This window comes from Desmodus rotundus, chromosome 11 (assembly GCF_022682495.2).
Source record: "Desmodus rotundus isolate HL8 chromosome 11, HLdesRot8A.1, whole genome shotgun sequence".
Taxonomy (NCBI): Eukaryota; Metazoa; Chordata; class Mammalia; order Chiroptera; family Phyllostomidae; genus Desmodus; species Desmodus rotundus.
In genome coordinates this window covers 36,827,596-36,971,774 of record NC_071397.1, presented here as the reverse complement: position 1 = coordinate 36,971,774, position 144,179 = coordinate 36,827,596, and the positions used below count along the sequence as shown (strand labels likewise).

At 40.1% G+C, this 144,179-nt stretch overlaps 1 protein-coding gene across 1 annotated transcript; it reads right to left on the bottom strand.

Moving 5' to 3' along the window:
* Positions 1–55,961: 55,961 nt before the first annotated feature.
* Positions 55,962–118,606, bottom strand: SH3BGRL2 (SH3 domain binding glutamate rich protein like 2). Its single transcript, XM_053913563.1, has 5 exons — positions 118,322–118,606; positions 82,661–82,846; positions 64,061–64,141; positions 62,220–62,314; positions 55,962–60,755 (listed from the first exon to the last, which is right to left on the bottom strand). Exons 1-4 carry the CDS (start codon positions 118,604–118,606, stop codon positions 62,270–62,272), a joined length of 597 nt encoding a protein of 198 aa, XP_053769538.1. The 3' UTR covers positions 55,962–60,755; positions 62,220–62,269.
* Positions 118,607–144,179: the final 25,573 nt, after the last annotated feature.

The window sequence follows — 144,179 nt, the reverse complement described above, 5'->3', positions numbered from 1 at the left end:
TCAATATTACAATGGCTGCACAAAAATTCACCTATTTTGATAAGTTTTTTTAAAAATGCATACTGATATGGCAGCTGTCACAATACCATCTAACAAAATCATTTCAAACAAAATTAAGACAAAATAAAAAGTACTATAGCTATCATACAGAAAAAACTAAATAAACTTTTTGGCCAACTCAATATTTCCTAGAATTGTTCCATTCCCTGGGCTCATGAAAGGGTGCCAAACGCCCAGTTGGCCCTGTCTCAGGTCTCACCCAGGGACTTATCTCTTACTTATTAGGAAGAAGGACTGTCATTCCTGGAGGCTGGATTATGTGACTTGGTTCAGCAGAGGTCAGGGGACATTTAGTAAAATGTGATTTTGACAAAATCCAGGAGGGGAATTCAGATGGGCATTTAAATCAGGAAACACACACACACCAGAACCTTAAAAGCTCTTATGGAGTTTGGCTTATGGTGGCAAATCTATGTTCTTCAGATCCTTCTCTGTTACTCTTGATTATAGTAAATATATTGTCAGGAGTATCTGAAATCCAAAAAAAAAAGGTTCAAAATCTTCTAAGATAATAATGGCTATAATAAAATTTACCTAATATTGGAGAACCAAGATGGCAGCGTAGGTAGACACACTGAGCCTCCTTGCACAACCAGAACTGACAGAAAATTGAACGGCAGGGAAGTCCAACAAAAAGGAAATAAAAAATAAACATTCATCCAGACTGGTAGGAGGGGCAGAGACAGGCAGCCAGGGCAGAGAGGACTCGAGTTGCAATGGCGGGACCGAGACTGGCGGAGTGTGGGACTAACGGGGCAGGCAGTCTGACCACTGGCAGGCCCCGTGGCCCCACATTCAGGCAGATAAACCGAGAGGGCCGGACTCAGGGTGGCGGAGAATGGGGCAGGCAGAGCGAGGGTAGCACACTGCAGCCCCACACTTGCGCACAGATAAACCGGGATGAACCGAGGGGAGCAAAGCAGACCGTGCAACCCAGGGCTCCAGTGCGGGGGAAATAAAGCCTCAAACCTCTGATTGAAAATGCCCGTGGGGGTTGGGGTGGCAGCAGGAGAGACTCCCAGCCTCACAGGAAAGGTTGTTGGAGAGACCCACAGGGGCCTAGGGCGTGCACAAGCCTACCCACTCGGGAACCAGCACCAGAGGGGCCCAGTTTGATTGTGGGTAGCGGAATGAAAGACTGGAATCAGGTGGAGAGTGGAGCGGGTGCCATTGCTCCCTCTTGGCCCCTCCCCCACATACAGCATCACAGCGCAGCAACAGGCATTACCCCGCCCGGGGGAACACCTAAGGCTCCGCCCCTTTAAGTAACAGACGTGCCAAGACAAAAAAAAAAAAAAAATGGCCCAAATGACAGAACACTTCAAAGCTCCAGAAAAAATACAACTAAGCGAGGAAGAGATAGCCAACCTATCGGATGCACAGTTCAAAGCACTGGTTATTAAGACGCTCACAGAATTGGTTGAATTTGTTCGAAAACCAGATGAAAAAATGAAGCCTATGCTAAGAGAAACAAAGGAAAATGTACAGGGAACCAATAGTGATGGGAAGGAAACTGGGACTCAAATCAACGGTGTGCACCAGAAGGAAGAAAGAAACATCCAACCAGAAAAGAATGAAGAAACAAGAATTTGGAAAAATGAGGAGAGGCTTAGGAACCTCCAGGACATCTTGAAATGTTCCAACATCCGAATTACAGGGGTGCCAGAAGGCGAAGAGGAAGAGCAACAAATTGAAAACTTATTTGAACAAATAATGAAGGAGAACTTCCCCAGTCTGGCAAAGGAAATAGACTTCCAGGAAGTCCAGGAAGCTCAGAGAGTCCCAAAGAAGCTTCACCCAAGGAGGAACACACCAAGGCACATCATAATTACATTAGCCAAGATTAAGCAGAAGGAGAGAATCTTAGATGCATCAAGAGAAAAGGACACAGTTACCTACAAAGGAGTTCCCATAAGACTGTCAGCTGATTTCTCCAAAGAGACCTTTCAGGCAAGAAGGGGCTGGCAAGAAGTATTCCAAGTCATGAAAGGCAAGGACCTACATCCAAGATTGCTCTATACAGCAAAGCTATCATTTAGAATGGAAGGGAAGATAAAGTGCTTCTCAGATAAGGTCAAGTTAAAGGAGTTCATCATCACCAAGCCCTTATTATATGAAATGTTAAAGGGACTTATCTAGGAAAAAGAAGATTAAAAATATGAACAGTAAGAATGAGAGCACACTCACAGTTATTAACAACCCCACCTAAAACAAAAACAAGAGCAAGCTAGGCAAACAACTAGAACAGGAACGGAACCACAGAAATGGAGCTCACATGGAGGGTTGTCAATAGGGGAGTGGGAGGGGGAGGGGGGGGAAGGTACAGAGAATAAGTAGCATAGATGATAGGTAGAAAATAGACAGGGGGAGGGTAAGAATAGTGTAGGAAATGTAGAAGCCAAAGAACTTATAAGTATGACCCATGGACATGAACTATAGGGGGGGAATGTGGGAGGGAGGGGGTGGGCAGGATGGAGTGGAGTGAGGGGGGTGGGAAATGGGACAACTGTAATAGCATAATCAATAATATATTTTTAAAAATTTACCTAATATTTAAAAAATATCCTTATAGTCTTTGTCACAAAAGATACAGTGCTCAGTAGCTACACATTTAGAGAGAAATGAGCCTAAAGGTAAAACACTTTTGAAATAGCATGGCCCTTCTTTTCTGTACACAAAGACAAGAAAAACGATTTCTTAGCCCAATACAACCAAGTGCCTCAAAAGATTTTCCAATGTTTCAATGATGCAATGCTTTATGCATATATAACTCAAATGTAAAAATTTCTAGTCATTATTTAAATGAGAGACGAGTATATTAACAATTTAGGAGAAATTTACAAAAAAAGAATTTTTTTAACATTTTTTTATTGTTGTTCAAGTACAGTTTTCTGTCTTTTTCCCCACCCCTCCCCCATTAAAAGAAATCTTTACACTTTATAATTATCCAGTCCACAAGAAAATTATGGGGCAGTTGTCTGGGAAACAGAGCAGAACAAATAGAAAAAGAAATAGAATAAAACAAAAATATGAGAAATAAAAAAGGGAAAGCTTGTCACTTGAAGAGGATGAGTTGCCGTATTTCGTGCTATAGTTTCTGACAACCTTTTTCAGAGAGAATTTTCAGCATGTTGGACCCATGCACCTACCTATCTTTGAAAACAGCTCCAGGCTACAGAGTTCTCTCAAGGGATTCCCAAAACCTTAGGTGATATGGGATAAACTCAAAGCCCAACAGTTATTGTCAAAGGCAGGAAATCTCTGAAAGATAGTCATGGCCAGACTAACACAAGTCCTGGAAACAAGGGACAATGAGAACAGGGACCATACAGAAAACACTCTCTGGGTCCCCACTGAGTAGCAGTACAAGGGGCAACAGGGCATCACCCATCTCGTGCCAACTGGAATACACCTGATATTAAATGGCCCTGGGAGGAATCTTATCCAAGTACAAAAATGAAAGTTTCTATTTTTTCTCAAAAACTTCTATTAATTCGCCCTACTAACCCCTCACTTGCATGCATTTTTCCCAGTAGCTAATAGACTCTCTCAAAGACATCTTGGTTATTAAGACAAGGTCATTTTTGTTGTTGTTGAAAGTTTATCCTTTCCACTTAAAATTTCTATCTCTTACATTAAAGGTCTCTTCCCACGCTCCTCCTCCTTTTTCCCGTTACCCAGCATAGACTAGTTTGAGGCTCCAGAGCCTTGCATAGGAGGATGTGGGAGGGGTGTTAAGGTTGGACAGCTGGAGATAGAAAAGTGTTGTGTCTTTATGAGACTACACAAAGCAAGTTAATTTGCTTTTTTTTTGCTCCCAAGGGGACAGCCTTTTGTCCATGGTAATGCAGTTGCTGGTCTTATTCTTTTGTTACAATAGTTTCAATATCTAGACTTATCCCAAACAACTTCTCTAGGCACCATAACCCAACACTGGGTTCTTTTTTTTTTCTTAAAAGATTTTATTTATTTTTTTATATGAATGTTATTTATTTTCTTTAAAAAATTATTTTATTGTTGTTCAATTATACTTGTCTGCATTTTCTCCCCACTGGGTCCTTAGTCACAGACACACACTTGGAACTTTAGGGACAGTCTTGTCCTTTCTCCACGAGTCTATGCCACTATGTCAACTTTCTTCCACTTGAAAACACCGAGGCCAGTGGCCAAGCAACCACTCAATCAGGAAACAAGAAACCAGTTTTCCCTTTTTAAATGAGACCATAGACCTTAAAAATTATTCTCTTAGTTGGAAAATAATTAGAGACCAGTACTGTACATTCAAGGATGGGGTGGTGGGAAGGGTTTATTCCAGTATAGGTAATGTAGTACATTATCTGTAGAAAACTAAAAAATAAGAATAATATTGGGTTGAAGTAGTATGCCTTTTATCATCATCGTACACTAGCAATTCTAAGCAATGTCAGTGACAGGATACTTCTCCCTGTAAATATTTTTTGTTGGTCTAAGTTCTAAACAATTATTGTTGGGCCAGAGGTGAGGGGATAAGGAAAGAAAGCTTCAAATTAATAGATTTTTATTGCTTATTTTTTAATAAATATTTATTCTGTATGGAAGTTAATTTGCAGAACTCATTAATCAGCTGGCTCCCAGCACACAAGGGTTCTGTAAGCCTCATTTCTTTCATGAGTAACTTCATAAGGGTTCAGTTTGGACAAAACCACCAACGTACTCATTCCCATTCTTAAACAGTGATTCAGATTTAAATAATGATAGCACAACATTTGTAAAGAAAAGGAAATACAATTAAGCAGCCACTTGGAGTTTTTATTTGTGTTTCAAATGTAGAAAAGTGAAACTGCGAACTGTGAGGGATGCTGTATCCGGTTGGTACGTGCAAATTTCAGTTTGAACGTGCACTGTTTCACTGAATTTGAATACTATGGTTAAGGAGTTGACATATATTCTCCTTTTTAAATTTTCTCACTAAAGAATAAATCAGGAAAATGAAACACTAAATCAGTGGCACCATTCAGTAGTGGCAGATACTTAAGAAGCATAGTACTTAGGAATTATTTTTGTTTGTACATCCCATGTTTCACACACTGATCGAATGTGCAGTGTGGGCAGATACATCTAGATCGAGGATGGTAAAGTTGAAGTAAAGGAGTCATTCTTGAGCTTCTTTGCTATTTCTGGAAAATTGTTGCTAAGCCTGCAGAAGAGATATTGAAACAACCAAATAATGATGGATGGGCATAATCATCTGTCATGGACACTGACAGGACAAAGCTGAAATTATGACAGAAACAGTGGTGACAGGCACAAATCAAAGAAATTACTCCCAATTCTCATATATGTCTTGGGAAAAGCACTCTTTGAACCTTCACAGAGTTCGCTTCCTTGGGAAGTGTTGCTCTCTCTGGGAAAAAAATTATTCATTCATTTAATTCTCTTCTCATTGATGGAAAACATTGCAGAATGTGTGTAGAACAGTGAAAAGACCTTCCAAGATTAGTGGTGTGCTCATTATAAAGCTGTACAGTCAAAACAAGTTTGAAAGGTTAGTTTTAATTTCCAAAGTACTGTGCAATCCAACAGAAAATGTGGACCCATGAGGATTAGCTTAAAATTTCTCCCTGTTGCCTGCAATTTTTCTTTTCTGAGTTACTTTTTTTAGATGAAGTTAATCAGACCCCAAAATATTTGCAGGCGGCCCCCAAATCAGCTTTGAACAAGACATAACAACAAACTTTAAAATTGTGGGTTGGAGATCACACAAATTCTGAAGAAGGCTGTAATTATGCCATGTAACATTGAAAGGAGCACAAACCCACCAAAACAGTATCAATCAGTATCAATTGGATATATCTGAGCTACAGAAGATGCAGAAAGCAATCTTATCTGCATTTCCCTTACCTGAGTAATGCAGAGCCTTATGAGAATCAGCTGTCACTGAGGCAACTATCCTGGGGCACTGCAACATTCCAAAAAATCATGTAAACAAGCTTTATCAGAAATTTCCACGCTTTGAAGCTAGACTCAGTGCCCCGCTCCCCTTGCTAAGTTGGTGTATAAACCTTCATTCCTAGATGTTGTGAAGTATTCCCACATGCATAATCTACTTTTGTCCTGTTAGTCTGTCTATTGTCAAATAATTCACAGGACCCCTGACTATTTGGACCTAAGTTGGTAGATAAAAAAATTTTCACTACCAACAACATAAAGAAAATGAGTATTTAAATAGAAAAAATAAAATTTTAAAGAATGACAGGAGAAATATGCTGGTCTTACATTGCTAGGAGATAGAAAAATAGCTAGGATTGAACCACTTCATTGTTCTTATAAAAAACTGGACATTTATTCTAAAGCGAGGGGCCAAATAATGTCTCTTGATTTTTGTAGAAGAAAAACTTTGAAAGTTTTTGCAGAATATTATATAAATTTATGTTGAATTTACTAGTAAAGATATTTTAGTAATTTTTTTTTGATTGAAGATATTTGAAAGCTGCTAGAATAATCCCATATACATCATGACATGCTCGGTACTGCAATTTCTGGAATTTATTATCAAATTGGATTTTTATGAATTCTGCTGAAGTTATACTTAAGAATTTTTACTGCTCTATGTATATGTATTGCTTCATGTGATAAAGGCTTTTGAAATTAAAATTAATAAAAAGTAGTTTTCAAACAGCCATGAGGGAAGATAGATTGACAAATTTGGCAAAACATGGATATGTGAAGCAGATCTGTTTTGACATTAAGTTTGAAAATAGAAACTGTAATGTTATTCATTACCATGCCAAACCAATATAAAGACATAATTTTTCCCTTTTATCAGAAAAATGCATTAACCCAATTAAAACATATTGATCCATTACTTTTTCTATTTTCCTGCAATATTTTGTTGATTTTTAATTTTTTTACTAACATGATTATGTTTACAAACATCAATAAAGCATTTTTCACTATTTGCATTTTTTTTCTGTTCATTATTACTACCTGTTTCAGTTTGTGGTCATTACTGAAATAATTTTGTTATTATGGAGAGGAGAGGTGGACAAAAAAACTATTCTGGGTGTCAGATATCTTAGGTAAGTCTCCAACCACTGCTTGAGCCTTCCCCCCGCCCCCCAGCCTCTCCCTCCTCCCTCTAGGTCATCCCATTTCAATCAGAGGGGCCAGGGTTGAAATAGAGGTTTTGCAACTATAATGTCAATCTATACACCCTCAGACACACTTCTAATTATTCTTAGAACTAGAATGTGGGGGTCCTAGTACCATTTGTCCTCAGAATTGGCCTTGTCTTCAATTCTGGAAAACTGGAAAGATTTTGATTAGCTCCTCTCATCACCACACATTTTATTTATTTATTTATTTATTTTTAATTTCCCTGTCTTAGACTTCATTGTTACCTAAACAGAGCTGTTGACTTCCTTCTTAGAACCTTTTCGAACTAGGGTTGTTTTGTGTTAACAGATGAGGGATGATTTTTCGGTTGCATAAATGTTACAAAAACACTTTCTCTTAGCAAATAGTACAGGAAAAAAATGAAAAGCCAATTCCTAAAGGAGACATTGTGAAGTTTTCTTGAATTTTTTTTTGTTTTTCAATTTTAATTATTTATTTTAAATTATATTTTATTGATTATGCTGTTAACGGTTCTCGCAATTTTTCCCCTTCACCCCCCTCCACCCAACACCCCCACTCCCCATATCTTTGTTCATATACATGGGGCATGCATATAAGTTCTTTGGCTGCTCCATTTCCTATACTGTACTTACATCGCCATGACACCGCACATTTTAGAACAAATAAGAGATCAGTTCTTGAATCACTTTATCGGACTTGATCATACCAGACTGGCATTGCTTGATATGAACGTAAATGGTTTTAGGTTAATGGGATAATTTTGAGATTTTCCCTAAAAACAACTTTTTAAAATTCTCAACTTTATTCAACTATTGTATATCTCTTACACGTGTAGTTTTACATTAGAAAGGTAGAGAAATTTAAAATAAGTGATAACATAATTTTAATGCACAGGAGAAAAAAATAGGATTAATTAACTTATTTGCAGCTGCTATAACGCTGATAGGATTTTCCAGTAATGGGAAACTTGGTTTCCATTTCCAGTTGAAAAAGATAAAAATGGTTCTGATACACACAGTATAGTTTTGCAGAGATTTATACTTATTAAATTAGGTTTAAAAACTTGAGACTACGTGATATAAATCCTCTCTGAAATCGTCAGAGTTGCTCTCAGGCAAGACATATTCCAGTTTCTTCATCTGTTTTTGCTGCCCCCAGCTAGAAGTATGAGAGTTTGAGGGTGAATGATTCTCTTTGTGGTTCCCTCCTGGGAAGAAGTCAGCAACTCAGGACTGCAAATGAGAAGCCGAGGCTGGTCTTGGTCAATGAGCCAGAAGGCTGGGCAAATGAAAGGCAGCTTTTGTTTTTCTTTTCATCCTGTCACTGATTGGTAATTTCGGGGCTTGAGATCAGTGTGTATTTGATTTTCTCAGTGTAAACTAACCCCTTCAGGTGGAGCCCATGAAATTACATTGCAGAATGGGAAAGAGGAAAACAAAATTATGAAGCTTATGTGTCTTTTGCTTTGGAAGAAGTTTTACACTTTGTTTAATAATTTCTTTATAACATACACTACATGAAAAAAGAAATTAGGGCTTTTGTTTGTCTGCTCTCCACTTAAAGAGAATATTGGTTTTCGTTCACTGACACAGAAGCAAGAGAATTAGGAAGATGAGTTCAATTATGATTGATGGCTTCTTGAGAAAAATCTTTAAAATTATGCATTTTTTATCTTTATCTAAAGATCTAGATTTGATTTTTTTTAAAAGTATTCCAGCCCTGACCAGTGTGGCTTGGTTGGTTGGAGCTTTGTCCAATAACCAAAAGGCTGTGGGTTTGATCCCTGGTCAGAGCACATACAGTCCTGGGTCAGGCACATACAGGAGGCAACGAATCAATGCTTCTCTCTCCCGTACTCTCTTCCTCCCTCTCTCTCTAAAAGTAATGAAAATAAATGTCCTCAGGTGAGGATTAAAAAATAAAAAAGAATTCCAAAATATTTAAAGATTGATTCTTCAACAGAAAATGCTTAATTATAAAGGTTATAGATCCAGCATGGTCTTGATACAGATGTAATATTGTTTTATTTTTGTTTTTAATTGGACCTCGTCACCAGCATTAGGCCATTTCCTTTTTATCATTTTTTGAAATATCAATACTTGAGTGAAATACATGGGGACCTGAAATAAATATTTTCACACTTAATTAAAATTGGCTTCCAATTGTACAAACCACAAACCACTTGGTTTGAGTGCCTCAAAACTTTTTTTAAATATCTTTAGCCAGCCTTCCTAATCAGCGTTTTCCTAAAGTAAGGAAAAAATTGTGAAACTATAAATAGATATTGAGTAGAAATAATATGTAAGTCATGTTACTTTTTAAATTTATGGTTAATGAAATCAACTGAGCCTGTGATCAGATTTTCCCCCCAAAGTTTTTCAATTCTATACTTCTAAAACAGACCCTAGTCCTTTTGTTAGCATAGCTAACTAGTTATTTTTTAAAAAAAGATTTTAGTCATTCATTTTTAGACAGAGGGGAAGGGAAGGAGGAAGAGAGGGAAATAAACATCAATGTGTGGCTGCCTCTCACACGCCCCCCACTGGGGACCTGGCCCTGCAACTCAGGCATGTGCCTTGACTGGGCCTCGAACCAGCAACCTTTTGGTTTACAGGCCATTGCTCAATCCACTGAGCCACACCAGCCAGAACTGGTAGCTAGTTATTAATAAAAGAAGGAAGCAAAGGGAATCAGACACTAAGCCTCCTTCACTAGGAAGCCACAGCACTCACAGGCTGCGCAAGGACTCACGGCATCCTCTGCAGAGGGGCATAATTCCTGAAGAAGGAAAAAAGAATTGGTTATTAGTCATTAGCCGGGATTACCAAGGCAGTGATGAAAATAGCAGTGGAAATTTTTGCTAGTTATATGCACAGTAAAACCCAAGAAGGCTCAGGGGTAGTTAAGCGCATGCTTAGTAGAAACCAGATGATGAAGCTAAACTTTGGAGCACACACAGTGGGAGCCAAAATGGCAACATAAAAGTTGGAATCGAATCTGACAAAAGAATCAGATTGGATAAGGTCATGGAAACCCATAAGATCCAGGAAAGGAATTGGTGGGGGGAGGGCCCAGCACAAGCCCCAGAAAACCCAGGAAGTAGGTTGGATAGTTTGAAAGCAAGACTGCTCATTCCTAAAAACAAAACAAAACAAATATATGGAGGATTATCCAGGATCTCGGGGCAGTTGCTACTAGAGCCTGCACCACCCTCTACATCCCCGAGGGCGCATTATTTCCCTTCACCCCAATAAATCTTGCCACTATACTTAAACTCCCATGCACATGCCCTTTGAAATTCCTTTCTTGACACTGCAAGAACCCACTTTCACTGGCAACTCTTTGGCCACAGAGCAGGGATTAGCTAATCCTAGTGCTTTTTCCCTCTTGGCAACAGTGATTGGTTAAGGTGTGGATCTGTGACAATGCAGGTCATTGTCTTTCCCTGGAGTTGACGAATAAACAGAGGAAAAAAGTCCTCTCTATCTAGCTGGATTACTAAATTGGGACTGCTAGGGTACAGGTTTCCTGCTACCAGAAGATCAACAGGAGAGAGAGAGAGAGACCACCGATACAGGATGAGAGCTGGAGGAGATAAAGAAGCCTGGTCTCAGCGATCTCTAGGACACATCTCTCAGCCCTGGCTCCTGAAGCACTGCCTTAGGTTTGCCATCTACCCAAGTAGTTCCTCCAGCTATCTGAGCAATGAATCATCTCCTTTGCTGCTTAAAAATTACTTGAGTTACTGCAACTTGCAAGCACAAAGTCCCGAATAATATATGTACCATTTTACAGCAGTTATTTTTGACTTGTCCTTAAATTTAATTTTAATTTACATGCAGGAAGACTCACTTTTTTTGGATCTGCAATTATATCAGTTATGTCAGCTTTAGCAAGTGCATAGAGTCAATCCAATCACTATAACAAGATACAGGACAGTTTCATCACACCTGAAAATGCTGACCCTTTATAGTCAATCCCTGTGCCTGAGCCCAACCTCTGGGAACCAGTGATCTGTTCTCCATTCCAATAATTTTGCCTTTTCCAGAACATTATATAAATAAACCATATAATACATAGTCTTTTGTGTCTAGCTTCCTTCACTTAGTATGTGTTAACCTAAAAGTAAAAAAGTCCTTTCAAAGTAAGAGGCAATAAACATTTATTTGAGATCCAAGAATACCTCATCGGAACACACAGGGATTAACAAGCTTTTTCTTAAAGGGCCAAGTAGTAAATATTTTTAGCTTAGTGGGTCCTATGTTCTCTGTTGCAACTATTCAACTGTGCCATAGTAGAGTGAAAGCAAGCACAGACAATACATAAGTGAATAGGCGTGGCTGGATTTGGCCTGCGGATTAAATAGTTTGCTGACCACTGACTTAGCATTATGCATTTGCAGTTCATCCTTCTTGCTGCCTGTGTTAATAGTTTGTTCCTTTTAATTGTTGAGTAGTGTTCCATTGTGTGGATGTTCCAAAGTGTATGTGTCCACTCAACAGTGGAATAGCATCTGGGTTGTTTCCAGTTGTTGGCAATTATGAATAAAACATCAGTGTTTGTATACAGGTTTTTCTATGAACTCAAGTTTCATTCTCTTGGGTAAAATACCCAGGAGTGAAATTGCTGGGCTGAATATTTGTTGCATGTGTAGTTTTATAAAAAACTGCCAAACTATTTTCCAGAGTGGTTGTACGATTTTTGCGTGCCTACCAGAAATATATAGCAATTGCACTCCTTATTTTGCTAGCACTTGGTATTGTTAGTTTTTTTTTAAATTGTCTTTCCACTAGGAGTGTCTTGATATCTTGTTATTTTAATTTGAATTTCCCTAATGGATAATGATGTTGAATATCTTTCCAGGTGATTATCTATCTTCTTTGTGGAAGTGTTTTTCAAATATTTTGCCCATTTGTGTGTAGGGTTTGGGAGTTATTTGCTTTCTTTTTGAAAAGTTTTAAGATTCTTTATTCTGGATGCAAGTTTTATGTCATATGTGTGATTTATAAATATGTGCTCTGTGGCTTGTCTTTTCAGTCTACTAACATTGTCTTTCACAGAGCAAATGTTTTTAATTTTTTTTCATTTTTAAAAATATATTTATTGATTGTGCATTACAGTTGTCCCGTTCTCCCCCTTCACTCCACTCCATCCTGCCCACCCCCTCCCTCCCACATTCCCCCCACTATAGTTCATGTCCATGGGTCATACATATAAGTTCTTTGGCTTCTACATTTCCTATATTATTCTTACCCTCCTCCTGTCTATTTTCTACCTACCATTTATGCTACTTATTCTCTGTAACTTTTTCCCCTCTCTCCCCCTCCCACTCCCCTGTTGATAACCCTCCATGTGATCTCCATTTCTGTGGTTCTGTTCCTGTTCGAGTTGTTTGCTTAGTTTGCTTTTGTTTTTGTTTTAGGTGTGGTTGTTAATAACTGTGAGTTTGCTGTCATTTTTACTGTTCATATTTTTTATCTTCTTTTTCTTAGATAAATCCCTTTAACATTTCATATAATAAGGGCTTGGTGATGATGAACTCATTGAACTTGACCTTATCTGAGAAGCACTTTATCTGCCCTTTCATTCTAAATGAAAGCTTTGCTGGATAGAGCAATCTTGGATGTAGGTCCTTGCATTTCATGACTTGGAATACTTCTTGCCAGCCCCTTCTTGCCTGCAAAGTTTCTTTTAAGAAAGCAGCTGACAGTCCTATGAGAACTCCTTTGTAGGTAACTGTCCCCTTTTCTCTTGTGGCTTTTAAGATTCTCTCCTTCTGTTGAATCTTGGCTAATGTAATTATGATGTGCCTTGGTGTGTTCCTCCTTGGGTGCAGCTTCTTTGGGACTCTCTGAGCTTCCTGGACTTCCTGGAAGTCTATTTCCTTTGCCAGACTGGGGAAGTTCTCCTTCATTATTTGTTCAAATAAGTTTTCAATTTTTTGTTCTTCCTCTTCTCCTTCTGACACCCCTATAATTCGGATGTTGGAATGTTTCAAGATGTCCTGGAGGTTCCTAAACCTCTCCTCATTTTTTTGAATTCTTATTTCTTCGTTCTTTTCTGGTTGGATGTTTCTTTCTTCCTTCTTGTCCATACCATTGACTTGAGTCCCAGTTTCCTTCCCATCACTATTGGTTCCCTGTACATTTTCCTTTGTTTCTCTTAGCATAGGCTTCATTTTTTCATCTGGTTTTCGAACAAATTCAACCAATTCTGTGAGCGTCTTGATAACCAGTGTTTTGAACTGTGCATCCGATAGGTTGGCTATCTCTTCCTCGCTTAGTTGTATTTTTTCTGGAGCTTTGAAGTGTTCTGTCATTTGGGCCAATTTTTTTTTTTGTCTTGGCATGTCTGTTACTTAAAGGAGCAGAGCCTTAGGTGTTCCCCGGGGCAGGGTAACGCTGGTTGCTGCACTGTGACGCTGTACGTGGGGGAGGGGCCGAGAGGGAGCAATGGCGCCCACTCCACTCTCTGCCGGATTTTAGTCACTCCCTCTGTTATCCACTATGAAACTGGGCCCTTCTAGTGCCGATTCCTGGGTGGGTGGGTCTGTGCACACTCTAGGCCCCTGTGGGTCTCTCCAACAAACTCTCCTGTGAGGCTGGGAGTTTCTCCGGCTGCCTCCTCAAACCCCACGGGTGTTTTCAATCAGAGGTTTGAGGCTTTATTTCCCCCGTGCTGGAGCCCTGGAGCTGAAACCCTGAGTTGCGTGGTCTGCTTCACTCCCCCGAAGTTCCTCCTGGTTTATCTATGCACAAATGTGGGGCTACAGGGTCCACCAGCCACCACCTTGTGGGGTCTGCTAGCTGCAGCCTGCCCACCCTGTTCCACAATCTGCCGCCTTGCTGGGTCTGCCAGCCGCCACCTTGCCATTAGTCCTCTCTGCCCGGCTGCCCGTCTCTGCCCCTCCTACTGGTCTGGATGAATGTTTCTTCTTTATCTCCTTGGTTGTCGGACTTCCATACAGTTCGATTTTCTGTCAGTTCTGGTTGTTTTTTGTTTTTAAATTGTTGTCCTTCTTTTGGTTGTGGGAGGAGGCACAGTGTGTCTACCTATGCTTTCATCTTTGGCCGGAAGCCAAATGTTTAAATTTTGATTAAGTCTGGTTGAACATTTTTTTTCTTTTATAGTTATGCTTTAGAGTAATATCTAAGGTATCTTTCCCTCATTTAACATTATAAAAATTTTCTTCTATATTTTCTTCTGAAAGTATTATATCATCATATTCTACAATTACATTTATAATCTATTTTGGGTAAATATTTGTACGAAGTATGTAATTTTGAGGTTTTTTTTTTTTCTTTGCATATGGCTGATGACTGCTCTTTCTCTGTTGAATTGCCTTTGCAGCATTGCCAAAAATCAATTGACTGTATTTCTGTGGTTCTACATCTGGACTCTCTATTCTGTTTCATGTATCTACATGCCTCTCCTTTTGCCAGTATTCCACTATCTTATTTACTGTAGCTTAATAGAAAATCTTGAAATCAGGTAGTGTGTATCCCCCAACTTTGTTTTATTTGACAAAATTGTTTTGGTTTTTCTAGGTTTTTTTTTTTTTTTTGCCTTGCTATATAAATTTTAGATTTTTTTTTCCTATCTGAAAACATCTTGTCAAAGTTTTATTTAGGGTTTTGTTAAACCTGTAGATCATTTTGGGGAGAGTTAACTTCTTAACAGTATTGAGACTCCCATTAACATGACACATCTTGATTTATTTATGTCTGCTTTGATTTTATTCAGCAGTGTTTTATAGTATTCAGCATAGAGAACCTGCATATATTTTGTTATTTATACTTAAGTTTAATTTTTTGAAAAGGACAATGATAGTTTTTAATTTTTCATTGCTTGTATATAGAAATACAATTGATTTTTCTATGTTATGTTTGCATGCTGTGGCATGGCACACTCATTATTTCTAAGAGTTCTTTTGTAGATTTCTTGGGATTTTTTACAAAACTATCATGTTATCATTGAATAAAGACAGTTTTATTCTATTTTAGTCTTTATGCCTCTTATTCCTTTTTTGCTATTTTGTACTGTTTAAAATTTATAACATTATACTAAATAGAGTAAATGTAGCTAGAATTAAATATAGTTAGAAAGAATATCCTTGCATTGGTCCCAGTATTTGGGAGAAAGTGTCAGTCTCTCTCCACTGAGTATAATGTTACTTGTAGGGGTTTTTGTAGATGCTCTTTACTAAGGTGAGAAAGTTCCCTCTATTCTGAGTTTGATGGGAACTTTTATTATGAATCATCTATTAATATGGTTAATTTAATTGACTGATTTTTTTTGATGGTGAACCAACTTTGTGTTATAGTGCTTTGCCTTTTTAATATATTGTTGGATACTGTTTGCTAAGAATTTATTGAAGACTTTTGCATCTTTGATCATGAGAGATATCATATTGTGACTTCATTTTCTTGTAATGTCTTGGTCTGGTTTTGGTATTAGAATAATACTGGCCTCATAAAATGAGTTGGGAAGTGCAGTCTCTTCTATTTTCTTGAAGGGAATTTTTAAAAAGGATATAATTTCTTTTGAAATGAAACTTATCCAATAAAACCTTTTGGACCTGGAATTTTCTTTGTTGGAAAGTTTGCAACACAAACTCGATGTTCCAAAAGATGTGGTAGTATTTTTGAATGACTTTTTGTAGCCTGTATCTTTCAGGCAACTGGTCTACTTCATCTAAGTAACACAATTTATGGAAATAAAGATGTCAAAGTCTATTATTATTTCTTTAATATCTCTTAGGGTCTGTAGTAATAACCCTTCTTTCATCATTATACTGGCAATATTCTTTTCTTGGCCAGTCTGGCCAGAGTTTTATCCATTATTTTTTAAAAACCTGGCTTTTTACTGCATTGATGTCTTTTCATTGTTTTTCTCTTTTCAATATCACTGATTTCTGCCCTTTATTATTTTCTTCCTTATTCTTGCTTTGCATATAATTTGATCTTATTTTTTTAGTTTCTTCAACAGAAAGTATAGAGCATTAATTTGAGACTTCTTCTCTAACATAAGATTTCATGCTATAAATTTCCCTTTAAGCATTGCTTTAGCTGCAGTCAAAAATTTTGATCTGGTATTTTTATTTCATTCAGTTCAAAATATTATCTAACTTCCTTTGAGTCTTCTTCTTGACCCATGTAGTTTTTAGAACTGTATTTCTTAAATATCTAAATATTTGAGGGTTATCCAGATATGTTCTTCTTATTGATTTCTAGTTTAATTCCATTATTGTCAGAGAACATATTTTGTATGATTTCATTTTTTTTAATTCATTATTTTTATTTATTTATTTTTAGCCAAGGAGATGGTCTATCTTGGTGAAGATTTCACATACACTTAAGAAGAAAGTGTATTTTGCTATTGTTGACTGGAGTGGTCTCTGAATAAATAAAAATATTTTCACAGGATATAGAATTCTGGGTTGACAATTATATTCTTTAGCATTTTAAATTACATATCCAGTTATTTGAATCTTTGTTCCTCTATAAAAAGACTGTCATTTATCTCTGGCTCCTTTGAAGATTTGTTTTTCTTTATCTTTGGTTTTCAGCAGTTTGATTATAATGTGCTTGGGTGTGGTTTTCTATGGGTTTCTTAGGTTAAAAATTCACTGAACTTTTTGAATCTGTAAACTTATGTCTTTCACCAAATTTGGGGAGCTTCCATTCACTATTTTTTCAAACCCATTTTCTCCACAGATCTCTCTTTTCTCTCATTCCGGGATTCCACTGGCAATGACTTAGACCATTGGATATTGTCCAACGTATCCACAGGGCTCTGTGTGCAAATCTTTTTCTCTCTCAGTCCTGTTTATTCTGCTACTGAGCCCATCTAGTAAGTTTTTTTTTATCAGATACTGTATTTTTCAGTTCTAAAATTTCCGTGTTTCTTTATTATTGTTTGTAGTTCTCTGCTCATAATTTATAATTTTTGTTTATTTCAAAAATGTTCACCTTTACCTCACAACACACAATATTTATAATAGCTGCTCTTAACTCTGATAATTCCTACATATGTGTCATCTTGGGCTTGCTGTCTTTTTTTTTTTTTATATTTTATTTAATTTTAGCGAGGAAAGGGAGGGAGAAAAAGAGGGAAAGAAACATCAATATGTGGTTTCCTCTTGCGCGTCCCCCACTGGGGACCTGGCCTGCAACCCATGCATGTTCCCTAACTGGGAATCAAACCAGCAACCCTTTGGTTTGCAGGCCAGCACTCAATCCACTGAGCCACACCAGCCAGGGCAGACTTGCTGTCTTTTGATTATTATATCCTTTGATAATTATTTGGGTTTTCTTGCCTTTTTATATGTTGGGTAAATTCATATTGTATTCTGGACATTTTGAATATTATACTGTGAGACTCTGGGTTCTTTTAAAATCTTTGGGATAATATTGAATTTGTTTTTTGTTTTGTTTTGTTTTGTTTTGCAGGCAAACAACCCAGAAAGGAAAGATGGCATGTTCTGTCTTACCATTGTGGGCAGTAGATCCAATTTTATGTTTTCAAAGCCTATTTGCATGAAGCACTGAGGCTAGTAAGGATAGATCAGGGTTTTATTCTCAAATATTTTACTAATTTTTGCATCTGTTCTATACATGTGAAGCTTAGGACTCAACCTGAGACTTGCACATACAGAGAATTAGGGGATTCCTTTCTCTGAGGATGTAATTCTTGGTACTATCATGCAATTCCACGTATCTGAGGTTGCCCTTGGGGTGGATTTCTGAGAGAGAGAGAGAGATTGAGAATGAGAGAAAGGGGGCAGGGGAGTAGAGAGAGAGCCCGTGCAAGAGCAAGCCCTGGCTGGGTAGCTAAATGGGTTAGACTATGGTCCTGATTCCCCAAGGTTGTGGGTTGCTCTCTGGTCAAGCCACATACCAGGAGCAACCAACGAAAGCATAAATAAGTGGAAAAACAAATTTATGTCTCTCTCTCTCTCTCCACCTTCTCTTCCTATTTCTCTCTAAAATCAATAAGTTAAAAAAATTGAGATAGAGGCGGGTAGAGAGAGAGAGAGAGACCCCCACAGGAGTTCCTTTTACTGATTCCTCTAGCTGAGCAGCTTCACAGTGGGAGCTGGTGCAAGGCAGAGGGAAAAAGAGGAGGAAAAGGAGGAACCCCTAGCCTATCCTCTGGTGAGACAAAGGTGGTTACTCTGAGTTTCTCCTATCCAGCTGCACTGCACAGTTTTCAGACTTGGCTCATTATTAAGTCAAAGCTGTCAGATAATGAAGGGAAAGAAATATAGGAAAGTGATCATTGGGCTGGTGGTTGTGCTGCAGGTTTTGATTTCCTTCCCCAATCAGCCTGCTATGTGTACCTTTCAAAGTCCCCAAGCAGTTACTTTTTATATTCTGTCCAGAGTTTTAGTTATAATCAGTGAGAGACAGACTGGAGTGAGTTTACTCAATCTTGGCCAACACTGGAAGTTCACATTGCTTATTTTTAAGTCTAGTTCTCATATTTCTTAAATAATTCTAGAAATTCCTATGTAATCTTTTCCCCTTTCATTCAGAAATTCTCATTTTTACATCTGCTTTTCCTAATCCTTCTGCATTTGATATTCCATTAAATCTGTTCCTATGCCCTACTCAGATTGAGGTCTCAAACTGATGCTTAATAATTGTACCTATAACCTGAGAAATATTTATTTTCTTTTTAAGCTTGATTTGGATGCTAGAAAATGGTTAGCAGTTTTCAGAAGAAAATGTTAGCTATGTTGTATGGATTTTGAATTCCTTCATGAAATCTAATCACATAAAACCACTAAACATTCATTACTGACCTGATTTTCAAACTGGCAGAATAACCGAACTGTGTTTGCACCCCCTGCTTTCCCATCATCCATGTTCCTGCAGCCTCTTAAAAACACAGCATGGCTTATACTCAAAATTTTCTGTGTGTAAATCAAGAGAGCTGAACTTTAGTCCTAATGCTACCATGGACTGGTTGTGTGACCTTCAGTAGTTTATTTAACTTCTTGAACTTAATATTCTCATTTGGTTAATGGATCCATTGGACATGACGTCTCTAAAGCCTTTCTTTTCCAAAGTCTGACATTCTTTGAATTTTTAAGAGATGGTTGACAATAGGCTATGCCAAATGTGAGAACCAAATGGAGAGTTAGGGAATATCTACCGTTCATATCACTGAGCATACTAAAAAGGTAGATACTCAGTAAAATTCTGTTTTTAAAATAGGCAACAATCACTGAGTAATTAATCTAAATTTTTAAGAGGTAGTTACCATCCAAATTAGATTACAATTTGAAAATGCATGACCAGTTAAGCTAAGGGTAAAGCCTGAATAATTCTAAATTTATGATTGCATTGGCATAACAGTATTGGATTTGTAGTGAGACTGTGGCTTGTTGAGAAATTTCAGATGATTGGAAAGGGATAGCATTCCTTGGAAAGCAGAGGTAGTTATCATATGTTAAATGTAGCTACCCCCTCCCCAAATCTTTGGGAGAAGGGAAATTGAAAACTCTTCAACGTACAAAGCAGAGCTGACATATCTGGCTAAAAAACTTAAAATTTAAAAAATATATGAAAAACAAATAATAATACCATATAGGCATATGAGGTATTACAAAACTATATAAGCTTTCCTAAAAGAATCAGAAAATTCTGAGAAATTGTGGGAAAAAATTACCAATACATGAACATAATAATGTCAGACCAATTTGTTGGATTTTATTTATGTTTTTTTTCTTGTTCATTTTTTTTATTTATTTTTTTAATATATTTATTGATTATGCTATTACAGTTGTCCCATTTCCCCCCCCACTCCACTCCATCCTGCCCACCCCCCTCCCTCCCACATTCTCCCCCCATAGTTCATGTCCATGGGTCATACTTATAAGTTCTTTGGCTTCTACATTTCCTACACTATTTTTACCCTCCCCCTGTCTATTTTCCACCTATCATCTATGCTACTTATTCTCTGTACCTTTACCCCCCTCTCCCCCTCCCACTCCCTTATTGACCACCCTCATGTTCTAGTTGTTTGCCTAGTTTGCTCTCATTTTTGTTTTAGGTGTGGTCGTTAATAACTGTGAGTTTGCTGTCATTTTTACTGTTCCTATTTTTGATCTTCTTTTTCTTAGGTAACTCCCTTTAACATTTCATATAATAAGGGCTTGGTGATGATGAGCTTCTTTAACTTGACCTTATCTGAGAAGCACTTTATCTTCCCTTCCATTCTAAGTGATAGCTTTCTGGATACAGTAATCTTGGATGTAGGTCCTTGCGTTTAATCTTGGGTAATGTAATGATGATGTGCCTTGGTGTGTTCCTCCTTGGGTCCAGCTTCTTTGGGACTCTCTGAGCTTCCTGGACTTCCCGGAAGTCTATTTCCTTTGCCAGATTGGGGAAGTTCTCCATTATTTGTTCAAATAAGTTTTCAATTTTTTGTTCTTCCTCTTCTCCTTCTGGCACCCCTATAATTTGGATGTTGGAACGTTTCAAGGTGTCCTGGAGGTTCCTAAGCCTCTCCTCATTTTTCCAAGTTCTTGTTTTTTCATTCTTTTCTGGTTGGATATTTGTTTCTTCCTTCTGGTCCATACCATTGATTTGAGTCCCACTTTCCTTCTCATCACTATTGGTTCCCTGTACATTTTCCTTTGTTTCTCTTAGCATAGGCTTCATTTTTTCATCTGTTTTTCGAATAGATTCAACCAAGTCTGTGAGCATATTGATAACCAGTGCTTTGAACTGTGCATCCGATAGGTTAGCTATCTCTTCGTCGCTTAGTTGTATTTTTTCAGGAGCTTTGAAGTGTTCTGTCATTTGGGCCATTTTTGTTTTTTGTTTGTCTTGGTGCGTCTGTTACTTTAAGGGGCGGAGCCTTAGGTGTTCACCGGGGCAGGGTAATGCTGGTCGCTGCGCTGTGACGCTGTACATGGGGGAGGGGCCGAGTGGGAGCAATGGCGCCCGCCTCACTCTCCTCCGGATTTCAATCTTCCACTCCGATACCCACAATCAAACTGGGCCACTCTGGTGCTGGTTCCCAAGTATGTGGGCCTGTGCACACTCTAGGCCCCTGTGGGTCTCTCCAACAACCTCTCCTGTGAGGCTGGGAGTCTCTCCTGCCGCCCAACCCCCAGGGGCGCTTTCAATCAGAGGTTTGAGGCTTTATTTCCCTGAGCTGGAGCCCTGGGTTGCGCAGCGGTCTGCTTCGCTGCCCGCCGTTCGTCCGGTTTATCTGTGTGGGAATGTGGGGACGTGGGGTGCTACCCGCCACTCTGCTTGCCTCACTCTTCGCCACTCTGAGTCCGGCCCTCTGGGTTTATCTGTGCAAATGTGTGGCCGCAGGGTCTGCTAGTGCTCGGACTGCCTGCGCCATTTGTCCCACACTCCGCCAGTCTGGGTCCCGCCACAGCCACACGAGTCCTCTCCACCCCGTGCCCGTCTCCGCCCCTCCTACCAGTCTGGATGAATGATTATTTTCTGTTTCCTTGGTGTCAGTCCCCCTTGCTGTTCGATTCTCTGTCAGTTCTGGTTGTGCAAGGAGGCGCAGTGTGTCCACCTACGCCGCCATCTTGGTTCCCCCACCAATTTGTTGGATTTTAGACAATTTTACTCATTCTCTTCCCTTTCCCTCTCACAGTTTTACCTTAGAAATTTAGATAAATGTTATCATACTTGGTATAGACTTTGCAACTTGCTTTTCCTTCAGTTTATCTTACTGATATATGCTGTTCCAGTTCATTCACATGACCTACATTACTGTTAACCATTGAACATGTTGCAAACATTTACCCATTCCCTGGGTATGGTTGTTTTCTTCACTTACACTATTGCAAACAATGATGTTTTCTTCCTACCTTCTTATTTCATGTTTTTTGTTTACTCATGTTTTTATTTTCTTTAATTTTCCTCTTTCCATTTTGGAAGCTATATCTTGTATTTTATGCATGACAAATTACCTTTATTTTTACATGTAAGTATTTAACTATGTATTTTTCAAACAATACTTAAAGTTTTTCAGTATTTCAATCTTATTCTTTTATAGGACACAGATCTTACCATGTGTTAGCTATTTGTTGAACACCACCTTCCTTTCTGTTATTCCTATCTAGTTTTAATTTAAAAAATTTTAGTATAAAATAGTAGAAGTAGTATGTTCAATAGTTAATTAAGATTTATTTTAATCCCTTTTATGATAAATTTTGTTTCTTGTAATTCAGGTTTTATGAATTCATTTCTTTCTGCATGGTACATCCTTTTATAATTCTTTAGTGAGGTTTATAAGTAGTACACTTTCTTAGTTTAGTTTGAAAATATCTCTAGTTTTATATCTCAATCTTAAATAATACTTTATCTAGGCTTACTATAATTCTAAGTGGATAGCTATTGTCTCTTTAGCACTTTAAGCATATTAGTGTATTACCCTCGATCATTCATTGTTGCCAGTGACAAGTATATTGTCTATCTAATTTTCATTTCTTTGTGATAACAGCTAACAGTTTTTGAGTGCCTGCCCTGAACAGGGTGCTAAGCACAAAATCAACTCATACTACACAACAGTGCTATTAGGTATATTTCTAATGTTGTGGATACGGAGAGCTTAGAGTTGAAGTGTCTTGATCGATATCCATATCCAATTAGTGGTGGAGCTAGAAGTGTGTATTTAACTTTATCGTGTTCAGTACTGTGAGTGTGCTTTTGGGTCCATAAATCAGGCCCTTCAACTCTGCAGAACTGTCAGCTCAGATCTCCTCAACACTGTTTTGCCACTATTCCCTCCTTTCTCTCTTACCAAACTCCTATTTTGGCAAAGGTGCTGTGTGTGTGCGGTTGTGTAGGTAATGCACCGCATAACACCAGGGGCACCATTCATGCCAGAGGCTATAAGCCCTGATTTCCAACCAATTCACCTAGAGACATTTTTGTCAATTCTCAATCAAAGAATTGATATTTAAATTAAAAAATCTCTACTACATGTTTGTAAATTAGCCATTAGATATCTCATACACCAGCAAAGAAGATGGATTCTGATGACTAATTGACAAGTAATTCAGGTTAATTTCAGCTTCCTATGTAATAACAATAATAATGACAATACCTTTCTCCTGTGTTGTGCTCTACTGTATTAGAAATGATTTATACAGAATGCATTATTTAATGGATTCTTACCACAATCCTGTGAGAGACTTTGGGAGTATGGTATTGTTATCCACCCTCTGCTTCCACCATTTGATAAATAAACAGACTAGACCATACAAAAACCAATGGCTTACTCAAGATTACAAAGCTATTGAGTGACAATTGGACCCTTGCCTTCTGAATCTAAAAGTGCTCATGACACTCTCAAAGAACTAGCAATGTGCACAGTAAGGTGCAAAACCAAAGGAAGACCTTTGGAAATCAATGAGGTCTGTTATACTACCACTGGCTTGTCATTACAATTATTAACTACATAAAACAGCAATTTTCAACCTTTCTCATCTCATGGCACACAAACTAATTGCTAAAATTCTGCAGCACATCAAAAAATATTACATTTTTTGCCAATCTGACAAAAAATAGGTATAATTTTGATTCACTCTAGATGGCTATTGTTGTGTAGCCATTGTTGTTTTTTTATTGGACAATCTAAGGACAAAAAGGTCAGTGCCCATAATTAAGTAGTCAGGTGTCACATTTTTAAAAAGTCTTGCAGCATATCAAGGGCCACAGCTCAGCAGTTGAAAATTGCTGCCATAAAGTAAAGTGAATTAGGTAACACAATAAACTATGGTACAGGGTGAAAAGTTTTGATTTGACATATTACTTAACATAATACAACTGGTAGTTTCCCATGATGAAGGATGAAGTCTAGGCAATTTAAGCTTTTGCATCTTGGCTCTTTCTTTCATATCTTTGGCCACTTTCCTTATTATTCTTTATTATTTCCTTATTATTCTGGGCACTGTAATTTTTCAACATTCTTAAACACCTCAAGACATTTTAGAGCTGACAGTTCTCTTCTCTCTGGTTTCTACCTCCTCAGCTTCTCTGTGGAGCCCATGGAGCAAGGAATGATCTATGAGGTTACTATGGATGAGATGACCTCATCCATGACTTCCCTCCTTTTCTGCCTGCTTCTTTCCTGCTAACCTAGGAGTTCCTAGAGAGTGGGGGCTAGTTCTTAAGTGTGGATCCATAATCCTTAGTGTGGGATATGGGCCATACAAAATGAGTGCCCACCATTTTGTGAATGAATGAATAAGTGGAAACACAAAAAGTCATTTTAGATGTAATGTTTTTATGAAGTATTACAGTTTGAAAATGTTTTTATATGCCAATATCTAACTTTTTTATTTTCAAGCTCTCTGAAAACTACTAAATGTTAAATTAATTTATGTCAAATAAACAGTGAACAAATTCAGTAATGAATGAGTGGGTGGATCATAACAATAAAATAATGCAATACTTCCATGTGTGTTTAATAACTACTCTCATTTTAAAATTCAGTGCATTTTCATGTACAATTAACTATTAACCTTCACTGACATTTAAATCTCTAAGCTCACAGACTTAATCTTTAAAGTAAATGCAATGTAAAATCTTTAACATTTGTCAGGGAGTCTGAATGAAAAAGTACGAGCAAATATAACTCATCATGTTAGATATTGATTCCATCATTTCTGACCTAGGAAAATAAAATCGATGTTTAATATGGCAGCAGATGATGAATGGTGGGGGCTAAATGAGCGTCCTGTGTGCATTCATTCTGATGATAAGTGAAACAAAAGGGATCCACTGTGAATCACATCTGTGGTTCAGTTGATTAAACCTGCCCGTGCAGTCACAGTGTGACTGAAATATCATGGGATCCATGATGAGTTGCTCTTCTGGATGCCGTTTGCCCCGGGGGAGCAGCAGGCAGGCAGCTCTTCCTCAGTTCAGTGATTTTACTGACTATATACAATTTCAGCCAAGTGCAAGAAAATACTCAGAATAAGAGCAGCAGCAGAAAGATAGCCAAGCCATAAATGACAGGCTGGCTGTTTGAGAGAGCTGGGATGCAAGGAACTGGGCAGCTTGAAAAGTGTGAAGAAAAGAGCAGTGAAAGCAGGGCATTCCATTACACTGTCAAAGCCAGACCAGAGAAAAGCATGTCTCTGCTGGCTTTGTAAGAAGGCAAGGGAGGGAAAATACAAGCAAATATTCAAGGGGAGAAAAATATAAAAGAACTCTTTCACCTGTCTCACAAGTACACCATGCCAGACTAGAACAGGAATTTAAGAACTGTAGGGGAAGGCACTACTACAGAGACTGAAAATGCAGTCATGTACTTGTTTGTGGGAGTTGACTTCTCTTCTCCATTCAGCAGATGTTAACAAGGATCTTGCTAGGATAGGTAGAGAATGCAAAAGGAAGAGGTCACATCTGAGCTCAAGTTTCCTTATTTGGCTAAAATTCACTTTGTCATTATCAATTTGATTGTAGTTGGGGATTATAATGAAGAGCATCTGGTTTTTGCATGAACACATTTCCCCACAGAATCCAGAGAATTCTATATTACTCTGGATTCCATTATTATATGTTATTTATGGAGATATTTACTTTTGGAGGCATGTATCATCTTTTGGGCCATAGAAAAATTGTTTAGAAAATGATTTCTTCAAGTGCCTGAGCGTTAGTGTCTGTTTCATCAGAAGGTAAGTGTTCTGGTGTTTTATTTGTTTATATCAGGGGTGTCAAACTCATTTTCACCAGGGCCACATCAGCCTCGCAGTTGCCTTCAAAGAGCTGAATGTAATTTCAGGACTGTATAAATGTAACTACTCCTTAACTAGGGGCAAGGCGCTCTACATTATGCCCTTTGAAGGCAACCACAAGGCTGATGTGGCCCCTGGTGAAAATGAGTTTGACACCCCTGGTTTATATGTTCAAATTCAGCAATTTACTTATTTCCTAGGGCTTTTTATTAATCTGGTATTCTCCCAGTTCATTTTAGAAATCTCTCTGAGACATGTCCATTAAAATTGAATTACACTAACTCAACAGGCAGGTAAGGTATTAATACTGGGTGTCAGTTACTTATAAAGTCTTTTCAGCTTTTATTCTAACATAACCATGAAAACAGACATGAGTCTGTAAGTTCATAGGCTACAGTATCTGCCAAATGGAAATAGGGGGCAATGTACTTTTTGTGGGATTCTGCATTTGTGAGTTTTCAGAGCAACTGTATGCAAATATGTTAACATAATCACTTTACAAGTTAAAAATGAGGAACAGAGGAGGTAGGGGAAAACATTATTAAATATAAGTACAATGCTTGAGGAAACATATGCAAAAAGTTATTACACGACTGATGTTAAATAGTTTACTACCTATGTTTTCTTATAGAAGCTTTGTGGTTTCAAGTCTTACATTTAAATCTTAATCTATTTTGAGTTTATTTTTGTATATTGCATAAGAAAGTGGTCCAGTTTCAATTTTTTTGCATATATCTGTCCAGTTTCCACAATACTACTTGTTAAAGAGATTGTCATTACTCCATAGTCTTGCCTCATTCATCATAGGTCAATTGGCCATAAAGGCTTGCATTTATTTCTCAGCTCTTTATTCTGATCCATTGATCTATTTGTTTTTCTTCCAGTACCATACTGTTGGATTATTAAAGCTTTGCAATATGGTTTAAAACCAGGAAGTGTGATATCTCCAACATTGTTCTTTTTCAAGATTGCTTTGGCTATTCAGGGTCTTTTGTGGAATGTCATTGGTATTTTGAAATGCATTGCATTGAATCTGTAGATTGCTTTATGTAGTATGGGAAAGGAAAGCAAAAATAAATAGGAACTCATCAAACTAAAAAGCTTCTGCATAGTAAAGGAAACTATCAACAAAACAAAAAGACAACCTACTGAATGGAACAATGTATTCACAAATGACATATCAGATAAGGAGTTGATATCCAAAATATATAAGGAACTCATAAATCCCCACCAATAACAAAAAGTAAATAATTCAATCAAAAATGGGCAGAGGATCTGAAAAAACTTTTATCCCAAACAGATATACAAGTGTCCAACAGATGCTCAACATCACTAATCATCAGGGGAAATGCAAATAAAAGCCACAGTGAGATGCCACAAATAACATATGTTGGTGAGGATACAGGGAGCTTTGTCATGTTGGTTAGACTGCAAATTGGTGTAGCCACTATGGAGATTCTCCAAAAAACTAAAAACAGATCTACTGTGTGACCCAGCAATTCGACTTCTGGGTTTTATCCAAAGAAAATGAAAACACTAATTTGAAAAGATATATGTACCCCTATGTACATTGAAGCATTATTTATAATAGCCACTATATGGAAGTAACCTAGTGTCCTTCAATAGATGAATAGATAAAGACAATGTGAGATTATATGTGTGTGTATACACACACACACACACACACAAATCTTGAACAGATTCACAGCTTGGCTTCACCTGGTTACCTCCAAGCCCAGCACAAATAGCAGTCATCTCATATTGCTTTATAGCTCAGGCAGAGTGGCCCTGGGCAGAATACCGGTAGGGACTGACCTTGGCCTGCGCCACCCAGGAAACCTGAGAGACCACGATGGAGCACCACTACCCTGCCCCTGCACAGCTGATCCTCCACAGAGGGTGGAGGTTGGTGGTCAGTGGTCACAGCCAGTCCTTGCAGATGACTGGCCTGGGTAAGTCATCCCCACTGATTTGTCAATAGCAACCAAGGCTCAACTATAAGAGGAGGGTGTACTCAGCCCATGCAAAGGGCACACCTTGAGTACCTAGCTTGGTTGATAGGGGATGGCTGTGCCACTGGACCCGACAGGACACCTACTATATTAGGCCATACTACCAAGAAATGGAGTCAAAGCAGCTCTACCTAATATACAGAAACAAATGCAGGGAGGCTACCAAAATGAGGAGACAAAGAAACATGGCCCAAATGAAAGAACAGATCAAATCTCCAGAAAAAGAGCTAAATGAAATGGGGATAAACAATCTATCAGATGCAGAGTTCAAAACACTGGTTATCAGGATGCTCAAGGAACTTAGTGTGGGCCTCAGCATCATAAAACAGATCAAGTCAGAAATGAAGGATACATTAATTGAAATAAAAAACAATTTACAGGGGAACAATAGCAGACTGAATGAAGCTGAGATTCAAATCAATAATATGGAACATAAGGAAGCAAAAAACAGCCAATTCAGAACAGCAAAAAGAAAAAAGAATCCAAACCAGTGAAGATAGTATAAGCAGCCTCTGGGACAACTTCAAGAGGTCAAACGTTCACATCATAGAGTTGCCGGAAGGAGAGGAGAAAGAGAAAGAAACTGGAAATCTATTTGAAAAAATAATGAAAGAAAACTTCCTTAATTTGATGAAGGAAATAGACATGCAAGTCCAGGAAGTACAGAGAGTCCCAAACAAGATGGATGCAAAGAGGCCCACTCTAAGACACAGCATAATTAAAATGTCAAAGGTTAAAAATAAAGAGAGAATCTTAAAATTAGCAAGAGAAAAGAAGTTAGTTATCTACAGGGGAGTTCCCATAAGACTGCCAGCTGATTTCTCAAAGGAAACCTTGCAGGCAAGAAAGGATTGGCAAGAAATATTCAGTCATAAAAAGCAGGGACGTACAGCCAAGGTTACTCTATCCAGCAAAGCTATCATTTAGAATCGAAGGTCAGATAAAGAGCTTCCCAGACAAGAAAAAACTAAAGTCGTTTATCATCAGCAAACCATTATTATATGAAAAGTTAAAGGGGCTTATTTAAAAAAAAGAAGAAGGTCAAAACTGTGAACAATAAAATGGCAAAAAATGCAAATCTATGAACAACTGAATCTAAAAAACAAAATAAGCAAACTTGAAGAGAAACAGAATCATGGATAGAGAGAGTGTGTTGATGGTTGCCAGATGGGGGTGGGTATGGGGAGTGGGTGAAGAGGTTAAGAGACTGAGAAGTACAAATAGGTAGTTACAGAATAGCCGTGGAGATGTGAAATACAGTGTAGGAAAGGGAGTAGCCAAAGAACTTATATGCATGGACCATGGACATAAACAATGGTGTGGGGATTCACTGAGGTAGTGGAGGGTACTGGGTGGAGGAGGGGAAAAGGAGGGAAAATTGGGACAACTGTAATAGCATAATCATTAAAATGTAATTTAAAAAAAGAAAAAGAGAGAAAGATGTGCTTATAGGGAAGTTATTTACTATCTTTAGGAATTAGCTAATTCTTTGAGGGGCAGTCCCTCTGGAGTCAGCAAGGTCCCAAGAAGTTGAAGTATCAGAAATTAAAAGGCATAGTTACTACACCCACTGGGTGGAATTGGTGTCTATGTTAATGATATAGGCATTAGTACTAGAGGAGGTCATTAATTCAACCCTTAATAAGGGTTACAAAAGGAGTAATTGAGAAAAACTTAATGAAGACCAATTAAAATAACAACTACAAATGAGTTACTCTAAATTGTCTTAGGCATAGTTCTTTCCTTTAAACTATGAACAGAACTTCGGGGAAGATGGTGGCGAGATAGGTGGGAGCGGAGTCCACTTCCCCTCAACGCTAGTGAAATACCTAGCTGATCTGAGGAGCAGAGCGAACAGCCAATGGTATTCCAGCATATATGAAGATCAGAGACCAAAGATAGAGGACATTGAAAGATCTAACGGTAAGAAGAGTGCTTAAAGACAATAAGGCCCCCGGGACCTGAGCAGGGACCAGGGCGGCTGAAGCCCTGGCCCGGGCGCAGGGTCTGCTGCAGGATTCTTGGGAGAGAGCCAGGCTGAGCTGTGTGAGCAGCTAGGTGCTTGTTTGGACCAGGGGGGCTTGAATAGGAAGAATTTCTCAAAAAGAATAAGAAAATAGAGACACTTAGCGGCTAATTAGAGATCTCTCGGCTGCTGCCGCGGCCTCTGGCGCCCCTCCCCCCTCAACCCCTGGACTGTGAACGCAGGATAAGCAGCCCCCGTGCTCAACTGAAGCCTGGTTGCCTGGACCCAGATTAGCGGAATGGGGGCCCACACCTGAAACCCCGGAGGGGCACCCACACCTGAAACCTCTGGTGGGTGCTCACCGGGAGCAGAGGCTAGCTGCCCCAACCACAGGCCCAAAGCAACTGGAACGGCCGGCCGAGCTCGCAACTCAGTCCCAGAGCAGCCCCGCTGGCCCGTGCGACTCAGGCACAAAGTGGCTGGATTGGCCCGCAGTGCTTGACTCAGTACCAAAGCGGACCCACCAGCTCTGCGCGAATCAGGTCCAAAGCAGCATATCGACTGATCAACGGCCTGGCTGCCTGGGAGGGACTACACCTACAACTCCTACCTAGCCCCTGCGCACAGAGCCCTGCAGGGCCTACTTAGGCTCTCTAGGACTAAGGCAGAACACCCAGCAGAGGGGAGCTGCAGGGCTAGGGGAGACCGCATTCCTCGGAAAGACTCGACCCAGTAGGGGGCTGAACCACCCCATACCAGCACCGAGAGCTCCTAGCATCTAAGATAGCAAAGAGCAAGAAGGGGGAGTGTGAGTTGCCCCTAATTGGTGCAACTCAAGGACAGCACAACTGGCGAACTAAAGGCCTAGTGGGGAGCAGAAGGACACTGAGGAACTGGACTGGAGGCTGAACAACAGCGAAGAGTGTGGCTCAGGAAGGGAGAAAAGTGAAACCAATCCTTCCAACCCCCCCCCATCTCGTTCCACAGACAGGAAGACCAGCAGAACTAACCTGACTGGTTTAAAGCCAGCAGAAGACTTTTTTTTTTCCCTTTCCTCCTTTCCCCCTGAATTCCTTCTTCATTTCTGTCCTTTCTTTTTTTTATTCCTTCTTCCTTCCATCCTTTACCTTTTTTATTCCTTCCTCCTGCCTTCTTTTATTTATTCTTTTGTTTTAATTTTTATTAAAAATTCCTTATCTTGCCTCCGATCTTTCTTTATTCCTTCTTCCTTCCTTCTTTTCATTTTCTATTCCCTTTTTCCCTCCTTCCCTTCTTTTTTTTCTCCCCCCCCATTTCTCTTTTTCCCATAGGTAAGACAACAAAACCTGGAGTGCTGAAAAGACCAGAGTTAGACCGTGTTACACACATAAACGTCAGCTCAAGACCAGTGAGCACAGGAGATTAAGGAGACAGCACCACTGAATCCCATTGGCATTCTACTATAGAAGTTTATACCATAAACTCAGGAGGTCAGAATAGATCAATTTAAGAAGCAGAGGCTAACAAGAAGAGTCTCACAAACAATGGGAAGACAAAGAAACAATCCCCAAATGAAAGGAAAGGAGGAAGCCCCAGAAAGAATGCTAACTGAAAAAGAGGCAAGTCAACTATCAGATACTGAGTTCAAAGCAATGGTTATCAGGAAGCTCACTGAGCTCACAGAGAACTACCAGAAACTACAGGGAAACTACAGTGAACTCACTGCAAACTATATCAACATGAAAAAGGAAATAGAAACTATCAACAAGGGCCAAGAGGAAATGAAGAATACAATTTCTGAATTGAAGAACAGAGTAGAAGGAATGAAAAGCAGACTTGATGAAGCAGAGGATCAGATCAGCGAGCTGGAGGACAAAGTAGAGAAAAACACCCAGAAAGAGCAAGAAAAGGAAAAGAGGCTCAGAAAGAATGAAGAGGTAATAAAGGAAATGCAGGACAACATGAGATGTAACAATATCTGTATAATAGGAATACCAGAAGGAGAAGAAGAGAAGCAAGGGATAGAAAACCTGTTTGAAAAAGTAATGATGGAAAATTTCCCTAATCTGATGAGAGAAAAAGTCACACAAATCCAGGAAACACAGGGAGTCCCAAGCAAGAGGAACCCAAAAAGGCCCACTGCAAGACACATCATAATTAAAATGGCAAAATTCCAAGACAAAGAGAGGATCTTAAAGGCAGCAAGGGAGAAAAAGGAAGTAACATACAAGGGAGCCCCAATAAGGTTAGCAACTGACTTCTCAATGGAAATGCTCCAAGCCAGAAGAGAATGGCAAAAAATATTCCAAGTAATGAGAACCAGGGGCCTGCAACCAAGACTACTTTACCCAGCAAAGCTCTCAATCAAGATAGAAGGCCAAATAAAGAGTTTCCCAGACAAAAGAAGTCTAAAAGAATACGCTTCCACCAAACCAGCTCTGCAAGAGATGCTAAAGGGACTGCTTTAAGGAAAGGAAGGAAAAGAGAAAGAGAGAGGAACACAGGTAGGAAAAAATGGCAATGAATAACTACCTATCAATAATAACCTTAAACGTAAATGGATTAAATGCTCCAATCAAAAGACATAGAATAGCTGAATAGATAAGAAAACATGACCCACACATATGCTGCCTACAAGAGACCATCTCAGGACAAAAGACCTACACAGACTGAAAGTGAAGGGCTAGAAACAAATCTTCCAAGCAAACAGACAGGAAAAAAAAGCAGGGGTAGCAATACTCATATCAGACAAAATAGACTTCCAAAGAAGGGCCACAAAGAGAGACCGAGAAGGTCACTTCATAATACGCAAAGGAAGAAGCCTCTGAGGTTTTAGATCCAAGCTTCTCAGAGATCCAGTTGTATTTGAATATCACATTCTCTGGCAGAATATTTCAAGTGGCCCAGGAACCATGATTCCAAGTTTGCTATAATATACAGGTTAATTATATCTTTGTGAAAATGCCAAAAGTTTGGTTCCTCTGCCCAAGGGACTCTGTTGCTTTACAGAACTATCCATAGACATTTCTGAGAAATGTCCTAGCAGTTCAAAATCTTCCTAATACGGATAGGTTGATCCTCTTGTGTGCAAACCAGTAATATTTCCATAGGATAGTTTCCATATGGATCATCCTCATGTTAACATATTAAAACAGTATTTAAGATGAGATATTTAGCCTAAGTGGAGAGGTGTTAAAAACAAAGACCAGCTGTTGTATCTATGTACTTGGTTAAAAAAACCAAACAAACAACAGCTGGAATCTATATGCTATTTGGAGGCATAGCTGAAGATGGGCTTTTTGTATGGAATTTGCCCTTGGGGGAAAAGAACCTTTGCATTTGTGTACAAATGAAGTGAAAAAAGGAGAATCTTGAAAGCCAGAAACTATCTTCAGATACTTAAGAGAAGTGAAGAGTGAAAGCTTTGAACATTATGCTTACAAGGAGCCCCAATAAACCCTGGAGTTTTAATTAAATCCTGCACACTGGCAGTGCGGCCCAGACCCACTTGTACACATTTTACAAAGTGAGTCTTAATAGAGCCGCTGAAGGTATGAAAGTGCCCTGAACATATTAGAGGTGTGTTGTCCAAGATGGTGGTAGCACTAGCCATTTGTGGCTATTTAAATTTAAATGAATTTAAATTAAATTCAGTTCAAAATTCAGTTTCTTGGTTTCCTTGGGCACATTTCAAGTACTTGGCGGTTACATGTGGCTGGTGGCCACTGTATTGAACAGCACAGGTTGTTTACATTGTTGTAGAAAGTTTTTCTGAACAAAACTGTACCAGACATTCAATCAACATATATGCATAAATGCCCAACATTTGAAAGGGGAGAAAATGTACTGCTTTTATAAAAAGTTCAACTAGTTCTCTTAGAAAAAACAAAGTTCATTTGGAAAAAATAACCCAGTGGTGAAGTAATAGAATGTCTTTTTAGGAAGTGCAATGCCATGGTTTAGAGTTCTGTGATAAATTATCCTCTGCAATCTTCAGTTAAGTCTGTTTTCTTCAAAAAAGGCTTATGGGGGATTTTTTTTTTTTTTTGTGGAGCTCAGTGAAGTATCTGTGACACATAATATTTGAGTCAATGACAAATGCCACATACAACAGCGGACCCATTGAATTATAACGGAGCTGAAAGATTCCCATCACCTAGTGATGTCATAACATTCACACAAAGACAGAATCACCTAATGACGCATTTCTCAGAAAGTATCCCCATTGTTCAGCAGCGCATTGTTCAGACTGTATTTCATAGGAGGGTGTAGAAGAGGCCAGACATGGGGAAGGAGCAATCAGGAAGTTGAGAGCTCATGATAACGTATACCCACCAAGAACAGATAGGAACTTTAGGGAATTCCACAGGCTAGGGAAGCAGGCTCAAGCCAATTTTAGCTCTAATTGAAGTACCTTGGCTGATCACTAATCTGCATTTTGATACACTGCGTAGGCCAAATCTGGCATACCATCTGAATTTATAAAGTTTGTATGCTAAAAGTGGCTTTTAGACCTTTCAATGATTATTAAAAGAAATCAAAAGATTATTTCATGACACTGAAAATAATATGTAATTCAAATTTCAGGGTCCAAAAAAGTTTTGTTGGAACATAACCACCTCACTTGTTGTTGTATTGTCTATTGCTGGTTTCATGATACAATGACAGAGTTGAGTGGTTGTGACAAAGACCACATGGCCTGTGAAGCTTAAAATATTTACAGTCTGGCCTTTTACAGGAAACGTTTGCCAACCTTTGTACTATATTATCAATAGTGAGAAAAAGGATCTGCATCGCAGATATCACAACACATCAAAGCCAAGAATGGGTTGCACGAAAGCATGGCTGCTTCATGGGGAGCCAGAACAAAACAGGTTTTAGAAGATTAAAGATGACAGGAGGAGTAGAGAACTGCTTAACAGGAAAAAACCCTCTGCATCAAATGTAAGCTGCTAAATTTTTACTGATGATGATAGCAGAAAACTGGACAGATAAACAGAAAACTGTACAACTTAAGGCAATAAATCATCTAACCTTTCTGGGGATCAATTCAACATCACTTTTTCACACCTCATAGGCTTATTTTGAGGTTCAAATGCAAAAATATATATAAAATGTTCTTAACTTCAATGTCTCTGGTTATATTTTGTTTGCTTTTTTCTTCTATTGATTATGTTCCAGTTAAAGGTGAAATCATACCAGAGACATTGAAGTTAAGAGCAATCTAACAATAGCGGGGGGAGGGGGGGGCAGTGGGAAGAGGGGATTACAGGAACTACTGAAGGACACATGGACAAAACCAAGGGGGAGGGTGGAGATGGGGGAGGGAGGTGGGTTCGGCTGGGGTGGGGTGGAGGGATGGGGAGAAAAGGCATACAACTGTAATTGAATAACAATAAAAATTAAAAAAAATAATAAAGGATGCGGAAGAACCAAGATGGTGGCGTAGGTAGACACACTGCGCCTCCTCGCACAACCAGAACTGACAGAGAATCGAACAGCAAGGGGGACCAACACCAAGAAAATAGAAAATATCCAGACTGGTAGGAGGGGCGGAGACCGGCACCAGGGTGGAGAGGACTCGCGTGGCTGTGGCGGGACCCAGACTGGCGGAGTGTGGGACAAATGGCGCAGGCAGTCCGAGCACTAGCAGACCCTGCGGCCCCACATTTGCACAGATAAACCCAGAGGGCCGGACTCAGAGTGGCGGAGAACGGGGCAGGCAGAGCAGTGGGTAGCACCCCGCGGCACCACATTCGCCCACAGATAAACCAGACAAACGGTGGGGAGCGGGGAGCGAAGCAGACCATGTAACCCAAGGCTCCAGCACGGGGGAAATAAAGCCTCAAACCTCTGATTGAAAGCGCCCCTGGGGGTTGGGCGGCAGGAGAGACTCCCAGCCTCACAGGAGAGGTTGTTGGAGAGACCCACAGGGGCCTAGAGTGTGCACAGGCCCGTCCACTCGGGAACCAGCACCAGAGGGGCCCAGTTTGATTGTGGGTATCAGAGTGAAAGATTGAAAGCCGGAGGAGAGTGAGGCGGGCGCCATTGCTCCCACTCGGCCCCTCCCCCATATACAGCGTCACAGCACAGCAACCAGCATTACCCTGCCCCAGTGAACACCTAAGGCTCCGCCCCTTAAAGTAACAGACGTGCCAAGAAAAAAAAAAAAGGCCCAAATGACAGAACACTTCAAAGCTCCAGAAAAAATACAACTAAGCGACGAAGAGATAGCTAACCTATCGGATGCACAGTTCAAAGCACTGGTTATCAATATGCTCACAGACTTGGTTGAATCTGTTTGAAAAACAGATGAAAAAATGAAGCCTATGCTAAGAGAAACAAAGGAAAATGTACAGGGAACCAATAGTGATGAGAAGGAAAGTGGGACTCAAATCAATGGTATGGACCAGAAGGAAGAAACAAACATCCAACCAGAAAAGAATGAAGAAACAAGAACTTGGAAAAATGAGGAGAGGCATAGGAACCTCCAGGACACCTTGAAACGTTCCAACATCCAGATTATAGGGGTGCCAGAAGGAGAAGAGGAAGAACAAAAAATTGAAAACTTATTTGAACAAATAATGAAGGAGAACTTCCCTAATCTGGCAAAGGAAATAGACTTCCGGGAAGTCCAGGAAGCTCAGAGAGTCCCAAAGAAGCTTCACCCAAGGAGGAACACACCAAGGCACATCATCATTACATTACCCAAGATTAAACGCAAGGACCTACATCCAAGATTACTGTATCCAGCAAAGCTATCACTTAGAATGGAAGGGAAGATAAAGTGCTTCTCAGATAAGGTCAAGTTAAAGAAGCTCATCATCACCAAGCCCTTATTATATGAAATGTTAAAGGGAGTTACCTAAGAAAAAGAAGATCAAAAATAGGAACAGTAAAAATGACAGCAAACTCAGAGTTATTAACAGCCACACATAAAACAAAAATGAGAGCAAACTAGGCAAACAACTAGAACATGAGGGTTGTCAATAAGGGAGTGGGAGGGGGAGAGGGGGGGAAAGGTACAGAGAATAAGTAGCATAGATGATAGGAGGAAAATAGACAGGGGGAGGGTAAAAATAGCGTAGGAAATGTAGAAGCCAAAGAACTTATAAGTATGACCCATGGACATGAACTATAGGGGGGGAATGTGGGAGAGAGGGGGGTGGGCAGGATGGAGTGTGGGGGGGAAATGGGACAACTGTAATAGCATAATCAATAAATATATTAAAAAAATAATAAAATAAAATAAAATATTTTGATTTGAAAAAATATATGTATAAAATGACTTTGTAATATGTGTCATCTAGCGTAAAGTATAATTCCTACTGATAAATAAGTATGACTAAGAAGTGGATTCTGAATAGTTATTGAAGGCAGAGAAGATGATGATCAATACTTCATGGAGGAGTTGGTAGACAAAGCATTCCAAAATACCCACTAAGAATATCATTGAGTTGCATTTGGGGTCAAGTGACCTCCCTACATCAGGCAAATTCCAAGTATGGCAAGCATTCAACTAAATGGGCAACTGCTGCCTGCTCACATGCTGCCCCCTCCCTCCAGCCTGTGGACCCTCCCAGCTGCCTATTGGACATCAGGCAAATGTCCATATGCAAGACACAATAATCCAGCACCAGATGCTACTGGTAATTTTCTCAACAAATGCTTATTTAGTGCTTCCCATAAAAGGGCCCATGCTGAAGGCAATGAGAGGGAAGAATAGGAAGCCTAAATTGTGGCTCCTATTCTCCAAAATATATATTCTCCTTGGGAAGATGAGAAAACACATTGCATCATTGATGATAATCAAATGGCAAATGAGAAATTCTGAAAACAAGTTCCAGAGTTATTTAGAAAAGAATGAACTACAAAGAGCAGAAGTGATCAAGAAATACCTCCTAAAGAATGAAAGAATGAGCTTAAAGACTGATGGGGATGAGAGGACGGGAAGAAAGGCATTTCATGGGGAAATGGACTAGCAATGGCTTAGCATTGGGTGGGAAAAAGCCACCCACCAAAAGAGCAGAGATCAGTCAGGCTGAAGAGTGGGTATGATGGGGAGAAGCTGGAAAGAAAGCAGACGGGGGTTTGGGAATGCCTACTTAACATCTGTCACCATGCACAGTTACAGAATTCCTGTATCGTGTGAGAACTTCTTTTTGGCCTCACAGTTAATTTCATTGTTAAATTCCCTTATTAATTAACAGTTTGCCACAGATTCTTTTAGTTTATTTCCATATATAGACATGTCAGATCCAAATGACAATTTTATTCTTCCTTTCCAAGCTTTATACCTCTTATTTATCTTCCTTGTTAAACCGATTAGAACCTTAAGCAATGTTGAATAGAAGTGATAATAGTGAACTCAGCTCTGTCTTGTTCCTGAATTCAGGGAGAAAAGTATTTCACTATTAAGTATAACCTTTTTTTTAACCCATGCCCCCAATCCTGTCCCTTTTGACAACCACCAGTTTGTCCTCTATATCTATGGGTTAGGCAAATAGAATTGGATTATTAAAGCTGAAGGAAACTCTTCCAGAAGTAAAAAGCAAACAAACAAACAAAAACTTCAAATGAAAAGATAAATTGCTAGCTTGGTAAAAATTATTGTGTAATTTTAATATGAAAAAACACACTAATCTAGTCTCTTAAAAATGTTATTTTAAAAACCATGAAGTTTAGGTCAGTTCTGCAGTGAATACTAATAAGTGGTGAATAGTTATTCTGGTACTTTCCCCAACTCCATAAATTCAACAATATTGCAATGTCAAAATAAAGGGATATGTTTACTTATCTGCTGAAAGCACCACTTCCTGAACCCTAATTAGAGGGCTATGCATAACACACTTTTTTTCTAACCAACCTAACATATTTTGAGTTGAGATACATTTAAATGAAAAAAAGAAGTCATTTTAGCTAGTGATTATTCTTGATTATTAAATGTCTCCCTCTTCTCTGCTTAAAATTGAATTGCCCCAAGAGAAATGTATATTTTAAAGCAGGAATTCAAGAACGAGAAAGTGAATGCAGCAAACTTCAAGTACTATTTTGATTACAAATAAGGAGCCCAGAGGTGGAACCAGGAGATGGCAACTGCAGGCACAGCCCACCTCGGGTGGGCTCTCTGCCCAGCAGATGCAGTCGTCGAGGGGCTGACTATGGACCTGTCTTAGGGAGGCTCTGCCCAACCAGACAGAATGTGGAATTCGAGAGACTAGGATTATCTGACGGAAGGTACTCTGTTTTGCTGAGAAGAGTGTTTATGAACTGCATGCCACATTCCAATAGTGGACTGTGAAGTTAAGTTACTAGGTAAAAATGAGAATGTCATGGCCTGAACTGTGTCCTCCAAGATTTATCTGTTGAAGTCCTAATCCTCAATACTTCAAAAGGTGACTTATTTGGAGACAGGGCTGTTAAAGAGGGTCATTGGGGTGGGTGTCCTTAGAAGAGAGGAGATTTGAACACAGGAAGGCACAAGACTACATGAAGACACAGGGAGAAGATGGACACTTGCGAGCAAAAAGAGAGGTCTCAGAAGAAACCCACCCTGCTGACACCTTGATGTCAGACTTCTAGCCTTCAGGAAATTTATTTTAGCTTGTGAGAAACTTTCTGTCATTGTAGCCATGCAATCTGTGATACTTTGTTATGAAATCTCTGCCAAACTACGACACAGGAATTTTAGAAATGAAGTACACTGAATTAAAAATGTCAGGGAGCTCTGTACATTGGAAGAGTAAATAATGCAGCTTTATTATAATTATATAGTGTGCGTGTGTGTGTGTGTATTGGGTCTTGATATGTGATGTACTTGTCCATGTGGCTCATGGTTACGAAAGCCGCTGATTTAGAATATAGTGGGTCCTCAATGTGTTTGCTTAACGACAGTCAGGTCCCTTCTGGTGCTCACTGATAGATTTCTGCTTTCTGTCTCCCCTTCTCTGTGAGGACTTCTCTTCTTTTCATATTACTTCTGATATCATATTGTGATCAGTTAGGTTAGGTCTTCTTTTATACTGCCATGTCCCTGACCCTGCCTTAAATGGACTTCTGTTTTTTACAAGGACTTATTCCTCCCTGATTTGTGTGGCTTCTGATTGTTTTTCAAAACATCTACAAATGGCTAATTTCACTCATTATTTGGGATGTAGCGGACATCTTTTATTTTCATCTGATCAGCATCGCTTCTGTCATGTGGCAATAGCCCTCTGACTTTTTTGGAGGGGAACTACCCCTCACTACTTCGTGAGGTTCTAGTAGACTCTCCTTTAGGCTGGCCAAAGTTCCCTGGCACTTGACATAGGGTCCCTGAGAACCTGGAGCTGTTTCTTCTTTTAGCTTGAAACATCCTCTCTATCAAATGAAGCCAGATAAGACTCAGGAAGAAAGCTGGAGGGAAAGACCCCTGACAACATGGCTGGAGTCTCCAGATGCTGCCATGCCTAGGGCCTTAAGTTCAGTTCTCAAATCAGTATTCTGTTTTCATTGCTTGAATTTAACAATTCAATGGGTTGGTCCCATTGGCCTGCCATCCAAAGTCATCTTTGTGAGCTGATAATTGACACCAGGTACCCAGCGAGGAGCACTGGTACTGAGAATGAAGTAGGGTCGAGAAAAAAGACAATGGGAGCTAGACTCAGCACCAGGAAGAAGACAAAACCTGGGGGAAACGACAGTAAACAGTGTTACTTGAATGAAAACTATGTGTGGGAGGTGTCCCTACAGGGCCAACAACTGAATTAAACTAATTAGCAGGTAATTTAAAAACTTTTCAGATTTATGATGTTTTGTTTAGAGTAGGGAATTATTGTAACTAATGACTGAGTAAAAATAAAGATTCTTCCAAGTCCCACATTTTTAGTTTTAATTACTTTTTATAAAAGAGCACAAAAATTATGAGAACAAAAGGACAGCTTCAAATCAAATTTCAGTGAGTTATTCTAAAACAGGGGAAAGCAAAATTAGACAAACAGTCACCCAGGTGTCTGTGAGGCTTCGTCATTCACCTGCAAGGAAGCCTTCCTGTGGGCTTTTCTTCCTGAGTGGAACAGATCCCCGGAAGTATACAATATTTGAAGACACTAAAAAATAAATTACTGTGATAAAGAACCTCTCTCTGTAGCTCATGGACTGTGAAGCATTAAGACACTACAAGAACATGAAGAAGCCCACCCAGTTTCTAATGCACCCAGGAGTGAAATGTAGAGAGGTGATAGGAGGCCTAGTGCTTGGAGAGTTCCCCACACATTGTGTGGCAGGAACAGCCACCGAGAAGCAATTGGCTGTATAAGACAATAGGCAGGATGAACTCCATATACCTGCCCTTAATGAGATGGCACAAAACTGAAGAACAATCTTAATAACCCAAGTTTAAAAAAGAGTCACCCGTCTCTCTCACTTAGGTCCAATTTTCTTCTCTGTTTTCCTTCTGTAAAAATTTCACAGAGCTTCTAACACATCTGATCTCTATTTCTCGTTTTTCCTTCTTGTTTTCTGAGCTCCGCATGCTGCAGTTGGCTTTTATAAGATTTCAGCTGAAGCATTCTCCTTTTCAAGTGTCCTGTCTGCTTCCATGAGGGTTTTGAAAATCATACCTGCTACTAAAAGCCCACTTGCCCCAACATATTTTTTTTTCTTCAGTAATTTTCTACATGTGTTTACTGGTCTTATTCCATTTGTATTCACTCTCTACCAATTTCAGCAATTCTTTCTTATATATTTTTTGCATGTAAATAATTAAAGAACTTACACCAGAATTCCAGAATATCAAGTCCAAAGGATATGTTCTGGTAGTTATTTCACCAGACCTTTGTTTGAAACTCTTCTCCATCTCAGCTTTCCATACAATACTTTCCATTGGTTTTCCTACTTCCTCAGGGTGGTCCTTCATTTTCTGTTCTTCCTGAAGTATCTTTTCACAGCCACTGTGTTGTCCACTGCTAAATTTAACCACCTGTGGGTTTCACCAGCACCTCAAACCTGTGCAAACAAGCAGCCTTATCATCTCTTGCATTTTTGGTAATTACATCCATCAACCAAGCCAGAAACTGTGGGTGTCACCCTTAACTCCTACCTCTTCCCAACAGCTAATAAGGCATTTCCATGGCCATGACCCTAGTTTAAGCCCTCTCATCTCTGCATTAATTTTCTAATTGGTCTCTCAGCCTCTATTCTTACCCACATCACCCTTCCCAACACCCCATCTTCTCTCACTGCTAACCCTGTGATTTTCCAAAAATGCAAATATCATTCTTTCACACACTTGCTTTAAATCCTATAATGCCTTCTGAAATCTACAGTAGTGCTTCTCAAACCTCAGTCTGACTCCGAATCACCTGGGAGCTTATTAAACATGATTTTGCTGCTGCTCCTTGGACCACACTTTGAGTATCAAGAGTTTCCGGTTCATGTGCAAATGTTAAACAGGGACCCCTTACAGTCTGCACCCTGCCTAACATGACAGCTGCAACTCCTGACGTTGCCCGAGGAACTCCTGTGATGCCTCAGTCACTCCAAACCTTCCCCTCCCTGCGTCCAGAGGCCCTCCCAGCTTCCTAGCCACATCTCTCATATCTTTTGTCAGTCAGTAAAATGAGCCCCAGCTGGGGATTAGTCCATATTCAAAAGATAAAAATCAAATAATATTTCCCTAATAGCAGGGAAATATGTGTGATACAAGCTCTTTGTGTGAAATGGTTCAATAACATCACACTTGTTTCCCATTTCTTAACAATTCACCTTTGAGTCTTTACCATGGTAATCTTTTTTTCTTAATGAAAATCTCACTAAAATTTTATGAAGGCAGTGGTGAGAGAAAAGAACTATATTAAGAGCCTTATGAAAAAAAATATCTTTCTCCAGATATTGTCTTTTAATATTTTCATTGGATTATCAAGTGCTTATCTTCATTCTAGCTTTATAGCTTGCTTTTCTTTTATCATCAGAAGTGGCTAATAAAAAGGTAGATTAAAATGCATTTGGCTGTTTGACCAGGGTTGAACATAATTTCTACACCACTGGGAAGAAATGTTTACGTGAGGGATCAACCTCTGCTTTTTTCAAGCCCAGAACAGATATTATCATAGGAAGGACAAACTCATAATGTAGTTGAGCCATTAGGTTCAGGCTCATCTCCCACTACTTCCAGCAAGACAATGCAACATACTAATTGTGGAAATTGCTGAGCTATTTTACACATTTCTGTACTTTTGCATATGCTATGTGCTCTGCTTAAAACTCCTTTCCTTGCTCCTGCAGTGAACTCTTTTTGATCTTTCAGAATTAGGTCAAATGTTGCCTGAATGAGGAAGCCTGAACTGATCGCCTCAGCTAAGCTAGCTTCTTACTGAGTTTCCTACAATTACCACCATTTGTAGTGCTTAAAAATCTGATTTATTTGTCTCTGGTTATATTTTGTTTGCTTTTTCTTTTGTTGATTATGTACCAGTTAAAGGTGAGATCATATGGTATTTGTCCCTCACCGCCTGGCTTATTTCACTTAGCATAATGCTCTCCAGTTCCATCCGTGCTGTTGCAAAGGGTATAAGCTCCTTCTTTCTCTCTGCTGCATAGAATTCCATTGTGTAAGAAAATCTGATTTATTTGTATGACCCTCATCCTCACCCATTTAGAGGCTGGGACCTTATATCTCCTGTGCCTGGCTGAGACAGTATTGACTTATAGGGTGCTTCTGGTAGGCAAAATCCTCCCAAAGATGCCACCTCCTAATCCCCTGAATCTGTGAATGTATAGCTTTACATTGGCAAAGGGGACTTCGAAGACAGAATTAATGATCTTTAACTGGAAAGTTTATCCTAGATTATTATCTGAGTGGGCCCAATGTAATTACAAGGATCCTTTTAAGAGGAAAGAACAATAAAAGTGTCAGAGACAGAGGAGGTGTGAGGTGAAAGCAGAGGTCAACTGATGTGACCTTGAGCTAAGGCAGGCAGGCAGGCAGGCAGCTTCTAAAAGGTGGAAAAGGCAAGGAAAGGAATTTTCTCCTAAAGCCAACAGAAAAGAATGCATCCCTGCCAACATCCTGATTTTACCCCAAGACCCATTTTGGACTTCTGACTCCCTGAACTGTAAGATATATTCGTAGGAAACTAATACAGTGCTCAATTAATGTTCTTTTTCAGAAACTACAAATAGAACATGTTTCTGGGCTCATTTTCTCTGTCCTTGTATTTTTTTCTATCTTCTCCTCCTTGAGCTACAAGGGAAGCTGCAGGTGACGCTCTGATTCCTGGCCTAGGCACCCCACAAGTGTTTAGCGCCCTGCATTCTGCCGGTCCAGCTGGGTCAGGGCTGCCGAGGGCTGCCTACTATACCACTCCGCCCAAACGCAAAGCCATGCTACTGGTGCAAGCTTCTGTGGTTGGTGCCTTGAGGGATTTCATCTGGTCCACTGCAGTGTACTTTAAAATTCTCTAGGACGCCTTTAGAATGAGAACTGCAATAAAGTAGATTCAAACACAACACCTTTTGTGAGCAGCTCCTGTTCTCCACCAGGTCTCCCCACTCTCCCTGCGCCCCCTCCCCGCCCCAGAAGACAGGACCACCTACTTCCGTTGAGAAGTCAGATTTCCTGGCCCACTTAGATAGCGTTCTAAAAAATACTTCAAAGATTCCCCTTTCTTAGGCCTTTATTTCCAATTGAACGTATGTAACCGTATACTGAAAAATACTTATTTTTCAAGTGTAGATTTCCTTTTCACAGATAACTTCACAGGTTTCTTGAACTGCTATGCTTACAGTTAAAATGCACCACGAAGTCCATTCTGTAACTTGTACTCGGCTGTCAGGCCTCTAGGTGTCGCCACCACCCAAGTCCTGTTATCAAAGGGTTCCTGTCCGTTTTAGTATTTTTTTTTTTTTTTGAAGATTATCCAGGAAAAAAAGTACACATAATATAGATTCGTTATATATATATTTTCACCTTTCATATAATATATATTTTTCACTAGTGTGTGTATAATAATCACAGAACATTGCCATTTCCTTTGTTTCATTCTAACCCTAGTGTTCTGGGCAAAGTTCAAACTAAAAGCGTAAATGACATACCTGAATGCTTTTACATTTTATTTTGTTCTGTTTTCACATAAGCAGTGGAGCGACCTCGACTTTGACTGGCTATCAGACACTCATGAAAGATGCGCCCAGTTGCGTCGACACACTCACGAATGTTCTCCTCCGACAAACCGTCGCAGGGCTTTCCCTCCCTCTGGATTGTGTACATTTCGGGGAGGCTTCTGTGGGTTGATCTGGATTTCAAAGCAGGAGGAGTTAACATGGAGTTCTGGAAATAGTCTCAAGTTCACTAGTCACTAACATTTGGTTCTTCTACATTCTGAATTCAACACTTGTAAATGTAAATTTATTTATCGTATATTGACTCTGAAATAAGAGTGCCAAATGGGAGAATTCAGAAGGGTTCAGAAAGGTTGAAACACTGCTCTCCAGTACTGCCCCTTTCTGATTTTGTGAAGTTCTCTATATGGCTAAATTGTCTTGATTTTAAGACATATGATAAACTTCTACAAAAATGATCCAGTTCCTTCCTACTTTTTCTTTATGCTAGAATTGCCTCCTTTGTTCATGTGTCCTTATTTACACCATGGCATTGCTAGCAGTTCCACTGGTCACCCTTTCCCTGTGATTCTTCTTGTTACTGACTTCGTAATTATTACATTTTACTGCTGGTGGCCACTGTAGGTCACATTTCACAGGCTAGGCCAAGAAGTAAATGGCATAACTGGAAAGAACATTCTGTTGAAAGATAGTCCTTTCTTCTCTTTTTTTAAAACTAAGATTTGGTAGAATTAAACATTGAAACAAGTCACTGTAATGTGTATACTACACATATAAATAAAAATGAAAGCTTCTAAATCTTACATTTAATATTTATACAGTCATTTTCTGACAGCTTTGAATAGAACCAAAGCTATAGTTAGGTGAAGAACTTTGACTACGATCAAAGTTATTGTAAGACAAAAGAACATGCTGTTTTTATCATCCACCCACTTTCTCTACCCAAGAAAAATACCGAACAGCAGTTAGCACGTATTTAGGGCTCTATCTAGGTTTTGCTAAACTGGCAGAACTCTTGTCAGGTTTCTAAAAGCAATTTGTATTGTTTTCTGACTTTGGAGCTAAAATTAATAAGGAGCCCAGGAAGACCAGGACTTTTCCTTGGATAGAGAAACAACCCTATGGTTATATTAGTGAATAAATTGGCTATGCTAGTTGTTTTTTAAAAAATTATGTATATAAAAGGATATCAATCAAATTGGAAAAGTGCGTAGTTACATAATAAAAGTATCTGATTTTGATCTTTGTTATAAGCTAGCAGTGGTGCTTCCATTGGGCTCTTGGAGAAATTAGAATGTATATGAACTAATACTTTTGTACAATAACAGATAGACCCAAACCTCTCTGGCATACCTGTTAACAGGTGACAAAGTCTGGGCTTATGGAGTAAGGGTAATTAATTCCCAGAACTAAAACCAATGTTACCACTGACTTACAGACACCTGTAAAATCCATGCCATGCAACCTATCAATCAACAGGGTGCGGAGGCTCTCTATGCAGGTCCTCACTACCACAGAAACCATTTCTACATGTGGGCTTGGTGATGGTGGCACCACAGTGACATCAACACCATCAACTCCCATGAGAGAACCACACAGGAAGTTACTTTTACATTCCCAGCAATGTTCAGAATGATGCTGGTGGTCTGAATATGTTCCTCTTGACTTTGTAAACCTGTCTTAAATTCACACAAACCCCTCAAATACTGATGAGAATATCAGAAAAGAAAATGGGCAAACCCAGCCTTCCAGCAGCAAGATGAGAGGGTGGGGGAGTATCCTGGACTAGCTGTCTTTTGGAGGTAATTACTTTCTCAGTAAAATTAATTTTTCTTTCACTTCAGGCTCACTTAAAAGTTAATAAAGGAAGGATATCTGACAGGATCATCTATTTCTCCATCTACCAACCCACTTAATAGTCACTAGCTGCCATGGACTGTGAGTCTGGAAATGCACAGAATCATTGGGTTTAATTGTATTTGGTACTTGCCAATTCTCAATAACCTGCCTTGTTTTCCATTAAAGGTAATACTTTTAGGGTGAGTGAGTAGGTCAAACTTTACTGAGAATTTAAACTTTTTTTTCTATTTGTTAAAAAAAGATAAAGAGCTAATAGCTAAGTACTTTATAATATCGGGGACTTCCAGTCAAGATGGTGGCATGGGTAGACATGGCTTGCCTCCTCACACAACCACATCAAAATTACAACTACAATATAGAACAACCATCACTCAGAACCGTCAGAATTGAGTTGAATTGACATCTGACAACTATGAAATTAAAGAAACCACATCCCTGCAGACTGGTAGCAGGGGCAGAGATGTGGAATGGGTTGGTCCCACATCCACATATGATAGATAAAAATTTGGGATATCTCAAGAGCAAGGAGTCCAGCCACACACCACTCTCACCAGCCCAGGGTTCCATGCCAGGAAGATAACTTTCTGTAGCTGCAAAAAACAGCAGGGATTAAGTTGGTGGAAGAAACTACTGGAGTCCCAAGTTCCTCTTAAAGAAACCCAGGGTGCAGGGGAATAAATGGGGGGGAAATGGGACAACTATAATAGCATATTTAATAAAATATATTAAAAAAATAAAAATTAAAAAAAGAACCCCCACACAGACTTAGACTCACTCCCTCTGAGCTCTAGCACTGGGGTAGCAGCTTGAAAGGCACCAGTGGATACAGAGAGGAAACGAATTGTCTGGCATCAAGGCAGGAGCTGGGGGACAGCTTTCTCCTAGATAGAAAGGCAGGCAGAGGCCAGTGTCCCTTTTCTGAGCCCTCCCCCAACAGAGCCACAGAGCTCGTAGGCTGGTGCCATATCTGAGACTCCATCAACCTGGCTAACACTGTTTGCCCCTTCCTGGAGATCCCCTGAGACTAAGATCCATCCAACTTATGGGCCCACCCAAACTGTTGATTGTGACTTTTCCATGTGATTGGCTAGTCTTGTCTCATACTTCACAACTTCCTAAATCCTATTAAACAAGCAACAGCTGACCTCAGTAAGCCCCGAGACCCCATACCTCTTTCTAAGTGGCTCCTAGCTTGGCACTAGCATCAGCCAGCCCAGGTTCACAGCTGGCTTCCCCTGGGAACCTCAAAGCCCAGCACAAGTACAGCCATCTGCTGATTACTTTATAGCTCATGCTGGGTAGCCAGAGGCAGAACAAAGTTGGTGGCTGACATTGGCCTGCACTACCGAGAAAAACCCAGAGCCTGCACACCCAGTGGACAGCTATGATCAGGTGGGAGCACCCCCACCCTGCTCCTGCACAGCAGATCCTCCACGGAGGGTGGGGGTTGGTGGTCAGTGGTCACAGCCAGTCCTTGCAACTGACTGGCCTGAGTAAGTCATCCCCATTGATTTGTCAACAGCAACCAAGGCTCAACTATAGAGGAGGGTGTACTCAGCCCATGCAAAGGGCACACCTTGAGTACCCAGCTTGAGTACCCAGTTTGGGTGATAGGGGAGGCTGTGCCACTGGCCCTTACAGGACACCTACTACATTAGGCCAAGAGTTGCATTTCTACCAAGAAATGGAGTCAAAGCAACTCTACCTAATGCATAGAAACAAACACAGAGAGACTGCCAAAACAAGGAGACAAGAAACATGGCCCAAATGAAAGAACAGATGAAAACTCCAGAAAAAGAGCTAAATGAAATGGAGATAAGCAATCTATCAGATGCATAGTTCAAAACACTGGTTATAAGGATGCTCAAGGAACTTAGTGAGGACCTCAGCATCATAAAACCGATCAAGTCAGAAATGAAGGCTACACTAATTGAAATAAAGAACAATTAACAGGGGAACAACAGTAGATTGGATGAAGTCAAGAATCAAATCAATGATTTGGAACATAAGGAAGCAAAAATCAACCTATCAGAACAAGGAAAAAAGAAGAAAAGAAGAAAAAACAAGGACAGCATTAGCAACCTCTGGGACCACTTCAAGCATTCTAACATTCATATCATAGGGGTGCCAGAAGGAGAAGAGAAAGAGCAAGAAATTGGAAATCTATTTGAAAAAATAATGAAAGAAAACTTCCTTAATTTGATGAAGGAAATAGACATGCAAGTCCTGGAAGTACAGAGAGTCCCAAACAAGATGGATGCAAAGAGGCCCATTCCAAGACACATCATAATTAAAATGCCAAAGTTAAAGATAAAGAGAAACTCTTAAAATCAGCAAGAGAAAAACAGTTAGTTACCTATAGGGGAGTTCCCATAAGACTATTGGCTGATTTCTCAAAGGAAACCTTGCAGGCTAGAAGGGATTGGCGTGAAATATTCATAGTCATAAAAAGCAGGGACCTACAGCCAAGATTGCTCTACCCAGCAAAGCGGTCATTTAGAATTAAAGGGCAGATAAAGGTCTTCCCAGACAAGAAAAAACTAAAGGCGTTTATCATCAACAAACCATTATTATATCAAATGTTAAAGGGGCTTATTTAAGAAAAAGAAAAGGATCTAAACTACAAACAATAAAATGGCAAAAAATACATACCTATTAACACATGAATCTAGAAAACAAACTAAGCAAACAAGAACAGAGACAGAGTCATGCATATGGAGAGCATTTTGATGGTTGCCAGCTGGGAGGGGGTGTGGGGGAATTGGCGAAGTGGTGAGGGGATTAAGAAGTACAATTATGTAGTTACAGAATAGCCATGGGGATGTAAAGTAGAGTATAGGAAAAGGAGTAGCCAAAGAACTTATGTGCATGGACCATGGCCATGAACAATGGTGTGGGGATTGCCTGAGGGTATGGGAGGTGCTGAATGGAGGGGGGGAAATGGAGAAAGATTGGGACAACTGTAATAGCATAATCAATAAAATAGAATTTAAAAAAGTATTGGGTTCTTGGTATTTATTGTTTGGGAATTAAAGAGAAATTCACTGCTAGGGTAAAACTGATGCTGTAAAAATATTTTGGTTCATAGCCTTTTAATAACTGACTACATGGACTCATTTCTAGAAGCTTTAAATATATATTTTAGCACCATGCTTCCTTTAAATAAAATTTCAACACCTTTGTAAAACCAAGAACCACAAAGATGACAAGAACAAGCTTTGCATCTTCCTGTGACATTTATATTTGTGACAAGACACTCACCAGCTTAGTCAACTGATTTGCTAGCTCTCACTATGAAGTTTGAACACTTGAAAGCAAGGCATCTGTATTGTTTGTAAAGCAAATTTTCATTTACATTATGTATATTTCACAAAACGCTGATACTCCTTGGCTAACTCCAGATGAGAAGTTACCAAGAGAATCCTTTTCTGATGCATGTGAGTTATCAGTTTATGGTGTCTTAGCTCCATAATTACCCTCTAGCATACGTTCAGAACTTAACGTTAAGCATCCGTTAAGCATCTTTCCTTGACAATGGGCATGATTTTTAAGCTTTCTCAGTTGAGGGTTCTGGAGGAACACTGTAGGAGGAAGGAGCTCCTCTGTGGGGCTCCTACACAGTCGGTCTTCATTTTGGGTCTGATGGTGCTGACTCAGCTCAGGGGGCCCAGAACATGCGGTTCCTTGGGGACCTCGCAGCTGTGGTGTGGTCTGGTGATAACCTTGCCGCAAACCCCTTGGACTGGACAACACATCTTCCAGGACTCCTGTCTGCACTGACAGCTTGACTCACTCTGCAAGCACACACTCTGGGCCTAGGCTCCTCTGGCCACTGCCTGCACCCCAGAGGGCTGCCTCCTGCTGCCCACCCAGGTTCCCAGAGGTTCCACCCAGGGAACCTCTGCCGTGCAGCGGGCTGCTACTATCACTTCTCCCAGGAGCCTGGCCTCCCTTCCAAGTTAGTCTTCCTTGGGAATTTTTCCTCAGTTCCAGGGTAAAATATATCTGATACTATTTTATTGGAGTTTAATAATTCCTTATGATTAATTTCCTGTTCAAATCTCCATGTGGTATTTCTCTCCTAATTGGTCACAGACTGATACAACACATCCATACTTAACAACTGCTAATTGCCAGCAAAAGAGACACAAGGAATGCAAGTTACTTAGTGATATAATTTTAAAAAAACCACACACTATGCTTTTCAGTACATGGCCATGTATTTAATTATCAAATAGACTAATGAACACATACTAATAAATCATGTATTTCATCTGACTGTAAGGTCAGCTTTTATATAACAAATTTGTTCTAAGTAAAAAGAGAACATATGAGTGATACAAAGCTGACCAAGACCAAAAAGTATAAAATAACACACAAAAAGCAGCCTCTGAGATACTAAGAAGTAAATATTTAGCTCACAAAGGACACTGCTCTTTCATCACCATCATGCAAATACCTGGTGTCAACAAATCCCACAGAGTTGTCTTAATACAAGGTGAGAGATAATGGTTCTGGTTTTTATATCATATTTGGGCTTAACTGGTGAATGGAGATTATCAAAATAGGGAAGGGCTTAATCTCTCCAGGTAAAAAAGGGCTTATTGTTCATCAGGTAAAAGATACAAGCCAGGGTACAAAAAAATGACTTAGTAGCACAGAGTTCTTGGGCTTTAGCTGGGCAGCTTATTTGGTGATTCCTATGTCTGCCACAAGTCTGCAAAGGATGCTGTTCCAATTAGCAAAAAAAAAAAAAAAAAAAAAAAAAACCCAGAATGTAAATTAAAATAGTATGTACGAAGTCCATTATGTCCATAAAAATTCCAGCCATTATTAATGTAACGAGAATGATTTGTGCGACATCGATGTAACCTGGCAGCCAAGGAGAGTGGACTGGAATGTCCTTGTGTGAACAATGATGACTTCACTGTACTAGTCAGTGGGGGAGGTAGATGCACTGAGCGAGCATGTGTACTGTGTGGCCATCACAGTCAAAATGACAGTAGAGCAACTAATCTGCATCAAATTTTGCATCAAGCTTGAACATTTCTCCACAGAAACTATTCCGATGATTCAGAAGGCTGCAGCTATGGGCAACTCGTGATGGGCAGCTTCATCACAACAGGACTGATCATGCAACATGTCTGGTGCAGATTTTCTAGTGAAGCATCAAATCACCCAGGGGACTCAGGCCCCCTACAGCCCAGATTTGGTACCCCGCGACTTCTAGCTTTAACCAAAACTAAAATCACCTTTGAAATGGAAGATATTTTAGACCATTGATGAGATTCAGGAAAATATGACAGGTAGCTGATGGCAATTGGGAGAATTATCTCTTGCTTTGAAGGAGACTGAAGTGTCATTGTCCTATGTACAATGTTTCTTGTATCTTGTTTCTTCTTTAATTAATGCCTGTATTTTTCATATTACATAGCTGGGTACCTTCTGGACAGACTTCATATACTGAAAATGTTACTGAACAGAAAGTGGGGTTTGGCTTTCTGCCGCCACCCATAGGCAAATTCCGGAGGCAGAGATTTGGTGAAAAAGAGCTTTTATTCGAAAACTGCACAATCTGGAAGAATGGCAGGCTTCTGCCTCAGAGTCCAAGGCTGCACCTAGAGTTCCTTCTCCCATTTAAAAATACCATCCTTTGTGAACTGTAGCAGCTGCAGCAGGACCATCCAAGCACCTCAGCTTCTTTCCCTGCCACCGTCCAGCTTTAGCCTCCTTCCTGAAGTCTGTGTGTGGGTGGGGCTGGCACTGCTATGCCCCTGTCTCTTCCCACACACTGGGAGCCTGGGGCCACTTCCAACCACCGCGGCTGGCCATGTGGAAGCTCTGTCATGCCGGCTCCAGGTCCTGTACCCACCAGTCCCACAAAGCCCTGGCCCACATGGCTGCATGGTGGATCCCAGAGAAGCACGCGTTTCTCCCTTCTCTTGGTTTAAATCTCACCGCCCAAATTTTGGTGTGCTCAGAGAGGGTCCAGCCTCCCCAGCCAACCCTGTCCTATTCCCAAGCTAGGCTGACCAGACAGCACCTCCCCCTGCTGCTATGTTGACCTTTACAGTACATGTGCCACTGTGTCCCCTGGTCCAACTGGAGGTCACACTTGCTAATCTCACACATTCTTGGTGCAAGGCTTCCTCTGCATCTTTGACTGGGGGCGGGGAAATCTGCCGTCAGGTGCCACTCTGCCTCCAGTGTTTCCCATGGCCCCTCCCTCACTCTGCGGCCCACGCCAGTATCAAAAATACTACCCAATAAAAGGCCATCTTCAATGAAAATGACTAATAAATGTTTTCGGTAATGATAAAAACATTGGAAAAAACAGATCTTCACCAAAACTTAAAATCCATTCTCCACTTAAAATGACCAATTTTCAGGAAGACCATCATCTGTTTGGTAGAAACCACTACCACCCAAATTCCCCTATCATTTTGCCTGCTCATCTCTGTGATTCCAGTAGCATCTGTCCATCCTCACTGCAGATGTAACTCTTTGTTTTGGGGTGGCTGTAAAGCTCTCCCTAGAGAACTAGGTCTCTCTGGAATGGTCTCACTTAGAGGCGCCCTGGTTCCTGAATGAGTCAATGACAGGGTGGGGGCAGGAGGGCGGTTCCTGGAGGGTGGGACCTTGAGGGCGGTCCCCAAGTCAGAATGCTGTAGTCATTTTACCTCTAAATATGTAACTGCCAAAATTCTGCTTGCCCAGTCACCTTAGCATTAGGATGGGAAACCTGTCCGAATTTAGTTTCTCACTTATGACTAGGACATAGTATAATATTTATTACCCACGTAAACCAATACAGTAAGGGAAGCTGCAGCCAGAGTCTCTCCTTCTGGTTGCCCAAACCAGAGTGAAAGTATTGCTGCTGTCAACACTTTTGCTACCCACTGTACTAGCTGGTTAGGACGTGGCTAGGAGCAGATTATTTAAGAGTGGTCACCACTAAAGACAGGAAGAGAAAAGGCTCAGTCAGGTGGGATAACAGAGTCATTGCCAAATTGTTGGTCTTTTTGCCCCAGCTATTGATCTGAGAGTCATCTTTGAGCCTAGCTGGGGGCTGTTCCAGGGCCCAGAATCAGCATTTCAACCTAGTGATGTTATTAGTACGTTACATAAAATGATCGACAGGCAGAAGAGATAAAAGTATTATCCAAACAGATGGGATATCAATAAACTAAATCAAATTAGTGTTAAAAATATTTATTTATAATGTATCTCAGACAAGTTGTTCTGCCCATCCCCAAAGGCAAAATCCTACATAGGTATGGTAGGTCATTAGAATGACAAATAATGAGCCCCAAACAGCATGCAAAGTAGCTACAGGAAAACAGATGACTGGCATCTCTTGGCTTGCAAAGGCTGTAGTATAGTCACTCTCTTATTTCAGGGAAGGGTCCCAAACAAAATAATTCCCCCAAACATTCTTCCACTTAACCCAGTATTGTTACCATCAATTAATTTAATACCACAACTAACACAGGATATTTTCTTCCCTTAATACTCATGTTTTGTTTTCATCTTTGGCAGTGAGATCTGAAGGAAAATTTTAAAAAGCAGATTATCCATATATTCTTATGAGCTCGAATGGGTTTTACAGATACAGAGTATTAACATTTTAGGAAATCTAGGACAAAATCTCGTTAATATTCATCACTGTTCTGCAGATTACAGATGGTACCTGTGTGTTTCATTAAATTCCCTCTTTAACAAAAGGAAAACACACAAGTGCCACCATGACTTAGGTCACAGATCTGGGTCGATGCAACAGCGGACACCAACTGTACAGGACAATAAAGAAACAAGGGGCTGGACACACAGAGATGTCCCACATTATAATGCATACACACGACTCTTTACTGCAGGAAAAGCAGAACAGCCCCTCCCCCACTCTATAAAAAGCTTGAATCGAGAGGACAAAAAAGCAAAATGAGAAAAACATGTATCATGGCAGGATAGAAAATTGTATTCCAAAAGATATTCACATTTCCTCTCATAATTACAAATGATGAAGAGAGATAGTTTTGCCCAAACCCTAAAAATCTTGTAAAGGTACTAATTTATTGTAAATTCATGCGAGGAGGCTGGTACAGAACACTGTCCAGCAGTACTATAATGTGAGCCATAGACATCATTTAAAATTTCCTAGTAGCCACATTGTAAGTTTAATGTTATTTAACACAATATATTCTAAACACTATCATTTAAAAAAGTAATCAGTAGAAAAATTATGGGGATATTTTACTTTTTTTATACTAACTCCTCGAAGCCTGGAATATAGCTTATACTCACAGCACATCACAAATGCAACCAGGTAATTCAAGTGCTAATAGTTCTATGTGGCTTGTTGGCACCATACTTGGTAGCACTGTTCTGTTCTACAGAGCTCTCCTTTCCATAACATTAATGATAAATGATCTGCACTAGTTTCTTCAGGGGAAGTTTGCTTACACTGAATTTTATTATAGAACCAAAAATGATATATATTTTAAGAGTGTGGAAAGCTGCTTTATTAAAAGGTCTAAGTCTTTGTGTAATTCATTATAAGCAGTATGAGGTTTCCAGGTGATATACTGTCAAATGGCAGGGTCCTTAGTCTACTAAAAATGCTGTCCTCTAGTTAGCAGGAACCTCACAAAATAAGACTGCACCGTAGTTTCTCGTTCTTATGCCAGCCAATCAAATCAGTTTACGGCAGGAAACACGCTACTCTCACAACACACTGGGTGTTACTCAATGATGCTGACCTTCCTCAGTCAGCTCTAGGGCTGTTCATTTATGAGCACAGGTTCAATACAATTGCCTATGACTTATATAAGTGGTTTTTAAAGTGTTCATTTACATATAATGTCATTGTGGCCTATTGCTGTGAGCTTTTTATGTGATGACATACTAAGGAAATGTGCGTATATAAACATGAAGTCTATATGACGATTTCTTCTGGTGAAATTCTGTAGCATAAAACTGAACCATGACATTCATTTCCTACCAAATAACTGGAATTGATGAGCCTTAAAATAGCTTCAAAGAAGGAATACTTTTAGAGCATAGGGAGGTTTCCAAAGTACATCTTCTCTTGGCTGATCATACCAATAAGCTGAACATTAGCACACAATAAAAAAACACAATATATGCATTTAACTTTATTTTCTCCAAGTAGAATAAAGTTTCACATGCTTTTCATACTTCTGGAAATGGCTTCAGAAGATTTTTCTACTCTAAATATGGTTTCTCTTTAATAGTTAAATAAGTATTAACTGATAAGAGATTTAAGTATAAATAACTTTTAAAAAATTCATAATTAAAACCACAACACAACAGAAAAAAGGTAAAAGACTTGAAGAGGGATTTTCAAAACATAAGAATTCCCATAATAAAAATTGTTCAACCTACTGGTAATCAAATACATGCAAAATGAAATCACACGATTCCACAAGTTGGTCAGGAGCTAGAGAACCAGGAACTCTAGTATACCAGTGGGAGCGTAGGCTTGTTCCATTACTTCGGAAAACAATTTGGCCTTATATATTGAGGTTGATGATGTGTTTTATTATATGACACACCAATTGTACTCAAGGAATACATCCACGCTTGTATATGTGCACCAGAAATCATCTAAAAAATGTTCATTGTAACATTTCCTTTTCTGTTTAAAAGATGTAGTTCAACATCCAGCAGAAGGGAAAAACTGAGTCATACAGCGAAATAAAACTTAACAGTGAAAATAAACAACTAGGGTACTTGTTTCAAAATGATGATGCCCAATTGCAATGGACATACAAAAGAAGTGACAGAAGAATAGTTTAATTTTATTTATTATTATTTAAGGGTACATATATGGAGGTAAAATTAAAAAGGACAGAAAGGCTACGATCAACAAAGAACTCAGGAGAGGGGCCCTGCTATCAAACTAGGCTGGGCTGGGGTCAGAGGAGAGCTCACGGTGCTCGGAAGGAAAGGCAGGAAGCTGGTGGCAGGCACACAGGGGTTTATCACTCTTTACATACATACATACGTATATACATATACATATTATGTGTGCATGCATACATGTTCTACTGCACATATAATGTAATTTTAAATTAGAGTGGTTGTAACAAACAGAAAAACATTATCCACCACGTTTCGGATGATGCCCATCGCCTGGAGTGCCAAACACTGACCTCAACTCTATCACTCACCACTCTGCTGTGACTGCAGTCTTTGCTTCTCTGTTTCTCTCATCCTTCAGCGTGGAGACTATGGTCCTGCTCAGACAGTGCCCATAACATTCAAAGGGCTGATTGAAAAGATGACTAAACTAACCTGACCTGCATTTCTGGAAGAACTTTGAAAGTCAGGGCTACAAGTGGGTGGCTTATTTGGTTTCACGCTTTAGCACATTCCACAAACTTACAGCCTGTTCTCTTTTACTCTTTTATCTCCTCCTTCACCCTCCCCCTGTCTTGGTGTTTAAGGCTGGAAGTAGTTCAGTGATGAGATCAACTTTGGACGCTGCCTTCAGAAATGTTTTCTTCTGCTTTCAGAGATGGCTGCATCAAAGTGGGCCCCTCTATTAAGAGTGGCAGCTACCCTGCACTCGGTTTCTGCCCACAATTAGGGGAACAAGTCCAGCAGCCTGGAGCTTCAGTGTATTCAGGAAGCCATAGTCACCTACTTAAACCAACCAAAGGACCAGTGATTTAATGCCATTCTTGGTCCTGGTTGCTATCTGAGATGATTCTGTGGTCACCTACACACACACACACACACACACACAGACTACATGTCCTCAAATGGTCCAACGATTTGTCTGCATTTTTACAACAGATCTGCAGCTATGTGGCTCACAAATGGGAGTGGAAACAGAGCACCCCAACTCAACAGGAAGGTTTCAATCACACACAGAACTAAAATTAGAAAAGGTGTAAGAAATGGTAGGGAACAAACACCCCATTTTCAGAATATGTGTTTTCTGGAATTTATTCCTCTTTAATGATGAATATAAAATCTGAGACTTCGCCAATGCCGTTCAGACAATCTCATACAAAGTGAAATGTAAAAATAACAATTATGTAGATTGAGGTGGGCCCTGACACTTAAGGAAATCTGCTAAATGAAAAGCATTTCTAGGAAAATCAAAACCCTCTATAACAAAATCTAATTTTAAAAAACCAAACAAACAAAACAGAAAGAGACTTTGGTACCTTTCAATAACAGGGAAAAATAGGTTTAGTTCATTATAAATTTATGTAATACAAAAACATCTACATGGGGATGTTGAATAAGTCTATACAACAGAAACAAATCTAAAATATATTAAATTCTGAGAAAAAAATTTTCCTTTTCTCCTCTTTGATTTTAGTAGAACACCAGAATTTGGAAAAAACAAGTATTTCCCCAACTAAATTTCTTTCTGGTCTGCACGCACCTAGCAGGACGGCACTCTGTAATGTCAGCTAAGTTTAAAACGAAATACTCTGATTTCTGGCAGCACATTTCCTTTGTCCCAACAAGTGTCCTACAGGAAATAAAGATTCTGTCTTGAAATGCCCTTGAAATTACACCTATGCCTGCAATTCTCATCCACTTTCCTTCCTGGCTGTTAAGAATGTGATTACCTAAATCTAAAGGCAGCTAGTTAAAGAAAGGAACACGACAATCATCACATGTTCGAAATTTAGCTGGTACGACAGTAGGAGGAAGGACACAATATTCTCTGACGACAGTGCGGTCCCAGAGGGTAACCCCTCGGAACTCTGCAGAGCCCGGTTATGCTTCCAGCTCACTCGGAACAAGCACAGCACCGGCTGATGCTGATCTCTCCTATTTCTTTGCTGATTAAAAAAAAAAAAAAGTGGGGTGAGGGGTAGATGGTGTGTAACTGTTTAGTAATTTAGCACTATTATTCATCTGGTCTGTTTAGGAGAATCATACTGGGCCTACCATAGCCACAGTCATTCAAAAGTGTTAAGAAAAATCTTTGTTTAGCAAGTATTGTATTGATCCTATGACCCCAGAATTTAACTTACAAACCCTCAATCTTAACAAGCTGGTTCTTGGTGCTCACTGGCAAGAGTAGACAATATAAATTAGATCACTACTGTAATATTAAAAAAAATTTTAACTGTTGTAGCTTAAAAAGAAATTCTGTCTTATCAGAAGACTCATATACTCAGACACATTAACCAGTTAAAAAAAATTCCTGGATAGTCCCTGGGATTTATCAAATGGAATTTGACCTGGATCTTATTTAATGTCAACTAAGCAGTAATACCCAAGATTTCACAATAGCTTTCCTTAGACAAAAAACTGCCGATCGTGTATCTGTTCCAGTCAAGTACAAGTCTGTGGCATGCTTTGCTTCTGGTTGTAGTCCTGGGCTGCAAGTCTCAGGCTGCGACTTCAGCTTTAGCATTTAACAAGTCCACATTTAGCAAGTTGGAGGGTGAGAGGACATGAGACAAGGCTTTAATACTTCTGTTCTTTCAATTTCTCATAAACTTCCTGCTCAGAATCTAAATGGCAGGTTTAGCATCACGATGCCAAGAATAGCAGAACATTTTAGGTAATCCTCCGATAGTTGATCCAAGTCAATCAAGACTGGTCCCATGTTTGGCAACTAAAAACTGTAGAAAATGTAAACAGGGACAAGGACGCAGATTGTATCTGCCCTAATACAATAGACATGTTCAGCGTTTATAAGCCTCCACTCCAAAGGGGGTAAAGGTTTTGCATGCCAAGTACAATGCAGATGTATCTCCAACAGTCCCTTTCTCATGTGTGCTGCTCTGAAAACTCACTGAGCTGATCTATGGAGTGAGAACATGTGTCCACATGACTCTGAAAAATCTGGGACTATGCATTGGTCAGAAACATAAACTAGCAAAGTTAGAGAACCAATGGAAAGTAAGACAGGAAAGAAATTAAATTGTGCAGCAATATTAGTATCTGTTAATATGCCTCATCAGGGGTTCATAAAATATATCCAACCAAGATCTTCCTTTCTAAAAAAAATATAATCCCTTCACAAAATAGAATAAGCAGCTGTTAGGGTAGCTGCATTTAAAAATATATTGATATGTGCACTTACATATAATAAGTTGCTAGAGCTCAAAATGCCTTAAGGTATGAGTCAGATACTTTCCTTATAAATTTACTATCTAATTAGTGCACCTCTTAAAATATATCTTTTAAGCAGTCATATGCATTTAGATGAAACATTCCCCTTGCAAGAGATAAAGCAGCATCTATTTTCCAAAATAGCAATTATTTCCATCCCTATAACTTGGTTCTGAACACACACTGTTGTAACAGGGATTTCTGGAAACGTGTAGGAGCTTGGAGGATATAAAGGGGTAAGAGTTTGCATTACCAGGAGGAGACGAGAACATCCAACTTTTCTGTAGTTATCACAAAGCACTAGAATAGTGACATTTGTGATTCTGTACCAAAAATCTTCATCACTTTATCAACCAGCATTTTTTTTCTTTTTGATCAATAGATTTTAATAGCCCGGCAGACTAATTTTAAGGATACAATCCAGGCAGCTTAAAGAGAAGCAGGTCTGAGCAATACTGGCATCAACTACAACCTAGGGCAGATACAGCATTTTCTCTCTGATGGCGCCACTTACTTATCTTTCACTCATTAAGGAAACACACCTATAACAGGTGATAGTACCTCCAAGTGAGTGAGGCAACTGCAGGCAATTCTGAAAATAAGAAAAAACCCACCACAGGTCTGATTTGGTTTAAAGCAATCATGCAATCCCATTACACCCACATCTTCCAAAAACACCTTTTCCAAATGCAAGCAAAGTTACTGATGATGAATATGGCTTTTGTCACAGTGATGCATTAGGCAAGCAGGTGTGTGCTAAGTACCAGGGGGCGCTCCAAAATGCATCTCCATCATCTTCCACTTGTCTTCTCTATGGTTCTGCCTATTCATTTGAAAACAAAAAAAAAGTCAGTTATTGCACTGTGTTAACAAGAAAATTTGCCCTGTCAGTGAAATTTTAAATGTCGGGAACAGAGATGTTGGGAATCACAATAAATCACCCCTGTGTGATTGAGAAGAACAAATCCTGGGTTTCATCCTCTCAGAGATACAGTTCCACTTGCACCCGGCTGAGTGGGGAGTGTGGGGGTCACCGCCCTCTGAGGGCCGGTGGGGAGTGACCTGAGGGGAAGAACAACACTGCATGGCCCTGCCTGCTGGTAAACCGGCTGCCCCAATCCCCAGGACGGCTCCATGATTCAACCACCAAACAGACACCTGGCATAGGGGGCCTCCAGTCTGCTCCAGCCCTGGCTGGTCAGGGCCCAGGTTTACCAGTTGTGATCACTCCCAAATGGCAGCATTCTGAAAGCAGAAACTTCTAATTCAGCCCCTGGTTTGAGTCTGTTAGAAGAGCAAACTTGATGGTTTTCTACCTGAAAATCATTGGTGACCAGGTTTCCTTTTTCTTAAGCAGGCACCATGGTGGGCCAAACACTGCTGGCTCTAGACAGCGAGAGAAGACAGTGGGTTTCCCCAGGGTTTTCATACCTTTCAACTTTCTGAGAAAAGTGGGAAATCTGTTATTTTAAATAGTAACAACTCATTTAAATTCTTTAAAAAATTCTTGTTCAGACAAACTCATCCAGAGCCAGTGTGGCCTGCAGGCCACCATTTAGTGACCTCCCACCCACCCTGTCTACCTCTGAGGACTGCCAGAGTGGACATTGCATCTGTGCCCTCTGGGCCCGTAGAATGTTCTTTTCCTACCACCTCTCCTCACTGTGCGAGAACAATTACAGATGCTAATGGTGTCTTCCTACGTTCCCTGGCAGGCTTTCTAGCCCTGTCTTTGAGCTCCGTGTACTGTGGAGAGGGTAGGAAAGGAGACGAGAAAAGGGGGCTTCTGTCTTTCAGTGCATCACACCTGTGAATGCTCTGCCCAGGCCTTCATGTACAGACTGTACAATGAATTACCACCAAGGTAAAAAACAAGTAACTAGAAAGGGGGGAGATGCTCTTAAAGATACATTATTTCTCTCCTATGAAGATGAATGTAGTATGAGTTGCCATTAACCCTTTAAGGCCCCAAACGGCTCACCACAGGGGTGGCATGAACCACCCCATGTACGTCCACCCTGCTTCCGTGTGCTCCCGCTCAGGCATGCCTGACACAAGCACCTGCACATGGTGGGCCGAAGGGGTGGGTGTGCCTGGAGCCCCTACTGCCTTTGGAATGCTCTGCTAAAATCAAGTCAACATCAACGGCATCAAAAACAACTTTAACATGATGACCACGAGTCATGCGAGAATGCATACTGTATAGGTCATAGATTTCTTAAGAAATTTCTGAGAGAATAAATATTTTTAAAGAGTAGAACAGTCAGCCTTGGCCAGTGTGATTTACTTGGTTGGAACAGCATTCTGTAGATGAAGGGTCGCAGGTTCAATTCCCAGTCAGGGCACATCGACAGGTTGCAGGTTCCTTCCCTGATCAGGGTCCTAGGAGAAGGCAACCAATCGATATTTGTCTCTCACATCACTGTTTCTCTCTCCCTCTCTCTCTCTCTAAAAAGAGCAATGAAACAATGATCTCAGGTGAGGATTAAAAAAACATATAAAGAGTAGAACAGGCAGCCCACAGTCTCTCTAAGGAAGGGGAAAATAAGAGCAAAGAAGGCAAGCACACATGGTATTTTTTTAAGGTTTTGCATAGACAATGATGACCACTGGGTTTCTGCATCCATTAGGTTACTTCTACTTCAGTTTTTTTCCCAGTTCTTTGAAGATGAATCTGGACTGTTTGATATCCTTGGATAAATCATGTTATAAAATACTACAATTTTCCTAGCAAGTATTCCAATGTTCCAATGTACTGTGGTTTTATCTTTATAAAAATAGCTTAAAAACCTTTTAATATTATATGTGTGGGTTTTGCCTCTGTCTAAAACATGTACATGGAAACCGCCCACAACCATCTGCGGACTGACTGATGCAAAAACAAAGCAAGATTTCACACTGGTTATAAACTACAGGGCCTGTTGAATAATTTTTATCATTGACAGTCCCTGCCTTCCTTCTCACAGGTGTTCCAGAAATGGTACAACTCCGGGGTAGCCTCAAAAGACCAATTACTTACAGACATCAAAGATCCCAGCAAGGCACTTTCAATTCAGTGTTAAAAATGACCCTTTAGAATTCAGTCTCACTGAACTGCAATGTATATAAGGATTGCAAGGGAATACAACAAAATGTTAACACGGTTTTCTCTGGGTGCTATGGTTTTCATTTTATACCCTATACCATTTTGTACTTCCTCAATTTTTCCAAATTAGCCTGGTCTGCTTTCATTATCGGGGGGGGGGGAGGTGGAAGCCCCCCAAACCAGTGTTTTTAAAAGGGGAAATCATCAAAATATCTTATGTAATAAGGAAATGTTGCTTTTCAATTTGACAGTGAATCCATGTGTTTCGCCAAGTTGTGATGATATGCATCATTTCTAGGCCTAAATATTAGAAAACCTTGAGCCTTCTGTGTTCTCTAAAACACATATGACATGATACATTAGCTTTAAAAACATTTTGCTTAGTTGAAGAATTGTAGAGTTTTTCTAAGGTTGATTATTTGTTACTGCAGACCATCTATCTCTCTTCCAACTTAAATGAATTCAATATGCAAAAGACCCTAAAATTATGGCTTTGATGCTGCTATTTCAAAAACATGAGGTAATGTAAACTTTCACTTAAAAACTGAAAGCACCTACTACTTTTTGCTACCTTAAATTCTTCTTGGAACAAGGGGATATAAATTATAAATAAATTAAATTATAAATAAAAAAACCTCTAATATACAGCAACAATTGAAAACTGGAAAGAAAAACTAGGTTTCTTTTTGTGTTTACACTGGCAGTCTCTAATTGTGCATTTGAGAAAGCGGAAGCTAAATATTTAGGGTATATATGCATTTCTCTAACACCCTCAACTTCAATTGAGAACAATTAACAACAATTAAAGAAAAATAAATTAAAAAAATTATTTATCGATTTAAGAGCAAGAGAGGAAGGAGGAGAGAGAGAGAAAAACAATGGCTTGATGCTCCTCCTATTTATGCATTCATTAGTTACTTCTTGTATGTGCCCTGACTGGGAATCAAACCCACAACCTTGACATACCAGGACAATGGTCTCACCAACTTTGCCCAAGGGGGCAAAAAAAAGACGAATTTTAAAACAAGGAAAGATTTACCTACCTTTGATGCCAATCGTGACTTCAGGCCTAAGAATGAAAAGACTGTGTTGCTTTCCTTTGATTCAAAAAAACTGTCATAATCCTAGAAAAAAAGGGGGAGGAGAAAATAAATAAAAGCAAACTATGATCTTTGTATCTGGTGCTTTTGACAATTCTTTATGGAAATAAAAAAATGTACTGCTGCTCCATCCAGGCCAGGGAAGAACTATATAAATATACTGATTGATCTGTTCTGCTTGAGCCTAAAAATTTCTTTGAGTGTGATGGTAAATGTGACAACTTTTTAACCCAAAGCCTGTGACAGGATTAAAACACAAAACACCGACAACAGAAAGTAAATCGAAACACAGTCCCTGTCTTTCATGTGCCAAACTAACATTTATTTGTGTGAAATCATTGTGACCTAAGATTTGATTCTAGCACTTCAATATGGAAGGCTGCCTCCCAATTCTACTCTTGATATTTTGTTACCTAGGGCTCTAAAAATACATATCCCTGGGTAAACAGAAACCTGTAAAGGTCTCCATGTGTCAATATGAGTGCTTCTATTGTTTCTGAAGTAGTCCACATTCTTTAAGACTGTGTCTTTAGAGAGAATAAAAAGATCAAGTAAAAACTAGAGAAAACTATTTTCTCTATAACATTACCTTCGCCTCAGAAACAAAATCATTTTTCTCTCCTTACTTTCACAAAAGAAGATATTAAAGAATTCTGGTCCATATGTTCATCAATTGTTTCTTTTCAAAAGTTTGCATGTATAATACTACACAGTTTCTAAGTTGATATAAAGCAGTCTTAAAAATTTGGTAGAGGTCCCTTTGCTAACATTATCCCGAGCATAAACATTGTAAGTAGACAAGGATCAGAATCCTTTTTAGGCATTTCCTTTGTGCCAGGCGCCTTATATTCACTCTGTCATTTAATCCCCACCATAGCCTACCTGGTTGGCAAGCAAGCCAAAAAAAGAAAAGCAAAGAAAAGAAAAGAAAAGAAAAAAGCAAAGCAAAGCAAAGCAAAGCAAAGCAAAGCAAAAGCCCAAGTTTGACAGTCAATACATGAGAGAACTGAGATTTGGGCCGAATACCCATTGATGCTGTATTTGATGTTTTTTGTGCTCTCTGATGCTTCTTGCCCAAGAGGAATGCAAGTGTGGAGCACCCTATATATGAGTCTCTAAGCCCTTATGAATCCATTGCTAAGGTGAACCAATGGCATCACAGGTACTTTTGAAACCTGTCTAGGAATCTAAGTGAGAACCAATACTCACAGAGTAGAAATCATGTACAGGTTCTGAGCAAGGGAGATGAACAGTCTAGTTTCCTTTAAGAAAACAGCTAAGTCAGCTCTGTGAAGAATGGCTCAGAAAGAGGGCAGCAAGAAGGGAAGCAGGGGAAAGTCAGAAGAGTACTGTGGTAATTTAAGCAAGAGATGGTGGCAGCCTGAACCACTGCAAATGATAGTGGGAGACAGAGAGAAGTGGACAGACTGGAGATAGATTTTGGAGGAAGAAATAATCATAATCAATTGTGGAATTAGTGTAGTGGGCTAGGGTGAATTAAGAATTAAAGCAACTCTGAGCTTTGTGGCTTGATAGAAAAGACCACAGAAAAAGCACATTTTGAAACCTGCCTAGGAATTTAAATGAGAGTTGATGACTTATAGAGTGGAGATCTGCTTCTTGCAAAGCATGCCTCAGTTGATGAGAAATCTTTGAATTACTTGATTCAGTACAGAGACCCTCCTGTCCAAATGCTTTGTCAGGGTAAGACTGGAGTTAAATTTCAAAATGTTAAGTTTGAGAAATTGTATGAGACACCCAAGTGCAGACGAATATAAACAGGGCTGTTGGAGGTTCCCAGTGACTCTACAGTACGACAGATTTTGCAGAATTTTATGGAAAAATACAATTTTTAAATAAGAAAACTATGTTATAAATAATACAAGTCTAAAGTTGATGTTGAATTTAGGCAAAATCCCACAAACTAAAAATGTTACAAACATTCTTTATAACAAAGCTACTTCCTAGCAGTTGAGTGACACTTCACTGGGCTCAGGAAATAATCCTGACCGACACATGCATTTTCTATCTGGTCATTTCTGCTTACATTCAAAAGCAAAAACGGCCGGGTAGCTCACTCACTTACAGTGTGGTAACGGGAGGGAGACGGCTGAACTACAGCCATATTTATCCGATCCTCTTGGACGTGCACTGTCCCTCCCCATACCATACTCGGCCACTATTCGTTCTACGTTCTTTCCCTAGAGAACCTCATTTAGAGTCACGGCCCTAATCAAATTCACAGCTTTACCTCTGATTTCTCCTCTCAGGTCTGGTTTTATATAAGTACTAACTGTTCACAAACTCTTAAACCTAAGGTATCTAAACTGCAATTCATGATCTTCCTGCCACACCTCTAAGAAAAATGGCACTGCCATCTAACGGACTCTATCTACCATGTCAGCAATCAAGGTACCACAGGCAGGACTCTTTTTTCCTGAACTGGTAACTACCTTACACATTCCTTCAACCTCTCCTTTTTCAACATCCATCTCGTCGCCCTAATCCAAGCTAGACTTCTGCAGTAGCACCCCAATTTATCACTCCTTCACCAATCTAACCTATTTCTGCCCCATCATTTTCAAGGAAGGACAGACTGATCTTTTAAAAATGAGACACTGATCATGCTGTCCTCTTCTTAAATCCTTTTCTTCAAGACTTCTCATTGCTCTTATAATACAGATTAAAATTCTTCACATGGCATAAAGGTGCTATGTAGTCCGGCTCTGATGTAGGCAAGGGGTCTTCATTTCCGCACACCCACCACCATCTGGCTCACAGATTCATTTCTGGGAAACTGAGTGGTATATACATACGCTCAGTCAATTGTAGATGTGATGTCCTACAATCTACTGAGTTATGTGACCTTGATCACCTCATTTAAACTCCTTGAGGACTTGAACAGACACTTCTCCAAGGAAGACATACAGAGGGCCCAGAGACATATGAAAAGATGCTCAGCATCACTAGCCATCAGAGAGATGCAAATTAAAACCACAATGAGGTACCATCTCACACTAGTCAGAGTGGTCAACATAAACAAATCCACAAACAAATGTTGGAGAGGATGCGGAGAAAAGGGAACCCTAGTGCACTGTTGGTGGGAATGCAGACTGGTGAGGCCACTGTGGAAAACAGTATGGAATTTCCTCAGAAAACTAAAAACGGAACTGCCCTTTGACCCAGCAATTCTGCTGTTGGGAATTATACCCTAAGAACCCTGAAACACCAATCCAAAAGAACCTGTGCACCCCAGTGTTCATAGCAGCACAATTTACAATAGCCAAGTACTGGAAGCAACCTAAATGCCCATCAGCAAACGAGTGGATCCAAAAACTATGGTACATTTACACAATGGAATTCTACGCAGCAGAGAGAGAGAGAAGGAGCTTATACCCTTTGGGACAGTATGGATGGAACTGGAGAGCATTATGCTAAGTGAAATAAGCCAGGTGGTGAGGGACAAATACCATATGATCTCACCTTTAATGGGAACAAAATCAAACAAACGAAAAAGCAAACAAAATATAACCAGAGACATTGAAGTTAAGAACAATCTAACCATAGCCAGGGGGGAGTGGGGTGGGGACAGTGGGAAGAGGGGATTACAGGAACTACTATAAAGGACGCATGGACAAAATCAAGGGGGAGGGTGGAGGTGGGAGAGGGAGGTGGGTTCAGCTGGGGTGGGGTGGAGGGATGGGGAGAAAAGGCACACAACTGTAATTGAATAACAATAAAAATTTAAAAAAAAAAGAAAAAAAAAAGAAACTCCTTGGACTATTTCTTCCTTTCTGCATCAGATACTACCACAGTCCCTGGAAGCACCAATATTCTATGAAAGGATGGAGCACTGAATGTAGCTGCTCTTCAATGGGCTGTTTAGCTGTGCTCAGGTGTAAAGTCACTCACATATTCCAGTTACTAAAATACCTATTTGAAAAATTTACCCCTCTCTGGTTTAACTGACGAGGAAAGGGAAGACACATAGTGAGTGGAAAAAAAATGACTAGTGACTTTGTCATCAAAATGCTGTCCCTGTTTTGAATTTTCAAAGGTCTTTACTTGTTTCTACTTGATTAATAATCTCTGATGTCAGTTTGAAATGCAGGAATGAAAAAACTAATAACATAAGGAATAAAAAATAAGAAACAATGCCTGACTCAATCTCAGTAAATGGAGCATGATTTTTACTTGAAAAGACTGAAGTGTTAACATGAAAATACCTTGCATGTAAAAGACCAAAAGACAAGTTACAATGGAGATGTGTACAATTCAGGTTTCAGTGTTTATATTAAAAACCTTAATTTACGCCCTGGCCGGGTAGTTCACTCACTTAGAGCATTGTCCTGAAAAGCCATGGTTGCAGGTTCCATCCCTATCAGGGCACATACAAGAATCAACCAATGAGTGCATAAATAAGTGGACCAAAGTGATGTTTCTCTCTCTCTCGCCTCTCTCTCTAAAATCAATCAATAAAATTTTTTTTAAATACCTTAATTTAAAAATAAGTACAGTTCTTCAAATCGCAAAACAGAATATGTGAAATCTATACATGAAGAGAAAATATGTAACTTTATAAATAATCCATTTAACACTGAATCAAAACTGTACTCATAAATTTCAGTCATCAACAAAGGTATATAGAAATTTCAGATATTCAGAAATCTCAGAAGGGCAACATTTCTCATTTACATAAAAAAATCCTCTTTAACTGTTATCTCTGTCACAAACATTATAAGCATTATCTTTATTTTATGAACCTTTAACTCAGTGCCACATAACTTCAGCTAGGGAGCTTCTTCCCTGCAGTGGATCCTCCCAGCAGTTTAGAAATCATCACTTAAGGTAATTAACTCCTTCCCAAGTGACAAATACAACATTTGGCAATTAACTTCAAAAGTAGAATAATTTAATGAGATAATTTTAAAAGTCAATGTCAGAACAGTACCTGACTCACACCAGGTTACTAGCAATACTTGTCACATGGACAAACTAGTTGTCTGCTAATTAATGCCTGACATGCCAAGTTTTAGGTAGTCTCATGTCAGTAACATAATTTGAATAAATCCTATTTCTACATTACGGCTTACAAGTTTTAAAGAATTATGTACATGATTCACCGTCTGATGTTCAAAAGCTTTTGAGTGGACTGATGAATCTGAAAATGTAAAAGGTTAAATTATTTTCTTTGTCATGTTTAGGCAGAGTACATGATTGATACTTTAAAATCTAGGATTTCTAAATAGTTAATACTGCCTTCCAGAGATAAATTAAATAGTATGATGTGGAATAATTTAAGATAGTATTAGAAATTTAAAAATCACATCATACTGACTATAAGGACAAGTTATTATGGCCTTAGGCATTCCCCAATAAAAGAGAAAAATCTGCTTCCTTATCAAATTCATTTCACTTATCAGGCTTATATTTTTAAAAATACATTATGGTTTATACTGCAAATGTTAAAAGCACTGTATTTTAAAAACTCACTATAAAACTTCTCAATGGGCTTGCTGAATTCCTTATAGTTCGACACTGTCTCTGAAGTATTTGTAAATACATGTCTGCAAATGACACATTCCAGGACAATCAACCTTCTGTTAATGACCAGTTCAGAGCACCTTTGGAGAAGGGTACAAACACACAGCATGTTCAAGATCAGAACTGCCAGTTCCCAATGCTGGCACATTTTTAGTACATAAAGAAAAAGGATGAAAAATCCCCTTTGTTTCTAGTGTTGACTACTTATGAAAAGAAAAATTTCTGGATTGTATAGGTATCAGCATAACTGAGCACTATTACTAATTTAACATTTATCTGAATGTTACAATTTAAAGAAGAATAAAGCAAGCTAAATAGCTGTTAAAAAGGAAAAAAAAACCTTCCATCATCTATACTTCCATTTGTGTTTAAGTGAAAACCAACGTTAGAGACATTTATAGGCTCATGATAAAATCTACAACAGGTAAAGTCCACAATAGTCTTATTCTTGCAAAGAGCTTACTTAAGGACATTGGCCGAACACTGAGATTAGACTGTTATGGACTAGACAAGCATTTGAGACAAAGACCTTAAAGTTCTTTGCCCTTTTGGTGTTCTCTAAGAGAACAGGGAGGAAAACCCACAGGGTGGAAAAGCTGTGCCGCTTCCCACGCTAAGTCAAGGGCACATCCAAACAGGAGGTTGCAGGGAACAAAAATAACATGTGGCCTACAGGGAAAGGGTGGCACAATCAATTCTAAATGAGCCAAAGCAAATTGGTGTTATCCAAAAGAAGAAAAAATTTTTTAAAAATTCTTTCTAAGACTATAAGAGTTACTGCTGCTGCTGCTGCTGCTGCTTAAAATGGGCTGAGGCCCCTTCTTTCAAGCCTGAGGGAACCCTCTAAGCAGAATTTCTTGATTTAGTGGTTAAAGACAGTTACTACTATATTTATTCTATTTTATGAAATCTTGGTGTAGAAGGAAAAAATAGTTGGCTGTTCCAATCCTGGTAGGAGATGTAAGATGTAATTGTCTAAAACAACTGCATTCAGCAATTTTTATGCCAAATACTAAAAACCTGAGTAAGCTAAAAGCTGAGGATTTTAAATTCCTAACTCATGTTTACCATTTCCAACCACACTGGTATGAGATGGCAAGGCAAGCAAGTACGTCTACGAACCAATTGAAATTGGATGAAAAAAATGTTGTGCTGACCATAGGGAAAGGGACCAGCAATAAAATTGTAATAACTACCCAGAGGAGTAAGGGAAAAGGCTAAACTTAGTTACGAGAATCCCTCAGGTAGTGACAGTTTTGTCACTCCCCTCTCACAGGGGTTTAGTTAGACAGGGTTATATGCCCTCCCAAACGTGACTCCTCACGGAACTAAACAGTTCCGTGGGGAACAGTATTTGTATGTCTAAAACAATATAAATATATACATACTAATATAATAGTTATTATAGTTACAAAAGAGATTGTGACATGAGCTTTAGTAATGTTAAAGTGAGTGCGTGTGTAAATCAAATGGGAAGGAAATGAGAGAAGCAGAGAATACAAATCTCTTTTCATCTTTCAAGGAAAAAAGGAAACAGTTTACATTTAAAATCAAGGAAGGTATACATTAGTATATGAAACAGAGAGGTGATAACTTAAGAATCTCACAAAAGTGGCTCTGTCTTGGGAATCTGGGGGAGGTCACACGTACAGAAGGGCAGAGGAAAACAGACTCTTCACTTTGACCTTCCTGTCAACAGGCTTTATTGTCTTAACATTGATATTAACATGGCCTTAATAGCTTAACAGTTTTGTTTTCTTTTCATTAGTTTTATCTATATAAGGCTCAGAAAAAATTTTTTTAACAAAAAGAAAACTGCCCATTTGGATATTAGTTAAAAGACACTGCTAAACAGGCACCTGGGGTGGCCTGAAACTGGGTGAAGCTTTGCAATATTCAGAGCACAATTTGTCTTTATAAAAGACATGTCCCAGGCACTCGTCACTGTCGAATATTTATTTAGTTTTTTAGAGAGAGGGGAAAAGAGGGAGAAAGAGGGGGAGAGAAACATCCATGTGCCATCGGTTGCCTCTCACACGCCCACAACTGGGGACCTGGCTGGCAACCCAGGCCTGTGGCCTGATGGGAATCAAACCAGTGACCTTTCAATCTGTAGGCCGGCACTCAATCCACTGAGCCACACCACCGAGGGCGACTGTAGAGTACTGAAGCAAATACCTCAGGTGAAATGGGAGGTTAAACATTTATAGACAGAAGAATAAAATCATGAAGAATAACTAATTAAACTGTAATGCTCTGGGCATACACAGCTGATCAACAATCAGTGAGGAAGAGGACTTGGTATCACCCATATCCCAACACCCAGCCTTTCCTTTCCTAGCAGCTGTCAGTCAGGAAGACGTGTAAGATTATTTACAGTAAAATATCTAAAGGAGAAGATTCTTTGTGATTAGATAAGTGATCTTTTAGACAGAAGGACTTGGAAGACTTCTGTCTTTTAGACAGAAGGACTTAGAATTTCTAAGGAAATTCTACCCATGGGATATGTGAGCTTCTATTAGAGGTAATTTCTGAAGTAGATGTCATTGCAAAATTTAGAAATTTCAATGAGCTTACTTATGAGATATTTGGCTTTGACTTTTATTAATAAAATGAGAATGGAAATGCTCAGAACCTTGACAAGGCAAGCCCCAACATAATGGGGAGAGCTCCCTGCTCCACTAAAAACACCTGTGTAGTCACCCATTCACGGAACCAAATTTTGTTAAATATGGTCTATGTTCCCAGCATTCTGATAGGGACCAGATACTAAGATAAATATGCCATGAAGCCTGCAGAGGGTGAGCACAAGGAACTCAGAGACTGGCTGAAGGCAAAGACATTGGGGAAAAAAAGAAAGAAAATTCTATGAGATAAATGTCATAATAGTGGTAATAAGGCACGGGTTTGCTGGGCATGGGGGAGGGGGAGGAATAAGCAGAGTCCTAGTTAACTAGAGAAAGCTCAATAACAAGGCCCTTTTAGAGTCTGAGACAGAAATAGGGCAGAACTATATAGGAGGTTAAATTACAGGACTTGGTAACAAACTGACTATTGATTGAGATGAGGAAAAACAGGTGAATGGTGACGTTTAGGGCTTTGCCTTTAGCATCACGTAGATGATGCAGCCATTAACACTACACATATAGCACCCAGATTGTAGAGACAGAGCACAATTTCCCGGGGATAACCAAAATTTTGAACTTCAGCCCTCAGCACTGCCCCCCAGCTTTTTCCTTCACTGACTCTCAACAGTTTAACCCAATTAATGCAGACAGACTTCAATATAGGTCAAAATTTCTGTCCATCACTACAGTCTATTCTGCCAGAAGACACACTTAATTTTCATGAAGGAGGCTTGGGAAACAGCTAATCCCATGTTTCTCAAACACAAGCATTGAAGATCCCTAGGAGGCAGAGGAAAATGTGAATGGACCATCTAGAGAGGGGTAAACTATGGAGGGGCCTGAGAGCTCACCATGGTGTTGACATTTTTGAAGGGCTACAAAACAAGAAAAAACAACTGAACAGAAAACCATGCAGCAGAGAACCAGGAGGCCTGCAAAGCCTAAAGTATTTAAGAGGTGGCCCAACCCATTATCTAGAGGATTGGAGGATATATTTTCAGGCAGCCACTGAAAATGTGAAATTTCCCTGAAGCCCTGTTTATCTTCATACTTTATGGAAACCAGTCATCCTATCCCGTAATATGTTAGTGTTTGTTCTACTGTTTAAAAATACTATGTTTTGTTGTTTGACAGAGGACTCTAAGGAAAGGAGGAAGAGTGGAATAGTCTAAAATGAGAATGCACTTTCTGAAATAACATTCAACCCAATGCACTCTTCAGAAAGCTTGCCAGTTACAAACTATTGTTTCCAGTGGCTGGAAACAAACTAGCCCACTGTAGGGGAATAATTACGTTAATTATAATAATCCACCCAAGGCAATAATATGCAACCTTTAAAAAGTAAGTTTACAATTACATGAAAACTTTTGGTTAGAGAACAAAGCAGGGCACAAATGGTATATATAGTATGATCAAACTATATGATTAAAAAAGATTAATCTACTTGTAAGAAAAGAGTGTATTAGAGAGCTAAAACTGTTCCCCCTTTCTTTCTCATTCTCATTTAAAAATCTTCCTCCACTTGCATATTCATTTTAGTGCTGGGAAAAAAGAAATGATGATGATGATGGATAACCAGTGCAATATGAAAACTTTAAAAATCTCTTTCCAACAAACTTCTTGTGAGACCTTTGGCTAAAGATCATTTATTCATGTATGAATATACGAGGTCAGTCTAGCAGATATCCAGCCATGTAATATGAAAAATAGAGACATTTATTGAAGAAGATACAAGATATATTGTACATAGGACAATGACACCTCAGTCCCCTTCCAAGTAGGCACGGTGGGACCTCACACAGTTCTCCCAATCACCATCAGTCACCCCATCATATTTTCCTGAATCTCACTGACAGTCTGAAATCTCTTCCCTCTCAAATGTGACTTCAATTTTGGGAAAAGCCAGAATTCGCAGGGCACCAAATCTGGGCTGAATCACCTGGGTGATTTGATGTTTCACCAAAAAACCGCACAAGATGTGATGCATGAGCAGGAGTGTTATTGTGATGAAGCTGCCAATCACCAGTTCCCCATAGTTGCGGCCTTCTGAATAATCTGAAGTTTCTGCGGAGGAATGTTCAAGCTTAACGCAAAATTTGATGCAGATTCGTTGCTCTACTCACTCAGTCATTTTGAATGCAACGGCCACACAGTACACATGCTCATTCAGTGGTGTCTTCTGCCCCTACTGACTAGTACAGTGAAGTCACCATCATTCACACAAGCACATTCCAGATCACTCTCCTTGGCTGCCAGGTTACATCAGGGTCACACAAACCATTCTCGTTATATTAACAACAGTTGTTAATATAACAAGACAGACCTCATATGTGCACACTCACATACATTTATTAAAAAGAAAATTATATGTATGAATCAGGGATTTGTAAAACTGATAAAGGACTTGGTTCTTCATGCTTCCAAAAAGACCCCAAACACAATTAAAATAAATTATCCCAAAGCAATCTTCTCACAAGTCTTAAATAAACACTACAGTTGGAAACAACACAAGTCAAAAATGTGGGTGTTCTTATGCTGTGCTTCTGAGCCTCCACCAAATGTGATGTAATACATTTCCTTGTCTCCTCATATTGGAAAGATAACATAGGGGCACAGATGCCACAAAGAACCATTGCTGGTCACTTAGCTTTCCTGTGTCTCCTGAGATTAGTCAACCCCCTCCAGTCTACTTTCAGCCTCCAATTAATCAAGATAATATGGGGAAAGGCCAAATCATTACTTAAACTGGCCAAGTGCTTTCATCAAACCTTATTTGGTTAGCAATACATGCAATGTATGGGTGCAAATTTAATATTCAATAATTACCATCTAAAGGTACAAAAGAGTAATTTAACAGTTTAAAACATAAATAATCTCATGGAAAATGATAAAAGTTTATCTTTCTAAAAATTGTCTGTCTTTCAGCTGAGCTGTCCTCTCTTAATTGTAAGAGAGGGCTTTACATGAGTAACTTGAACTACGTGTTCCACCGTGTACCCATCTCTTTCCCCACCTTCACCTACTGAGTACTGGCATCCTCAGCCAAACCTATACCCACGTGTCCTGACTATCTGAATGGTCACTGTGTTTTCCCTCTTGATGGTTAATCCACAAACTGGTTAATGTGACCTTGGTCAAATGAAATTTGGCTGCATTCCCATTTCTGAATACTAGTTTTGATTAAAAAATAAAAATTAATAAATTAATTTAGCAAGGTAGCAGGACAACAACATATAAAAATCACTTGTGTTTCTATACATTAATAATGAATAATTGGAAAAGGAAATTTAAAAATAATTGCATTTACAGTAGCACAAAAAGAATGAAATATTTAGGAGTAAACCAAACTGAGGAGGTAAAACACTTATACACTAAAACCTACAAAATATTGTTGAAAGAAATGAATGTCGACACAAATAAATGAAGACACTCCATGTTCATATCAAAGACTTAACATAGTTATGTGGATATGACTCAAAGAAATCTAAAGATTCAACAAAATCCCTATCAAAATCTCAATGACATTTTTTGCAGAAATAGAAAAAAAAATCATACTAAAATTCATACTGAATCTCAAGGGACCCCCAAGTACACAAAAGAAGTTTTAAAAAAAGGACAAAGTTTCTACAACTTTAAAGGACTCACACGTCCTCATTTCAAAACATATTATGAAATTATAGAAACAAAACAGTGGGGTACTGGCATAAAGACAGACATATGGACCAATATAACAGAACAGAGAGTTCAAAAAAGTAAACCCTCACATATGTGGTCAAATGATCTTCAACACAAGTACCAAGACCTCTCAATGGGGAAAAAACAGTCTCTTCAACAATGGTGCTGGGAAAACTAGATATTGACATGCAAAAGAATGAACATGTACTCTCACCTTATACCATATATAAAAATTAACTACATATGAATTAAAAACCTAAACATAAAGGCCCAAAACTATTAAACTGCTAAAAGAAAAAAAAAGTGGGGGAAAAGCTTCATGATATGGTATTTGTTGCTGGGAACTGCCCTGCCTGGTTTCAGAAGCTGTAGAACCCCATGGATAAGGCTGAGTGAGGGACGTTGGGACCATAAGCCACTAAGGAGACAAAGCTTATCTCCCTGGCAGGGAGAGCCACCTCTGCTCACTTTACTTCAACCTGCTTGGCCCCAAGTGGATGACTGGTTAACCAATGATGGGTAAGATTCCTCAAAGGATGGACAACCTAAGACAGGCATGGTCATGAAGGGGGGCCCTCAGGGAAGCCCTTGGGGGGCTATAGAAAAAGGGGGTGATGGACCCTCACCCCTCGGCTCTGACATAGCCTGAGTCCTCATTCTGTCTGCAAGAAGTCTCCTAATCTCTTGGCTGCCGTACTTCCCTTGCCTGACTTAAGCCTGAAACAATGACAGAGGGCAGTGCAGCCCTGTGCTGGAAAGGGTGGGTTCCCTGGGGTGATCAGGCCTAAGAATACATAAAATCCTGTGAAACCTGCTTTGCTAAGAATGCCCTCAATTTTCTGATAAGGGTCCGAGTATAAAATGAGTTTGTTCCCCAAAGTTTTATGGCCCTTTAGCTAACTGACCCTGACTCAGAATAAGCCCTCATAGTTCTTTGTATGTTATCTATTGTTTGGTCCTTACTACCTGACAATGATTGATGAGCTTTACCTGTATTCCTGTGCAAACTGAACCAAATAAAAGCCCATTGAGGAAAAGGCTCCTGGTCCTTCTCCTTTGAGAGATCGGCCACCTTTCCTCCCCAAACAGATCATGTCTTGGTAGACTTATTCTAATTCACGGCAGACGGGGGGCTCTGCAGGCAAAGCTCCCCCACAATTTGGCAAGTAATGACTTCTTGGATATGACTCCAAAGCACAGGCAACCAAAGGAAAAATATACAAATGGGAGTATGTTAAACTTAAAAACATTTGCTCATCAAATGATATAACCAACAGAGTGAAAGGCAACCAAAGAATGGCAGAAAATATTACAAATTAGATGGCTGATAAGGGGTTAGTATCCAGATTATACAAAGAACCCTTACAACTAAAAAACAAAAAATCAAATAATCTGATTTAAAAAAATGGGCAAAGGATGTGAACAGACATTTCTCCAAAACTGATATACAAATGGACAAGCACGTGAGATACTTAACATCACTCATCAGCAGATAAATGCAAATCAAAGCCACAATGAGATATGACATCACACCCATTAGGATGTCTACTCACAAAACAAAACCAGGGAATAACAAGTGTTGGTGGGGATGTGAAGTTGGAACCCTGTGCACTGTTGGTGGGACTGTAAATTGGTGCAACCACAATGGAAAACAGTATGGCAGTTCCTTGAAAAATTAAATAGAACTACCATCTGATGCAGAAATCTCATTTCTAGGTATATTTCCAAAAGAATTAAAAGCAAGATCTCGAAGAGATACTTACAAACCCATGTTCATAGCAGCACTATTCACAATATCCAAAAGGTGGAACCAACCTAATGTCTCTCCACAGATGAACAAAATGTGGTCTATACATACAATGGAAGCCTTAAAAAGGAAAGGAATATTGTCACAGGTTTCAATGCTCTAGGCTTAATGTGTGTATCCCACCAAAATTTGTATGTTGAAATGCTAATGCCCAAAGCACTTTGGAAGGTGATTAGGTCATGAGGGCTTAGAGACTGATGCCATCATAAAAAAGGTCCGAGACCTCCCTTGTCCCTTCTACCATGTGAGAACACTGAAGGAAGTTGGTAGTCTGCAGCCCAGAGAGGGCCTTCACCAGAACCCAACCATGCTGTCACACTATTCTTGGACTTCCAGCCTTCAGAACTGTGCAAAATAAGTTTCTGATGTTTTTAAGGCACCCAGTCTGTAGGATTGTGTTATAGCAGCCTTATGGCCTAAGACATACAACACGGGTGAACACTGAGGCCATTATGCTAAGTGAAACGAACCAGTCACAAAAGGACAAATACTGTGTAAGTTATGTCTCTGAGGTGTCTAAAAGTAGGGAAATTCATAGATATAGAAAGTAGGATAGTTGCCAGGGACTAGGGGGGTTGGAAACAAATAGGAGTTGTTTAATGAGCATAAACTTTCAGTTCTGCCAAATGGAAGAGCTCTGGAGATCTGTTTTACAACAATGTGAGTATATTTAACACAACTGAACTGTACACCTAAAGGTGGTTAAGACAGTGAATTTTATTATATATGTTTTTACCACAAAAAATATTTTAGTAAAAAAATAAAACAAGAAAAATACATGAAGAAATCCAAATCCTTTTTTTTTTTTTTTTTTGCTTAATAGGGAGGAAATAAAAAGAAATGTAAGGGGAGTAAATATTTTCCTTCTATACAGATATAAGGATTTTCATTTCTAGTGCATTCCACACTTGCCAGTTCCACTGCAGTCTGTATCTTGAACATGATGACATGAGCTTTCAAAAACCCAAATCAGACACTAAAACCATCAGCAAAGTGCTGGGTGTTCGGATGTTTACTGTTAGGTCCCCGTTTCCTGAGAAGGCTCTTGATCATGGTAAGATACTCCATGGAAAGAGCATGAACAATCAGTCCGTGCCAGTTTGAGTTCTGGACCACAAACAACAAAAATGGACCCTGACAACTTGGAAGGGATTTATAGAGATATTGTGGGGAGTTCACATGATCCACATTTAAACCTGGAGAATTCAGAAAAAAGGAGGCATTTCCACATCTGGGTAGCCAAGAAGTCACCCAGGCCACACCTCAGGATCAGCCTCATGAAGACATCAGCCATGGCTACGTCTGGTCCCATTGCCTTGAACACTCAATGCTAACCTTCAACTAATCATGTGTTTCTGCATCATCCCCTCCATGTTCAAATTCTGGGGTGGGAGAACTGATGAGGCATGCCAGGGAGCTTCCATTCAATAGGGACTTCCCAATAGGCAGAATAACAAAAGGCTGAAAAGAGAGAAGGCAATTGTCTACATTGGTTACCATGTAGCTTGGCAGCTGCATATGTCTCACCTGCCCAGCTCATCTGTTTAAGATAAAGCAGTAAGTTTCTAGTCAACTCCAGGAAATAGGAGAATCTCCATGCTTACTGGGTCCTGTCACTTGCAATGTGGCAGTTTTCCACAGGTTATCTAATCAAGGAACAACACTCACAACTATCACTGGGTAAAGCTGGGATGTATGAGGCTATGGTAATTAGTTGCCTTCTAAAGCTTTTGCTTTTGTCAAAGTCAAATTTGCATGACCTTTATGAGAGCAGACACTGTCTTCAAAACTCCTGCCAGAACAGACCGTAAGTCAGAGTGCATATACCAGCACTGCTGTGACCATCACCACGCTCAAGCAGAGAAGATGCCGTTTATTGGGCAGTTTAATCAATCTGTAGCCTCTAGCCAGATATCAGTCATTCTGAAAAAATTTCCATTGACTCCAAAAGGCAAAGATACAAAGAGATTCAGAAAGTCATAAACAGGTGAAAATATGAAGATTTATTTAACAACATTACACTCAAATATATTCCTCTATTCAAAGGGCTCTGAAGAATTCTGCTTTTATGATGATAGAGCAAAGATGCCTCTACCTCCTTTGTCTTGTAAAGTCAACAAAACAACAAAGATTTAAAAAGCCATAATCTCCATTTTAAGAAAAGATAAAGCTAGGCGACATCTATAGCCCTGAATTACAGCATGGGCAGGAAGTGGGTAGAGAAGTGGTGAAAGTTGTTGGAGTGCAGGATGGTCAAACCTTAGTGTCTGCAGAGGCTGCATCAACAAGGCACAAGCTGCAGGGCCCCTAGGAAACATCAGGAACTGGAGGCATCTGCTATCATGAAGGTGGGGTGAGTGGGATATCAGAACACAAGGAGACTGTCTGAAAATCTATATAAGTAGTAATCAGACTCCCACGGTGCCTCCCAAAGGAGCTAGAAACTACACAGTTAACAGACACGGTTTCTGGGAAGCAGCAAACTTATAAACACCAGCAATGAAGAGAGTGGGGATGAACACAGGGATATGAAGTGAAAAAATGTGTATAACAGACAGTGAGACCCTCTAGTCCTCTCACTCTATGTGGCCAGAACGCCATCAGCCAGGCTGACGTTTCCAAAGCAAGAAACTAAACGGCCATTCTCTGAAAAAATTAAACTATCATCTGAGAAAAGACTTAACAGTTACTACTATAACTATAGGCAATGAGAATGTTGACAGGTTACTCAATGATCCTATAGAAAAGTCCAGTGAGAAGCACAGCTTCTAATGAGTTTTCTTGTGCCTCACCTATTAAACAAAAGACAAGGATCACCCGACATCTGAGGAAAGCCCAAGACACTCCGGAGAGAAGACCAAAATAAACAAAGTGAAAAAAAAGGAAGTTAGGGAAACAGGGACAATACTGGCAAGAGAAGAAAACTTCAAAAAAATCATATTAATATGTCCACTGAGGTAAAATCTTGCATTCATCTCATAAAAGCACAGCATTATTAAAAAGAAAAGATCAGAAAGTAAGAAGGGGGGAAAATATGACATAAAAAACTGCAATGAAAGGATTCAGAGGTTAAGTTAAAGAAATCTCCCAGAAAGTAGAACAAAAAGTTAGAGAAGTGGACAATCTAAAAGCAAAACAAAACAAAACAAACAAGCAAAAAAGAATATTAGAAAAATCAATGTAAGAAGTCCAATATCTAAGTTAATAGGCATTCCAGAGAAAAGGTACAAGGAAAAAAAATTCTCAAAGAAAATAATATAAGAACATTTTTAATGACTCCATTATATAACTCTTAGATTATAAGAACCTGCTGAGCACTGACCTTAATGAATGAAAAATAGCTTATATTGTAGTAATGCACCAAAAAAAGCTTAGAAATCATGTGTGTAAGAGATCTTATTAAAACCTTGCATAGAAGAAACTGACAAAAATGACAGATCAAGGAAAATGGCGTTAGACTTCACAATTGCAGAACTCGAAGCTGAAGCTGAAGGATATTGAAGCAAAACCATCAAAATTCTTCCCAAGAATTCTATAGTCAGCTAAACTACCACTCAACTACCAAACCAGAATAATGGCACTTTCATACCTGCAAAGTCTGAGAAACAGAATACTATAAGGCTTTTGTTTAAGCCTTCTAGCATTATTTGACTAACAGCTTTACTTTAATTTCATACTGTACAGTCTCCACATTTTCAACTATTACCTCAGTTTGGGCTGCAAGCACAAGGGGACATTTTCTAGACTCAGTAATCATGAATGAAATCCACCACATTCTTACCCTAACAATATGAGATTATGATATTAAAAAATCCCACATAATAATAACCTTCATTCTTATATAATAATGTACTTTAAAAGCACTTTAGAAACAGTCATAAATATCCTGTGAAGATAGATACTATCATCCTTTCCTTAAAGACGAGAAAATTGAGACTCATAGAGATGATTTTCCGAAAGTGCCACAGCCAGCATGAAGACAGACCAGAACTCAGATCTACATCTAGTGCTGTGTTCAGGATTCTCCTCTTGACATGTATGTGAAAACTCTGTGCACAATCCTTACGGCTTTATGTTGTGATATCTCGTTCTCCCTTACGCACACTGGAAACTGTTTCCTTCCGAACAACCAAAAACACTCGGTCATCCCTTTTCTCCACCCTAATGACACCTCTGCTATTCATTTCCCCTCAAGCACGGCACACTGTAGCCTAGCCCCTTGCCCTTCTCCAGACCATCCTTACAGCACTGCAATGGGTCCCAAAACAAGCACTGACTTATATAGTCAGAGCTCTGGCAAGAGGCAAATTCTAACTACTCATTAGAAAGAAACTTCTTGATTTTTTTCTTAACCTAAGGGTGAGAAGGAAAATAAATAATTAGACAAAAGGGACTTCATCTTCTCATATATTACAGACAGCAGGAAGGAACCTAGTGTATTTTATATGTTCAGAATGATCCATCTGGCTCATTATAGTAAAAAAAAAAGTTTATAATCAACTATTAGTTTTTTATACCATAAAGGGATAAGGGTTCAAAAATAATTACCCCTTCCAGTCTGCCGCCGAAAATATATTAATCAAAAAATATGCTTTGAAGTTTAGAACACAATAAAAACATACACACAGCTTCCCTTCCCACCCCATCTTCCAAAGCCAACAGCAAGACAGGAAAACTCCCAGATGGACATGCACTCAGACTCACACACACTGTCTGTAATTTCGGGCTCACATCCCTTCCTCCTCTACTTCACCCTCTGTTAGACTTGTGGACCTGAATAGGCACTGGATGAAGAGGTTACAGTCCTCACTGAAAAAAACACTGTGCTGTGGGAAACTCTTTGATGTGAGTAATGCAAAGAAATAGTGTAGTAACAGTTTAGCAACTTACTCCACAGTATCGGTCACCATTAAATATCTGAGGTGGCAGAGGGTTGCCCTGAGCAGGCTTCTTTTCTGGGGGGATGTTTTTGTACATCCATTGCCTCTGTTCTTCTGACATTGTGATATCCACCTCCTCAAACTCTATCTTGTTGGCTTCCAGAAATCTAACCACATCTTGCTGTTTCTTCTTTATCTGAAGAGAGAAAACAAATAAAGAGAAATGTTCATCTGAAACAATATGTAGATATTCCCAAACTAAACTAGATTCGATTTCTCATTGTCAGAGGTCACTGATACAGAAAAGAGGTGATTCATGTAGGTGCTGTCCACTCTCCACTCTGTGGACATCCAGCAGAGGTCTAAGCAAGTCCTGACACCATGACTTCTTCACCTGGACTCCCCAGAACCCTGGGGCACAACTCGGATTGCTTAGAAGAACAGACTAGGTATGAGGTGAGAGATTCACATAGTTCTGAGAGGGCCACAACCACTCCTCCCTCACACCCAAAGGAGTTGACATTTACAGTCGTGAAAGCTCTCTCTCTTCAAAACCATTTGAAAACTATGTATGGCCTATCTGAGATGTCGACATTTCATTGATTCCTGGGAGCAGCCATGTTTTTATTCCTCTCAGAAACCTCCTTCAGATATTCCACAGCTGAAGCCACTGGCATGAAAGCATCCTCTCATCAATTCACAAGAGAAAAGTGTTCTCTACTTCTAAGGTGAGAGTAAGTAACAAGCACTACTTAATTTTGAAATCTATTTGTTAACCCTTTTCATTCCTCTGATCTTTCATGTTTCCTTCCTCAGTCACTAGGGGTCACGTATGTTCTTCAAGAGCTGAAAACACGTTTGTAGTTCTCAAAATGTTATTAATTTTCTTAATTTAAGGGTTTATATTAATAACTAATTTAGATGGGGATGACAAAATTCACTGCTTTAAACACAGTGTGTAAAACATGAGAAAACAAGCTTGCTTTTCCTAAGTGATTCTGGAAAATGTGCACAGGGAACAAACTTAAGTGGTGAAGTAAATCTTATAATGGCTAGAGAATCATTTTCAGAGGTCAAGCAGCCAGAAAGACCTCTTGTCACAGGAAATAAAATGTTTGAAAAACAAACTGTCACATAGCAATTGCCTCCACCAACCCTTTCCCCCCAAAGCCTCAATGACAGATGTCTCTGAGTTGGAAATCTGTCATATGCCATGAGCAAAGGGATTGCAATCACTGGGTTGAAGTCTATGAATGACTAACAAGAGCAAAGTTGGTAAGAAATAAAATGCTGACAAAATAGGACATCTTTAAGCTCAATGATGTTGTTAAATGAGATAATTACTGTATGATTATAAATCCAAATTGATATTGGCATTATCTTAATTTCTTGATTAATTTATTAAAAAGTTTTTTTCTGACATACAATTTCAGAAATGTAGTTATATTATTTCAAAACTTCAGCTTGCAAAAAAGTATCTTTCATCCTACTTAATTTCCCATTACATCCCTACGAAGTAGATTTTATTATTCCTGAGGTCAAAGTAGTCACCTATTTTGATCAAGATCCCAGTGTGTGTTCTTGTCAAGATAATCATGTCATTCCCCTCTTTTAAATTGTTCTTTAGTAACCCTCATTGCCTTTGGAAGAACATATGAGATCTGTCCAGAAAAAGTCCAGCCATTGTTAATATAAAGAGAACAGTTTGCACGACATCAGTGTAACCTGGCAGCCAAGGAGAGTGGACTGGAATGAGCATGTGTGAACAATGCTGACTTAACTGTACTAGTCAGTGGGGGCAGTAGACACCACTGAGTGAGCATGTGCATTGTGTGGCCGTTGCATTCCAAATGACTGAGTGAGTAGAGCAACAAATCTGCATCAAATTTTGCATTAAGCTTGAACATTTCTCCCCTGCAGAAACTATTCAGATGATCCAGAAGGCTTTGGGGATGATGCAATGAGTGCAGTGCAAATAAAAGTGTGGCACAAATGCTTCAAAGATGGTCAAGAATCTGTTGAAAGTGATCCACGTTCTGGAAGGCCTGCAACAAGCAGAACACCTGAGAGTGTTGAATGTGTACAGGCTGCAATCAACAGAGATCTGTGCCTGGGAGCATGAAAACTAGAAGCTGATCTGGGGATTCAAAAAAATACTGCATCCAAGATTTTGATGCAGGATCTTGGCATGAAACCTGTCATGGCAAAATTCATTCTGTGGTTTCTGCTACCAGAACAGAAGGAACATCATGATGCAGTTGCTAATGATTTGATTCAAACCGCTACCGGTGAACCAGATTTCCTCAAGAAGGTCATAACCAGAGATACATCATGGGTCTATGGCTATGATCTGGAAACAAAGGCCCAGTCGTCCCAGTGGAAGTTGCCTGGTTCTCCACAGCCAAAGAAGGTGCAGCAAAGTCGCAGCAAGATCAAGACCATGTCCACTGAGTTGTTTGATTGGAAAGGTGTTGTCCATCGTGAGTATGCTCCTCCAGGCCAAACAATGAATAAGCAGTACTACCTCAATGTTCCTCACGGGTTGAGAGATACAATACTATGAAAAAGGCAGCAGCTATGGGCAACTGGTGATTGGCAGCTTTATCACGACATGCACCCGTTCATGTATCACATCTCGTGAGTTTTTTGGCAAAACATCAAATCACCCAGTTGACCCAGACCCGCTACAGCTCAGATTTGGTGCCCTGTGATTTCTGGCTTTTCCCAAAATTAAAACCCCCTTTAAAAGGGAAGAGATATCAGATCTTAGATGAGATTCAGGAAAATACAACAGGGCAGCTGATGGCAATTCCAACAAAGAATTCTGCAGAGTGTTTTGAACAGTGGAAGAGGTGCTTGGAGAACTACATGAGGCCCCAAGGTGCCCACTTTGAAGGGAACTGATGCATCATTGTCCTACATACAATGTTCTTGTACCCTGTATCTTCTTCAGTAAGTGTCTCTATTTTTCATACTACATGGCTGGATACTTTCTGAACATACCTCTATACCTTTCTGAGCATAGAGCACAATGTCCTTTGACTATAAAAGCAGTGTATTTACATATTTAAAAGTGTAGAAATTGTAAAAACAAACAAAAAGTTACCTACAATCCTATTACCCAGACAACCACTGTGAAAACTTAATTAGAGGCCAGAGCCTGGATTTGATGTTCCTATATGGAAATCTACATTCCAGCACATGTCAAATGTTCATGGGAGTGATCAGAAGTGAAGCTGTTACACAGTCAAACCTTGGTTTTCCAAACGATGTATATACATATAACATCTACCTCTACCCCACAATGTACCTAAAAACTCACACATTCTCAATTCTAGGGTACTCACACAGTGTCTTTACGTCTCCACCTCCCTGGCCTATACACATAGATAGATCTCTCTCACACACAGTACAGCATTTACTGCTGGACTATAATCCCCTACACATCGCAAATGGTCTTTTCCTTCAGGATCACACTGGGTAAAAAAATAGCTGTGCCTTGTTCCTCTCACTGAGCAATAAATCATGAATACTGTCCCCTGCCATTAAAAGTTTTCAAGAGAATAAATTTTAGTATCTCCCTGGCAATTCCATCATGTAGATGTTCAGTCAACTCCCTCTGTTGTTGGATACTTAGTATACTTGTAACGTTCACCACTAGAGATAATATCGTGCAGTGAATCTATTTATAAATCTCTTATTGTCTCCCACAACACTACTGCATGGCAAAGCCCTACAAATGAAAGCCAAGGGAAAGGGCAGAGACATTTTTCAGGCTCCTGATGGATAGCTGCTTTTCAACAAGGCCACATTGGTCAAAAAGGACAAACTTCCAGTTATAAAATAAGTAAGTCCTGGGGATATAGTGTACAGCATGGTGACTATAGTTAATACTGCACTGCATATTTGAAACTTGCTAAAAAAGTAGATCTTCAAAAGTGTCATCAACAAAGAAATTTGTAACATGATGCGGTGATGGAGGTTAACTAGACTTACTGTGGTGATCATTTTGCAACATACATACATATTGAACCATTATGTTGTACACCTGAAACCAATGTTGTATGTCAAAAATACCCCAATAAAAATACAAGACCACATCAGTTTACACTCCCATTTAAATATCAATATTTAAAAGTATCCACGTCTCAACACCTCTCCCTCTTTACAGCCAATATTTGAAAACTGTATTGCAGAAGATTAAAGCTCAAATGATGGATGTTAACTAAACTTACTACAGTCATCATATCACACACACACATACATATATACATATATACATACATATATACACACACATCAAGTCATTACACTGTACACCTTAAAGTTATACAATGTTATGTCAATTATATCTCAGTAAAACTAAAGAAAAAAAGAGAAAGAGCTGTTCTAAAAAAATTCAAATGCATAATTCCACACTGACAATGCTCAGGAAGCAAAGACAGCTCCTCACCAACAATGGTGACAACAGACTGTCGCACACGGAGTGAAATGTACGTAACTGTGTCTCTGCTTTTAAGGGGGAAAGCATGGGGAGGCACGACCATGTCCGTGTTTCAAAGAGGTCAGTATAATACTGGGCACCTTAAAAAGAAAAAAGGAGAAATGGTTTGTACTGTTAACACTGCTATGAAAAGGTCTCCAAGATAAATATGTAAGTTAAAAAGAACAAAGACCAGAACTGTGAGTAAACTAGGCATATGTTTTTTAAAAGAAAAAGGAGAAAAATAAAAACACACTTGTATTTGCTTGAATTTACATTTTTAAAAACTGTTGAAGGTTACAGGGGTCAGGGAAATGGGAAATGGGGACAAAGTGGGAGCAAGGGTTTTCATTCTCTACACGTATAAACCGTAAACGTTTTTGAACAGTGTGGATGTGTCAATAGTCAAAAGATTAAACAGAAGAAATTTATTCTGAGACAGAAAGCTTCACACAGAGCTTCACAGCCTGGAGGGGAGCAGTGGTACATGGCCACAGAAGTGCAGCATTTTACACAAATCAAGTTTCCCCATACACGCAGCAGGATTCAGAGCATTTAAAATAAAAATTTTAAAAAGGGCTAAGGTTACAGAAAATGAACTAATATGACAGTAAATCACCCAAATAAACAAAAAGGAGAAATTTAACCCAGAGAAGGAAGTTTCCATGTGGCTGTTTGTGACGTCCATCAGGAAGGAAGATGAGTCATGCCGCCAAGCCCTGGTTTTAAGATAAGCCAAGGTGAATGTGGCCTGGACCTGGGGGAGCCCCGGCTTGAGAGGCGGGGGACAGACCGCCCCAGAGGCATGCACTTGAAGACAGCAAATGGAAAAGAAGAATTATGGGACAACAGTCACTGTCTGCACTCAAGTTAACTCAGCCACGAGTGGAAGGCAGGGACCTGAACTCCAGGTCGGTTTGTTCAGAAGCCAGAGCAGACAAATGCTAGTTATTTACCCAGTAGCCCTCTCTCTTCCTTAATACAGAAGCCTGGTTTTGTTTAGGAAAGCAATGTGCTCAGCTACAAAATTTGTTTACCCACACTCCTCTGCAGCTTGGGGTGACCACATGACAGAGCTCTGGTCCATGTGAGGTCAGGCAGATGATCCTCAGGAGGGCTCCCTTAATGAATGGAAAGACAAAGTCCATTTTTCCTTTCATCCCTCTCTGTCTCCCTTGCAGACATTCACAGTGGTGCCTGGAGGTGTAGAAATGTTTGTTTTCACCGTTTTGCAAATGCGAAAACAAACACCATATGCTAAGGATGGTCAAACAGAAGGGCAGGAGCCCTGGCCCTTGATGACATTTTACAGGTGTCAGCCAGTCTTGCACAGCCTACGCTACACCTTTGTGTGAGACAGTAAACCTGTAATTAGTTAACCCACTCTTTCTACAGTGTGCATCTAAATGCAATGCTATTTGGTTAAATTCTTAATTGCTAATTACAATGTCTTCAGAAATACTGTAGTATGATGGATTGAAAATAAAAGCTACTACTGCACAGCAGAGCCTAGAAATAAAAGCTGTAAGACATGAATTTAATATAAGTGAAGTGCATATTTGTCACTGAATAACCAGATGGATTTTCATTTCCTTCATAAAACAACAACAAAATTTTTGAAGCTAAAACAGGGAAATATCTACAAAAGTACAAAAGGTGCATTTCATGTTTTCATTCAAACACAGGGAACATGCCATTACCCATCATCCAAAACAGGGACCATGCATGGCTAACTCTCTTAAGCTAGTGCACAGGTAGGCAGACTATGGCCCACAGGCCAAATTTAGTCTTCTTTTTAAAAAGATTTTATTTATTCATTTTTAGAGAGAGGGGATGGGAGACAGAAAGAGAGGGAGAGAAACATCAATGTGTGGTTGCCTCTCGTGTGGTCCCCACTGGGGACCTGGCCCACAACCCAGGCATGTGCCCTGACTGGGAATCAAACTGGCGACCCTTTGGTTCGCAGCCTGCACTCAATCCACCGAGCTACACTAGCCAGGGCCCAAATTTAGTCTTTATATTTTTACTTTTATTTTTTTAAAGCTTTTATTTTATTTTTTTAACTTCTTTTTTTATTGTTGTTCAAATACAGTTGTCTCCATTTTCCCCCCTTGCCATTCACTTCCCCATCCACACCCCAGCCATGCCCACTTCCCACCCTTGATCCTACCCCCCTTTGGTTAGTTTTTATATTTTTAAATGACTGGAAAAAATCAAAACAATAATAGTATTTCATGACCTATAGAAAGTATATGGAATACAAATTTCAGTGTCCATAAATCAAGTTGCATTGGTAGACGGCTACACCCATTCATTTACAATGTTGTGTAGGGCTGCTTTGGCCTCACAATGGCAGAGTGGAGAGGTTGCAACAGAGGCAGTATGTTCCCAAAGCCTGAAGTATTCATTAGCTGCCCTTCACAGAAAACGTTTGTCAACTGTGGGCTAGATTCCAGATCTTCATGTCCAGCCCAAAGTTCATTTTCTCAGTGAGAACTTTCCTAACCATCTGATTTTACATTTTTATCAGCCACCCCAGAACTTCATACTCTCCTTCAATGCCTCATTTTTCAACTTAGCACTTAGCATCTCACATACTGTATGTTTTACGTATGTGTTTACCCACCTCCCCATTCTAGAACATAAATTCCAAAGGGCTGGGGGGTTTTGTCTGCTGTTCTGTTCATTGCTGAATCCCCAGAGCCTAGAAGGGTGTCTGGCACACAGCACAGTAAACATCCGTTAATGAATAGACAGGATTCTCACAAGTAGAAATGAATGTAACAGCAGTGCTGATTTTCTTATCATTTAAGATGAGGTATCTTAAGTATCACCTCCCTGGAGAGCCTTCTCTAGCCACCTGAGCTGAAGTTTTGTCTAAATTTATTAAAACTTTATCTCTGTACTCATTTTTATGATCATCTCTCTCTCTACAACGTCAGTTTTGTAAGCACAGGGACTGGCAAGCAGGAGGCCTTCAGTAAATATTAATTGAATGGATGATTAAAGGATTGTCACTCCAGTGCTGAACATCAAAGATTTCCAGGTGATGTTTAAGTGATCAAACTCAGTAATTTATTTAGGAACAAAGGTAACTGAAGTTTAGTCAAACAGAAATGTAGATCAAACACCACTATTTCTCAGTGAATGCTAAAGCTCTATGAATTTAAAATCAGTGTGTCTAGCACGTTATATCTAACAGTAAATAGCTTAAATAACTCAGAAGACCCTCTAGACCCTGAATGTGAAAGTCTTCACTTCTAACACTGACACTGGCATTGAAAAAGAAAATTACATGTGATTTTATGTTTAAAGAAATGCTATTGTCAGTTAATCTCAAAAACTGCAAGTGCATAACATAGTATCTTGTTTTGCCCACGTTTGTTACATTGTTGATATATCTGCAAATTGATGGTGATTGAGAATTAAGCATATATTTCCCTGACTCTGCTTCCAAGTTGCTACCACAGGATTCTATCACCCTTAACCACTTCCCCCAATTATCTCCATCTCTAAAGTAAGTTCCTTCTGTGTGCCTTGAAGCACCCTTCTTGGCCACTACATCAGTAAGGGCTAAGGTCTGAATGTGTTTCCTTCAAATTCATTTGTTGAAAACTAACCCCCAAGGTGATGATGTCAGAAGGTTGGGGGGGTGGGAAGGCAGCAATTAGGTACAATGGCAGAGCCATCATGAATGGGATCAGTGTCCCTATGAAAGAGTCCCAAGAACTCCCTTCCCACCCTGTGAGGACACGACAAGAAGTTTGCAGTCTGCACCTGGAAAAGTGCATTCACCATAATCCAGCCACACTGGGATCCGGGGTTTGTACTTCCAGCCTGCACAACTGTGAGAAATGAATTTCTGTTGTTTGTGAGCCATTCAGGTTTTGGTATTTTGTTACAGCAGCTTGAATGCACCAAGACAATAAATCTTCACCCTTTCAACTCAGGACCCCCGCAAGACCCAGATCTGCTGAGGACCCCCAATACCTGCACCCAAGCCCTCGTGACCCACTATCACAGTTGCCTGGGTGATAAGCTATCTGGGCTGCTGATGCTGAATCTGCTGCTGTGGCATGAATCAGTGACCCACGTAAATCTGTGAAGATACTTGTATCTGGCAATCTCCTGGCTCCAAGTGTCCACAGGGACACTTGATCAGAGGACAGGCTAAATAAGTTGCACTGCACTTGACTGAGACTTATCCCCTACTCTGTGGCATTGACTTCTACGTAAACTTGCACTCCTCCATTCTCTTCTTGTAGGATTAGTTCTTTCCCCGAAGGCTGCCAGTTAACTTACGTAATTAAGCAGCCCCTGCCAGATTCCTTCTATAGGTTTTCTGACGTGTCTAGTCACGTTTGAATCCCGGGGTGTGTACACAGGTGGTGCAACACACTGGCACCTTGGGAGTCACTAGTAAATAAAGAGACATAATCAATTTGAATTAAGATAGATTTTTAAAAATTGACATTTAATGTGAGCAATTTGGAAAAGCAAGTTTAAAGACAAATGAGGCATATATGGAGAACAATGAGAAAAAAAATTTTGAAAAGAATAAGTATTTAGCCCTGAAGGTGTGGCTCAGTAGATTGAGTGCTGGCCTGTGAAACGAAGGGTTGCCGGTTTGATTTCCAGTCAGGGCACATGCCTGGGTTGTGGGCCAGGCCCCCAGTAGGGGTGGGGGGGTGGCACATGAGAGGCAACCACACATTGATGTCTCCTTCCCTCTCTTTCTCTCTCCCTCTCTCTCTAAAAATAAATAAATAAAATCTTTAAAAAAAATAAAAAGAATACATATTTTAGAGCTAGACTGCCCTACTTTTAATTCTGGCCCTGTCAGTTGAGTAGCCTTGGAGAAATTACTTGGCTTCTCTCTCAGATTCAGTCTCCAAATCTGTGAAATGGAATCAATATCTTTTTTACCGGTTTGCTGGGAAGATTAAATAAGAAACGAATAAAGCAATAATAGGCACTTGCTCAACTGTTTCATCCATTCAATCATATTACCTTTACTTTTTTGTCCTAGATGTAGCCTTCTGTAAAAAATATAAAGTGACTTCCGTGTGCTTTCAAAGGCTTCAATGCAGGTATTCAATGCAGCAGTTATTTCACCTATTTTCACACTTCAAATACACAGTTTTCTTTTTTCTGACTTGAGGTACAGCTGATTAAGGCCTTTCATGTATCTCACATGGAAAAAGTCAAAGCCAGGCAAAGGAAAGAGAGAAAAAAAGAACAGATTTTCTTATAGCTTGACAAAGTTTACAGAGGGATTGAACTATAGACTAGGAGAGGTAGAGGGCCCTAAAATAAATCCTTCTTTCAACTAAAAAGGGAGGAAAGGATTGATAATCTTTCCCTTTTTGAAGACCCTAAAAACTTTGAGTGATTGCATAGGGTACCTCAAAATTATATAATTTCCTGGTAAATTTTTCAACTAATACCTCACTGTTGGACTCATTAGGCATTATTCTATAATAAAGAGGATGTGATGACAAGTAGTATTGTGGCAGATGCTAGACTGGTTACCCCAGAAGCTATTCACATTCTCACCTGTGGAGGCTAGAAAACTCAAGCCCCTTTTCCCATCCACCCTTGCAGAGGGACAGCCATGTGGTCCAGATCTGGTACTTGAGGTGTGAGCCAAAGCCCACTGGTGGGGGGAGGAGGGCTTCTGGACAAGGCTTTGCTCTCCTGTTGAAGCAGATGGATTAAATGCTATGCCCCCATCTTTGCCTTTCCCTCTCCTTCCTGTTAGAAACACAGGCACGAGGACTGGAGGTGTAAAGGCAACCTTTCCGTTGTGAGGCAACGAGCATCAGGAAAAGGACAACCAAAGGAATCCGAGAAACACAAACCCTGAACAAATCATCCTCCAGACTTACCAGGAAGGACCAAACACGTCTACCCATTTAAGCTCACAGTAGTCAGGTTCTCTCTTACTTGCAGATGAACACATTCCTAACTAAAACACTCACCAATGTGTCTCATTTGTTGGGAAGCAAGGCAGGGGTATAGAAAAAGCCCCAACAAGCCATCTGCTAACTGTCAACATTCCAATGCTGTTTAACTAAACATGAGGTTACACAAAAAGTAATGTGTTTCTAGTGTCCATTTAGGTTTATCTTACTTGAAAGCAAATACCAGGGTACCAAGCCAAAGATAACAGTAAGAGATTGTTTTGCAAGAGATTGAAACTTGAGTTTAAGGGAATCAGAGTGTCAGAAAGAGGGATAATGAAATACAGAGCAATTTTGAAAGAACCATTATGATATTTTGTAAATTAAGCAATACAATTTTTATGATGGAAAAGACTGCTTTTTCATTTATGTGGCCTTAGCACAGTCCCTGGTACTTACCAGGCATTCAATCTGTTTGTCTTAAACAAATAAACATTATTGAGCTTTAATAAATATTTTTAACATGTTTTGTTTTAACCAGTCAACATTTTTGGCCCTGTTTTCTTAATCAACTTACATTGGTTTCTTTTTTCCATGTTTATAATGCTGTCATCTTTTTAATTAAAAACCATAATATCATCATCCTGAATTATTTTTCATATTACCTTCCAAGAATTCAACATTTACAACATACACACTTTATATGGTTGCTACATAATAACATAAGTGTTTTAGAATAGGATATTGTGGTTGTATTATAAATACTTTGTTTTTGTAATCTTCAAAGTTATCTTCTTGAATGCATAAATTCTATTGCGTATTTACTCTAACATTACCCTGCCATTGGATATTTGGGTGCATTCTGAAGACTTTTTTCTTCTATAAAAACATTGACTGCCCTGAATATGCTGACTTTTTTTCATGAGGACAGATGGCATCAATGGTACGCTGCCTGACGGACAGTAACACACACACGCACACCTCCTTCCTTCTTGATTTGTCCCTTCGAGACGATAATTTATTAAGTAACTTTCTGTTGTTAAATTTTTTTATCAAATAGCTTTCTTGTTTAACTTTTACAAAATAAATTTTATGAAATGCTTGATACTTTGTCAATGAAAACAATGCTTTGTTGTCTATAAAAATTGTCACTGTGAAAACCCAGAAAGATAATTTTCTAATCTAAAAGTATTTCAAATGAAAAATTTTAGTGAATTTTTTAAATGTAAAAATATAACATCTTTTAATTGGTTATTAGGAACAATTAATTAACATCAGGGAAGACAGTATGATTGTAATTATGAAAATTTTACCGCCACTGCGTGACGGACTGATGCGATGGAAGACGATTACCACTGCCCCTCACCTGCAATGCGCGCGTTCTCCATCGCGTCTATACATTGTAGAGAGGGCCTTTTCAACAATTTAACAACGGTTAAAAGAAGACCTTCAAATCATAGTACTGATCATCAATTTACATTGTTCTCACTAAGAAAAACTTTTGGAAGAGAGAAAAAGACAATTTTTATCATTAAAATATAAAATTAATAATATTATTTCAACAGTATCCCATCATTTTAAATGCTATTTTGTGGACACTTTATAATGCACAAACTGTATAAGTACAGTAATAAATGCATATATTTATTTAAAATATACAGATATTGGGGATATATCCTCAAATAAATTTTTTATTTCTAGGTCATATGATCAAAACACATTGCAGACGACTGCCCTAGAGAACTGTGGGGACCAGGAGAAACATGGGCATGCAAACACACATGAATATATATTATTTTCCTTTACCATGTGTGTCTAAATAACTTTCAGGCCAGAAGGCAAATCTCTGTTCCAAACATTTGAGAATTACTGAATTCTATCACTCTCATCTTTCTGTGTTTTTTTTCTTATACCAGGTTTTAAAAGTCAATTTATAAATTCCTACTTTGCAAAATCAACAAAAATAATTGGGAAAAATCTCATCAAATTTTTTAAATAACCTGTGTATAGTGGTGTGGGGGCTCATTTAAGTAGGTTAGTTTTGTAACAATGTTATTTTTTGGATCTTATGGCTTAAATTTTGATATTCTTTACCTGGAAGCATTCTAGCAACCTATGATTGGAAAAATTACTAGACTCATAAAGAAATCCTAGAAAACTAACCTGGGTTTCGCTGTTAATATGGAAGTATATTATATAACTACTATTTTTCCTGTAGGTTAACATAAATGAGACAGGGTACTAATTCTCAAGGCAGAAAAAGGGATATTAGCACACACTAATGTGCTTGAATCATGATGTCTTATAATGTCCTTTATAATCTGTTTTCTCTTCATACTAATACCTTTGCTCTTGAACACATCACATACTTCCAGGACTTCAACTATTCACCTTTACGAAAATATAACCAAAATTTGCATTTCAAAATTGACCTATTTAACAAGAGCCAATCCATAGCTCCAAAGCCTTTCTGAAAATTTATGCTTAAATATGTAAACATCACCTCAAACTTGATTGATAAAAAATAGCAACAAAAACCTTGCTTCACAAGGTCAACCCATCAATTCACAATTCACCTCCTTCTCTTTACTTTCCAGATTATATTAATAAAACACCACTTTGTTGGTGATTAAGCATGACAATAAACTGCCTATAAATCCAAAACTTAACATTGTTACAAAAATAACCTACCTAAATGAAAGCATTCACACCCCGTCCCCCCACGCCCCTCCCTTAGTCTGGTCGCACTAAACGGGGATGGTGTGAAAGTAGGTGGGCGGGTAGTCTGGCCACTGCAAGCTTGACTCCGGTCTGTGTGAGGCCCTGGTTCTCTGTTCACGGTGGTTAGGGCACTTTGATAATGATGCCAAGGGCAGCGGGCTGATCGGGGTCACTTAATTTTGATTTCTGTTCTAGTTCTAGATGGTCAGAAAGGGATTATTTAGTGCAAGTTACTTATTCTATCAAAGTTTCAGTTTCCTCATAGGTGAAATGCAGGTCATAATTCAGCTCAGACCATGGTGAGAAAATTAAATGACAGGATACAGAGATCTTAGTGAATGGGACACTGGAAGAGCTCCACACATATTAGTTACTATTATTATTATAGTAATTTTTATTCTAATGCCACAAACCCACCAGCTCTTCTGCTCTTTAGCAGGCACGTGGCTAGTCATTGGGGGTACCTGATCTCATCATGACTCCATGGGAGTCTGGCCTCTCTTTCTCCATCCCTTCACTCATTCACTCATTTACTCATTCCACAAGGATATTTTGAGAGTCCAGCAAGTGGCGGGCACTGTGCCTGGCACAGGGCTACACACCTGCCTCTGCCTTACTTCAGCTCGCCCCCAAGAAAGCTGTGAATTACAGGTGTCAATGGTCAAAGCAGTGGCAGTGCCCATACTAGAGAACTTGATTTATAGAGAGATGATCCACTGTCTGGGGACATACCTTTGGTAAGAATGGGTTTCCCTTTAGCTATGAATACAATGCTGTCACACCAGCAGAACATGTTCTCTAAGGGTTTATTTTCCACCCAGGTTCATGCTAACCCAGCCACTGTCCCATCCCAGCCCGGGGAAGCAGGCTAAAGCAGACTGGGCAGAAGATGGTCTCCCTGGGCACACCCCTGCCCAACCTTGTCATTAGCGTAATGAAGTCCAACTGCCCCATCTAGACTAGCCATACCCGGGAACAAGCAGGTGCTGTTCATTGTTGAGCGTTCACGAGAGTAACCTTTTTGACTTTCCCATCTCTGCTGCATACAGGGACTAAGAAGGAATGCTCAGGATAAAACTAGAAAGTGGAACAAGGAGAACCAGAGATTTCAGCCAAGTAAAGAGTAATTAACAAATGTTCCCATGGCAGTCCCCTAGGACTTATTGATTCCATCCTGGCATATTTTTAAACTGATAAACAGCATCAAATTAATACCTTTGTATTTTGCGCATACTCACTTGTCTTTTAGAATTACAGATTAAGATCAAAAAGTTAATATGTAATTAAAACCAATCACTTCATTTAGTTCCCAAAATGAAACTTAGGCAGGTATCAGAGTTTATATGGTCTACTATTCTTGACTTTAAAAAAGTGCTTTAGAACAGAACAAAGAGAGCTTACTACTGCCCTGCCATTGGCAGAATGACTTCCCATGAACTACAATCTAACCCACCATTAACAAAAATGTTACCTGTGTGGATTTTCTGATTGGGAACCAACACTTCCAGGTCATAGGTTAGGGAAACAATATTTGCTTCTAATTCTTGGTATAATTTTAATAGATAGCTAAGTAGGACAATACTACAATGGAAACAAAATAAAAACAGAGATGGTTTCATATCTGTTTAAAAACATTTCAATAGCTTCCCATTATCCTTGAGATGAAGTAACAATGTGTGCCCAGGCTCACAAGGCCTGCCTCGCCAGCTTCATGCCTCTCCCACTCGCCCTGCAGCAGTGGCTGTTGGCCCTCACGTGCATCTGGGTGGCCTGGGGGGCTTGTCAAAACACAGACCGTGGGAAGGAGGTCAACTCCAAAGTTACTGATTCTGTAATACTTGGGTTGGGCTCAAGAATTGGAATTTCATATCCATACAATGGAATATTACATGGTCGTAAAATGAATGAAGTACTGAGACATACCACAATATAAATGAAACTTGAAAACATGCTAAAGTGAAAGAAGCTTTATTCTGAAAGAAAGAAACACTATATTCTGATTCCATTTATATAAAATGTCCAGAGAAGAGGCAAATCTACAGACAGAAAGATTAGTGGTTGTCCATGGCTGGGTGAGGAGGATGGTGGTATTAGGAATATGGCTAAGGAGTGTTGGAATTGGTATTTGAGGTCCCACCTTCTCCATGTAATCTCCCACCTCTCCTTTACCTACATTTACCTCCTAGTTTCCCTTGCTTTGAATGCCCTCTTCAAAATTTAAGTCCTCCTCTTCCTACGAGGCCCAACTTACAGCCTACCTCTGACACCTTAGTCCCGAATATTCTCCATTTACTCCCAAAGAGCATGATATCCATATTCAGTTTGAGTTTTAAAGCTACTGGGTCTTGTCTAGTCAAATTGTAGAGGGCAGGGAACAGATGTTATACCTCCTTGACTTTAAAGTACCTTGCGTACTACCTCAGCAAACAGTGAAGCTGCAGAAACAATTGATACGAAATCGCCAATGCGTGGACCATAATCTGAAATGACTCATTTGTCCTACAACTATTCAATGACCTGTCCATCTACTCTTTTTTTCCTTTATTTCCAGCACTTCTACTGTGATTTTATTTTATTTGAAATAATTTTTTATTTCCATTACAGTTGACGTACAATATTATAACAGTTTCAGGTGTGAAACATAGTGATTAGACACTTACATAACTTATGAAGTGATCAATCACCCCAATAAATCTGGTACCTTCTGACACTATACATAGTTATTACATTATTGACTATATTACACTTTATATCCCCATGACGTCTTTTGTAATTAATTACCAATTTTGTACATCTAAACCCCTTCCCTTTTCACCCTTTCTCCCCAACTCCTCTCCCATTTGGCAGCCATCAAAATGTTCTCTGTATCTATGAGTTTGTTTCCGTTTTGTTTGTTCATTTGTTGTTTTGATTCCACATACAAGTGAAATCATATTGCATTTGACTTTCTCTGACTTACCTCACTTACATTAATGCCCTTTAGGTCCATTCATGTTGTTGTACGTGGCAAGGTTTTATTTTTTATAGCTGAGTAAAATTCCACTGTATAATGTACCACTTGTTCTTTATCAATTCAACTACTGAAGGACACTTGGGTTGCTTCCCTATCTTGGCTGTAGTAGATAATGCTGCAGTGAACACATGGATGTATGTCTCTTCAAATTAGTGTTTTGACTTTCTTTAGATAAATACCCAGAAATAGAATTGCTGGGTCCTTCTTATTACAGCCTTGGTTTTAAAGTCTATTTGGTCTGGTATAAGTGTTGCTATACTAGTTTTCGTTCCCCGTTTCCACTTTTTGTGAAGTGTCTTTTTTCCATAGTTTCACTTTTAGTCTGTGTTTGTGTTTCAATCTGAAGTGAGTCTCCCATAGGCAGAATATGTAAAGGTCTTGTTTTCTTTTTCTTGCTATTAAATTTTTAAGATTTTATTTATTTTTAGAGAGAGGGGAAGGGAGGGAGAAAGAGAGGGAGAGAAACATTATGTGAAAGAGAAACATTGTCTGCTTGCTTCTTACATGCCTCCAACTGGGGACCTGGCCTGCCACCTAGGTATGTGCTCTGGCCAGGAATTGAACTGGCAAACTTTTGGTTCACAGGTGAATGCTCAGTCCACTGAACCACACCAGCCAGGGTGGGTCTGTTTTCCTATCCATTCAGCCACTTTATGTCTTTTAATTGGAACACTTAATCCATTTACATTTAAAGTAATTATTGATAAATATGTAGGTATCGCCATTTTATTATTCATAGTTTTGATCTTTCTTTTCCTTCTTCTTAAGTAAGTCTCCTTAACATTTCTTGTAATACTGGTTTGATAGAGATGAACTCTTCGAGCTTATTCTCATCTGGAAAGCTCTTTATCTGTCTTTGATTCCAAATGATCAGTTTGCCGGGTAGTTATCTTGATTGTAGGTTCCTGCTTTTCATAACTTTGAATATTTTGTGCCAATTCCTCCTGGCCTGCCAAGTTTCTGTTAAGACATCAGTTGAGTCTTATGAGAGCTTCCTTACAGGTAACTAACTGCTCTTCTCTTGGTGCTTTTAAGATTATCTTTTTGTCTTAACTTTTGGCATTTTAATTATGATGTGTCTTAGTGTGGGCCTCTTTGGGTTCATCTTGCTTAGCACTCTTTGCTTTTCCTAGACTTTTATGTCTATTTCCTTTGCCAGGTCAGGGAAGTTTTCTGACATTACTTTTTCAAATAGGTTTTCAATTCCTTGCTTTCTCTCTTCTCCTTCTGGCACCCCTATGACGCAAATGTTGGTATGTTTGATGTTGTCCCAAATGCCCCTTAAACTATCCTCATTTTTTGGATTCCTTTTTCTGTTCTGATTGGGTATTTTCTACTTATCTTACCTTCCAAATCACTAATTTGATCCTCTGCTTCATCTAATCTACTTTTGAGTCCCACTAATGTAGTCTTAGTTTCAGTTATGTATTTTTAATTTCTCACTGATTCTTTTTTGTGTTTCTATCTCCATTTTTATATTACCTATCTATTTGTTGAAGTTCTCATTGAACACCTTTATAACCAGTGTTTTGAACTCTATCTGGTAGATTGCTTGTCTCCATTTTTATTTATTTTTCTGGAGTTTTGTTTTGTTCTTTCATGTGGGAAATGTTTGACTGCCTTCCTGATAGAGCTGCAATGTCTCCCAGGCTTGGTAGAGTGGCCTCAGGTAGTAGGTGTCCTATGGGGCCCAGTAATGCAGTCTCCCTGGTCACCTGAGTATTCCAGGTGTGTCCCTTTTGTGGGTTGCATGTGCTCTCCTGACACAGTTGAGTTAACAGTCCTTTGATAAAATGATAAAACTGAGATACAGAAGTTAGTAAGTAGCAGGATTTGGGGCTGGAATTCAGATCTCCTGTAAGCAACCCAATATCCAAATACTTCACATTTAGGAGATGGGAAACCAAGACATCTTGTCCCATAATACCATTCCAAGTGAAAATATAATGCCTTTGGCTCTATTTATGATTTCAAGCAATTTATTTCAAGATATAATAAGCAAGGAAGTAGTTAATATTAAAAAATTAAGCATTCCAGGAAACACATCATTACCCAGAGCTACAAAAACAGAAGGGTGGAAAAAACCCACACACACTTCAGATACTGAAATGATCAGATATGGAATTTAAAACAGGTTTGTTTAACATGTTCAAAGAAAGAAAAGAGGGGCAATTAAAAAGTAGGTGGCAGGTGGCACTTCAGCAAACTGAAGCTCTTCAAAGCTTCTAGAGAAGATGTGAGCCTAGGTCCATGGCCATAGGCCACACAGTCAACCTCCAGACTATCACAGCAATGCTGTCCCTGGGTCTAAAGGGAAAACCCAATTTTGAGTAGTTACACACAGATCACCAACACCACTATACCAACAGTGCCAAAGGCACAGAAAATGCAAATGAACCAAAAATGCACCCTCCCTTATTTCTTTAAGGGACAGCTATAAGAATTGCCAAATAATCACAAAAGTTACTTTGTGCCCAAGACATTAAAATGTTTATAAATCCAAAGAGGGATGGATACACACAATCTGAACAAGTTCTAAAGTGTACAAATTAAAGTTTCAACTGGGCAATTATCAGTTCAAAATAATGGTCCAAGGGCAAGCAATGAGAAAAGGTTTCTAACTGGGGCTAAGCAGATGACTGAAAGACTAAAATCACAGAAATAAACTAAATGACATTAACATACCCTTCTAAAAGTCACTTCCATCTCTAAAATATCCACTGGATTCCTTCTAGGTGCATTCTACTCTTATTACAGGCTTTCAAAGCATTCATTCATTCATCTTAAAATTACTTATTGAGTACCAAGCCTAAGAAGATCTCAGGAACCTGTCTGACCTCATGGTCCATCTGGGCCATACCTAGCCCATCTTATCACCCCTGCACCATGCATCCTAAATCCAGTCTGGTCACAGCCTCCATGCTTCTCAAAGTATCAGTGGTAATGGACCAGTTTGCTATAGTTCTTGTTGTTTTAAGGTTCCAATCTGTCACAAACTTATACTTTCAGAAAATGAACATTCAGATAAATGATATGCCAAAGACAGACAAAATAGAGGCCTGAAATTTTCATTTATAATAAAAAACATAAACTTACGTGTAAACTTGCCATAAAAATTTTTACTTTCAATTACAGTACTTCTATCAGTAACAAAGTGTGACCCACAGGTCACACTTTGAACAGCTCTGCTCCAGGACTGGCTGATGTAGAAACTGACTTGGTCTTTACGTAATGGTTCCCTTCCAGTAAAACCATTCCAATATTGTTTGTATTTCCTAAGTTCTATTTATTCTTCACACGTAGCCCCAAGCCCACACTGTGCTCAATCAAGTCGACCCAGTGGTTTTCAACTGGGATTCTGCTCTGCCTCTAGGGGACATCTGTCAATGGCTGGAGACATTTTTGGTTGTCACAACTAGGGGACACTGCTAGCATCTAGTGGGCAAGGGCTGGGGATGCTGCCATCCCCCAAACAAAGAATGATCCAGCCCAAAATGCAGTAGTGCCATTGTTGAGAAACCCTGACTTACACCAACCACTGCCCTCCCCGATCACCTCCTTCACCCAACTCCCGTTACACCCATGGTCACCACCATCCCAGCCTTCAACAATATACAGCCTTGCACTGTTCAACAACAGTTGATTGTATCTGTGTCTCTTCCCCCAACTTAACTAGACACTCCTCTGGAGGACGCAGACATGTGTGCATCACACCTGCATCCCACAAGGGACTCAGTAGGGTAGCTTCAGAGGAGCTACTCATCAGGTACCTGTCGGCTGATTTGTTTCCTTTCTCACCTGCTTGATAAAATAGAAATGGCAATAACTAACATCAACACTTGTGTTAAACTACTCTTGGTTGGTATTTAAAAAAAAAGAACTTGTATTACTTAGCAATGTGAAGCTATAATAAAACATTAGCAAAAATATGGAATGAAAGATGTGGGTAGTTTGATTTTATAGTTTTTATACTCCCTGTTAAGATTACATGTTGACTTCCTTAAGGAAAAAAGTCAGCCAAGTACAAAATATGATCTGAATGCCACTATAAAAATTATATACAACTGTTCATACACATGCTTCCTGCTAATTAGAGGACACTTAGCAGAAAAGCTGCTCTGGCAAAACTTGCTTTAATAATCAAAATCCTCTACAGTAAAGAGGAAATCCTGCTGAGCATAGTATTTTCCACAGACTTCAGCCAAAAGCCGTGCCTTTATCCACAGCTGGAAATGCTGCTGTGTATCACAGGGGGTCTGGAAGATGTTGTTCCCTTTTCTACATTAGCCCATCCTCAAATGTGTGACAGTGATCCTGTAAGATGATCTAGAAATTACTTCTACTTACATTTGAAAAATAATTGGAGGGACGACAGATCATTTTCACAATGACATTTTGCAAGGGATCATATAATTAGTTCCTATTTCCATAGTAGGCACAAAGTGAGACCTCTAAGGGAAAGTGTGGAGACTCTTACCTGTGTTCAGTGGACCCGCCCCCTCTGTTGGGTTAGCTGTGTCAGCAGCTTTTTCTGCCCTCCGTGGGCTGCGTACTGAGTGATGCCACTATGCCTTGTCTGCTGAAACCCAACCATCTCACTTCAGCCGGACTCACTTCAGCTAAGTGTTTTGATCCTATACAACCACCACTTTCATAGCTTTTGCAAATCTCCACAGGCTCTCGCCCTTCCCACAAATGACCCTAATTCCTGCATTCCAGATAAGATAAAGTGTGTCTTGAAGAGTACCTCCAAATTCTGGTGTCTGTCTGCACCTAAATTTCTCTGTCTTTAGCCACAGACATATGCATTCTCTATGCATTCCATCTTAACTCACAAGAGTAAATAGAGAAATTAACAAAAGAGAATTAAAGAGAGAGAGAGGGCCAGCACAGAGGGCCAGCACAAAGAAAAATCAAAGACCCTTAAAGGTCAAGGAGCTGTTGTTCACTCAACAGGTTTTCACAAGACCTTGCGAAGACCTTTGATGTGCTAGACACTGCCCTGGGCACTAGGGGAACACAGGTGACAAAATAAGGCCTTTAAATTGATGCAGTGCACAGTCTGAGGAGGGGGAAGGGTGAATGGAGCTTGCCAACAAGTAACTCCCATAAGAAATGGGCAGTAACACAGAGGGCCTACAGGGCCTGGGCAGCCGAGAGGTGGGACTGTAGGGAAGGTACACGGGAGGGACACAAAGCTAGAGCGATGTACAAGAACAGAACAAAGGCATAGCATCAGACACAGAAAAAGAATATAAAATAAATAAATGGTGAGGAGGAAAAAGAGTCTACAGCTCTATTGGAAAGTAGAAAGAAAGGAAAATGGAAGGCAAAGAGGAGTTGCTATATGCCAATAAATACTATATGCCAAGTTTTCTAATAGGAAACTTGGAGGAATGAAAAGACGAATGGAATAGTCCCTAGCCTCAAAGAACTTAGAACTTGTAGTTCAAACAACCTGGGTACGAAATGATGATAACCAAGGGTGCACTGTACTGAGGCCACAAGAGAGAAGTTCACAGGCTGTGTCACGGAGAGCCAGAGGAAGAGGAGTCCTCCCAGTGTGGAGGGTAGAGGAGGAAGGGGGGGTGTGGGGTGCACTTCATTGCGAAATGTTATTGGCCCTGGCCTCTAATGAAAGAGGGGACTCTGACTAGTCCCAATGCAGGGTGAGCACTGTCAAGGCAAACAAAATGGCATGGGAAAAGACACAGAAGGCAGGGAGAAAAAAAGCCTGGTGTATTTACATAGTAGCCCAAAGAATACTGAGAGAAAAGTGCTACAAAGCAGGTCAGAATCAGACCACAGAGATGCCCAAGATATCAGGCTAAAATGTTTGGTCTTCCAGCTATCAGCTCTCAAGGGCCAATGAGGTTTCTCTAAGCTTTCTGAAACTAACACACAGATTTAATCTTTTAAAAGGATGAGGCTTCCCTCTTCCCCACCTTTAATGGAAAAGGAATTCAAAAAGTGAATTATTAATCATCTCATTCCTGTTAATTATCTCTTGAACCAAGCTCGCTATTAAAATGTCACCGAGGAGCTAACTATAGAGCATCCATTTGTCTCGCTCTCACACTACAGGAAATGCCAACGGAAAAGGAGTCATCTAGTCTGACACAAAGGGCAGCACGGATATACAAACCAAATCCACGTCTGATGAGAAAGAATAGGGAGAATGACATCTGTTCCAGTTCACAAACTAATACAAAATATTTTGGAAACAAAAAGTCTTTTAACCAACTTTGTATGTGCCCAGTGGAGCCTTTTATTTAAGGGAAATCTTCTAAAATCTTAAAACAGCCACCTTCCTAACTTGGGAGATGCTTTTTTCTTTCTAGCTTTGAATATGACTTTCTTTGCCCTCATCCAAATAAATACACCTGCCCTTGAGACGTACCGCCAGGTTGGGTAATTCTAGCACTATATTCCACATGACTGTGTTGCCCTCTGTTTTCTGTGTTAAATTTTTCCCTGGTCAGGTTATAAGTTATTTGTTGGGGGGCGGGGAGGTAGAGTAATGCCACATATTCATTCTGCACCCTGAACATGAAGCTGGGCAATGGGAGGTTCTCATAAACATGTAAGAACTGATGAACTCAATCAATTTCCAAAATAGATATCCCCTAACTACTCAATCCTGTGCTACTCACATTGGTTTATGTATGGAATGGAAGAGAAAAAAACCCTCAGAGCTAGGAGAAGTCTTTAAAAAGAAAACCTAAACCAGCTGTTGAAAACACCAACGTTATTTATCACTCATTAGGGAAATGCAAATCAAAACCGCACTGAGCCATCACCACACCCCCATTAAAATGGTTATAATCTAATAAAAAAGACAATAACAAGTATTGGTGAGGATGTAGAGAAGCTGGAACCCTCATAATTACTAGTGAAAATGTAAAATAAAATAGCTGCTTTGGAAAACAATTTGGCAGTTCTTAAACAGTGTTAAATACAGGGTTACCAACATGACCCACTAAGTCTACTCCTAGGTATATATCCAAGAGAACTAAAAACATATGGCCACACAAAAACTTACATACAAATGTTCAAAGAGTATTTATAATAGCCCCAAATGGAAAAAAAAAAGCCCAAACATCCATCAACTGATGAATAAATGTGGTATATTCCATACCACAATGGAATACTATTCAGACATGCAAGGAAATGAAGTGCTGACACATTCCACAACATGCATGGACTCTGACCATATTACGCTAAGTGAAAGAAGCCAGACCAAAAGGGCACATATTGTATGACTCCATTTACATGAAATGTCTAGAATATGCAAATCCACAGAGAGAGAAAGCAGATTAGTAGTTGCCAGGGGCTGGAGGGATGAAGGAATGGAGAGTGACTGCTAATGGACTAGGGGTTTCTTTCCGGGTGATGAAAGGTTTTGGAAATAGATTGTAGTGATGGATGTCCAACAGTGACTATGCTAAAAGTCACTGATACAACTGAAAAGGGTGAATTTCATGGTATGTGACATATCTCAATCAGAAAACAAGAACAATACCATGAGAAACCTGAAGCCCAGAGAAGCTAACTTTCTTGTCCAAAGACACAAAGCTAATTATAAGGCATCAACAGAACCAGACTCTAAGTCTCCCAACCCGCAATGCAGAGTTCTAGGTCCACAATACACTGTTCTAGAAGTATCGGGACAAGCAGTGTAAACTTGACATAGTCATTTAATAGCTCACACCTCATCAGAAGAGGAAGATGAGTTAAATGATCTCTTCAGTTCCTGCCAGTTTTAAGGCAAACTGAGTCTTCTCATATTGTGTGCATTTCCTCTCTGCTCCTACAGATTAGAGCAGGGGCTCTCCATCAGCGGTGATTTTGCTCCCCCACAAACATTTGAGAATGTCTGGAGAAGTTTTTGGCTGTCACAACTGGGATGCAGGGAAACCGCCAGCATCCAGCAGGTACAGTCCAGGCATGCTGCTCTAGGACTACAATGCATGGGACACCCTTCCACAACAAAGAATTATCTGACCCAAAGTGTCAACAGTGATAAACTGTGCTTTAGGGTATGATCAACTTCACCTTTAAGCTTTTCAAGGAAGTTCTGTCCTAGAGTAAGACTTCAAACAGCAGTTCTGAGTCACAGAGTGGCTGGGAGGCTAGCAGCAAGCACACATAGGAAATAGAGACACTTTTTATTTATCCCCCATAATAATTAACTTCCACAGAACTGAATATTCAAATATCCACAGCAGTAAGGCAGTTAACATAAAGGAATGTCACCAATAAACACCTAATAACCATTTAGGACTATTATTTCCTTCCTTCCACAGAAAAAGTTTCACTGGCTCGCATTCTTGAGACATATATAACCCTCTCAATATAACCTTGTGGCTTCCCACTTCTGATAAACATAGATACCAAGAAATACTTTCAATTATAAGAAAAAAGCATACAACAAGCTCTGAAACAAAGAGCTCAGACCTGGGAAAATGGTAGGAATGGTGGGGGGCTGTGGAGACCCCAAAGATACATGCCTGGATAAAGAGGTCACCATTAATTAGCTCCAGTGGATCCACTCATGCCATGATGGAGTGAGGAACTGGGGTCACGAAATCTTTGGATGATTGAGTAGAAAATGTGGTAGACGTGTGTGTGTGTGTGTGTGTGTGTGTGTGTGTGAGAGAGAGAGAGAGAGAGAGAGAGAGAGAGAGAGAGAGAGAGAGAAAGAGACAGAGACAGAGAGAGACTCCCAGTATTTAAAATCTTGGCTCAAAAAAAAAAAATTAAATCACCACGTTAAGTCAAAAACAAAGGAGTTCCAGCCAGGAACCTTCACTAACCCTAATAAACAATGTCGGTTTCAGATCTTCCCATAAATGCATTTCATAAAACTCAGGACCCGCTGTCTGATAAGAAAAAAAATTTTGTTTAATTAAATCTTAATTATTTAAAGTTGAGAATTCACAAAATAATTCTCTTGAGAATTATTGCTGGCTTAAATTTAAACAAAACTCATATTATCAATGGCTAGCATTTCACTAAGTTCCAATAACTAAAATGGGGATGCTGGGATCCAGAGAAGTTAAAAGACTTGCTAAGCCACCCTGCTGGTTAGGGTACTAGAGTCATAATTTGTACCCAGGTCTTTGTGTTCCTAAAATCTACACCCTTTCCCCATACCTTGCCTGTATCACACAAATTTCTTCTATTTACCACATTTAAGAGGCTGTCTCTGTAAATTACATGTAAAGTATCTGATCTTTGTGAAGTGTATGAACACCAGCTTTGCATACCCTCTCCTGTGGGCCTTCCTCCCTTACAGCTTTTATCTGTCTCTGCAGAAGCAAAGCCATTGCTTTCACATGCCCTGAGGACACTGTGTCTACAATAACTTGCTCAAGAGCTGAGAGGGGACCCCTGGAACTGTTCTTTAGGAGTCCTGCCCCTCCCCCTTTCTTTAGCTTGACCTCACACACTGTCATCCTAGCCAGCTTTCCGGGTCGCAAGATCCAGATTCTCCCTGGTCTCTGATTGTGGGCTCTTCTAGTGGGCAATGTGCGCTAATGAAAAAAGTATTGGACACAAGCTCCGAAGATGGGGGTTCAAATCTGGATTCACTGAGCTAAATGATCCTAATGTTACTTAAACACATTGTACCTCAATATTCTCATCTGGAAGACAGGTATAATAAACCACAGTTTATAGGGTCACTGTAAGGTTTAAATAACCTGCAGGAAAAATCCTATCACATTGCTGGGCACAAGCAAACACTCATTGTTCACCTGAACCTGACCTTTCAGTGCCTGAAGGCTCAGCATGGTGGACAGGCATGTATCTTCCTCCCTCTCCTGTCTCCACCACAGCTTCCCACAAAGCCCCTGTTACCTCGTTTACGACCCATCCACCTGCCATGGGCCAGGTGTGAAAGCGCCCCACATTCACAAGCACTAAGACTCAGCATTCAGTTTCACAGTCAGGACGGTCACTGTCTGCTGGGAGGCACCACTCATCTTCATTAAAGACAGAGATCCTTGGAAAGAATGTGTATTTTGCTTCTTTGGGAGGGATGGGGAGAAAAGGCATACAACTGTAATTGAATAACAATAAAAATTAAAAAAAAAGAATTCTAATGGTTTAAAAGATGTTAGTGCAGAACAACTGCAAATTTCAAAGAATTTTTATATTAAAAAGGTTTTTTTCCACAGGGAAAAAAAAAAGACAGAGATCCTGGCCCTTCTCTACCACCCACACCCCCAAATTTGGGGTGAGACGTTTGCAGAGGATATTATCCATCAGTTCAGCCTGGTGTCTCATATTTCTGTCATAGACTCGAAACAGTCTACGTTCAGGTACGCAAATCTGAGAGACGGAGTCCAACTGCACAGAGTCTAAGACAGAGCTGGCATATTCGTAGCATAAGTCCTGGCCCTCCCTCCCCTGGTGCCAGAGAAGACACCAGTAGTCAATCACTGCTTGTTTCCCAGACAAGGCTCCACAACCCAGCTCTCCAGGCAGCCACCATCAGTCAGAGCTGCCATTTGGGATGAAATCTACTTGCCAAGTATAGGAATCTTTAAACCAAGCCAGAACTCTACAATCACGCACTATGTACAGCAAAGAATAGTGCCCATACGCATAACAGTCAGCACTTTGTAGGCGGTGAATAAATACGGTTTAGTGACTCATGTACAACATGCTATACAGCCATAAAATGTTCAAAAATTACAAAACTCTAATTAAGTAGTTTGTACGGGGAATGACCTCAAATTGTAATGTTCTTATTAATTCAAATTTCAACTGAAAACACTTTATACTTAATTTAATAAAAACTGTCCACAAATTATACCAGCACACACCCTCAGCTAATAAGTACTATATACTGCACATATTTTGATGATTAATGATCTTACATGATCCAAGTTTATAATTTTTATTTTTTATTACTGCTATTACTACTATTGCTGCTGCTGCTGATATAATAGAAATAATAGATAACATATACTGAGTACTTACTGTGTACCTGGCCTCTGCTAAATAACTTATGGGGAATACTTCACTCATTCAATGCTCCTGATGATCCTGTACAGAAGGTAGTAGTAGCATTTATAAATGAAGAAGCTGAGGCTGCTTGCCTAAGGTCACATCCCTCACCAATGGCAGAGCTAGGATTTGGACTCAGTCCCTGCCTTACCCAAGAGGGAACCCTGTCCTCCAATGATAGGTAATTCATAGATGGGACAGAAGGAGACCCTGGGTTTCACATAACCCAACTCCAGAATTAAATATATCAGCAGATATTCAACCCAAACACCTACTTTGTCCAGGACATTGTCATAAAAGGACAGTGCAACCCAAAACTCCTGTCAACTGAGGATCCGGGCTGAACGAAATGGCCAATTCCCACTCACAGGAACTGTCCTGATGAAACAGACCCGGACAGAAAACCAGAAAACTTCAATCCACACGGGAGTGTCATGAATGAAGAAGACTACACTCCCACTCCTTATGCAACCCACAGAAGGAAAACAAAGAGCTCAAAAGCTATGTTGTTGTTGTTGTGACTTTGGGTTTTTAGTTTTGCTTTGTTTTGATTTTAATATTGGATTGGTATGCAGCAAGAGCTGCTTACTTTAACTCTACATGCATTTACCAAGTATCTCAACTGACCTGTCAAGCAAGTCACCTAACTGGTTCTCTCTTACATTCAGCACTCCACTCCCAAAGCCAGTAGATCAAAGATGACAAAAAGTCATTTCCTGATCTGGGCCATTACCAGTATGAAATGGAAAATGCATCTTATAATACTTAGAACCCTGTGCCCTCGGTCACAGCCAACATTCCATTTCCGGCTTCTGGAGCTCTGAAGCAATATTGGCAGAGAGACCATAAAGGTTCCACCACAAGACAGGCACACCCTAATGTACACAGGCCCTGCTTTTCCACTTTCAGGGGTCAGTCCCAGGAAACCCCTTTGGGGGGTCTGCCAGATACTGAGCCAGACCAAAAGACTCAGGTCCTTTCAGGAATAAATAAGCTGCCAATGGCAACAGAGCTTCAGAACCATCGTTTCTCAGCCTTTTGGCTAAGATCAAGTGCAGAGGGAACCAGATCCAGGGGACCAACTATATTGCTCTAGAATTTCCCAGGGGCTACACCAGTGTAAAGTACGCGGGTTTGTAGGTATCGGGGGCTTCAGTCTGCCAGCATCTAGTTCAGCTTTCAATCTGACAGCAAAGCTGTCAAGAGTCCAAAAGGGAAATATTCAATTAAGTGCTTTTCCTAGATTGATTTCTTTTTCAGAGTTTAGGAAAAAACAATCAAACATAAAAGAAATAACAACACTAACCTTAAATTACCATAGCCTAGCTCCTGAGTAACCAGCCAGTGCTGGCGGATAAACCCAGATAAGCCTATTAAAAGACAACAGAAGGGAAACCACAAAGCCTTAAATGGGATGGCGCACTTGCATGGGACGGGTATAGGCTGCCAATCTCTAACTCTTCTTCCCAATCCCACTTCTCTCACCACCGCAACCAACCCCCAAAACTAGGCAATGGTACATACTGATCGCTACTGGTCTAAAAACCCACTCAACAGAAAGGTTCAATGATGTGTTTCTGAGCCACATTCATAAAGAGGGCCCTAAAATGATAATTATACATAATCAGTGGAAAATTTCCATCAAATGTTAATAAGCATTTGCCAGTTCATAGAAAAATATTCACTAAATTTCTAATTTGGAAAGCTATAGTCCCTTTTTTACATAATGGATAAATAGTATAACAGAAATTAATTAGAAAAAAAACAAATACAGGAATGTGATCTCATTCAGAACAAGTTAAGTTTCTATGAACTCTATACAATAACACAGATTAGAGAGATTCCTGCTGAAAAATTGCTTAAACCGAAAAGGGTCTCGTTCTGAGTTTAGAATTTGGAGAATAATTTTTTTAAAAAAAATGACATTTAGCACCTTAAATAATTTCTTGATCCCATTTTTTAAGTGTGCATTTCAAAATAAAGTATTTTAAACTTTTATATATAATGATCATTATGTCATGCCAACTTATATTTTTAAAAGAGAAACATTCACTAAGAATCAAGACTTTTTCTACCCCATCACCCAATTCTAAGTTTACTGGGGGGGGGGAACCCACAATTCATTTCTACAAGCCAAGGAACTTTTTATAAATTAAACATTAAAAAAATCTAAAGAAGAAATATTTTTTGGAATTAGTATCTTACACTGCTTCCTACTGAACTATTGAGGTTTTTTGGGTTTTTTTCCCCACCATAGCTGCTTTCCTTTTCTATTTTTGATCAAAAAATTGAAAAAATGAAATACAGACTCAATTAGTCTTACATTCCTGCAATGTGGAAAACATTTTATATTTTATATTATAAATGTTTGTCAAAATTTTATTTCCTCAAATAGATGTTTATTGAAAGTGTCCTAAACCAAATGGGTAAAAAGCCCCTAATTTCATAAAGGAGTCCATGACCTTGATTATATTTATATTCACAAGTTTAAAATATTATTATAGAATAAAAATACCAAGTTTGGGGAACATTAAAATGAAGTAGAGGCATTCACTCGGGATAGTGATAAGTCTCCCCTCCCAGCAACAGACCTGGGACATGGACTCTCATTCCACGTAATCACATGCAGTGCTGCCATTAAGATTCCAACATTTGCTCAAAATCTTTTCAATTAAAGGGAGAAATTCTATGAATTAGTCTTTCTATTTCAACCCTCATATTACTTGCTGTTACAGGTACAACTGTGTTCCCAAAAGATGTTGAAGTCCTAATTCCTGGTGATTATGAATGTGGTTTTATTTGGAAAGAGGGTCTTGGCAGATGATCAAGTTAAGATGAGGTCATCAGGGTGGGCTCTAATTCAGTATGACTGTGTCCTAATAGAAAGGGGAAATGTGGACACAGACAGACATGCACACAAGAACAGCATATGACCATGAAGGCAGGTGTCACGGTGATGAACCTATGTGCCAAGGAACCCCAAAGACTGCCAGCAAACCATCACAAGACAGGAGAGAGGCATGGAACAAGAGCCTCTCTAACAGCCCTCGGGAGGAAGCAACTCTGCTGACACCTTGATCTTAACCTCAAGCTTCCGGAACTGTGAGACAAGTTTCTGTTGTTGAAGCCCCCCAGTTTTTGGTACTTTGTTAATGGCAACCCTTAGGAAACTAATACACACACCTTCCCAGGCTGACTGTCTCTTACAATCACATCCTCTTCCTTGCATCCCAACATATTTCTGCTTCTGTTCATTTCGTGTATGCTCCCGCCTCTTCCTGACCCTCCCTTCACACTCTCCCCTTTGACACTGTTCCTCCTCAGGGGTCCCACTGGCATTTTGCATGGGGCAGTTCTCATGGGGGACTGCCCAGCATACTCACTGCAGGATGTCGAGTAGCCCTGGTACTCTCATTCACCCAGGGGGCCACAGTGCTCACAGTGGAGAACTTCTGCTCTATTATATTATATTATATTATATTATAGAGGCTTTGGAGCCACTTGCCCACCAGAGTGTGACTCAGGGTCCCACCACCTACTGTATAATCTCATTAGGTCAGTTAACTTAGGTCTCTTCAACTATAAAATGGGAATAACTATCAAACCCTGGTCATATGACTCTGAAGATTAAATGAGTTAAAGATGCTAAAGAGCCCAGGTTTACCCTTACTAACTCCTTCTTGCATTAGAATTACTTAGGAAATAATGCCCACTCTGTTCTACATAATCACATCCTGACTTTGACTGCCTTGGAACTCCTTCTGGTAGCTTCCTCACACAGTGAAGCTTCACTAAGTACATTCTGTGGAGATGCAATTGCTTAACTGATCACTGAATGTTTAAAATAGTTATAAGTTATGCAGAGCAGCTGGGTATGCCTTCTACAGTGGCAAACAGCAAGACAACTTGGAGTATAGTTTCTATGTGTCTTCCCACCATTCCCACCCTACTTGGAAACATACCATATTTTGCTGCATATTATGCATACTTTTTTGCCTAAATTTTTGAGGGAAAAATAAACTTTCACATTATACATGGGTATACTGATTACACGCAACAGGTATAATAATCCCATGTATAATGTGCACATAACTGTGAATGTGCATTATACCTCGCAAGATACGGTCGGTACTTGCTACCCTGGGTAGAGCTCCACGTCTTCCAACGTTGCTTCCCATTTCTCTGTAACTTTTGTTCCCAGGGAAGGTTCCACTCCAACATCCAGGAATATACTGCTGTCTAGCTCATTTCACCTTGTCCATGGAAACATCCCCCAAGGCATCAAGTCCTCATTCTCCTTGATTAAATGTTTACATTCCAAGTCTGAGGTGTAGAGAGTCAGCAATGATCTGTGCCACCAGGACAGAGATTAAATCTGTTCTCCTGACCATCACATACACCACACCTAGCACTGATCAACACCTAACACAGATCCTGGTACTTAGTAGGCTTTCAATGATTGATGAATGCAAGACTCAACCCATGCATGAATGAATGCATTGCCGAATGAACACATGAATGAATACATTCAAAAGTCAGGAGACCTGGCTTCCATTTAACCCTCAGCTCTGCAATGACTGACATAAATGACCTCAGGGAAAGCCACTGAATCTCTATCCCCAAATTTCCTTCTTGTGAAATTAGGTGGTTGGACTTCACTAAAAATCTCTTTATTTTCCTCCTGCTCTAAAAATTGAGCCCATGAACTTTAATGAAGAGTAAAAGACTTTATTTGTTTTTTGAAAAATTTTTGTCAACGCCGGAGAGGGGGTGGGTGCATTTTTCTGAAATCACATACCAGTGGTCCGTCCCTGGTCCCTGTCAGAGAGCACCTCGTCCCCCAGGGGGAAAGGGTTCTAGAGATCATGCAAGCTGCAGATACTGAAGACATCTCCGAGACACTGAGTACGAAGGAGTTCTTGTGTTATCGTGTGCTTCTTTCAAGGACTCAGCGTCTATACTGTCCTCAGAAAGGGTCTATGGGGACCTCTGCAGCCTGCTGTCTCCCACCCAAAGGTGCTCCCTTTCCAGCCTTTACAAGGTGGGCTTATGCACTGACTCCCAGGCTCCAAATCTAACTCAATCCCTCTCTCTGCCATCTGCCTAAGGCTCCCACATGCATATTTCATGATTTCTGGCACATTTCCTCCTTATCTGACATCCTGCAATGCATCCCTCTGCTGCCTATATTATTTCTATCTCTGGTAAGAATGTTCCTGAAAGAGGCATATGTCCTTGAGTTGGACTTTATTACAGGTGGTTTTACCTTTCCTATCTTATCTCCCCACCTGGTCCCCATATGAATTCCTTGAGGACACAGACCACACCCTCTATTTTCTTCCAGTTCCCCACCAGACCAAGGACAGAGCTAGCCAAGCAGCAAATCCTTTGAAAATAGTTATTGAGTGAATTAAATAATGAACAAGTGAAATAACTGACTGACTTCAATGTTTTTAAACTAAAAATTCATATTAATATATTTCCTGCATAAAGTTACAAGACCTCCCCCTTTAGGTATACAACCAGCATAAGCCAAGTATACTATTGCCCTAAGACTGAAATAAAATGTCCTTCACTACAATATGAATGATGGCAGCATTATCAGGTGTGTAAGAAATCTGATTTTTCAGATATCCATTATCATAATAATAAGGAATCACTTTTATTTCCTACTGAAAGCAGATTTTACCTGGAGCCACAGAGGATAAAAGGGCAATTGCCCTTTGGTGTTAATTATTTCAACTACCACTGTTATACGTTGAAACAGAGAGTCTGGGGAAATCAAAACAAGATATGAGAATTTTCTCTAAATAGAATGTCTGAATCTATTGCTGATTGGGGCAGAGCATCTTTTTAGAAATTCCTGGGACTTACCTAGCTAAGTCTAATTCTAGTCACATTCTTCCCTTGAGGTTTAATAAACTTCAGCTAAAATCAAACTGACTTGGTAATCAAATTATTTGTTCTCCCATGCACTTGCTGGTCACGGCTGGTCACCGAGTAGAATAAAAGAGTGCCAAGGTAAACACCACTCTGCTGGAGGGAAAACTTCACAACTATACCATCAAAGCTTAATGTACCTTAACGCTAGAAGCCCCATTAGCCTCCCCAGCCCAACAGCTGACTTAAACAACTTCATTATCTCTCAGAAACCATCATTCTTGCACATGAGCATAAAGTTATCATTGCCAAAAGTATCAATATTATATAATTACAGAGAACCTGTATGGATATAGGAAATACTAAAATTGGAGAAACTCTATGACTGGGGATTAACTGAGAGTTGAAAAGACTGAGTCCACTAAGTAGATAGTTAGTGTTTATGGGCTGTACATATGTGATAACAGTATGTCTTCCAGCTCAAATCAAACCATGTCAGAACACAGGATGGTGAGGGGACCTGAGACACCACAGTAAAACACCAAAGGAAAAATAATTTCATTTTAAGGCTTATGTGTATATTGCTAAATTAAAAGAAGCTGTTATGAGGGTTTATCCACATTACCCAACTGATGAAGTCAAAGCATTTTAAAGCTAGAGTACAATTCTGAGTTATTAATCACACAATCCTTCATTCTATAGAAGACAGACTCAAGCAGAGATGGAGCACCTTATCCAAGCTTATACCACTAGTTAAAGAGTTCCTTCAAACTTGGGTTTCCCCCCTTGCCCATGTGGTTCAGTTGGCTGGGCACCGTCCCGCAGGCCAAAGGGTCACAGGTTTGATTCCTGGTCAGGGCACACGCCTGGGTTTTGGGTTCAGTTCCCAGTCGGGGTGCGTACAAAAGGCAACCAATAGATGTTTTTCTCCCTCTTTCTCCCTTTCTTCCCCCCACTCCAAAACCAACAAGCATGTCCTCAGGTGAGGATTAAGAAAAAAATTAAATAAAGAAATACTTAGGTCTCTTAAGTCTAGCTTCGTATGCAAAACAGAACATTAAAATTAAAAATTAAAAAGGCACATAGCATGCTGGCAATAAGTACTTGTTAATGGAATTGAGGAAATAGAGATGCAGGGTTCCAAAACTATCTTGATATACTATCTATTGACAGGATAAGCCAAGTAATTACCTCAAGTTTTGACTTTGACTTATCTAATATAGCCTAGGCTTCTTAATACTTTAAAGCATCCCTTGAGCAATCAATAAAATGCCATTGGAACAATTATTGAAGCATGCTAGTTGGTGGTGAAACCAAAAGCTTTGTAGCAAGCACTCTTATGAAGGAGTGCGTTTGTAAAACTCTATCTTCAAAACAGTATGGGCTTTCAAATCCATGAAGGGTAGCTTCAGTGGAGAAGATCTATAAAAGGCAGGTATGACTAAGCAACCACAAACAACTAGAAACACCACAACTACCAGGAGTCTGGGGACCACAGCATGCCTGCATATAAAGATAAGTTGGCAATTCCCATCTATCCCTAATGCAAAAGGGAGTCTTTTTTATACTACAGTGTTGATTTATTTCTAAATAAAAAGTCTCAGTGGCTTATATGGATTTGCAAACAATACTTTATTCCATCCACCATCCCACCTGTTTCACAAACAAATTTTGGAACAATTGGGTTGAGTTGCTGGGCAGTCAACTGGCCAGATCAAGTTTTAAGCAATCAATACTGCACTTTTTGATGCACTTACATATGTATGATATATCTCACCCAGGAGCCTCTTAAATCCATAGTTTAACTCTTAGCTAAGCAAACTAAATCTTAATCATCACGTAGAACATTGCTACATGTCTTACTCATTGGGCTATCAAGTATACTACTGAATTTTCCTTAAAGTCTTAAATCTACCTATTTAACTTCTCTTCTTTTTAAGAATATTAAAGAATATCGACCAAACTAAGTAGCTCACAATAACTAAAGAGACCACCATTTATACTTCGAGATGAAATTGACCACAGCATTACAGGGGGAAAAATCCAAACACACATTTACATAAAGATGTAAAAATATTTACAGTATTCAAGGCAAAAAAATAAAATAAAATTCCAGGTACAACAGGAAAAACCTGGCTTACTTTTCTCTTTGCGCAGGTATAACACTAAAGAAATGCACTTGGTGGGAAAGGGCGGGTAAGCAATTCCCTTTTAAACTTGTTTCATTCAAGAGCTAGGATAGCAAACTAAGCAGGAGAAAAAACTCCCGTACAAAACTCGACCAGGCTTAAAGCCCCAAATCAGGAGTAATTAACACCAATGGAAGTTAAGACCCCGAAGCTCCTGGACCACCCTTTCCCCAAATTTCCTAGCCACACACCGGAGCTGGGGGCTTCCAGCGCTGTACCCCTCTCTGGAGGTGCAGGGAGAGCTTGGGGTGAGCCTGGGGTCCCCCACCCACCTTTGCTCCCGCCCTTTTCATTGTCCAAGTGCGAATGGATCACCTGGCGGGCGCCAGCTCGAACCGCCGGACTGACGTGCCGCGCGCGGAGACGCGCAGGGGCGAGCCCCGCGAGCCTCCCGCAAGACCTGCACCCGGTGCCTCTACCCCGACTAACCCGACCCCTGCCCGCTACGGGTCCCCGCCTCGCTCACCGCCACGAAGCCGGAGGAGGAGGCAATGAACACACGGATGACCATCCTCTCGCCGCGCCGGGACACACCGTCTGCCCCCTTGGGCTCTGGGCTGGCGCGGACGCGGAGGCAAAATTCGGCTGAGAACCGCGGGCGCCACCGGGTAGAGCGCTCCCTAAGGGTAAGATCTACGGGATCTAGATCCCTCCCTCCTGGTCTGCAGATAAAAAAGCTCAGCGGCTCTCTGCCGCCAGCCGGCAGTGGAGGGGGAGGAGGTGAGGGAGGAGGGAAGCAGCGGTGGGGCATGATGGGAGTTGTAGTTTCGACCCCTCCCTGTAGTGGCTGGTGGACTGAGTTTGTTCAGGTTTTATTGCACGTCAATCCCGTCCGCATGCAGGTGGCTGGAAGGGAGCCCCAGGAGGGGGAAAGGGTATGACAAGGGGTGGCGAGGATGCCAGCGAGACGAGAAAAAAGAAAACTAGGCGAAAAGGCTTGGTCCAAAGTCCAAGCTTAGGTTCTATGTTATGGTTTACTGGTTTGGAGCATCCGCACCCAAGGCCATCTACGTAGGACCAGCCCCAGCGCGCTGCGGCCCTCGGGGACGGGGCAGGCCGGGCTCTCAGGAGGCGGCGTTGGCGGTGGGGGCACTGCGCCTGGGCGCGCCTGTTTTCCCAGCGACTATGGAGATTGCAGAAAGGTGATTCTTTTAGATAAATGAGAGATTTTCTTTTTCTGCAGACACTGAAAATTAGAAACTCAGTTGAGAGCACAACCGATATTTTATTTTTCTTAGCAAAACTGTAATTGTAGTAGAAAAAATGAATACCAAGCGAAATTAGAATCCTGCTATCAACACTGGAAATCAGGACCCCACCCGCCCCACCCCCTACCCTTACACAATAGCTTTGCTCTGTGCACCTAATATTTACAGTTGAGCCAAATCTGTGCCTTTTTCAGACCTGCTGCACATTCCAGCGCAGTCTCCCTGGAGGATGCCGTTAAATAAAAAGCTTTTATGTAGTTACTGATAGTTTAGGAATAGTTCTTTAGCAAGTGCTTCTGTTTAACAAAAGCCCAAGCCTCTCGCAGTTTAGTGGAAATGAACCAGTTTTCCCTGCAGCACTGTATTTACTTTCTTCCTTTCAGCAGGGGAGCTTTGAAGAGTTCTGGGAACAATGTTAATTAATAATTCTAGACACAAAGAAATTAGGTGATGAGGTCTCTTGGAAAATTTCTTGCACAAATCCTAAACGGTTTGGACCATTTGCGTTTTAGAGTGATTTTGAATTTTTTAAGTTTATAACCATTCCTATTATTTCTGTAGTATTCCTTTTTAAATTAGTATAATAACAGAAGATCAATCTTAATGGGACTTTATTTCTTCTTAGTATTCAACAATTTTAAATGTTTTGCTGTAATTACTTTCTTCAAATATACTTTAATTTGGCTACCATAAATGTGGAAATGTATGTTTATAAAATTTAAAATCATTTTCTTGAAGGTAGATACTTATTTCCTGCATAAATGCAATTTTATAAAAATCAGCATTTTGTACAGTTTGAAATTATACAGCTTTGAAAACATGGTTAATATCAACAAATAGGAACCCAGAGCCTGTTCTCTGACGAGCACGAGAATGTATGAAAAGATGAATTAAGTCATTTTCTCAGTCAGCAGAGCACCCATTGTCTGCAAAAGAAAAAGGTACAGAAATAGTCACAGCACAAAAAACACTGTACCAGTGGAGAGGCAAAGGGTGACCTTTTAGATGAGTCTTTAAAGGTGAGTAGAATTTCTGCTGGCAGATAGGGGACAATGCAGAGTGAGATTATGCAGTGTTTGAGAATAGCAACGAGTTGGTTTTGCTTCAGAAAGGGAAGTGAGGGGACTTATAGAGGATAAGGCTGAAAAAAAGGTTTGAATGAATATGGCAAGGAACTCTCCTGGGTTTTCCCAATTCCTTGCCCTTTTCTGGAATCTGTTCCTTCTCTTTGATCTAAGAGGTTGTAGTGATGAAGGTGCCCCAAATCCTGTTCAGACATCAAGACCCAGACCCTTGACACAACTGATTGGTCTAGGAGTGGGCACCTGACCCAGGCAAGGCTAGGCAATATTCCTACTCTAAGGATTTGGAATTAAGACTGGGAAAGAGAGAGAGAATTTGAACTTTAACTTGTGACATGGAAGCTCAGAGCTTTCAGAAGCCGTGTTCCAACATGAGAACCAGGGAAGTGATAGAAGCTAGCCAACAGGAAGAGAACAAAGCAGACATGTGGAGGGTGACAGAGATGAGTTTCAATGTCCTGACAATTCTTTAGTCCAGGGGTTCTAAAACCTGTGTGTCAAATCCAGCTGGTTGTCTGTTTTGTAAGTAAAGTTTTATTGAAACACATTCCTTTTCATATTGTCTATGGTAGGATGACAGAAACCACATAGCCTGCAAAGCCTAATACATTTACTGCCAGGACCTTTATGGAGAAAGTTCACCAATCCCTGTTTATGGTTCAACCTGTTTCTATATCCCTGCTCTTGAGGCCTGTGTAATACTATCCCTGTATCTGTATCATACATTCTTCATCTTAAGCCACCTCAAATCTGACAAAGAGAAGGATATGATCAGAGCTATTCTTTAAGAATTACTCGTAATAATTAGCTGATTTTTCCACCCTGGGTGAAAAAGTTTGTCTCTAGAGCTCGTGTGCAGGACAGAGTGTTAGCAGTCAGGGAAATCTCAATGGCCAGTATGGAGTTGAGACGCAGAGTTAGTAAACGAAGTGGAAGAGTGACCACGAGTAGAAAGCAATCTGGGACACGAGCTAGAGGTCCAAGATCAACACCAGGGTGTCACACTACGGAGAGGATTAGATGCCCATCTGACAAGTGAAGGCTGCAGATGAAGCAGACAGCTGAAACTTAGAGACAGACAGCAGAAAGTAGAGTGGGTCATTAAGTTTTAGGGAAGTTGCTCCTGCATTGCTAGAGACTTGATCTCCTTCACAAGACCACATGGCTAGAGTGGGTAACTCTAACTTTTGGCCAACATGGCTAACTTTTTGTTAGCTTTATTGAGATATAATGGATATGTAACATTGTGTTAATTTGAGGTGTGCTGCATGATGATTTGATATACATATATGTTGTGAAATAATCACCATAATAAGGTTAGTTAACAGACAAAGTGTTTTAAAACAGGAGTTCTCAACCTTTAGCAGTTTGGTGAAGTCTCTGGACCCTTTCTCAAAAAAAAGTTTCTAACTACGAAAAATAAAAGGGACAGGGTTACATAGGAAACTACTTATATTCCAAAAGAGTTATCAAAATATTAAACAATTTTTGATATACATACTTCTTTATTAATGCATTAAGTATCACAATTTAGTAGTGGGTCAAATAACCATCATGAAAAGAATAAAATACTACTATTTCTACAGGTAACAAGGTCACAAATGTTTGCTGCTATTACAGTGGTTTGTTGCCTACATTCATAATTGTAGGAATCAGTAAGTTTTGGTTAGAGTTTAGCAAAAATATAACGATGGCATTTTTTCTTATTCAAATCCATAAACTCCCTGAATTTTGTCCGTACGTTCCTTGTGGAATGGGGGAGGAGAGCGTTCAAGAACTCCAGGTGAAAAATGGTGGTGTCTGACTCTGTCCAAATCTGTAACAGACAATGAATTTGCCTAAGAAGAAAGTGCAGAAAGAGACAAGGAGTCATGAAGAACCCCTTGGAAAACTGCTACATTTAAGAATTGGAGGAACAAGGAATTTAAGAGTGGAGGAACGACCAGAAAAGTACGGAACCAAGAGTCAGGAAGTAGAGAATAGCAAGAATGTTACTCAGCCTGGAAGTTAGGAAAGATGATAATGAAAATGGTGGTTTTGAGTTTGTTAGTTAGGCAGCCCGAGGTCACATTGTAGCTTTTTCACTTAATTATGTGGGCCAGTTTTGTCACCTCTCTAAGTCTCAGTTTTCAAGTGTATAAAATAAGTAAAAATAATGACTATCACTCAAGATTGTTATGAGGATTAATTATACTTAGGATGTTCTCTAAGTTATGCCGTACAGTGTCCATCAACCCACAGCCTTTGTGAAGGATACTCCCAGCTCACCGGTTACAGATGTTTGCACCACATCTGTGTACTTCCCCCAGGGTGACCTATTACAGCTGGAAAGTAATTTGTAACATATATAACCACACTTGAAAATACAGGTTTGTCCTCTTTCAGGACTTTATGGAATTTACGGTTGGAAAATCGAAAGGCTAAGGCAATTAGCATTAGGAATATAAAGGAAGATGCTGTGAGGGGCCTGAGGGTGGGTATGAGAAGCTTTGAGCAAGTATGAAACAAGGAGGGATACTCTAATAAGGATTGCATTGAATCTATAGATTGCTTTGGGTAGTATGGCCATTTTGATGATGTTAATTCTTCCAATCCATGAGCATGGTACGTGCTTCCATTTGTTTGTGTCTTCCTTAATTTCTTTCCTCAGTGTTGTGTAGTTTTCTGAGTACAGGTCTTTTACCTCCTTGGTTAGGCTTATTCCTAGGTACTTTATTTTTCTTGTTGCTATATCAAATGGGATTTTTTTTCCCTGATTTCTGTTTCTGCAGTTTCATTGTTGGTATACAGGAATGCCTTTGATTTCTGAGTATTGACTTTGTATCCAGCTGTTTTGCCAAATTCATTTATTAGGTCGAGTAGTTTTTGGGTGGAGTCTATAGGATTTTCCATGTACACTATCATGTCATCTGCAAACAGTGACAGTTTCATTTCCTCCTTTCCAATTTGGATGCCTTTTATTGCTTTTTCTTGTCTGATTGCTGTGGCTAGGACTTCCAGTACTATGTTGAATAGGAGTGGTGAGAGAGGGCATCCTTGTCTTGTTCCTGATCTTAGTGGGAAAGCTCTAAGTAAGCAACCTAAGTGCCCATCAGCAAACAAGTGGATCCAAAAACTATGGTATATTTACACAATGGAATTCTACGCAGCAGAGAGAAAGAAGGAGCTTATACCCTTTGCAACAGCATGGATGGAACTGGAGAGCATTATGTTAAGTGAAATAAGCCAGACGGTGAGGGACAAATACCATATGATTTCACCTTTAACTGGAACATAATAAATAGAAAAAAAAAAAGCAAACAAAATATAACCAGAGACATTGAAGTTAAGAACAATCTAACAATGGACAGGGGGGAGTGGGGAGGGGACAGTGAGGACAGGGGATTACAGGAACTACTATAAAGGACACATAGACAAAATCAAGGGGGAAGGTGGAGGTGGGGGAGGGAGAAGGGTTTGGCTGGGGTGGGGTGGAGGGATGGGGAGAAAAGGCACACAACTGTAATTGAATAACAATAAAAAACAAACAAACAAACAAATAAATAAAAGAAACAAGGAGGGAACTGAAATGAAGAATAAGAAGAGGAAGTCAGTCTGTGACAAGAGGAGAATGGAGCCACTAAGGAGTGAAAGTGGAGACATTAACAAGAAGGCTGGTGGCTGTCTGACTTCCATGGCTCTGTCCATGAATCCAGGTCTGCCACAGTTCCTGCCCTTGGGTTGCTGTTTAAAATCCCCAGTCTTTAATCTGGAGCTAGTTTAAGCGGGTCTCTTTTCCCAGACACCATACACTCCTGACCAGAATATCCACGTAAAGTGCGGATAGTGAATCACAGTCCCGTAGGGGTTGGGCTGGGGACACGAATGAGAGAGGTGAGGAAGGTCCCAGTGCACGTGGATTCTCTGTGAGGACTGTAGCAAACTGGATAGAACATCACAAAAATTCACATATTTGTCTGAAATATTTGGATTTTTCAATGTAGACTTAATGTTTTAAAAACTGAGCCAACGAAGCCAAAACCACCTGCGAGTCCTGGTTCTCCAGGTTTCACCCTCCAGTGTAAATAAAGCACTGAGCTCAGTGTTTGGCACCCAATAAATCCCCAAGAAGTACCAGGGGTTCTTACGATGACAGCTTGTTATCATTGCTGACTTCTGTGAGAGCACTTCCAGTGGGCGGGTGGAGGCAGAAGCCAGGCTGCAGTGGCTTGAGGACTGATAGCCAAGGAGGCTGTAGAGGCTGTAGAGCCTACATCCAGGGATGTAGTCTTTTCTAATTAGAAGTTGAGGAGTAAGACAAAGGGACACGCAGGGACATAAGTTTGAAGGGGAGTCAGGGAACATGAACATTGCTCATTAAGGTTTAACTACAGATTAAGTAAAGAGCTCTTTTAAGCCATCTGGAGCATCAACTGTCCAGATTTTATTTATAAAATAGAATTGAACCTGACTGATAATTCTGTTCTGTCAGAGCTGCCCTGTTCTTAACAGCGCTTAATCCAATACTGTCTGGCTCCCCAAGGACTTAAAGAACTTCAGGCACCACACCATGCCTGTCACAATCCCTGCGCCGCTCCAGGCAGTCACTCCTGTGAAAGCTGAGTGGGCAGATTTGGCTGTTAGTGGGTGACGGACGGATTTGTGGGAGAGGAGGTTGTAAACCAAAGGGCAATGGTAGGTCAGAGTCATTAAGGAAGGGGGCTTCCTAGCCAGACCAGATTACTGTGGCAGCTGTGTGACCTTCCTCAGGCAGTTTACTTAACTGGCCCGTACCTCACCTTCCTCATTATTGTTGCAGAGCTTATTGGAGAAGGTGTATGTAAAGTGATTTTTCACACAGTGCCTGGGACATACTTAGGCCTCAGTAAGGATTAGTCCTACAAAGTAAATCAGGGATGGCCTTCCTCTGCATAAAGCATATAAATCCTATAAATATTTCCATGTCATGTTTGTGATTTTAATTTACTAAATAACAAGGATCTGGTTATATAAACCTCTTAGTACAATGCCATGTTCAGTTAAAGTACTTAACAAAAAATTTTTGATGTTAATGAATTTAGAGGCCATATTTAAGACAAAAAATGAGTGTTAGTGAAATGAAGCAGAAATAAAGTCAAATAGTGTAGTTTGAATTTCTTATGAGAATTCATCCACTGCTTTTATATTGCTTCATCAGGCCCCTTCTGTCTATTCTTAATAAAATAAAACCCCTAATTAACAGGAACTGTATTAACCAATCCCTGAATTGAATGGAACTTTGGGCACTCTTGTTCAAGGCCTGGAGACAAATCATAAAGCAAGGAATTAGGCTTGAAGTCAACATCCAGGACTTAGTGGTGAGTCAGTTCACATTTAACCCAACCAATAGAGTTCCTCTCTGACAGGAGAAGACACTTCTGTTTCCCCAATGCCTATTCCCACTAGAGTCTGACAAAGGGTAAGAGAAGAGAGAACAGCTCAAGCACCATCTTAGAACTGTAACAATGAGGCTTTGAGATGTGCTGGTAACCAGAGGATACACTGAAGACCTTGTGTGCAGTTCAGTTCTTGCAGCTGTATTCATTCACTGTGTGCCAGATGCGGCGCCAGGTGCTGGGGATCCAGCAGTACGTCAAACATAGGCCCTGCCGTCATGGAGACTATAGCTAATTGGGAGATGGAAACTGAACAACAATATGCTAAGTGCTTGAAGGAAAAGACTAGATTTTGTTTTTTTGATTTTTTTGTTAATCTTGCAGGACTTTCCTAATGAACTTTTTTTTTTTTTGGAGATATATACAAACCCCTGCCCCCAACAAAATGACATCATAGGTCAGGATATGATGTCACCATAACAAAATAAGGGTTAAAAGTTGATATTGCTTAATAGAGACAGACTCGTAGGTAGTGAGCAGGTTGACAGCTCTAGCGGGAGGGGTGGGCTGGGGATGGAAGGATTGAGCAAAAAAGAAAAAAGAGAGAAAAAAACTCATGGACTAATACAACAGTTTGGTGATTGGGGGGATTGAGGGAGGTGGAAGAGGGTCTGGGGATAAATGGTAATTGAAAAACACTATGAATAATTAATTAAAGTTGATATTGTTTAAATAGTTCTAGGCAACATAACTTAGAGGAACTTTTAATACTCTACAACATTTTGGTTATTAGGTTACTACTTTAGAAATGATTACCATGTTATAATAAACAAAAATTTACATTTAGATTGTTGTTGAATTCTGAAACATTTTGATTTCTCATGAATACATGCTAATGAGTTTTCTCATTATAATTTCTCATTATGCTAGGCATAAAGGCCATTTAGAGTAATTACAACAGACAGATGACATATAAGAAAATGTTTATACATAGCTACAATTAGAGAATGTGGAAGTTAGGTTAAATAAGCATAAAGTGTTATTGTTGTAACAGTTATTTTTATTGTTGTTTCCTATAATTTTGAAGGGCCTACTGAATGGAAATTATGAACATTTGCTTTTAAGTACTTTTTGATACTTTGAACCATAGTGTTTTAGAAAATAATGATTTTGTAAAGGTCTTTACCTTTACTGTTAAATTCCTCAGCTCTTTTCTAAAAGGATGAGAAAAAATATAGAGCACTTTAACATTGTTACCAGTTCTTGTCCTCGGTTCTTCTTATCCACCTCTATCCAGCCCATTCAGAGGCAACTTAAACTGAAGGTATCTCTCCACAGTACTTTGATCTTCAATGCAATGAGAGCCTCTGGGTTCAAACAGAATCTTTTGAGAGGAGAAGCAGTTTTGCATTAAGTGGAATTCCATTGAACACTGATATCTGGGAGCAACACTTCCTTATACATGCAGCTTACCATACTCAGAAGCCATGAACCGGCCCAGGTATCACAAAATAGAGTACTTAACAGTGGCATTCTAGTCCTTCCACTGTTAATTACTCCCTCGTTGTAAACCAGACATATTTGAAAAATTCATTAAACTCTTCTTGCCCCCAAAACAATGTAGTGAAATGCCCTGTTCTACCTTAGCCATGGTTTACATTTGTCCTGAACATGTCGTTTTTAAAAGCCCAATCCATTCAGTTCAATTTATTTGTTGAACACCTGCATATCACTAACCTATCAAACTTTCCCTCATCAGCAATTTGCATTTATTGAAACTTTTAATAATTATTAAGGGATAACCTCTCAAAGCCAGAAAAATTTTATGTCCTTGAATTCCTCTGAAGCCTGTGACTTTGACAGCTGTTCAACAGAGGAGGTGTTATGCAATTTTAATTCCATACCACAAACATTTATCTAATTTGTGCTGGGCACTTGGCATTCTGCTAGATTCTGGGAATATGAAGATTAACTAACCAGAGAGTGTTTGTTGGGGGTGGGCTGAGACCATTTTAGCCAAACTCAGGTCCCGAGTGGAAGCACAAAACCAGTGAGTGAGTGGCTGTGTGAGAACAATGCAGAGAGACGTGGAATACGAATGAGTCCCTTGAAAGGAGTCTTTGTATTATTTTCTAAAGTTTACTTGCAGTATGTATCATTATTTTTTTCTGTTGAGATATAAAGTAGAATCATATTTTAGTTAAAATCTCACCAGTGTCTGTTTTCCTGTAATTTGCTACATTTTGCATTTGTTCCTTGGTTAAAAGTAACAACCACATACTGGAGTCAAGGTTGAGAGTGAGGGGTGCTGGAGGAGACAATTCTGCAGTACTGAGTGGCAACCTGTCAGCCTAAAACAAGGAGTCTATCCAAAATCCACTTCATATTTAGTTGATGTAAATGCAGCTGCAAGTTTGCTAAGCCTGACAAATTTCTAGCAGTCATAGCGATGTTTGATTATTTCACATAGCAAGAAGAGTGAAGAGAGGTGAATCCAGGTTTACTATAGCAGTCCAACAATGCCTTGAAAGCCCAGGGCATTTTCCACTTTCCATTCTGCCATCCTTAGCATAATGATGTTCTTCCTGGGCCTTGCCACCTCATGGTGGCAAGGTGGCTGCCACAGCTGCAAGTACAGCATCTTCATACTACCATCCAAGTAGGAAGAAAGAAGGCAAGCAGAAAATATGCTTCTTCCTTATCATAGAAGAAAAGCTTCCCCAGAAGCCCTCTAGTCTAGCAGGCTTCTCCTCAAACCTCATTGGTCAAAACTGGATCACTGGGCCACCTGCAAAAGAGGCTGAAAATGTATATTATGAAGGAAAATGTGAGAGCCAAGATGGGTTTAAGTCTGTTATCATTCATCCCCTGGGAATAGAGTGGAGGGTGGGCATATTGGCAACCCAAACTCCTGGGGTTCAGCTAGCAAGGAAGGCAATGGGGGCAGTGAGTGGCAACAGTGATGCTACAGTTGTTTGCTTAGTGTGACCTCAGGTAAAGTATTTAGCATCTGTGCCTCAGTTTCCACATCAGTAAAATAGAGATAATAATACAACCTAATCCTAGGCTTGGGTGAGAATTAAATGACATAATCCATGCCAAATGCTTGAGTAAACTAATGGTACATGTTAATTACTCATAAATATTGGTCGCTAATAAGAAGAGGCACTGTATTTCCCAAAGTGCTTGATTTACAACCAAATTGCTCAGATTCCCTGATTGCGTAGTGGATAGCACTACGTGCAGAAGATATGGAACTGGAAAACATGGCTTCCAACCCTCAGAGAAGAGTTTTTTTCCACCAGACCTACGTCTATGATACAGTTTAGATCCTTTCCACTCTTCTCCTGCAACACCCCTACTCCTCTCCCTCACTCCCATTCTCCTCCTCTTCCCTATTTTTTCTCTTCCATCTTCTTCTCCCATACGTGTTTCTTTTCTTGCTCATGACTCCCTCCCCTTCCTTGAGGCCAGGAAATTATCCCTGTTTCACCCTAAAACAAAGAAGAAAGACTTCAAGGCTAAAAAGGAGGCCGACTCTCACACAGGACTCTCCAGATTCCTGGAGACAGTTATCCTCCAAGGACTAATGGGTAATATATTCAGAGCTAGGTTAATTTATTCTGCATGTGCTAAAGCATAAGTAATTCACAGCTGGGTGGAGGCAGGGAATGCCAGGTGCATGCAACAGGGTGTGCTCATCATCTCGTCCACCCAGGCTAGGTGCTGGGTGGATGAGCTGAATTAGATGATACACACTCACCTCGGCACATTAGTTTCTCTTTGCCATACCACTCTCATAAAGGTCAGAAAAAGAGTAGGACAGAATAAGGACAAATAACTTAAGAAATTACCTTTGAACAAATAGACTTGCTGAAGAATTACCCAGCAAGAAAGAACGTTTATTTATCATCTCTAAAAAGGCGAGCCTGGCTCCGGTGAGACTGATGAATGACATAGCAGAAAAAGAAAACCAGAGGATGTGTGTTATGAGCTTTGAAGATGAGGAAAAAAGTCATCACAAATAAGACCCACATATACTATACATAAAACTGTTCTGAGAAATCTGAAACCCTTTTTTGAAATTTTATTTATTTTTAGAGAGAGGGGAAGGAAGGAAGAAAGAGACAAAGAGAAACATGGATGTGAGAAACACCAATCGGTTGCCTCTTGGACACTCCCCGACCAGGGACCGAACCTGCAACCCAGGCGTGTGCTCTGACTAGGAATCGACCCACAACCTCTCACTTTGCGGGTTGATGCCCAGTAAACTGAGCCACACCAATCAGGGCTGAAACATTTATTTTTGAAAATGGAAGCTCAGCTTCACTGGGCAATAAAATCTTTCTTTAACCAAATGGAATGACTTCCCAATGTTAGTAAAATCCCATGTTCATTTTTGTTTAAATGCCTCTAAATTAGCACAAGAAGGAAATCACTCCCATTTGTGCCTGCTAGACAAGGGAAAGGGAATAGATGGAGTTAAAGCCAGGCTGTGTTAAAGCCACACCCTGCCCTCATTCATCACTCCCTAACTCCATCTAAACAGGAAGACACCCAGGATACCTAAGGCTAGACCTGAGGGAAAATAGCAGCAGTTCCGTTCTTGTTTACCTCATCTCCACCAAAGGCACGTGGGTGGACGTGATGAGTCCTCTGGAAATCAGCTGTACCTGCCATTCTCTGCCTCCACTCGGCTGGAAGGTCTTAGCAGAGGTCAAAACCTCAAATGCCTGAGAGGACCAGAAGAGCACAAACAAAGGCAAAAATGGCCCCCAGTGAGAGCATATAAACTAAACTGCTTGTTTTGAACTGTAGAACAACAGCAATATAGCACTGCTAAATAAAATATGCAGTACCAAAAAAAGAATGAGGATGATACATTCACACATAATTCTCAGGGATATATGGTGGTTAATGTTGTTAGTAAGGAAAAAACAAAGCACAGAGCAGTGAATATAGTTTACTTTCTCTTGTGTAATAGGGAGGAAGAAATTACACACACGGATGTAAAATATCAAGCTAACAGGGGTAAAATAATTGATTACCTATAGAAGTCAAGTGGTGGGGGAGGAAGAGGGACAAGGGTTGAGGGGATGTGGGTGAATATAATCGATTTCTCAGAGTACATTTTTATATAGTTTTGATTTGAGTCATATAAATAGACATGTTTTGCCCATTCAAAAATAAAATTTAATCACAAAGAAAAAAATTAAACCAAATTTGAAATCAAAGGGAAACAAATTACTGGGTGACATACAGAAAAATTAATTCTTTTAAGTGACTTTGGAACACAGTACACTTATTGTTCATCTTTAATCAAATATATTCTAAGAACAACAAAGAAATCGCACCCCCCACATCTAAAATTCACCAAGTAATTCTCTGGTATTTCAGTTTTAAATCATGTATATGTATATATGTATTTGTGTTTGTATATATATATACACACATTTGTATTAGACTATTACAAATTAAATGTGATATTGGTCTTAGGAACTGAGATTTTTCTGTGTCAGAGAAAAGAGGTACAAATATAAAATTTTAAAAGTTAAGGAATACTGTAATATTAAATTCTAATTGGAAGTATTATATTTAACTCATGATTTAAATAAGTAAATATGTACTTATTTAAAGTACATATTTAAATATGTACATGATTTAAATAAGTAAATGTCTTAGCTGTAGCGACTGAAGAGCTTGGAGGCAATGATACTGCAATGGCAATGAGCTGACTGAGTTCAGGGATCTTGGTTTTTAGATACCATTCTCCAGTAAAAGGTCCCAAGGCTCCTTGGAGAAATGGCTGACCCCAGTCAGGGGCTTAAAAGTTACAAGGTAAGCCTAGGACATTTTCACGGGCCAAAAACAGGGAAGAGCGCAGAATAATGGAGATTAATGGAGATGTGTCAAAGGACATAGGAGTCAGCCAGTTTGAAAGAGTTCCTGCTGGCCAGATTTGGGGCTATTGGGCACCAAAAAAGACTGCAACTAGTTATAAAAAATGAATAAATAAAAATAAAGGCACTGGCTAAGTAACTCAGTTGGTTATAGTATCATCCTGATCCACCAGGGTTGCAGGTTCAATCCCTGTTCGGGGGATTGCAGGTTCAATCCCTGTTCGGGGGACATACAAGAAGCAACCAATGAATGCATAAATAAGTGGAACAACAAATTGATGTCTCTCTCTCTAAAAAATTCAGTTAAAAATTGAATAAGTAAATAAAAGTTGAGTAAATAAAAGTCCATAGGACTGTTCAAAGCAGGAGAGACAGAAAAAAACTAATTTGTCATGATTGAAAGTGAATATAGCAGCTTTTTACTCTGAAAGTTAGCAAAGAGAAAGAGGCTCTCACCCTGCCTCTTAGAAAGGAACTTTAATTCATCCCCAATAGTGTGGGAAAGCTCTTGTTTACTGAGGTATGCCTGCAAACAAACAAACAAGAAATGATAATTTAGAAAATCACCATTTTGCAACTGTCGATTAAATTATATATGCAATTAAATAAATATCAGCAGATGCTTGTATCATTAAGTACAAGGCTGCTGTGTAACAGATTACCCAGGCCCTACCAAGCAGATTCTCAAGGGAATCCCCCCAGCTTGACATTGGAAAGACCTGTGGGTCATCGCATTAGCCAAGTGACTGCATTTAGTGTCACTGTTGTTGAACAACCTGGCATTCGGTGTCTCCTGACTGAAGTGGTAGGAAATACAAATCACCTATGAAGTATCCTTCTCAAAAATATTTAAACTAATTCCAATCCAGCCCTTAGAACCAACTTGCAGTTTACAGGAAAAATTGGGGTGGGGGTTAAGTAAACATCACAAGGGAACTATCAGAGAAATGCACAATGTAGGCTTTTCTATCAAACTTCGGCCCGCATTCTTCTAAAAGTCGATGTCATGGATCACACAAACATACTAAAGTTTGATGAACAATTCTCATTTAACTCGCTTAACCAAATACAATGAGTGCAACTTGATTGGATCTTGGTTCAAAAAAAAATACCTCTAAAAGTTTTTGGAGATAAGGAAATTTTAATCTGGACTGGCAATTAAGCTTGCATATAAGTAGGAAACTATTGTTAATTTTCCTTGGTGTGATAATGGTATGTGGTTATGTAATAAGATGTCCTAATTCTTAGGAGATGCAGAAGGAAATATTTAGGAGTGAAATCTCAAGATGTTCACTACTTAATTTCAAAAATTTAGATAGAGGATACAGAGATAGATATGAAAGAATCAAATATGGCAAATTTTTAATAATTATTGAATCTAGGTATTGGATATTTCTCAAAATCAAAAGTTAGCTGGAAATTTATAAATGAATTAAATAGACAACACCTGGCACTTGGTAACTACTCCATGCATTTTTCTTCTGCCCATTGAGCAGAGAGCTTACCAAAGTGACAAGGGCAGCATGTGAGAGGGGAAGGAAACGTGGAGGTCGTCAGTGTAACCCCTTAATATAACTGTAAGGAAGATGAGGTCTGGACCCTGAGCACAGTGTTTGGTGCAGATTCAGGACCAGCCTCTTTGAGGTTTTGTTGTTCTTTGCAGTAAGAGAAGGAGCCGTGGCATCAGGAAGACATGGATACAAAGGCCCTGTCTGACCTCAGGTGAGTCACTTGACATTGCTGAGAGTTGTCTTCTTCCTAACAGGATAATAACGCATCTCTCTCACAGTCGTTTGAAGTGGGAAAGCTGGGACATAGCCAGGAATCCCAGTAAATGCTGGGTCCTGTTACTCCTGCCTCCAGCTCCTCACCACCCTTACCTCTATTTTTCTCCTCCCCCCGTTTTTCAGCATCCATCTCTCCTGGGCTCCGTGAGATAGGCCAGCACAGGATCATAGTGCCAGTGGGTGCCCCTTCATCTGATGTGAGCCATGCTGTGTCATTAACAGCTGTTCAGGGCCTCATGCTTCCCGAACATGACAAAAGAAGGTGACTTCAGCCCACATCCTTACAAAATAAAACTGAAGAAATCAAGGGTGGTTTAAAACAGATTTTTAGAAAAGAAATATAAAGTGTTAAGAAAAATATAAACTTGGAAATCATTTCATAATAAATAGGCAGAGTTTATTGTGTGCTACAAGTCAGAGACAGGAGGAGCCCGTGGCTCTTGAAGGAAAATAAATAGCCACACCTTGTGAGTATTTAATATGTATCAGCAGCTGCACTGGGCACTTTACAGGTGTGTTTGCACTCCATCCTCATGGCAACCCTTTGAGGGAGATGCTACTCCCCTTGGTCAGGTGAGGATGCCCAGGCTTGGAGAGATGAAGTGATTTGTCTAGTAAGCTGCAGAGCTGCATTTACCGCTGGGTCCCACTCCAAAGTCTTCACTTTTATTAACAAATATGGTGCTGCAGGCTGTAGAGTTCCCTGCACAGAAGTGGCCGCACAGAGGTCAGTGTGGTAGTAGTGTGGTCCATGCTGCTGGACTCCAACCTCGATCTTTCTGAGCAGACCACATTAGCCAGAAAGGACAATCAATGTGTCATCTCTTATAGTAGCCCAGCCTCTCTTGCTGATTGGCTGAAACCAGAGCTCCATTTGAGCCCTTCACTCTTCTTACTCCAGGAGCTGTGATCCCTGTAATGGGGTTTCTGAACTTAAAGCAACCTCGGGGCCTCATGACCTCCTGAACAGTGAGGTAGCTCCCAACCCAGAGTGTCTGAGAGCTGTGCTGAGGCCACTGTCCACTGCAGTTGCTATCAGTGAGCCCTCTGCACTGCCAGTGTCCGTATCAGTCCCTTGCGCAGGAGCCTTGGGCTGAGCCCTGAGGGTCCCTGGGTGTGTCTTACTTGGAGCAGAACTGCTTCCCAGGGAATAAACTCCCAGGCCACCTTCTGTTTCTGCTCCCGGAGTCGCACCAAGTCAGAAAGTGGCTTTTAACCCTCTTCTCCACACTCCCTGATTCTATCTGTCCTGGGTTGTAGTCCCAGTCCTTCCTAAAGCCTCCCTCTTCCTCTCCTGTGGCTATTGACCTCCATGGTCAGGAAACGCATGCTTCCTCTGTGATTCAGGGTTTGTCTCAGCGTGAATCAGTATGTACTCATAAGCTCCCCAGAGTCCTTCCTGGAACTAGTTTGGGAAATAAATGAGTGTCTTTTCTGTGTGAAGCTCTGCTCTAGGTTCAGAGGGGGATACTTAATATCCAGCAGCAAGTAAGGCAAAGGCAGAGGTGGTTATGGTGTGAGGCACAATGCAAATGCTCTGAGAGCACCACCAATCAAAATGCTATTTGGGTTCAGAGAGAGAGAGAGAGAGAGAGAGAGGGAGAGACGGAGAGAGGGAAGAAAGAAGACCTCCGGTTGTTAGACATAAAGAAAGAGTTCAAGGGCATAGCATTTCACAACATTTTGAGCCCCGAACATTATATGCCAGGGGACAAAAACAAATCAAAGGTATATCTTGCCTACCTTATCTCTTGCCATTCTACATTGCAGCCAGGCTAAATTATTTGCTTTACTCATAATGTTCTCTACCATTTTCACCTTTGAATCTTTGCTTTTTCTACCTGGATCACCTCCTTTCAACCCACAATCTACAACTGGTTAAATTGAAATTACCTCCCAAAACTCATGTCAGGGGTCCTCTGCTCCAGGATGTTCTCTGTTAGGTGTCCCCTACTGGGCTCCCACAGCCACATGTGCCTCTCTTTATCACTGATGGTGTGGGGTCAGGGTTATTAGCATGGCTCCTGAAGCCAGAATGTCTGTCTGGCTGTGCATCATACCAGCTAAATTAACTTTACTTAAGAGGACTGAGTTTCTACCCATAAGGCACTTAGCATAGTGCCTGGTCATAGCACCAAACAAATGTTAATTATTACTTCTATTACTAATGTTAGTGCCACCACCAGCAGCATCACCTGTATCGCGCTGGATTGTGGTTCTTTATTTGTCTGTCTATCCCATGACCAGGATCTTCTTGAGCACAAGATTGTGTATTATATAACTTGGCATCTTCTACTCCTCATATATTATCTGGCATATAGTAGCATTTAATAAATGCTTGCTGGAATTGGATGTAGGTGGAGAAGCAAAATGAATATGGGCAATTCCACAGGATAGGACCTGAAAACAGTTTCCAGCACTGGGAGGTTTAAGGCAAGGCTTTGTTTGAGGTGGTAAAAGAAGAATGGAGGTCATCAGAGTCAGGGGAGCACAGACCTATGAATTCTGATAGTAGAAGGAGCATTAACGTGGATCTGTAGGTGACCAGAACTGGTATCAGGAAGTGCAGGGATGTCCTGGGAAGGTAGGCAGTCCAGGGATGAGATCCTCGCATCAGATGAGAATTGGTGCTAGGACTGGAAGATGATGTTACAAAGGAGGAGAGAAGAAATGGCATCAAGGAAAGGAAAGATTGCCTCTCCCCTGTTCTGCACCCCCGTTACATCTTCAGTGCTCTGGCCACTGAAAGCTGAACGCATAAACTCTGCAGGTCAGCTGCCTATTTGAATCCTTCCCTGTCTCCCATAGCTTGTGGACTTTGTGTGTGTGAGCATGTGTGTGTGTTAGGACACAGAGAGCTTCATGTTTGGTCCCTACTGACCTCACTATGTTTTGCTCCCTCTTCTCCACCTCCACTACATCTATTTCAGTCCCCCTTGCCTCGGAATTTGCTGTTCTCTGTAGCTATTTGCTCTGTGACTTTGGACAAGTCACTTCCTCATTCTGAGCTCTGTTATCTCTGTAGCAGTGAAGAAACCAATTTAACAGGTCAAAACAAACATTAGAATATGAAATAGAATAAATGAAACACAATATGAACTAGAAGAACAATATGAACTTAATATACATTAAGTAGAACATGTGTGTGTGTGTGTGTACTGGGTCATATGTAAATGTATTTCTTACTGTGGTTCACAGTCAAGAACACTGAAAGCACTTCTCTTTAGATTGCTTCCAGCTCTAAAATTCAAGATGTGTAGAATATTTCCCATTGTTCTTTGCAACTTTGAGGGTGGCAATGAGCAGAGAAATTTTATTTTTAAGGGAGAATTACTCATGCCAATAGCCAGCAGCTTCAGGTAGTGCTGACAAGGCGGTTACCCTGTGCTTCTTCCATTCAGGAAATTGTTCGTGATAGAGCAAGGACAGGTCCCAGATTTCTAGGGTAACAGTGTCTAGCTCCAGATTTCACAGTGAAGGGATAAGGGGAAGCCCTCTGGGGTCTTCAGGGTCAACCTTCCATTTGGCTGCATTTTCATACTGAACACAATGCATCTGCCAAAGGATGAGAGGGAGGAGGAGGAAGAGCAGCAGGAGGAGGAGAAGTTAATACTTCTTTCTCCCAAATCATAGTATACTTATGTAACATTTCCCTTTCTGATGCATACAACGCCACTGTTACCAGTCTAGTGCTGGCTGTTAATCACTGCTCCTTCTAAAGATCCCGAAAGGGTTACATGCTGGTGAGGTGCCACATGAGCATAAGCCTGGAATTTTGTTAAGGTCCTGAATTTGATGCTCAAAGAAATATGTAAAGAGTCTATGACAAAATACATGTGCCACACTTTAGTCAGGGTGAGCCGATGAGATGGGATTTCTGAACAACCACAGCAGCACCTGACATTCATAGCATACCTTCTAACAGCCAGGCACAGTGCTAGGTTCCTAAGGTGAACTCCTGTTTAATTGCAGTTGCATTATGAAGTGAGTTCTAGCCATGCTTAAAGGTGAGAAATCTGAGGTTGAGGAACTTGCCGAGGTCATGCAGTTAATAAGTCAGTGGCAGAGCCACGAGCCAGGTGATGTGGCTTCCCTGTCCCCACCTGGAATAAGTGCAGCAACTGTCCCTCAGGGCAATGAAAGAAGTCCAAGCAACAAGAGGACAAGGAAGTATGAAACCTGGACAAAGAACAAGAAATGGGACTGAGAAGGAAGCCTGGGGGTAATGAATACAAATGTACTTTCGAGTTTTCTATCAATAGCCTTATTGAGAGTGTTAGAAGAATCCAGACATGTTTTGTGGCATTTATTATGAAGCAAAATGAGAAAAATAACATTTACGGTTTCAATTTCTGGTTAAAGGAAGGGGCTTTGTCACTGAGGAAAGAGTCAGGACTTGGAGTATAAAGATGGGACCAGCTCTGCGTCCCTGTAGAAACAACACAAACTTTTATGGATGGAGCTTCTGCCATTTGACAGGTGGACACTTCACCATGACCTCTCACTTTAGCTCTCTCAGTATCTTTGTCTGCAAAAGGGGCATAACAGTCCTTCATAGAGTTGCTCAAAGTATCATATCGCATTAAATATTTGAAACTTCCTTGTTGAAACATAAAACACTTGACAGATATTTAGGGACATTATTATCAATATCCACTATCGTCATCATCATCACCACTTGTTTGCCAAATACCCAGTTTGCCCAGCATTGCCTACACATGGGTCAAGGAGCTGATTCATGGATGGTGCGGCTTGGAGACCAAGAGTGGAAGAGCCAGAGACTGGGTATCAGCACCTCATTCAGTGCATGGCTCTTCTTCCTTCAGTAAGTGCCATCTCGGTTTTGCAGATAAAAAATGCGGGGTAGGGAGGTTAAATAAACTTCCCAACCTCATGTGTCTTTTAAAAGGCAGAGCAAAAAGCAGAAAAGCAGTTTTTCTCATACCAAGGACACTGACTATAGATGAATGTGACGTTTTTGATGAAATACAAAAGGTAAGAAGGGTCCCATCTTTATAACATTTATTATTACTTCTGATCGGTGAAAATTGTGGTCCTCTCAAAACTTAAATTCAGGCTAGTTTGAAAACAGAAAGCCACCTATTCCTGCTGATACGACTTTCTGTTCAAAGTGTATTTATGCCAGAAATAGTGGGATTTTTTTCCTATTATCTATTCATCAACTTAATCTTTACTTCAAGCCTCTACCTAAATAGCCCTGAACTTCATTTAGTCAGTATTGGGGCCCTTCCCCCACCCCCTTCCTCGGTTGCATCAGAATCTGGGAGGGAGGCTCACAGAGGGCTAAAAACAATGAAAAATTCTCCAAATAATGGTCTTTGATGTGTGTCCTGGATAGCTTGCACTGCTATAACGAAATACCAGGGGCGGTAGCTTAAACAACAGACTTTCATGTCTCTCACAGTTCTGGAGGTTGAGAAGTCCAAGATCAGGCTGCTGGCAGATTCACTTTCTAGTGAGAACTCTCTTCCTGGCTTAGAAGGCCACCTTCTTGCCATGCGCACATGGCCTTTCCTCAGTCATGCTTGGGGAGAGCACCCTTGTGTCTCCTCCTCTTTTTATGAGGGTGCTAAACCCATTCTGGGTGGGGCTCCACTCTCAGGACATAACCCAAACCTAATCACCTCCTACAGGGCCCACCTCCTAATACCCTCACATGGGGGGTTAGGACTTCAGGATATGCATGTTGACAGGACACCCACATTCAGTTCATGACACCATGCCAGCCCCATGGGATTGTGCTTCTGCCACATGCCTGGCACACATGCTGGGCACTCGGGGCCCAAGGGCATCCTCCTTAGGAACTATCCCCGTGAGGCTTGGTGACCTCTTCAGAACAGAGCCCCCATCCATGCACAGCTCCCAGCAGGGTCCCACAATGCTCTCCCTTCCCCTGGTCAGAGGCCTGCTCTCCCACCAATGTCTTCTAGGCTTCTGCCTCTCCTTCTAACACTGTCCTCTTCCATGGGTGTGGCTTTTGGAAAACAAAACCCAGAAGGACCTACAGCCCCTTCTGCCTCTCACCTTGCCCTGTGTCTTCTTTGAGGCAATGAAATGCAAAAGGGGAGAAGTAGATGGGGGTGGGGACAGAAAATGTGTATGGAGAAAAAACAACTTAATGGTTCATACTGTCATTCAACCACAGCATTAGGCAGAGTCTCTTCTCAACACTTAGGACAGCAAATGTGGCTTCTCCCCGCTCACTGCCTCCTGGCCGGGCTCTGGTGAGAGCTGCCTGTTTCGTATCACCTAATGCCCCAAACACACCTTCCTTCAGGGACTGTACAATAATGTCACTAAAGGAAGCAGGTCAAGATAATTGGCTTTTCAGGAGTGACTGAAGTAGAATTATCTGACAGGCAGTTCCAAAGTTCATCTAAACATTTCTGAAGCTTACACAAAGCCTTACCTCTAGAGTACAAATACTGTCAGGTACTGAGAAAGACTATAATTCCTTCTCTATGTTATCCGCTCCCCCCCCCCCCCCCCGCAAAGTCCCTGGAAACTATGGATTATAATGTACTATAAACCAAGATATAATAGTTTAAAATGAGCTTATTTCACTCACTCAAGTGAATGCAGCTCTTTCTTTCCCTAGGTCATTGCTTACCTAGGCACTTATTTCAGGCACTTTAGGCGCAAAGGCCTACTTCAGGCACTTGGACAAGCCCAGTTTTGATGTGGGTTTTGATGCTAGAATAAGAATGAGGAGAGATGCCCTTCAAAAGTGTCCTCTTTGAATGGCAGATTCTTTTGATTTCTAACTCTTTTAGAAAGAACATGCTGATTGATCTTTTGTTAGCTCTGGTCTAAACCAGCGGTCCCCAACCCCCGGGCCCTAGACTGCTTAGGAATCAGGTTACAACCAAAGCTCACCTGAGCTCTGCCTCCTGTGTTGTTTCCTCACCCCACTACAAAACCAACTGAGGTGCCAAAAAGGTTGGGGACCACTGGTCTAAACAGAGTGCTACTTGCCTTTGGGGTTAGCGGTCCTGCAGAGGTGTCTTCACACCTGACTGCCTCTGCCTCTCAGGTAATGAAGTACCAGGAAATCTGGCCTTCCTGCCAGTAGGGGAGCCTGAGGTCCCTGGCAAAGCTGGAGACAACGGGGTGGGCGGTCAGAAGTCCAGAGGGCTGCACCCAGACCCCTAGATGGCCAGAAAGGGCACAGATGCACATGCATGGGACTGGCCAGCGCCTGCTGAATCCAGAGTCAATTCTTGCACATTTCCCACTTGATGAGTGGAGGAGTTTTACTTCTGTGCATTTCGTGGATTGCTGGAGGATTTCTGTGGCAAATATTTAGCGTTGAGCAAGGTGGGTTTCTCTGAAGCCGAGTAGGTTTTGGAGCTGCTTCTTCCTGCTTTCAGTTGATGTAAGCTCAGGAAATAAGAATTGATTTCATCCAAGGCAGAACTTAGAGGAAGTTTGTTATTGAAACATCCCAAGCTTCATTTCAAAGTCAAATCAATATGATTTTTAAATTACTCACTGGTTTGGATTACGTAGGTGTCTCAAGCTTGTATTTTAGCAACACTGGAACAGGGAGTGGGTTGCAGTAATTGTCAGTATTATTGGGAATGGGCTAAATTTTCTCACCTACTTATCAGATCCTCGGTAATAATCTGGAAGTTCCTAGATGAAGTGGGTGAGGGGATAAAACCCTCCTAGGGAATGATGGGAGAAATCACTGTTGACCGAGTTGGGAGAATGGCATTTAGTAAACTACAAGTGCCTATTATTTTCTGTGGATGGTGAAATTATGAAAAAAAAAAAATCCTGGAGCTCAGCCTTGCCTAGCAGCATGGACTTGTGATTATAGCTGGTATTTTTGAGCCATCGCTATGCCACATTCTTTACATACAATTAATCCAGCAAAAAAAAAAGTTATAATTACCTATGCTTTACACATGAGGAGATTGAGGTTCTGAGTAGTTAAGAGACCTGTCTAAGGTTACACAGCTAGTAGGCGGTGAGCTATTATTAGAACCTAGATTTGTCCAACATTGGAGTCCGTGGCTGAGTCTTTTCAAAGTAGAGAAATGAGTTAATTTAAGGTCAATTGATTTAGCAAATTCATTAGCTAAAAGAGTAGCAGAAAAGCTGTTATTTAATAATGAAAATAGCAACAACTGTCATTTGTTGGGCACCTCTATGTGTCAGGAATGTTTCTAGGTGCCCCATGTCCCTTGTTTCATGTAAGCCACAAAACAGCCCTTGGATCATTGTCCACCTTTCCAGGTGAGGACAACTAGACTCAGGGAGTTTCCCTAGCACCTGTTCATGGAGCAGTTCCGGGCTATCAGCCCATAGCAGAAGAGTAAATAGGATATAAAATCTTAGAGCAGAAAAGGACAGTCAAGGTGACCTAGTCTAACTTCTCTATTCTACATGTAGGAAAACTTGGGTTTAGAACCTTGCCCCCCAAAATCACATATCATCTAGTTAGTGGTAAATCCAGGCTACAGTACAGGCTCAATTCAGTTAATCAATTTTTATTTGAGTGCCTACTATGTGCCACACACGGTCAGGTCTCCTATCTCCCAGACCCAGGACATTTTCTGTCAGACCTTGTGTATGTAGAAGGGAGGACATGGGGCCTGAGGTCATGAAGTTTACCGTTAGTTCTGCAGGGTATAACCCTGCAGCCTAAACAAAAGAAAACAAGTGATGATGAAGACTGGGGAGAGAATTGTGTCCATTCACTCATTCATTCACTCATTCATTCACTCATTCAATGCCCATTCATACAATATACCTCTAGTAAGGTCCTACTTGTATGCCAGGCACCACTGTTTTTTTGAACTGTGAAATATGACATATGTTCACACAATTCCTAGCTCTGTCAGACCTTGTGTAGAAGGCAGGACATGTCTTACATTGTGTAAGAAGACTGTGTGGCCAGGACATGAGCTCTAAGTTATAGACTGACCATCATTAGGAAGAAAACTTTCTGCCTGCCCTGAAGCCAGAGGGGAGAGACCAGACTGGACCATAAGGTATAACTTGACCCTAAGTGTGAATATCAAAAATACTATTCTGAGTACTTTTGGAGTGACTTGTCCTGCATGAAATGAAGTCCAAGCCTGTTGACTAGAACCTCATTGGATGATTTATTTTAATGCAGCTAATAACAGTAATGAGAGGCATCTGTTCCTATAACATGGGGCCATATTCATCTAATTCACAATTTGGGGACTGCTGGGGGCGTTTATGAAGACAGCAACATTCCCAGTGTGCCGAAGGCGGGCACAAGGTATGGCTTCCAGGGCATGAGACTTCTGTCTCTCCAAGCTGAAAGCATGAATTCTCAAAGCACTTTATTTATGAGACTCTTTTGGCTTTAACTATCTGCACATTAAAAGAAATGTATGTCAAATGAAAAAATATGTGTCTGAGAAAAGTGAGCTCAACGAGTTAAGTGACTATCCAAGACTGTATATAATGAATTAGCAGCAATCTGGACTTGAAGGCTCCATCCAGTTTTTATTTCCTTCTCCCAGTTTGCTTCTTTGGAATCTTTCTACAATATAAAAAAGGATAACAATATTGTGCCTCCCTTTGTTCCAGGAGAAGAATGTCAGAAAAATTTCTTGTAGTCTTAGAAGAAGCAAATGTAAAGGCAGTGTGAGGAATGGCAGGCGTTATCTCAGGAGCAGATCTCTAAGGCTGTAACAGGTGGCCTGATGACATTTCTGCAGTTCTCTCATTTGACATTGGAAATGTGCCTTCCATGTGCAGTAATAACTCCATGTGCTGGCCCACGTGAGAAATGAGACTTGAGTGGCCTGCCTTCTTTGCCCAGATGAATGGATGAGAAGATTCTAGCCAGTCTCTTGTAACTGTGTCCACAAGCATATTGGCAGCATTAGTGGTAAATAAGACAATGTTTATAATAAAGGCAGCTAGTCTGAGACATAAGTGATTCAATGTTTTGGAATCCTGACACCTAATGGAAATATAGCTATGCAACTGATTGGATCAATATGGCTATTGGATCAACTGTGGATGAATGAAGTATTAATAGTTGCCCTAGAAAAGAAGATTATGCCAACTCAGATGGCTCTGTTGATTTAACCATGCTGTGGGACTTGGATGAGCGAGGCTGGAAGAAGCATGAGGAATAAATGAAAGAGACTCCTCTAACTGGGAGAGCCAGCTGCCTGTCAGCGGGGGGGGGGGGGGGGGGAAAGGGCAAGGCCAGTTCAGGTCAGGACCCCGGGTCTGGGAAGGAAGGGCACATTCTTGAGTCAAAGCCAGAATCGGGTATGGCCATTCCTCCTCTTCCAGTCAAACTCATCTGGATATGTCTAATCAGTGCCTGTGGTAACACAGACTTTTCAAATAGTACAAGCTTCCTGCTCACTTTTTTTTTAATGATTAAAAAAATATTTTAGAGACAGGGGAAGGTAGGGAGAAAGGAAGAGAAACATCAATGTGTGAGAGAAACATTAATTGGTTGCCTTTCACACGTGCCCCAACTGGGGACAAGGCCCGCAGCCCAGGCATGTGCCCTGACCAGGAATCCAACTGGTGACCTTTGGCTTTGTGGGATGACACTCAACCCATTGAGCCATACCAGCCAGGGAACTTACTGCTCTTGATGCACATTTTTCTAGTATCCAATGTCATGAAAGGAAAAGAGCTTATCACACAAGGGAATATTCTCTTGCTTACCACAGAGGAGGCACCTCTAGCACCAACAGAAAAGGTATGTTTAGTGTAAATGCTCGACTTGAATCTCCACCCCATCCTGTTCCAGCCCCAATAGGGAGAGGGTTGTTAAACCCATGAATAGCTACACCCTCATCTTGCCAACAGTTTTGCAGGGTGTGGAAGGTTAGTCTCACCACTTTCTTAGTACATGGCTCTCTGCATATCAGCATTCTCTGGGGGCAGTGTACCCAAACCTTGCCAGGCATGAAACAATCAGCTAGGCAACTTAAAATAAATGCATATTTTCTATTGTATC

Excerpts from the sequence above, each read along its gene's own strand:
- SH3BGRL2 (XM_053913563.1), bottom strand. The coding sequence starts at position 118,606 with ATGCCCCACCGCTGCTTCCCTCCTCCCTCACCTCCTCCCCCTCCACTG. Across the intron at positions 64,142-82,660 it reads ATGGTGACCGATACTGTGGA|GATTATGACAGTTTTTTTGA; the intron begins GTAAGTTGCTAA and ends CTTTTTTTCTAG. Across the intron at positions 62,315-64,060 it reads AGTCACGATTGGCATCAAAG|GACCCTGATCAGGGAAGGAA; the intron begins GTAGGTAAATCT and ends GCCTTCTCCTAG.